The following is a 142,072-nucleotide window of genomic DNA, read 5'->3' on the forward strand; positions in this document are numbered from 1 at the left end:
TCTTCACCACCTGTGCTGAGAGAAGAATTAATGGTGAGCACCAGAGTAAAATCTAGCACAGAAGGCAGGATTTCAGTAAAAAACCAAAAGCACGGCGGATTAGAGCTCAGGGACCACAGGTGGGAGGGACAGCAGAGGAACTGGGCAGCCCAGGGTGGCAGGATGGGGTGGACAGGAGTGGACAGGAGAGAGTAGCGAGGAGGAGGGACGTGGCTGCACCACCAGTCCACGTGGGTGGCTGGAGACCTGGCAGGAGGCCGGGAGAGACTGTGCCTCCTCCAGCCTGGCTGTCTTGGCCAAGTTCTGACAGCAGCCAGGAGGAATGTGAGAAAGAAAACAAGACAAACTTTGCTACCTCCGGCTGGTCAGGGGAAGTTCGTGTTGGAAAAGAAGCCACAGGTTCCGCTGTTCCGCTGCCTTCTCCCCTCCCACCCTGGGGGATGGCCCAGCAGCTTCTAGTCCACTCCTCTCTGCCCTCTGCCACTCCCCTCGCTGCCCCAGAGCCCCCTCTCTCCTTGCCCAGGTCCTCCAGGGAGCCAAGCCTGAGAGTCTGGGGAGGCCCACAGGAGGAAATGATGTTCAGAAAGAGCAGCATCACTTTATTTATTTTTTATTTTTTGAGACGGAGTTTCCCTTTTGTCACCCAGGCTGGAGTGCAATGGTGTGACCTTGGCTCACTGCAACCTTCGCCTCCGGGGTTCAAGTGATTCTCCTGCCTCAGCCTCCCAAGTAGCGGGGATTACAGGCGCCCACCACCAAACCTGGCTAATTTTTTTTGTATTTTTGGTAGAGATGGGGTTTCGCCATTTTGGCCAGGCTGACCTCGAACTCCTGGCCTCAAGTGATCCGCCCGCCTCGGCCTCCCATAGTGCTGGGATTACAAGCGTGAGCCACCGTGCCCAGCCAAGCAGCATCACTTTAAATGGTATCTCTCTCACATTTGTGCCTGCAGCTCTATACAAGGCAGGAAGGGAGCAGAAGAGACTCTGCTAGCGTTGGCTGGAGACTCAGGAAAAGGAGCCTGGGGCTGTGGGGGTGAAGCTGGCCTATTTGTCTCCCCCAGTGGAAGGATGAAGACAGGAGCACCTGCAGGGCTCCATTTGCTGGGCTTCCTACTGGGGGACTGCACCCCTTGTCCCATTTAACCTTTCTGATAATTTCCCATTTGATGTTCACAAAAACCTTGCGAAATAAGTGTTATTTAAAATACCCCCATTTTACAGATGCGGAGATGGAAGTTCAGAAAGGTCTGAAGAGTCGCCCAAAGCCAAGAGGTTAGCTGGGACTTGAACACACGTCATCTTCATTCTGAAGCCAGTGTTTTTTGTTTGGTTGTTTGTTTTCCCCAAGGCATTAGCCCTCTTCAGGGGACCCTGTCCTATCCCTTCCTCTCTCCACGGCTCCCTCAGCTCCTCTTTCCTCCCACTCCCATTCTGAGTGTCACCAGCAAGTCAAGAGCAAGACTAGATGGTAGCCACTAGCTGCACGTGGCCAACCACATCATTACAATTAATTAAAATTAAAGCTCCAAATCTTTGGTGGTTATACTTGCCCCATGTGGCCAGTGGCTACCATATCGGACAGCACAGACAGGAAACATTTCCATCCTCCTGCTGGTCTGAACTTAAAGGGCAGTCAGGAGGTAAAGGGAGTTGGAGAGACCAGCCCAAAGGGCCCAGGCACAGAGCTGCCTTTGTGAGGAGACGAGCAGGTTTTGGAAGTGAGTTTGGGTGAGGGGAGCAGGGGTGTCTGAAGCCTGGTGGAGGAGAGGGCAGCTTGCTGGACTCCCAGGCACCTCCCTCCGATACTGATACTCCGGCAATACTAGTGAGCAATTAATTGGCTGGGGCAGGGCAGGGGCCAGAGCAGGAGGGAGGCCAACGCAATGGAGGAGAAGCCACCACCCTCTCAGCAGATGGCAGGGCTCCGGTTCTCCTGGCCTCCTTTCATCCTTTGAGGACCCGGGAGCCTGCCTGGCTCTCCTCGACCTGCCCAGAGCTGGCTGCTGCTTCCTGCTCGCTCATCCAGCCCGGGGCCAGTAGATGGGCTACGGGGCCACCACCTTCCCAATTAGCCTTCTTAGCCTCTTGTTCACTCTTGAGGTCTGGGTTACCAGCCATGGGGAGAGGCTGTGAGTGGCCCGTGAGTAACCAAGGCCCAGCTATGACAGAGGTCATCAGCCCAGGCCCCTCCCCTGGCTGAGCCCTGGCTCCCAGCACCCCTCCCAACCCCCGCCACCATGCCGTCCCCAGAGGCCCCCAGAAGCGACAGGTCAGGGAGTTGGTTTTGGGAATGTGGTGCCCCATTTCTGAGAAGAAGGTTCCCCAGGTGATGGAACACGTAATAGGTATGTGGCTGGCCTGGTACTTGGGGAGTGGTGGGAGGGGGAGCCTGGGGGATGGGGGCAGAACTCATATTTGAAGGAGGAAAGTGGAGGTGGAGTGATGGGGTCCTAAGGAAGGAGCAGATCGGGGGCTGTGAATGGGACCTCATTGGGGTTGGGCAGGTGGGGCTGGAGCAGGCACCCAAGTGCAGAAGAAAACGCTGAAACGCCCATGTCTGCGAGTGGAGGGCAGATGGGGAGACAGGCCAAGCCAGGGTAGGCAGGAGAGTTAAGGAGCCAGGCGGCTGGGTATCGTGGCAAGAGTGGCCGCCCCAGAGTGGGTGGCTGTGGGGCAGAGCGCCTGGTTCCGGGTTAGGCAATGAGGAGCCGGGGCCAGGCCTGTGAGGTGGCAGGATCGTTAGGGCCTCGTGGCCATGGGTACCCCACACTGCAGCCACTGCTGCTGCTGAGTAGGCAGATGCACCGGGCTGATTACCACACTCCTCTCAGCCACACCAACTTCCCCTGGGGCACCCACCCCCTCCACCTCTCCTCTCCTCCCCACAGTGACTCCTGCCCGGGGAATGTCCAGCTCTGGCATAAAGGACCCGGGTGTCCTCGAGCTGCCGTCAGTCAGGAAGCCGTGCAGTCCGAGATGGGCTCGTCTCGGGCACCCTGGATGGGGCGTGTGGGCGGGCACAGGATGATGGCACTGCTGCTGGCTGGTCTCCTCCTGCCAGGTAGGAGGCTGGGGGCCCTGGGAACAGGAGGGAAGCGGGAGGGAGAGTCTGGGAGAGGATCCAGCGAAGGGGACGGGCAGGGGCTCTGGAATCTGCCTTTAGAGTCTGGGGGTTGCACCTCACTGCATGGTCACTTCAGGTAAGTTTCTTAAACTTCCTGATCCCCAGTTTCTGAAACTCTGAAGTGGGGTTAATGACACCTACGTCTAGTCTGTGTGTCTCAAATTAAATAATGTATGTGACACGTGCTTTGGAAATTCTAGAGGTTTATATAAATGGTGGTGGTGATTTTTATTATGGGAGCACTACAAGATAATGATTGGACATTTAATAGTAATAATATCATTTTTAGAGCCTTTTTATATGCTAGACTCTGTTTTAAGCACATTTGGATTATACATTAGAACTTTTATTTTTATTTTTTTTGTGAGATGGAGTCCCACTCTGTCTTCCAGGCTGGAGTGCAGTGGCGTAATCTCGGCTCACTGCAACTTCCACCTCTCAGGTTCAAGCGACTCTCATGCCTCAGCCTCTAGAGTAGCTGGGACTACAGGCGCCCATCACCACACCTGGCTAATTTTTTTTTTTGTATTTTTAGTAGAAACAGGGTTTTACCACGTTGGTCAAGTTGGTCTGGAACTCCTGACTCAAGTGATCCGCTCGCCTCGGCCTCCCAAGGTGCTGGGATTACAGGCATGAGCCACCACACCCGGCCTATATTAGCACTTTTGATCATTACAAGAATGGTATGAAAGGAGATTTGCTATTTCCACTCTACAGATGAGGACACTGAGGCTTGGAGAGGTTAGGAAACTAGCTCAAGATCATGCATTAGAAGGCAGCAAGGCCAAGATTACAACCCCAGGCCAGGCAACCCCTGGACCTGTGTTGTTGACCACTGGGTACTTACAGCCCTTGAGGAATTTCTGTGACCTTCCCATGGTCTAGTAAGTGGTTGGTGTCTGAGGGAATAGAGAAAGAGAGAGGCAATGCGTGGTGGATTCGTGCAGAGGACTGAAGGGAATTGGCACAGCTGGGGTTTGGCGTGGAGGTGCATGCAGAGAATTTCTTTCTGAGCAGAGAACAGAGACATCACAGAGGATGGTAGTCTGGTTGTTGGTGGAGGGATCAGGATGAGTGGCAGTAATAAATCATAATATATAATGCTTTACACTTTCTAAAACATCTTCTGGCCGGGCATGATGGCTTGCGCCTGTAATCCCAACACTTCAGGAGGCCGAGGCAGGCGAATCACCTGAGGTCAGGAGTTCGAGACTAGCCTGGCCAGGATGGTGAAACCACCTCTCTACTAAAAATACAAAAAATTAGCTGGGTGTGGTGGCGGGCACCTGTGGTTTCAGCTACTTGGGAGGCTGAGGCAAGAGAATCGCTTGCACCGAGGAGGCAGAGGTTACAGTGAGCTGAGCCCGTGTTATTGCACTCTAGCCTGGGCAACAAGAGCAAAACTCCATCTCACAAAAAAAAAAAAAAAAAAAAAAGAAGACAAACTTTCAGGTGGATGATCTCATTTAGTTTTCTTCATAGTGATGCTGTGGGAAGGCAGGGCAAATTTGGCCCCTCTGAATGTATAAACTAAAGCTCAGTGAGGTTCAGTAACTTGCTAGTATGTGGCTCTGTTTGTGACACGTGGGACCTGGAGGGGCTAGGGAAGGCAGAAGGAACGCAGGTGAAAGAGTCGTGGAGGAACCATGGGATAAGTTGGGCCTGGGGTTTTGAGCAAAGGAAAGGAAAGATAAGGAAAGATGTGGCTCCACATCCCTGAGGGAAGTCAAGGCAGCAGAAGTCAGGTGAGGAGCTGGATGGAGGCAGGTGTGCTCAGAGAGGGAAGCTGATTGTGGCCAGGAGCCTCAGAGGCTCGGGAGGTTTTGTCCTGGTTCCCTGGGCTGGGCCAGCGAGAGCAGGGCTGGCTCAGGGTGCGGTGTCCTGACACACTGGTACCAGCAGGTTCTGAAGCAACAGGTAGTGACCCCACATCCTGGCCCCCACCCAGCTTTACTGGCATGGCCAGTGCTGAGATGGGAAATAGGGTTTCCGTTCCTGACCCCAGCCTGGGCTCTCATGAAGAAGCTGGTGACCAAATCTTAGTCCTCGAGTGCCCTTTCCTTTATTTCAGCCCCTTTGCCCCCAGCTTTATCTTCTTCCAGTGTCTCCTTCTATATTTTTCTCCGCTTCTCAGCCCTCCATTGTTTTGCCTGTTGTCTTCTCCTTCCCTTTGGTCCCACTGTCTGACCCAGGATTTTTCCCCTAAGAATTTATGCCTGGACTTCTCAGAGCCTCAGTTTCCCCAATTGTCTGTCTCTTCAGGGTCCTTTCTTTTAGACCTACTTATTCCTGCCACTTCTCCATTCCCTCTTCTTTTTAAAAAAATTTTTAATTAAAAAACAAAATACAGACGGGGTCTATGTTGCCCAGGCTGGTCTTGAACTCTGGGGCTCATGCAATCCTCCCACCTCGGCCTCCCAAAGTGCTGGGATTACCGGCATGAGCCACTGTGCCCAGCCCCCTCTTATATTCAATGTATTCCTTTGAGGCCCCTCACTTTGGCACCTAATTTTCTATTTTTCTGGTTGGTGTTTGCCCACCCTTCCCAAGCAATGAAACTGCCTTTATTCGGCCACCTCAATACCCTTTAGAGACAATAGCCAGTTCTTCCTCCTTTCTCCATCCTTAAACTCTCCCTGCGCTCTGCTTGGGAGAAACCCGAGAGGCCGATGACTGAGATAAGGCAGAAAGGTGAGGGAGGAAGCCAGGCCTCCTTGGCCCTTACTAACCACTGCTTTCCTCCACAGGGACCTTGGCTAAGAGCATTGGCACCTTCTCAGACCCCTGTAAGGACCCCACGCGCATCACCTCCCCTAACGACCCCTGCCTCACTGGGAAGGGTGACTCCAGCGGCTTCAGTAGCTACAGTGGCTCCAGCCGTTCTGGCAGCTCCATTTCCAGTGCCAGAGGCTCTGGTGGTGGCTCCAGCAGATCCAGCATTGCCCAGGGTGGTTCTACAGGATCTTTTCAGCCAGGAACGGGGTATTCCCGGGTCAGCTACTCCTCCGGATCTGGCTCTAGTCTACAAGGTGCATCCGGTTCCTCCCAGGTGGGCAGCGGCGGCTCTCACTCGGGAAGCAGCGGCTCTCACTCGGGAAGCAGCGGCTCTCACTCGGGAAGCAGCGGCTCTCATTCGAGCAGCAGCAGCAGCTTTCAGTTCAGCAGCAGCAGCTTCCAAGTAGGGAATGGCTCTGCTCTGCCAACCAATGACAACTCTTACCGCGGAATACTAAACCCTTCCCAGCCTGGACAAAGCTCTTCCTTTTCCCAGACCTCTGGGGTGTCCAGCAGTGGCCAAAGCGTCAGCTCCAACCAGCGTCCCTGTAGTTCGGACATCCCCGACTCTCCCTGCAGTGGAGGGCCCATCGTCTCGCACTCCGGCCCCTACATCCCCAGCTCCCACTCTGTGTCAGGGGGTCAGAGGCCTGTGGTGGTGGTGGTGGAGCAGCACGGTTCTGGTGCCCCTGGAGTGGTTCAAGGTCCCCCCTGCAGCAATGGTGGCCTTCCAGGCAAGCCCTGTCCTCCAATCACCTCTGTAGACAAATCCTATGGTGGCTACGAGGTGGTGGGTGGCTCCTCTGACAGTTACCTGGTTCCAGGCATGACCTACAGTAAGGGCAAAATCTACCCTGTGGGCTACTTCACCAAAGATAACCCTGTGAAAGGCTCTCCAGGGGTCCCTTCCTTTGCAGCTGGGCCCCCCATCTCTGAGGGCAAATACTTCTCCAGCAACCCCATCATCCCCAGCCAGTCGGGAGCTTCCCCGGCCATTGCGTTCCAGCCAGTGGGGACTGGTGGGGTCCAGCTCTGTGGAGGCGGCTCCACAGGCTCCAAGGCACCCTGCTCTCCCTCCAGTTCTCGAGTCCCCAGCAGTTCTAGCATTTCCAGCAGCTCCGGTTCACCCTACCATCCCTGCGGCAGTGCTTCCCAGAGCCCCTGCTCCCCACCAGGCACCGGCTCCTTCAGCAGCAGCTCCAGTTCCCAATCCAGTGGCAAAATCATCCTTCAGCCTTGTGGCAGCAAGTCCAGCTCTTCTGGTCACCCTTGCATGTCTGTCTCTTCCTTGACACTGACTGGGGGCCCCGATGGCTCTCCCCATCCTGATCCCTCCGCTGGTGCTAAGCCCTGTGGCTCCAGCAGTGCTGGAAAGATCCCCTGCCGCTCCATCCGGGATATCCTAGCCCAAATGAAGCCTCTGGGGCCCCAGCTAGCTGACCCTGAAGTTTTCCAACCCCAAGGAGAGTCACTCGACAGTCCATAAGTCAACTTTTGTGTGTGTGCATGCCTTGGGCACAAACAAGCACATACACTATATCCCATATGGGAGAAGTCCAGGGCCCAGGCATAGGGTTAGCTCAGTTTCCCTCCTTCCCAAAAGAGTGGTTCTGCTTTCTCCACTACCCCAAGGTTGCAGACTCTCTCATCACCCCTTCCTCCTTCCTCTTCCCAAAATGGTAGATTCAAAACTCCTCTCTTGATTCTCTCCTACTGTTTAAATTCCCATTCCACCGCAGTGCCCCTCAGCCAGATCACCACCCCTTACAATTCCCTCCACTGTGTCTTTGAAATGGTCCATTGAGTAACACCCCCATCAGCTTCTCAACTGGGAAACCCCTGAAATGCTCTCAGAGCACCTCCAACACCTGGAGAAGTTATACCTTCCTCTTCCCCTTTACCAAATAAAGCAAAGTCAAACCATCATCTGGAAACAGTGGCCACTTTTCACTGACCTCTCTTTGACATCTGGTCAACCCACCCAACATGCCACTGGGCTCTCACTCCCAATTCCACCCCACCCTCCATTGCAGAGCTCACCATGCCCTCCTAGATCACCATCCCCAACACACCCGTTGCCTCTCAAGGCCCTTATCTCAGCCCCTTCCTGCGGCCACTTCCCTCAGTGCTCAGATGATTCCCTGGGTGAGGGAGACACTGGGGCACCCTCAGAGGTTGGAGCAGGCTCCCTGCTGTCTCTGGATCCTGGACAGATGGCTCAGTAAACTGTGGGGACTAGGTGCAGACTTTTTGCCTTCTTGGAGTCCTGGGTCTCCTCTGAGAGTCTGGGTGGTGCTCCTTCTACGCCTCTAGAGGTCTCTGTGTCCCTCATTTTCCTTCAAAAGCTGGCTGTATTTCTCTTCTACCTTCCAGCTCCTCCCACAGAGGAGGAAGACAATAAATATTAGTTGAACTGAAAGCAGAGATTGCCTGGCCTCCCAGATCCTTCCTCCATTTCCCTCCTCTCTCATTGCTCTAGGAAATCCATTCTCTTCCCATTCCTCATTCACCACGGGGTCCCCCTTCCCCTCATTTAGGGCCCTCAGTGTTTCCTCTCCCTCTCCCTCCCCTCCCCTCCCCACCCAAACTCCTTTTCTTCCACCATTAGCATGCCTCACCTTCTAGACGCCATCCTCTCTGGGAGTCATGAGTCTCGATTTCCTGGGTTTCTGGGACACCTGGACGCTTGGGAAGGCTGGGACACAACAACTCCAACCAGATTCCTGTCAGCTGAGTAGGAGCCCAGGTGGGCGTTGTTCCTGGAGCTGGGGGTGGAGAGAGTAAAGGACTGAGAGGATGGGAGCGGGGCAGGGAGTGCAGCCAAGCAGTGTGACTCACTGGCCTAGATCAAGAGGCCCGGCCCGCGGCAGAACAGAGCTGCCAGTGGTCTCTCCATCTTCACACTCCCTGCTCTGCTGGGGTCCAGCGTGAAAGTGTGAGCGACATGGCTCTCAGGTGCGGGCTGAGAGGGCAGAGTGCCCCATTGGGAAAGAGGAGTTGCCTCCACTGGAGAAGAGAGAGAAAGTGGGGTGTGTGGTGGGGTCCATGCGACTAAAGTCCTGAGACAGGCAGGGAGAGTCTGAGGCGGACAAAGTTCCTGCATCCCAAAGAGGGCAGAGTGGATTGTGCTTGTCCCTGTAGGAGCCCCACCCCCCACCCCAGGCCACCTCTCAGAGCCTCTGCTTGGCTGCAAAGGAATTCACCCCTACCGTAGCACTTAACCCATTCCCTCCTATCAGGGTGGTGCTATCTAGTCCTGAATTTAGAACTGTTGAAACTCCAAGTCTGCAATCAGCAGAAATGTATTACATTGACCAGAAAGGGATTAAATCACCCTTGGTCCAGCATCTGGCCCCTGATCTGCAGCCAATGGCAGGAATCAAGGTCCTCAGATGCTTCATGGATGGGAATTGCAGGGAGGGAATGCTCTCTGATGTGGTGATTCCTCGAGTCTCCTGCTGTGCTCCAAATGAAAAGCTTGTGTAAAACTCATACATGTCATCCAAAATGGCTTCTGGGCTCCATCCACTGCCATTTCTGGAGGGGAGCTCCTCACTCCTCCAGTGGTTAAGCCAGCAGGGGCTGGGGAGGAGGACACAGCAGCTCATGTTTAGACCTCAGGCAGCCAGGGAAGCCTACTCCTGGGGCCTCCGGGAAGCCATGGAGAGAACAAAGGCACTGCATTTTTTTTTTTTTTTTTCTTTTTTTGAGACGGAATCTCGCTCTGTTGCCCAGGCTGGAGTGCAGTGGCACAGTCTCGGCTCACTGCAAGCTCCGCCTCCCAGGGTCACGCCATTCTCCTGCCTCAGCCTCTCCGAGTAGCTGGGACTACAGGCGCCCGCCACCACGCCCGGCTAATTTTTTGTATTTTTTAGTAGAGACGGAGTTTCACTGTGGTCTCGATCTCCTGACCTCGTGATCCGCCCACCTTGGCCTCCCAAAGTGCTGGGATTACAAGCGTGAGCCACCGCGCCCGGCCTAGGCATTGCATTTTTATAATAAAAATTGCAAACTTATTTAAAAGCCAACAGACAGTTAATGAATCTCTACATTCTCATCGCCCAGCTTGAACAAGGATCAAGTCCTGGCCATTTGACAGCAGCATTTAAAGGCCCTCCTCTACTGTTACTTGGAAATAGCCACTTTTTCCCAGTGTTTCTTATACTCTATGGCACATCTGACCACCAGTGGCAGGCAGAATGATGTCTTCAACCCCAACACCATCAAAGATGTCCACATCCTAATCCCTGGAACGTGGGAATTAGGTTACATGGCAAAGGGAAATTAAGGTTCCAGATGGGATTAAGGTTGCTATTCAGCTGACTTTACAGAGATTACCATGGATTATTCAGGTGGGTCCAGTGTAGTCACCAGGTCCCTTAATGTGGACATGGGAGGCAGACGAGGAAGTCTGAGTGATACAGTGTAAGAACTGGCTGATTTTGGCTTTGGAGATGGAGGAAGGGGACCACGAGTCAAAGAACACAGGTTGCCTCTAGAAGGTGAAAAATCGGGGAAAGGGATTCTCCCCTGAGGCCCCCAGAAAGAATCACAGCCCTGCTGACGCCTTGATTTTAATCCACTGAGACCTGTTTTGGACTTCTGATCTCCAAAACTGTAAAGTAATAAATCAGTGTTGTTGTAAACCATTCGGTTCACGGTAATTTATCACTGCAGCAGCAGGAATTAGCCAGTATCTCATAAGGATGGCATCCAGGCCCATTTCCCTAGCTAGATCCAGGGTCTCATCTAGAAGCAGCTCCTCAGATGGGGCCACTTCTGCACCCCAGAACCTCTTGCAGGTTGGGGCCAAGGTGAAGGAGATATGAGGATGCACAAGAAAGGGGTGCTGGGAGGAAACAATCCAGATCCCAAAAAGAAGCAAGTGTTTCTGTTGCTGAGAGAGGCAATTAAGAGAGTGGGACCACAGGGTGGAGGTCCTTGTGTATAGAGAAGCAGGGCTGGGGAGGCTAGCAACTGGGGATGAGCTGTGAGCCAGGACACCTGGGCCAAGAAGGGGCAGGGAGGTCAAGGAAAGGAGCCAGGGCGGGAGACACCCAGCTTCCTCTGGGACATTCATTCAAGTGGCACCTGTTGCCACAGACCACATTAGGAATGAGGGTGGAATGTGGAGGTTTATTGTCTCACAACCACTAGCCCAGCCTGTTTCTGCTGTCCCCCGCCCCACTACCAGGATAAAGGGCTGGCTCTCTTGGGGCTGAGGGAGATCCAGGTGCTGAGCAGGATGCAGGGCTGCGTGGCAGGGAGCTGCGCTCCTCTGGGCCTGCTCCTGGTCTGTCTTCATCTCCCAGGTATGGAGGCCGTGATGCCCTTGGGCAGGAGGGACTGGAGGTCCCCCAGGAAACAGGAATTAAGGAAAGGGGTAAAGGCAGGAGGGTACACATTTAGGTCCCTGAGGGAAAAGGAAGAATAGGCATAGGGGGAGGGAAAAGGAAGAATAGGCATAGGGGGAGGGAAAAGGAAGAATAGGCATAGGGGGAGGGAAAAGGAAGAATAGGCATAAGGGAAGCAAAGGGAACTGGGGAATTGGGGAAGGGAGACCATTGGTTGCTTTATCTTCCCTTTCCCTCAGGCCTCTTTGCCCGGAGCATCGGTGTTGTGGAGGAGAAAGTTTCCCAAAACTTGGGGACCAACTTGCCTCAGCTCGGACAACCTTCCTCAATTGGCCCCTCTAACTCTGAACATCCTCAGCCCGCTCTGGACCCTAGGTCTAATGACTTGGCAAGGGTTCCTCTGAAGCTCAGCGCACCTCCATCAGATGGCTTCCCACCTGCAGGAGGTTCTGCAGTGCAGAGGTGGCCTCCATCCGGGGGGCTGCCTGCCATGGATTCCTGGCCCCCTGAGGATCCTTGGCAGATGATGGCTGCTGCGGCTGAGGACCGCCTGGGGGAAGCGCTGCCTGAAGAACTCTCTTACCTCTCCAGTGCTGTGGCCCTCGCTCCAGGCAGTGGCCCTTTGCCTGGGGAGTCTTCTCCCGATGCCACAGGCCTCTCACCCGAGGCTTCACTCCTCCACCAGGACTCGGAGTCCAGACGACTGCCCCGTTCTAATCCACTGGGAGCCGGGGGAAAAATCCTTTCCCAACGCCCTCCCTGGTCTCTCATCCACAGGGTTCTGCCTGATCACCCCTGGGGGACCCTGAATCCCAGTGTGTCCTGGGGAGGTGGAGGCCCTGGGACTGGTTGGGGAACGAGGCCCATGCCACGCCCTGAGGGAATCTGGGGTATCAATAATCAACCCCCAGGTACCAGCTGGGGAAATATTAATCGGTATCCAGGAGGCAGCTGGGGGAATATTAATCGGTATCCAGGAGGCAGCTGGGGGAATATTAATCGGTATCCAGGAGGTAGCTGGGGGAATATTCATCTATACCCAGGTATCAATAACCCATTTCCTCCCGGAGTTCTCCGCCCTCCTGGCTCTTCTTGGAACATCCCAGCCGGCTTCCCTAATCCTCCAAGCCCTGGGTTGCAGTGGGGCTAGAGCACGATAGAGGGAAACCCAACATTGGGAGTTACGGTCCTGCTCCCGCCCCTTGCTATGTGAGCTCAATCCAGGCCCTGTCAGCATGTTTCCAGCACTATCCCCACTTTTCAGTGCCTCCCCTGCTCATCTCCAATAAAATAAAAGCACTTATGGAATTTGCTTCTCCTTGGTGTCTTTGTTTCTGGGCATAAGCTGAAGTGAGTCTGTTCATTCCTGTTTTCTAGCCATCCCCACGGCCCTCTAGGGGCCCCTGCAGACGCTTTCTTGCTATCCCCATCCTTCTCAAAGGATCAATGCCCAAGTGCTTGAGGGTGGAGCCTCACAGTGTCACCCCGGCCAGGTGGGAGAGCTGTTCCAGAATTGTGCTGGAATCTGAAAGGGGGAGGAGGGACAGCAGGACTAATTGAGACCTAAGTGCACCTGCAGCAGGGGGCAAGGATGAGGTCCCAGAAGGCGGCTCCAGGGCCAGGTGGACAGGATTCCTTGCAATTCACAGACACGGGAAGCCAAAAGTCACAATGTCTATGCTTCACTTGTCTTTTCTTTCCCGGAAAGTCAAGCTTCTTGGAAGTGGAGGATACATTGATCTCCTCCCTTACATGCATCATTTAGCACATTGTGTCCCAGAGAACCACAGACTTTGAACATTTGCTGAATAAATAGCAGACCTCGATAAAGGAAAAGAGAAAAGGGAGAAAGGAAAGGGAGAAAAAAACCTTGGAGCCAACAATTCCACCTGGGGTGGCATTTGATGCTTTCATTCCCAAGAGATGACACAGTCTCAGCCTTTGGTCACAGTATTGTCTCTCCTGCCCTCCCTTCGGTTTTCCCAGGAGCTCAGCATCCTCACACAGGAGTTGGAGTGAGGGCAGCGAAGGGTCAGGCTACAAAAGCACAGAAGAATTAGCAGGTGTGGGTTGGGGGTGATTTGGTTCTGGATTCTCTCTTCCCTGTGCCGCGCCTGCAGTGGTCCAGGTGTATGTACTCTCCATCCAGCCAGGTCCCTGGGAGCTGGGCAGCTTGTGGGAGGGGAGAAAGGAGTAGGAAAAACACCAGAACTCAAGGGATAGGGAGCTGCCTGCCTGCCTGCCTGAGTGGGAGAGGGGCATTTCTGGAGAAGATGCCCGGTCCCAGCATCTGCCATAAGGCTCCATCCTACACTGAGAAGTCCTTCCTGGAATACCTTCCTCAGAGCCCACCTTCCCCATCACCAAGCACACTCCCTTCTTCATTACCTCAACCTCTTCACCTGATTCTTTTCCCAGCTTGGACTCTCTTGGTTTCTCCCTGCCCTAGGGCAAGGGGTTCCGTGCCTGTTTTCAGCACCTGCCTCTTCCACCAGCCCAAGGTCATTCTCTCAAGCCTGGAGTCTCATTTCTCTCTGTCCCTCCTCCTGGTGGCCTCTTCTCCATAGTCATTCCTATTCGCACATTTAAATTTGGTGTCAACAGTCCCCTGCTCTGTTCCCCAGACTCACTAGAGTGTAAGCACCACGAGGACAGGGGCTTTGTCTCTTTAGCTCACTGCTGCACCCCCAGCACCAAGAACAGGGTCTGCACCAGTGCAGGCACTCAGCAGGCACTGAAGGAATGGCTGATCCTCTCTCTGTCCCTCCCCCTCTCTTATCCTCTCTCTTCTTCCACTCAATTCCTGAGCCATACGGCTACACTCAGAGTCTAATCTACACTCCTGCTGTGGCCCTCTCAGAGCCTCACTGACATTTTTCACCATCCTCATGAAGCCCTTCTCAGTATTAAAATGCTCTGTGTGTTTCATCATTTAACTTTCATTATTCTCTGTGAGGAAGGCATTATAAGATTTTTGCGGCCAGGCACCGTGGCTCACACCTGTAATCCCAGCACTTTGGGAGGCCGAGGCAGGTGAGTCACCTGAGGAATTCGAGACCAGCCTAGTCCAACATGGGGAACATGCTGAAACCTCATCTCTACTAAAAATACAAAAATTAGCCAGGCCTGGTGTCGGGTGCCTGTAATCCCAGCTACTTGGGAGTCTGAGGCAGGAGAATCACTTGAACCTGGGAGTTGGAAGTTGTAGTGAGCCGAGATCACGCCACTGCACTCCAGCCTGGGTGACAGAGTGAGAGCGAGACTCCGTCTCGGAAAAAAAAAAAAAAAAAAAAAAAAAAGATTTTTACAGATAGAGGAACTGAGATTTAGAGAGATTAAGCAACTCACACAGGGTTACAAGTGACAGAGGTGGTGACTCAAACCTCATTTTTCTCATTATCTGTCCAGGGAGTGTTCAAGTACAACATGCAATTAACAGAAATAACAATGAACTTTTTTTTTTTTTTTTTTTTTTCTTTTTTGAGACGGAGTCTCGCTCTATCGCCCAGGCTGGAGTGCAATGGCGCAATCTCGGCTCACTGCAAGCTCCGCCTCCCGGGTTCACGCCATTCTCCTGGCTCAGCCTCTCCGAGTAGCTGGGACTACAGGCGCCCGCCACCACGCCCGGCTAATTTTTTTGTATTTTTAGTAGAGACGGGGTTTCACTGTGGTCTCGATCTCCTGACCTCGTGATCCGCCCGCCTCGGCCTCCCAAAGTGCTGGGATTACAAGCGTGAGCCACCGCGCCCGGCCAACAATGAACTTTTATTATATTTACATATAGGCTAGGTCCTGGACAAGGCGCTTCCACACACACCCTTCCAGCTAATCCTCACAACAACCCCATTGGGTGGGCACTGCGGGGCCCACTGCACAGGGAAGACACTGAGGCCCAGAGAGGATGGGGAGCCGAGGCTCACACACAGGCACCAGTGAGCCAGGGCAGGGAAGTTCATCTGACGCTTGGTGCTGATGGCTCAGGGAAGCGTGGAGTGCAACAGTGGAGAGTCCCGGGGGGATGTGGCCAGTCCCCTCAGGGTGGTCTTTGGATTAAGGTTAGTTGTTGCTTAAAAAGTGGTGGAACTGGGCATGGTGGCTCATGTCTGTAATTTCAGCACTTTGGGAACTGGGGCAGGAGGATTACTTGAGCCCAGGAATTCTAGACCAGCCTGGGCAACATAGGGAGACCTCATCTCTACAAATAGTAATTAAAAAATTAGCTTGTGCACTTAAAAAAAAACTAAGAGTAGGCCGGGCATGGTGGCTCACACCTGTAACCCCAGCACTTTGGGAGGCCAAGGCAGGCAGAGACCAGCCTGGCCAATGTGGTGAAACCCCACCTCTACTAAAAATACAAAAATTAGCCAGGCATGGTGTTGCATACCTGTAATCCCAGCTAGAGGGAAGGCTGAGGTATAAGAATTGCTTGAACCTGGGAGATGGAGGTTGCAGTGAGCCGAGATTGTGCCACTGCACTCCAGCCTGGGCAACAGAGTGAGACTCTGTCTCAAAAAAAAAAAAATCATCATCATTAGAGCAAAAATAAATTAAAAAAATAAAATATTAGCTTGGCATGGTGTTGTGCCTGTGTTCCCAGCTACTTGGCAGGCTGAGGTGGGAGGATAACCTGAGCCAGGGAGGTTGAGGCTGCAGTGAGCCATGATCATTCCACTGCACTCTAGCCTGGGTGACAGGGCAAGACTAAAAAGAAAAAAAAAAAAAAAGGCGGCTCACACCAGTAATCCCAGCACTTTGGGAGGCTAAGGAGGGTGGATCACCTGAGGTTAGGAGTTCAAGACCAGCCTGGCCAACATGGTACAATCCCGTCTCTACTAAAAATAAAAAGCCAGGTGTGGTGGTGGGCGCCTGTAATCCCGGCTACTCGGGAGACTGAGGCAGGAGAATTACTTGAACCTGGGAGGCAGAGGTTGCAGTGAGCTGAGATCGCACCATTGCATTCCAGCCTGGGTGACAAGACGGAACCTCCATCTCAGAAAAACAACAACAACAACAACAAAACCCAAAAACCAAACAACAACACCTACAACAAAAAGAGAGGGAATGTTTTCAGTAATCTGTGATATGAGAAAGGTCCTAATGTTTGCAACAGGGACTATTGCTGGCATACTGCTTTTTACATTTTTATTAGTGGTTAATTGGTGCAAGTGGTGGCTGGAGTAGCAAGAGTCATTCATTTCTCCTATCCCATAAGGGCGCTTATCCAGAAGTCAGGAAACCAAGGTTCCCCTTCTGCCATACAACTTTCTGTGCCAGGTCACCTTAGGCAAGTCATCGACCTCTGTGGACCTTCGTTTTCTCATCTGTAACATGGGATGAAAGCAGATGTCCAGCCTCCCTCACAGGGTTATTAGGAAGTTTAGGTAAGATAATGATAAGGTGCCTTAGAGACTGGAAAACCCTGAGCCATCGTAAGGGATAGATCCTAATGCAGTGCATTGTCCCAGTGAGGCAGTCCCGGCAGGACCACAGGATAGTTCTTAGTCCCACAGAGGAGAGCTGGTCTGGTGCGGTGGCTGTAGTTGACATCACAGTCGATTGATAAGGTTGATGTGATGCTTTGCACTGGGAATTACACTTGAGAGAATGACTCCAAGATCAAGAGGAAGAGTTGAATTGGCTTCTCATTTAAATATTTCACCCCGCAAACAAACTACATGCACTCAGCCATTTGTCAATAAAAAAGACATTTTTCACTTACACACACACTGTTGGGTGATAATAATAATAGCTTCCTTTATGTATTTACTATGAACTAAATGTTACAGGGTTACTTCAATTCTTACAATTCTATGATGTGCCTACTCTTTTTTTTTGGTAGAGATGGGGGTCTTGCTTGTTGCCCAGATTGGTCTTGAACTCTTGGCCTCAAGTGATCCTCCTCCCTCGGCCTTCCAAAGTGCTGGGATTACAGGCATGAGCCGCCATGACCAGCCTAAAGTGAATTAATATTTGATTCTAGATAATCTCCAGCTAGACAAGCCCCACTGTGGAAAGGTGGTAGCAACAAGCTGTGAAATAATTTTGAGACTATTTAGTTCTTTTTGGCCTCAGGATGGCAGTTGTGACTGATGCAGCAGGTATTTTTTTTTTTTTTTTGAGACGGAATCTTGCTCTGTTGCCAGGCTAGAGTGCAGTGGCACGATCTCAGCTCACCGCAACCTCCGACTCCCTGGTTCAAGCGATGCCCCTGTCTCAGCCTCCCGAGTAGCTGGGATTACAGGCATGCGCCACCATGCTCAGCTAATTTTTGTATTTTTTAGTAGAGACATGGTTTCACCATGTTGGCCAGGATGGTCTGGATCTCCTGACCTCGTGATCTGCCTGCCTCAAAGTGCTGGGATTACAGGCGTGAGCCACTGCGCCCGGCCAGAGGGTTGTTTCTTTAGCACCTCTTCCTCTGTCCCTCCTTTCTCTGAATCCTGTGCTTAAATCACTTCCTGGCTATTCAGGACCATAATCCCTCTTGCCTCACCTAGTCAAAACCCACTTCTCCTGAGTCTCTCTGTCCACTGTGACATTGTCATATGATGAATTCAGGAGAACTAACTCTGTTCATGATTAATAGGTGGAAAGATGATGAGTCTAGCAAGATAAAATCTATCTAGTATGTTAGTGGCCCCTTAAACATCTGTCACCAGCCTTCAAGCTCAGGTGCCCCTCTCTTTTCCTGGGACACCCTCTCAGTGTCTAAAGGACCTTAAGGCATTTCTACTTAATGTAATTTTGTTTCTCTTATGAATTTATTAAACAAATAGCATTTAAGCATTAAATAATATTCTTCTATTTATATACTATGTACACAACTAATACATATACATTTATGGATTTAATAATCCAAACTGATTCAAACATTAAATATTGGTTTTAGACTTAAACTCATTTAAGCATTTAATTAAAATCTTGCATTTAGCTGGGCACAGTGGCTCATACCTGTAATCCCAGCACTTTAGGAGGCCGAGGGGGGTGGATCACCTGAGGTCAGGAGTTCGAGACCAGCCTGACCAACATGGTGAAACCCTGTCTCTACTAAAAATACAAAAATTAGCTGGGCATGGTGGCAAGTGCCTATAATCCCAGCTACTCAGGAGGCTGAGGCAGGAGAATTGCTCGAACCCAGGAGGCGGAAGTTGCAGTGAACTGAAGTGCCATTGCACTCCTGCCTGGGTGACAAGAGCAAGACTCCATCTTAAAAAAAAAAAAAATCTTGCATTTAATATATAGGATTCTCCTAAATGTCTGAAACCCCCTAAGAAGCAAACAAATGCTTTTTTTTTTTTTTTTTTTTTTTTTTTGAGATGGAGTTTTGCTCTTGTTGCCCAGGCTGGAGTTCAATGGCACAATCTCAGCTCACTGCAACCTCTGCCTCCCAGGTTCAAGTGATTCTCCTGCCTCAGCCTCCCAAGCAGCTGAGATTACAGGTGTGCACTACCATGCCCGGCTAATTTTTTATTTTTAGTAGAGATGGGGTTTCACCATGTTGGTTAGGCTGGTTTCGAATTCCTGACCTCAGGTGATCCACCCACCTTGGCTTCCCAAACTGCTGGGATTACAGGTGTGAGCCACTGCACCCAGCCTACGAATGCAATTATTATTATTATTTTATTTTTATTTTTTGGAGACAGAGTCTTCCTCTACCACCCAGGCTGAAGTGGAGTGGCACCATCAGGGTTCACTGCAGCCTCAACCTCCTGAGCTCAAGGAGTCCTCCCACCTCAGCTTCCAAGTAGCTGGGACAACAGGCCTGCACCACTGCACCTGGGTAATTTTTAAATTTTTATAGAGATGGGGTCTCACTATGTTGAGATGGGGAGGGATGAGTGGGAGGGACTTTGTATTGTGGTGTGAGCACCCGCTTAGCCACAGTAGAGTAGAACAGAACATCAGGGAAATTACCGAAGTTTTTGACTCCAATCCCTGGCTCCCAGACAGCATCTCTGGACAAGCTTTTGGCCTAGAGGAACTTGCTGCCCTGAAGGGAAGGCCCTGGCAAAGACCCCATGCTGTGCTAGTTTCAAATCTGACCCAGTGCAGTCCCAGTGGTGGTGGCCACAGGGGTGCTTGTGTCACCACACCCCCAGCTCCAGGTGGCTCAGCAAGAGATAGAGAGAGAGACTGTATGTTTGGGAGAAAATAAGCAAAAAGAACAAGAGTCTATGCCTGATAATCCAGAAAATTCTTCCAGCTCTTATCCAAGACCACCAAGGCAGTACTCCTAAGAGTCTGCAAAACCACAGTATTATTGGGTTTCCCAAGAAGGACAGGCACAAACAAGCCCAGGTCTGTGAAGACTACAATAAATACGTAACTCTTCAATGCCCAGATACTGACAAACGCCTATAAGCATCAATACCATCATGACCTCATCAAACGAACTAGATAGGCTATCAGGGACCAATCCTGGAGAAAAAGAGATATATGATCTTTCAGACAGAGAATGGGAGGCCGAGGAGGGCAGATCACGAGATCAGGGGATTGAGACCATTCTGGCTAACATGGTGAAACCCCATTTCTACTAAAAATACAAAAAATTAGCCAGGCGTGGTGGCACGCACCTGTAGTCCCAGCTACTCAGGAGGCTGTGGCAGGAGAATCGCTTGAACCCAGGAGGCGGAGGTTGCAGTGAGCCGAGATCACGCCACCACACTTCAGCCTGGGCGACAGAGTGAGACTCCATCTCAAAAAAAAAAGAAAAAAAAAAGAAAAAAAATTCAAGATAGCACAGAGAAAGAATTCAGAATTCTATCAGATAAATTTAACAAGCAGATTGAAATAATTAAAAAGAATCAGGTAGAAATTCTATAGTTGAAAAATAGAGTTGACATGCTGAAGAATGTATGCCTCTTTTGAAATTTTTTTGAAAATTTTTTTTCTTTTTCTTTTTCCTTTTTCCCTTTCTTTCTTTCTTTCTTTCTTTCTTTCTTTCTTTCTTTCTTTCTTTCTTTCTTTCTTTCTTTCTTTCTTTCTTTCTTTCTTTTGTGGGGGGACAGAGTCTTACTCTGTTACCCAGGCTGGAGTGCAGTGGCACAATTTCAGTTCACCGCAACCTCTGTCTCCTGGATTCAAGAGGTTCTCCTGCCTCAGCCTCCCGAGTAGCTGGGATTACAGGTGCCCGCCACCACGCCTGGCTAATTTTTGTATTTTTAGTAGAGATGGAGTTTCACCGTGTTGGCCAGGCCGGTTTTGAACTCCTGATCTCAGTTGATCTGCCTGCCTTGGCCTTTCAAAGTGCTAGGATTTCAGGTGTGACCCACTGTGCCCAGCCTTTTAAAAATTTTATTTATTTTAATCTTTCAGAAAAGACAGACTCTCTGAACAGTAGAATTAATCAAGCAGAAGAATTAGTGAGCCTGAAGACAGGCTACTTGAAAATGCAGAGTCAGAGGAGACAAAAGAAAAAATAATAAAAAACAATGAAGCATGCCTACAAGATCTAGAAAACAGCCTCAAAAGGACAAATCTAAGAGTTATTGGCTTTAAAGAGGAGATAGAGAAGAGATAGAGGTAGAAAGTTTATTCAAAGAAATAACAGAATTTCCCAAACCTATTGAAAGATATCAACATTCAAATACAAGAAGGTTGTAGAATGCCAGGCAGATTAAACTCAAAGACTACCTCAAGGCATTTAATGATCAAACTCCCAAAGCATCAATAAGTCTGGCAGCAGATTTTTCAGTGGAAGCCTTACAGGCCAGGAGACAGTGGCAAGACATATTTCAAGTGCTGAAGGAAAAAAACTTCTACCCTACAATAGTATATCCAGTGAAAATATCCTTCAAGCATAAAGGAGAAATAAAGACTTTTCCAGACAAACAAAAGCTGAGGGATTTCATCAACACCAGACCTGTCTTACAAGAAATGCTAAAGGGAGTTCTTTAATCTGAAAGAAAAGGATGTTAATGAATGAGAAAAAATCTCATTACAAAACTCACTGGTAATAGCAAGTATACAGAAAAACACAGAATGGTATAACAATGTAATGGTGGTAGGTAAACTACTCCTGTCTTAAAGTAGAAAGACTAAATGATGTACCAATAGAAAATAATAGCTATAGTTTATTGCAGCACTGTTCACAATAGCCAAGATTTGGAAGCAACTCAAGTGTCCATCAACAGATGAATGGATAAAGAAAATGTACATATACATAATGGAGTACTATTCAGCCATAAAAACAATGGTATCTTGTCATTTGCAACAATATGGATGGAACTGGAGGTCATTATGTTAGATGAAATAAGCCAGGCATAGAAAGACAAACATCACATGTTCTCACTTATTTGTGGGATCTAAAATCAAAACAATTGAACTCATGGACAGAGACAGTAGAAGGATGGTTACCAAAGGCTGGGAAAAGTAGAGCGGCTGTGGGGGACATATAAGGATGGTTAATGGGACAAAAAAAAATAGTTAGAAAGCATGAATAAGACCTAGTATTTGATAGCACAACAGGAGACTATAGTCAATAATAACTTTTTTTTTTTTTCAGGTGGAATCTCCCTCTGTTGCCCAGGCTGGAGTGTAGTGGCACCTTCTCAGCTCACTGCAGCCTCCACCTCCTGGGCTCCAATGATTCTCTTGCCTCAGCCTCATGGGTAGCTGGGATTACAGGCACCCACCAACACCCCTGGCTAATTTTTGTATTTTTTGGAAAGATGGGGTTTCACCATGTTGGCCAGGCTAGTCTCAAACTCCTGACCTCAGGTGATCCACCCACCTCGGCCTCTCAAAGTGTTAGGAGTATAGGCATGAGCCACTGCACCCAGCTGATAATAACTTAATTGTACATTTAAAAATAACTACAAGAGTATAATTGCATTGTTTGTAACAGAAAGGATAAATGCTTGAAAGGATGGATACCCAATTTTCCATGATGTGATTATGACACACTGCATGCCTGCACCAAAATATTTCATGTACCCCATAAACATATACACCTACAATGTACTCACAAAATAAAAAAAAAATTAATAAAATAATAAAATGAGGCCGGACGTAGTGGCTCACTCCTGTAATCCCAGCACTTTGGGAGGCCGAGGCAGGTGGATCACCTGAGGTTAGGAGTTCGAGACCAGTCTGACCAACATGCAGAAACCCTATCTCTACTAAAAATACAAAATTAGCCGGGCGTGGTGGCACATGCCTGTAGTCCCAGCTACTCGGGAGGCTGAGGCAGGAGAATCGCTTGAACACGGGAGGCAGAAGGTTGCGGTGAGCCGAGATTGTGCCATTGCACTCCAGCCTGGGCAACAAGAGTGAAACTCTGTCTCAAAATAAATAAATAAATAAATAAATAAATAATAACAAAATGAAATAAAAATAAATAAATGTACAAAACCAGGGAGTAGTTTTTAGTATACTCATGGAGTTACAAAACCAACACCATGATCAATTTCAGAACATTTTCATCAACCCCAAAAGAAAGCCCAAACCCATGAGCAGTCACTCCCAATCTCCTCACAACCCTCCCCTACTCCACACCAGCCCTAAGCAGCCACTCATCTACTTTTTGTCTCTAAGGACTTACCTATTCTGTACATTTCGTATAAATGGAATAATACAACATGGGGTCTTTGTGACTAGCTTCTTTCATTTAGCACAGTGTTTTCAAGGTTCATCCATGTTGTAGCACATACTAGTACTTTCTTTTTATTTTCAAATTCATTTTTATTCTAGTGTATGGCTGTATATATCACATTTTATTTTCCATTCATCAGTTGATGGACATTTAGGCCATTTCCATTTTTGTTGTTGTTGTCGTTATTGTTTGGCTATTATGAATAATGCTGCTATGAACATTTGTGAACAAGTTCTTGCGTAGACATAGATTTTCATTTTTCTGAGCTATAAACCTAGAAGTAGGATTGCTGAGTCATACAGTAACTCCATGCTCAACCTTTGGAGGAATGGTCAGACTATTTTCCAAAGTGCTGCACCATTTCACTATCCAACAGCTGTGTATGAGAGTTCCAATTTTTCCACACCCTTGCCAACACTTCTTATCTCTCCTTTTACTATAGCCAGCCTAGGGGGTGTGAAATTATATCTCATTGAGAAATATAACTGTTTTTAGTAAGGTACACATCTTTTGCATACATTTTAGAATTTTGCAGGCCAGGCACGGTGGCTCACACCTGTAATCCTAGCACTTTGGTAGGCCGAGGAGAATGGATCACCTGAGGTCAGGAGTTAAAGACCAGTCTGGCCAACATGGCAAAACCCCATCTCTACTAAAAAAACAAAAATTAGGCCGGGCGTGGTGGCTCACGCTTGTAATCCCAGCACTTTGGGAGGCCGAGGCGGGCGGATCACGAGGTCAGGAGATCGAGACCACAGTGAAACCCCGTCTCTACTAAAAATACAAAAAAATTAGCCGGGCGTGGTGGCGGGCGCCTGTAGTCCCAGCTACTCGGAGAGGCTGAGGCAGGAGAATGGCGTGAACCCGGGAGGCGGAGCTTGCAGTGAGCCGAGATCGGGCCACTGCACTCCAGCCTGGGTGATAGAGCAAGACTCCGTCTCAAAAAAAAAAAAAAAAAAAAAAACAAAAATTAGCCGGGCGTGGTAGCACGTTCCTGTAATACCAGCTACTCAGAAGGTTGAGGCATGAGAATCACTTGAACCCAGGAGGCAGAGGTTGGTTGCAGTGAGCCGAGATCACGCCATTGCACTCCAGCCTGGGCGACAGAGCGAGATTTCGTCTCAAACAAACAAACAAACAAACAAGAATCTCACAACCTATTTTCTCCCCCAATATAACACACTTTAATAATCTCTCTTGACTATTATTACATAATCAGTTTTTCTCTCATTATGATATAGTGACTTGATCTGTTAGCAGTATTAAATCTTATGCATATCTTATTTGTATTTTATTATAACTAGTAGGGCAATTTAAATATTCAATATTGTAGAAGATGAAGAATTGGGTTGACTTGGTTAGCTCTTCTTTTTAGTGATATTTTTGATTAATTTATTGTCTTGGTACCTACTATTGAAACTCCCTTCTCTTTCATTATTGCCTCTGACATCATCTCATGCCAGACATTCTTATTTCTGCTAACGTTCATACTTATAGCAGGGCTGTTACTGGTGGTGAATCCGTAGGGGTCTGCAGCAACCTCAGTTCTTACCTCCTCAGAAGAAAGAATTTGACTGAGGGGCATAAGGCAGAAGGAGAGAACAAGGCAAGTTTTAGAGCAGGAGTGAAAGTTTATTAAAAGGCTTTAGAGCAGGAAGTAACGTACATTTGGAAGAGGGCCAAGTGGACGACTTTAGAGATCAAGTGTGCAGTTTGATCTTTTGACTTGGGTCTTTTATTGTTTGTTTTTTTGTTTTCTTTTTTTTGAGATGGAGTCTCTCCCTGTCACCCAGGCTGGAGAGCAGTAGTGCAATCTTGGCTCACTGCAACCTCTGCCTCCCGGGTTCAAGCGATTCTCCTGCCTCAGCCTCCCAAGTAGCTGGGATTACAGGTGTGCACCAGTAAGCCTGGCTAAGTTTTGTATTTTTAGTAGAGACAGGGTTTCACCATGTTGGCCAGGCTGATCTCAAACTCCTGACCTCAGGTGATCTGCCCACCTTGGCCTCCCAAAGTGCTGGGATTACAGGTGTGCCACTGCACCCGGCCTGACTTAGGGTTTTATACATTGCATGCTTCAGGGGTCTTGGTGTTCCTTCTCCCCGGATTCTTCCCTTGGGCTGGGCCGTCCACATGTGCAGTGGCCTGCCAGCCCTTGGAAAGGGCTGCATGCACAGTGTGTTTACTGGAGTTGTACGCACGCTCACTTGAGGCGTTCTTCCCTTGCCAGTCTAGCATTCCTAGAGGAAGGACATATACCAGTTAAACTCCACCGTTTTGCCTCTTAGTGAGCATGCTTGAGTCCACTCGCCCAGCTCCTGAGATCTTATCAGGAAGCTGCTGATCACCAGTTGCAGGTTTTTTTCTATCTATTGGGAGGCTGCCTGTTCCTGGCGCCAGCTGTTACCAGTTATTATTTTAGAGAAACAGTTAATAACCGCCTGGCCATCACCTGATGCTCACCCGACATTCCTGGTGGGTGTGTGTGGCAGGGAGCCCTCTCCCGCTCTGCTCGTGCCTGACTAGCTGCCTACTATAACAGGACTACTTGGCTTTCTCAGCATTCTCTGTGGGTTTTCTGCTTACACAGACGAAAGCAAGTGCCTATCTTTGCTTTATAAACAGACATATAATTAATAGAAGAGACAAAATGAATAGCTCCGTTTTTATTAAAATAAAATTTTAAAACTCAATTCTTCTCTATTACAGTCATCTTTTGTGCCCTTTATGTGAATTTTTATCTGTTATTATCGTGATTTCATGGCCTGCCACAGATTCAATTTACTTCAATTAACCATAATTATCATTCCTCCCCCCCATCTTCTTTCTTTCGTGCCCGACTGTCAACTTGAACAATGGGAGCTCTTTTAAGTTGGCTCCTTTGTCTTTTTAAGCACTGTCCTTGACTTACTTGCTTTCCTTCCTTCCTTCCTTCCTCCCTTCCTTCCTTCCATCCTTCTTCCCTCCCTCCCTTCCTCCCTCTCTCCTTCCTTCCTTCCTTCCTTCCTTCCTCCTTTGCTTCCTTCTCTCTCTCTTTCTTTCTTTCTTTTCTTTATTTTTTGAGACAGGGTCTCACTGTTGCCCAGGTTGGAGTGGCACAATCACAGCTCACTGCAGTCTTGACCTTCCCAGGCTCAGATGATCCTCCCATCTCAGCCTCCCAAGTAGCTAGGACTACAGGCGTGCATCACCATGCCCAGCTACTTTTTGTATTTTTTGTAGAGATGGGGTTTCACCATGTTGCCCAGGCTGGTCTTGAACCCCTGTGCTCAAGTGATCCATCCGTCTCGGCCTCCTAAAGTGCTGGGATTACAGGCGTGAGCCACTGTGCCCAGCCTGTCCTTCACATTCCTGAAGTCATCCTTGCTCTCTGACAACAACAGAACATTCCAGTCCTGTCCTGATTCTTTCCTTCTCTGAGACATGGAATCAGTTGTCAGCTAAGCCTTGCATTCTAAGGGGTCCTAGTTTCTATGAGTGAAGAACAGTATTTGAAACCAAAGGCTAGCTCCTGGGGGTCCACATGACAGCTAGTGACAAAACTACTACCTCCCCTGTTGGCCACTTTTTTGTTTGTTTGTTTGTTTGTTTGTTTGAGACACAGTCTTGCTGTGTTGCCAGGCTGGAGTGCAGTGGTGCCATCTTGGCTTGCTGCAACCTCAAGCAATCCTGCAACCTCAGGCTCAAGCAATCCTCCCACCTCAGCCTCCCAAGTAGCTGGGACTACAAGTGCACCACCATGCCTGGCTAATTTTTGTATTTATTTATTTATTTTTAAAATAGAGACAGGGTTTCGCCATGTTGCCCAGGATGGTCTTAAACTCCTGGGCTCAAGCCATCTGCCCATCTCAGCCTCCCAAAATGCTGGGATTACAAGTGTGATCCGCTGTGCCTGGCCCATAGTTGGCCACTTTTAAGATAGACATTAATGTTAAGTTTGCTAACTTAACATGCTGTTTGTTGTATCCTACTTGTATTAGAGAGAGCAGGGTAGACTCATCATGAAAACTTTCCACATCACTGAGAGACAATGAGGGGACCATACTCAGGTTTATGCAGGAATGAAGTGAAGGAACATGTGGAAGTTAAAGTCGGTGTGGGGAAAGCTGGAGAGTGTGAATTAGGCAACACTCCACGTAAGGTGAGGTCAGCTGGGAAATCAGTCCACTGCAGAGATTTTGAAGTCATAAGTTTGAGACAAGATGAAGTGCCCAGTGATTTTTCCACCTGTTACTTTGACCTGGCAAAGACCTGTTTGAGCTACAGTCATTCAGGATGTGACCATGCGTCCCCCACCCCCAAATGATATGCTGAAGTCTTAATCCCTGGTACCTCAGAATGTGATCTGATTTGGAAAAGGGGTCTTTATAGAGATAATCAAATTAAAATGAGGTCATTAGGGTGAACCTTAATCCAACAGAATTTGTGTCTTCATTTAAAAAGCAACTAGCCGGGCATGGTGGTGCATGCCTGTAGTCCCAGCTACTCAAGAGGCTGAGATAGGAGAACTGCTTGAGCCCAGGAGTTCGAGGATGGAGTGAGCTATGATCATGCTGCTGACTGCACTCCAGCCTAAGTAACAGAGCAAGGTCTCATCTCTTAAAAAAAAAGGCAAGAGTTGTGTGAAACCCTGAGGGTGGAGCCTGGAGCATCTGCAGGACCCAAGAAAGTGACCACAGAGAGGGGCCAAGGGGTGGGGGTGCTGGTGCTGACACTGCAGAGCCTTCTAAGCCTTCTTAGGGATTTGGTGTTTTATCTTTATCTGAAGAACCAGGGTTGCACTGATGGCAAGCCAAGATGCATCGTGTTTGCTAAGGGCTGCCAAGTCACCAAGAGAGGAAATGACTCTGCAGATGGTTCTGCAGGGCCTGGCACAGGGCGAGTATCCTGCATGAGGGAGGTGCTTTTATTTAATTGTTAAATTTGTTTCCTGTTTATGCCCTTCTTTCTCATATGGGGATGCTCATGGCCTTCTGCCTGGGTGGTGACAGCAATCTCCTAATTGGCCTCATACCCACAGGCTCTGCCTCCTCCAGCCCATCCTATAAGTCAGCTCGTCAGACCTCTCCCCTGCTCAGGTACTGGCTGGGTGCAGAGCCTGCAGCTTACACAGAAGGTCGTTCCTGTGCGGCTGACTGCCCCTCCAGGCTCTGTCTCTCTCTTGTCCTCACCCTCACCCCTGCTCCTGCTCTCTGCCAGGCAGGCACCACTGGTGGAACTCACGAACATTTGCAGAACCAATGACTGAAGGCACCAGGGCCCTGGCAGCCACCCCACCCTGCGCGAGACTGGAGCTCTTCACCACTCCACTTTGGTTCTGTGATTCACCCACCTCCTCTTTCTCTGTCTGTTAAATGGAACATTCATTTGCTAGACTCCAGTTCCAGAAGCTTTTAACAAAACCCAGGGAATCCTAGAGGGGTACAGTAAGAGGAATGGAAAGAGGAAAGAAGCTAAAATGTGTTTGGTGGCCAGATGCAGTGGCTCATGCCTGTAATCCCAGCACTTTGGGAGGCTGAGGCGGGCGGATCACTTGAGGTCAGGAATTCAAGACCAGCCTGGTCAACATGGCAAAACCCCATCTCTACTAAAAATATAAAAATTAGTCAGGTGTAGTGGCGGGCAACTGTAATCCCAGCTACTCGGAAAGCTGAGGCACGAGAATCGCTTGAACCCCAGAGGCGGAGGTTGCAGTGAGCTGAGATTGCAGTACTGCACTCCAGCCTGGGTGACAGAGTGAGACTCCAATTCCAAAAATAACTAACTAACTAACTAACTAAATAAATAAATAAGTGTGTTTGGTTCAGGGAAAAGACTAAAGCTACTGAATAATCTTTGATGTTAAATAAAATTATAACTTTAAATAGATGTAAGGGAAATCACGAATTAGATTAGAACTAAAGATCCATGTTTTAAGCTACTGGAAGGGCTGAAACAACAACATAGAGAGCAACCCTTTCAGTGAAAATCAGGGGAAAAAATAATACTCAAAAAATAAAGCAATATAGACATAAAAGCTTATCTCTTTTTTAAATAGAGTATTCATGTTCCACGAAACTGCTGGTGATAATTTTTAAAAAGTGTATTCATGGAGAAAGGTCTGATGAGATGTTATTTCGGTGGTTATTCCTTGGTGGTAGAAGCTTTTCAGGACTTTTCAACTTTTTACTTTGTACTTTTACAAAGACCTGTTTATAACAAAAACAAAACAAACAAACACAAAAGCCCATTCATCTGCAAACAACTCATTGTTCAAGTCTTTCCTGACCCTCCCACTGAACTCCCAGGCTGATGGTGACTTTCTCATGACATTGAATAATTATAGTTATAACTACTGTAACTAATGGGCCCGGCACTAAGCTCTCTAAGCCTCATCTTCCTTATCTGTAAAGTGGGGATAGTCAGAGTTCCCATGTGATAGGGTCGTTGAGATGACTCAATCAAATATTTGTATACGAAATTCTTAGCATCGTGTCTGGCACAATAAGAACTCAATAACAATTTGCTGTTGTTACCATTATTATTATAATTTATTTTATTTTTTGAGTGACAGAGTGTCACTCTGTCCCCCAGGCTGGAGTGCAGTGGCATGATCTTGGCTGACTGCAACCTCCACCCGCGGGATTCAAAGGATTCTCCTGCCTTAGCCTCCTGAGTAGCTGGGACTATGCCCCCGGCTAATTTCTTTTTTTTTTTTTTTTTGAGACTCGCTCTGTCACCCAGTCTAGAGTGCAGTGGCGCGATCTCGGCTCACTGCAACATACGCCTCCCAAGTTCAAGCAATTCTCCTGCCTCAGCCTCCCCAATAGCTGGGATTACAGGCGCCTGCCATCATGCCCGACTAATTTTTGTATTTTTAGTAGAGATGGGGTTTCACCATGCTGGCCAGGCTGGTCTTGAACTACTAACCTCAGGTGATTTGCCCACCTCAGCCTCCCAAAGTGTTGGGATTACAGGTGTGAGCCACCATGCCCGGCCTAATTTTTGTATTTTTAGAAGAGACGGGGGTCTCACCATGTTAGCCAGGCTGGTCTAGAACTCCTGACCTCAGGTGATCTGCCCACCTTGGCCTCCAAAAGTGCTGGGATTACTGGTGTGAGCCACTGCACCCAGCCTCTAACTTACTTTAATTCCAAACATCCTTCCAAGGTAGGCATTATGAGCTTTATAAATGATGAAAATATGGCTCAGAGAGGTTAAGTAATTTGCCTAAAGTCACACAGCTAGTAAAGGGTTTCCTGGGACATTACATGAAAGTTAATCACCTATGAATGAAAGTTGTGGGGAATCTGTGCACAGTGAATGAGAGGCACTATCTGGAAAAGACACCGTAGATGGTGCTAAGGAAATTGGGAAGTAAATAAATCCAATCAAAGGGAGCCCGGGGGAAGTGTGCATGGATAAAGACTAGACCTAAGGAAGCAAAAATCAAATCCATGGTACTAGGCTCCAACTGAAGAAAGAGTGTGGATGCAGAAGAGGGTGGCCTTTATGGAATCTAGGAAAGCGGGGCTCAAGGGACAAGAATCATGAGCTGTTTAGTCATTGTTCCCTGCAGGGGAACATGTAGACAGGTATGTTCTGGCCATGAGTATTCTGTTGTAACCTATTTTAATTTTATTTTCTTAATTTTCTTTAATGGAGACAGGGTCTGGTATGTTACCCAGGCTGATCTCCTGGGCTCAAGTGGTTCTCCCACCTCAGCCTCCCTAAAAGATTGCAGGCATGAGCCACCACACCCAGCCATAACCTACTTTCAATCAGCAGCTTCAAAATGGCTGTGACATCAAGTGTGTAATAACATTGAACTCACAGTCATGCTTTACATATCAAAAGGTGGGTGGAGAGAGACTTCTTATGTCAGTTTGATGGAAGAATATGTGTGCCATCTATTTCATGTACACTAGAATCTATCCCTGGATTAAGCCAGACCAGTGGCATGGACACACAGCATGGGACTGCACTGATCTGATTGATTCTGCCGGAACATGGTGCCACCAGCTGTAACAGGAACACTGAAGAAATGAATAAATCCTATGAAAACTTGTATTTATAGTAGTGGTGTGGTTGAGATGTTGTTCACTTTATCACACCCCTTCTGGTCAAGGGAGACCGGAAGAAAACTGCTTCCTGGTCTCAGGGAAAGGAATAGTTGTGCTACTGTTGCGGGACTTTTCCTTAGTTCAGCTAAAGACGGAGTTCTTTGTCCAACGGCCACGAAAATTCAGGCTCGCGGATAATTTGAATGGTGAGTGAGACGGGTTTTATTGGATGAAAAGGAAGAAAAGGGGGAAACAGGGACTCTCGCTAGGCCAGAGTCCCTGCTAGAGCGCTTCCCACCCCCCATTCAAATCCCAGGATCCACACACTAAGAAGAGGGGCCAGGCTGCTCCCCGCTGCAAAGGGCGCAAACTTCCTGAGGCTCCACCTCAGTGGGCAGGCTGGTTGGCGTTTCTCCAGGGAGCCCCTCCCACCTGGCTGTGTCACTGCTTCTGAGACTTTGGTCTCTCTACCTTGTGGACACTGGAAGCCATGTGATGATTGTGTTTCCCTCTTTGAATTGGCTTCTAGAGAGCTCAGTTCCAAATCTGTGACCCCCCACCCCCAGCACAGCATGGTGTTTATACTAATCTCACTGGTTTTATCTGATTTTTCTAACTCTTTACTTGCCTTCGTATTTTTTTTTCTTTTTTTTTTTAGAGACTTTGGGGTCTCACTCATAGCTCACTGCAGCTTCAAACTCCTGGGCTCAAGTGATCCTCCAGCCTCAGCCTTCCGAGGAAGTAGCTGGGACTACAGGCATGTGCCCCAACAGCCTGGCTAATTCATTTTATTGCTTTTTTAGAGATGAGATCTGGCTATGTTGCCCAGGCTGGGCAGTCTCAAACTCCTGGCCTCAAGCAATCCTCCTGCCTCAGCCTCCAGAGTAGGTGGGGTTACAGGCAGGCGCCACCAGGCTCAGCCTTAGTTGTAATTTTTAATTCTGTTGTATTGTGATAAGCTATTTTAGATTTTGTTTATAACAAGGCTGGTATAGATACACACAATGTTTTATCCCTGGCCTGGGTTTTACTATGACCTGGATGAAATACTCCTAAAATATCTACCTCTCTTAACTTTGATTTCTTGGTCACCCAGCAACGTATTTTGATTGGCAGTCAACTTTTCTTTTCAGGTATCTTGCTACTAGCTTATTTAGTTATTTTGTCATTTCACTGTTTCCATTCACTAGTTTCCATATTTCATTGCGTCCTTTTTTGCTCTTGCGTTTTTTTTATGTCATTCTTTTAAGTTTATATCCTATTTGTGTAATGTGTTTTCTTAACTTTTAAATTATTTTGAAGTCAATTTCATTACAAATTTCTTTTTTTAGCCAGGCATGGTGGCTCATGCCTGTAATCCCAGCACTTTGGGAGGCCAAGGCAGGCAGATCACCTGAGGTCAGGAGTTCGAGACCAGCCTGACCAATCTGGAGAAATCTTGTCTCTACTAAAAATACAAAAATTAGCCAGGTGTGGTGGCACATGCCTGTAATCCCAGCTATTAGGGAGGCTGAGGCAGGACAATCACTTGAACCCGGGAGGCGGAGGTTGCGGTGAGCCGAGATCATGCCATTGTACTCCAGCCTGGGCAGCAAGACTGAAACTGCATCTCAAAAAATAAAAAACTTAAAAAAAATTAAATTAATTATTATTATTATTTTTGAGACAAGGTCTGGCTCTATCATCCAGGCTGGAGTGCAGTGGCATGATCACAGCTCACTGCAGCCTGGACCTCCCGGGCTCAAACGATCCTCCCACCCCAGCCTCCCAAGTAGCTGAACTAGATGAGTGCACCAACATGCCCGGCTAATTTTTGTATTTTTAGTACAGACAGGGTTTCGCCATGTTGCCCAGGTTGGTCTCAAACTCCTGAGCTCAAGTGATCCTCTTGCCTTGGCCTCCCAAAGTGCTGGGATTATAGGCATGAGCCACCATGCCTGGCCTAAAATTTATTTTACTGTGGTAAAAATAAATATATATCTATAATTCAGCTGTAAACAAGGAATTACATTCTGATACATGCTACAACATGGATGAATATTGAAAAAAATTATGCAAAATGAAATGAGCCAGACACAAAAGGACAAATATTGTACGATTTCACTTACATCAGATATTTAAAATGGGGAAATCTGGTTTGTCAGCACAGCAGGGAAAAAAATAAATAAAAATAAAATAGGAAAATCATAGAGGTGAAAAGTCAATTTAGCCAGGTATGGTGGCTCATACTTGTATGTGTGTGTGGTGTGTGTATATATATATATGTGTGTGTGTGTATGTTATATATATGAAAATGTATATAACATAAGATTTGCCATTTAACCATTTTATTTTATGTTATTTTCTCAAGACAGAGTCTCATTCTGCTGCCCACGCTGGAGTGCAATGGCACGATCTCAGCTCACTGCAACCTCCGCGTCCTGGGTTCAAGCAATTCTCCTGCCTCAGACTCCTGAGTAGCTGGGATTACAGGTGCCTGCCACCATGCCTGGCTAATTTTTGTATTTTTAGTACAGATGGGGGTTTCACCATGTTGGCCAGGCTTGTCTTGAACTCCTGACCTCAGGTGATCCACCCACCTCGGCCTCCCAAAGTGCTGGGATTACAGGCATGAGCCACTGCGCCCGGCCTAACCATTTTAAATGCATAATTCATTGGCATTAAGTACATTTGACATTGTTGTGCAGCTATCAACCACTATCTGTTTCCAAATTTTTTCATTACTCCAAACAGAAACTCGTTACCCATTAAGCAATAACTCCCCATTCTCCTTTCCCCCCAGCCCCTGATAACCTCTAATCGACTTCTTTTCTTTTTTTTTTAGAGGTGGTGGGGGTGGGTGTATTACCATGTTGCCCAGGTTGGTCTCGAATCTTGGCCTCAAGCAATTCTCCTGCCTCAGCCTCTCAGAGTGCTGGGATTACAGGCATGAGCCACGGCACCTGGCCAAATTGACTTTTCACCTCTATGATTTTCCTATTTTACTTTTATTTATTTTTTTCCCTGCTGTGCTGGCAAACCAGATTTCCCCATTTTAAATATCTAATGTAAGTGAAATCATACAATATTTGTCCTTTTGTGTCTGGCTTATTTCATTTTACATAATTTTTTTCAATATTCATCCATGTTGTAGCATGTATCAGAATGTAATTTCTGCTGGGCACGGTGGCTTATGCCTGTAATCCCAGCACTTTGGGAGGCCGAGGCGGGCAGATCACCTGAGGTCAGGAGTTGGAGACCAGCCTGGCCAGCATGGTGAAACTCTGTCTCTACTAAAAAAATACAAAAATTAGCTGGGCGTGATGGCGCGTGCCTGTAATCCTAGCTACTCAGGAGGCTGAGACAGGAGACACCCTTGAACCGGGGAGGCGGATATTGCAGTGAGCCAAGATTGCGCCACTGCACTCCAGCCTGGGTGACAGAGCGAGATTCTGTCTGCAAAATAAAATAAAATAAAATAAATAAATAAATAAATCGAACGTAATTTCTTTATGGCTGAATAATGGTACTTTGCAATATTTTCATTATTGTGTATTTTAAAATTAATTTTAACCCTTTTTTTTGGTAGCGATTTGGACCTCACTATGTTGCCCAGGCTGGTCTCAAACTCCTGGGCTCAAGCGATCCTCCCCTCTCGGCCTTCCAAAATGCTGGGATTACAGGCATGAGCCACCTCGTCCTGCCACCATTTTATTTTTTGAATGATTTCTTATTGCCTTAACTTCTTAGGTGACTAACAATGATGCTTGCTAGTATCACCCTAGTGTAATGATATTATCATCCTTAGCAAGGGAGTTGGGCGCTCTTACCGGTAGATGGCGCTGTCGATCTTTTAAAGAGCGAGCTCTCCTGACCTCCCACTTTGAGCTCGCTGAGTCAAAACACAGCCTGAATAGTTTAGGAGCTCCAAAGCCCCGCATATCTACACTTTCCAAATTCTCTCTCATTAAGACCAACAAAAATTTTACCTTTATTATTAATTATGTGACCTGCTAAGACAATTTATAACACTTTTTATTATAGAAATTTTCAAACTTACACAAAAATAAAGAAAATACCTCTATTTACCTACCATGGGACTTCAACAATTATTAGCATTTACAAATCTTGGAACAATGTTATTTTCTCACATTATGTTCTATCTCATCCCTCTTAAAGAATTATGAGATGGGAAATCCATGGTCTAGGCCCAATAAAATCACTCTACATTAGGAAAGTCTTGGAAACAGATTGCATTTTAGCAGGAAGAGGAGGGGGGTTGATGATTTCATTCAATAAAACAGCCTTAACTCACCGCCCTGACCAATAACCGGGTAATGTGGAAGCTCCCCGTGACATTCCTCGTGGAAGGCAAAAATAGAGCACAACTGGGCTTTTGAATACCTCTTACATCTGCCTGCCTTTGTCTTGTCTATTTCCAACCTGATTTCACCTGCTGCATATCAGGATCTTAGCATCTCAGGGTGCAGCTGACCTCAGTTCCTTTCCTTATAGTGAGACCAGGATAAGTTGACTGGGCCTGGAAATATTCTCAACAGAGGTTTTAGAATGGAGTCTACTGCATTTCCACTGAGTCATGTCTGAAGATAAATCACAGGGCATCTGTTCAGCAGTCCAGGCTGATGTCTATCTTACTTCCTGAATGTGGCTCTTGGGTATCCCTCAGAGCAGCTGTCTGATACCAAGAAGGGAAATGTGTGCTAGTGATGGTTTACTGTTACAAGTCAAACAAATAAATTACTGAATAAAACATGTTGCAGCTTTTGTCTTGATAAATATACCTCCATACTGATCTTGAAGGCTAGTGTAGCAGATACTGTTGTGTGCCACGCAAATCATACCTTCAACATTGTCACTCATTCCCCAGCTGCCAGGGGTATTGGTTGTGACAGCTCCATCTCTGGGAATTGCCCCTAGCTGAAAAGAGCTGCCTTGCCCAAGGTTACACCTCCCCTCCCTGGGGGCAGCCACATCCAATGACTGATCGATAAGAACATACAAAGTCTTGGTTACCTTGCCTGAAATTTAGCCACCTTTCTTTTTTTTTTTTTTTTTTTGAGACAGACTTTCACTCTTGTTGTGCTGGAGTGCAATGGCACAATCTCTGCTCACTGCAACCTCCACCTCCTGGGTTCAAGCGATTCTCCAGCCTCAGACTCCTGAATAGCTGGGATTACAGGCATATGCTACCATGCCCAGCTAATTTTTTTTATTTTTAGTAGAAATGGGGTTTCACCATGTTAACTAGGCTGGTCTTGACCTCAGGTAATCTACCCTCACTCGGCCTCCCAAAGTGCTGGTGTGTCCGGAATTGGTGGGTTCTTGGTTTCACTGACTTCAAGAATGAAACTGCAGACCCTCACGGTGAGTGTTACAGTTCTAAAGGCAGCGTGGCCAAAGCTTGTTCCTTCTGAGGTCCAGATGTGTTCGGAGTTTCTTCCTTCTGGTGGTTTCGTGGTCCTGCTGGCTCAGGAGTGAAGCCACAGACCTTCGCAGTGAGTGTTACAGCTCTTAAGGCAGTGCGTCTGGAGTTGTTCGTTCCTTCTGGTGGGCTTGCGGTTTCGCTGGCTTCAGCAGTGAAGCTGCAGACCTTTGCAGTGAGTGTCACAGCTCATAAAAACAGCATGGACCCAAAGAGTGAGCAGTAGTAAGACTTATTGCAAAGAGCAAAAGAACAAAGCTTCCACACTGTGAAAGGGGACCCGAGCAGGTTACCACTGCTGGCTCGGGCAGCCTGCTTTTATTCTCTTATCCGGCCCCACCCACGTCCTGCCGATTGGTAGAGCCAAGTGGTCTGTTCTGACAGGGTGCTGATTGGTGCGTTTACAATCCCTGAGCTAGACATAAATGTTCTCCACATCCCGATCAGATCAGTTAGATACAGAGTATCAACACAAAGGTTCTCCAAGGCCCCAGCAGAGCAGCTAGATAGAGAGTGTCAATTGGTGCATTCACAGACCCTGAGCTAGACACAGGGTGCTGATTGGTGTATTTACAATCCCTGAGGTAGACATAAAGGTTCTCCACATCTCCACCAGACTCAGGAGCCCAGCTGGCTTCACCCAGTGGATCCTGCACTGGGGCTGCAGGTGGAGCTGCCTGCCAGTCCCGCGCCGTGTGCTCGCACTCCTCAGCCCTTGGGTGGTCGATGGGACTGGGCGCCCTGGAGCAGGGGGTGGCGCTCGTCGGGGAGGCTCGGGCCGCACAGGAGCCCACGGAGGGAGTGGGAGGCTCAGGCATGGCAGGCTGCAGGTCCCGAGCCCTGCCCCGTGGGAAGGCAGCTAAGGCCCGGTGTGAAATCGAGCGCAGCGCCGGTGGGCTGGCACCGCTGGGAGACCCAGTACACCCTCCGCAGCCGCTGGCCTGGGTGCCAAGCCCCTCATTGCCCGGAGACGGCAGGGCCGGCTGGCTGCTCTGAGTGAGGGGCCCGCCAAGCCCACGCCCACCCGGAACTCCAGCTGGCCCGCAAGCGCCGCGCACAACCCCGGTTCCCGCTGGCGCCTCTCCCTCCACACTCCCTGCAAGCTGAGGGAGCCTCCCACCTTGGCCAGCCCAGAAAGGGGCTCCCACAGTGCGGCGGTGGGTTGAAGGGCTCCTCAAGTGCCCCCAAAGTGGGAGCCCAGGCAGAGGAGGCGCCGAGAGCGAGCGAGGGCTGTGAGGACTGCCAGCATGCTGTCACCTCTCACTGGGATTACAGGCGTGAGTCACCGTGCCCGGCCGAGTTTGGCCAAATTTAAAGGACTATCCCAATGCCAGAGGCCTCCACAACCCATGAGATTAGCTCAGTCCTCTTTACGGCTTCATTACAGTTCAACTACTCTCTTTCCCTGTCCCGTTTCTCTCAGCTTTTAAAGGTGTTTATCCCAAGATTGTTCCCCAATAAACCTTCTGCAGACAAATCTATCTTAGAATCTGTTTTCTGGGGAATCCGGGCTAAGACAGCCAGGCTGGAATTTAGAATTCTGAGACTCCCCTAGGTTCCATGGCAGAATATGGCTGAGTGAGGAAAACTAGCTCTGGCTCCTCTACCTGCATCTGCCCTACTTTCTTTTCCTGAAAATTCTTGTCCCTAAAAGCTCCAGACCCATATCCTTCTCTGAAAACAGCCACCCTTTGGGGCCTCAGAGCATGCGCAACAGCAGCGAGGCACATCCCTGGGGAGGATGGGCCCAGGAGGAGGCCCATGCAAGCTGGGAAGCAGGCTTGGGGGCCATTTGTGCCAGGAATTCAGGGGTTCCAAGTACCTAGACTATAGTACTTGTAGAAGAGATGCAAGCTCCATGGGTAGGTCTATCCCCTTGGCTTCTCAGACTTTTTGTCCTATAAGATGGGGGAAAGATAGAGCAGGTCCCTCTAGATCATGGAGCCCGGGCAGGGTCCTCATGTGCTTGGATCCAAGGGTGGGAAAACTTTTTCTACCTAACTTAAACCAGTGGCATTTGTGTCTCTGTTACAAGCAGCCAAAAATTTATATTTTAACACGTCTAGTTGACTTCCTGCACTTCTATGCCCATCTTCCTAAAAGAGAATAGTATATCTCTCTAAAAGGGGCTTCATCCTTCACTCTCAAGTCCTAGAATATACGGATGTTTCTGACATTTTAATGATGTTTTCCACAATCAAAATCTGATTTCATTAGGAACTCCATTCATGCAAGAGATGTCTCTAATTAAAAACTATCCAAATAACTTCTGCAATAACCAACCACACTGGCCTTTTGGCTCTCCTCCCTGCTGAGGGCTTATGTCCCTGGATATCCTTTGACATCCATCAGCCCTGCTCTCTATAGTGACAATCTGCAGGAACATTTCCATTTGTTGCCTCACCAGTGATTCTCAGCCCTTTGCCAACAAAATTCCATTCCGTTCCTTCAAAGGGCAGTCCTTTAAAAACCATGAGCCTATATTGTTAGTCATGATATGCGGAAAGAGATTGTTGAGGGTCTCAAGTACCAAATCCACCTACTGCAATGCATTGAGAAAATATGCATCAATTGCTTGTTCTGATAATGTACTATAGTATGTAAGGGCTTACCATTGGGGAAGCTGCATGAAGAGTGCACAGGACACCTCTGTACTAATTTTGCAATACTTTCTGTGCATCTTTAATTATTTGAAAACAAAAAGAGAAGAAGAAAAAAAAGGAGGAGGCAGGACATTAAAAAATATGTCCTTATGGATGGGCTTGGTGGCTCACATCTATAATCCCAGCATTTTGGGAGGCCAAGGTGGGCGGATCACCTGAGGGCATGAGTTTGAGACCAGCCTGGCCGTCATGGCGAAACCCCGTCTCTACTAAAAGTACAAAAATTAGCCAGGCGTGGTAGCAGGCGCCTGTAATCCCAGCTACTCGGGAGGCTGAGGCAGGAGAATCGCTTGAACCCGGGAGGCGGAGGTTGCAGTGAGCTGAGATCGCGCCACTTCACTCCAGCCTGGGCAAAAGAGCAAAACTCTGTCTCAAAAACAAAAAAACAAAACAAAACAAAACAACAACAACAACAACAAAAAACTCCTTATTCAAAAATTCAGGCCATTCTAGATACAGGAACTCTCTTTATTCCTACAGTTTTGGCTCCAAACTTTATTGTGGCTTCCTACCTTAGTGAACTGGATTAACGAGCATGTGTGATTGCAGTGACTGTGCCTAGACAAGAGGCAGGGCAGCCTGCCCTGTCCCATGAGTCTTTCCCTTTGGGCTTCCATAAAAAGGGTGAGGTGTCCTTCCCCAGCAGGAGGAGGCGTTGAGTAATTCTCATGACACCAGCCTTAAAGAAGGACTTGGCCTGCAGTCTGCCACACACATCTCCCTCAGGGCCCCAGCAGGGCCACTGCAGCTGGTAGGTGCTTAATGGAGGATTTTAGGATTTTGCATCTTGGTTATCTCATCTTTGAGGACTCGACCTACATCTGCCATAGTCTAGGAGATGGAATTGAGGAGGGCATATGCACAGAGTACTGGGGAATTAGAGAGCTGAGTCACTGGAGAGTCTTGAACCTCAGAGCAGCTGCCTTTCTCTTGGACTCAGGCTAAGATTGAGGGAGACTGATGACATATTGCATCTCACAGCTTCCCAGGGGCACAAGGTTATTTGCAACCACAGCAGCTCCATTGGCTAAGGAGGCCTTGGGTTTCTGAGGGATAGGAAGAATCAGAGCAGAGAAGAGCAGATGGAATGGTGACCGACGGAAGGCCCTGAAGTTTACTTGGGGTTGTCTTCTAGAAATGTGAGGTGCTGTGTTTACAAAAAAAGCATAGCTTGTACTGCGCTCAGTCTCAGGATCCCAGGGGAAAGAGCTAAATAAAGACAATCTGCAATGCATTGGAAGGAAAAACTGAGAGGCTTATACATTTATGAGAGGTATCCCCACTATATATTTGTAAATTTTCCAGAATGTAGGAATGTCCAGATGCCATTTTAAAAAATAGACCAATTGTATTTATTCATTTATCTATTTTTATTGACATTGTAATTGTACATATTCAGATGCCTTTTTTTTTTTGAGATGGAGTTTTGCTCTTCTTGCCTAGGCTGGAGTGCAATGACATGATCTCAGCTCACTGCAATCTCCACCTCCTGAGTTCAAGCAATTCTGCTGCCTCAGCCTCCGGAGTAGCTGGGCTGGGACTACAGGCATGCACAACCACGCCCAGCTGATTTTTCTGTACTTTAGTAGAGACGGAGTTTTGCCATGTTGGCCAGGCTGGACTTGAACCCCTGACCTCAAGTGATCCTCCCGCCTTGGCCTCCCAAAGTGCTGGGATTACAGGACTGAGCCATCTCACCCAGACTTTTTTTTTTTTTAATGGAACCCTTCACAAATGTGTGTGTCATCCTTGAGCAGGGGCCATGCTAATCTTCTCTGTATCAGATGCCACTTTGATTTTTAGACAGAGTCTCACTGTTGCCCAGGCACCTGCCACCATCCCCAGCTAATTTTTTTGTATTTTTAGTAGAGACAGGATTTCACCATGTTGGTCAGGCTGGTCTCAAACTCCTGACCTCAGGTGATCCACCCACCTTGGCCTCCCAAAATGCTGGGATTACAGGCATGAGCCACAGCGCCTGGCCTTAGATTCCACTTTTAAAGAGAAAAGGCAGTCTGCATGGATGGTGGAGTTCTTCGTTTGTTTGTTTGTTTGTTTGTTTGTTTGTTTTTGTTGTTGTTGTTTTTTGAGACAGAGTCTCGCTCTGTCACCCAGGCTGGAGTGCAGTGGCACGATCTCAGCTCACTGCAACCTCCATCTCCCAGGTTCAAACAATTCTCCTGTCTCAGCCTCCCAAGTAGCTGGGACTACAGGTGCCCGCGACCACACCCAGCTAATTTTTGTGTTTTTAGTAGAGATGGGATTTCACCATATTGGCCAGGCTGGTCTCAAATTCCTGACCTTAGGTGATCTGCCCGCCTCGGCCTCCCAAAATGCTGGGATTACAGGTGTGAGCCACTGCCCCTGGCCTCTTTGTTTTTTAAACTCTGTACACATCTTAGTATTCTAACATCTTATCTCCTAAATGAGTTTTTATTTAACTATTTAAAATTTTTATCAGATTTATACAGATATGTAATTTAAAAAGCCAAATAGTTCTAGAAGACATAACAAAAGCTATAGTCTGGTACCAACCCCTAATTCTCTCTTCCTAGAAGTAAGAGCATTTCGATGCTCAATTAGTTTTTATCTTCCTGTTTCTTAATAACAAGTTATATCAGTCAGGGTTCAGCGCAGGAACTAGAGATTACACTAGGTAAATTAACAGGAAGACATTTTACAAAGGGTATTAAGAGCTTCTGAAATCTTTAGAAGAGCTGAGGGCGCAGGTTCTAAGCTGGGCTTTATGGAATGATATCCAGAACTATACAGATCTACTAGGTTTTCTTTTGATCATTTGTCTATGAATTTATCACAAATTTGTCAGCAGATTCTACAGAAGTCTATTTTTACTCTGCAGTCTAATGTATTACAGTTAATCAATTCCCTCTTTTTCTTGGTAATATCTTTGTGTAACCAAGTAAAGGAATTTTCTTAATTCCTGAGGTTTTGGCCCCAAGCCTTTTTTTTTTCTTTTCTTTTCTTTTTTTTTTTTGAGATCCACTCTGTCACCCAGGCAGAAGTGCAGTGGTGCAATCTTGGCTCACTGCAACCTCTGCCTTCTGGGTTCAAACAATTCTCTGCCTCAGCCTCTTGAGTAGTTGGAATTACAGGCATGTGCCACCATGCCCAGCTAATTCTTTTGTGTGTTTTTGGTAGAGACGGGGTTTCACCACGTTGGCCGGGCCGGTCTCAAACTCCTAGCCTCAAGTGATCCACCCGCCTTAGCTTCGCAGAGTGCTGGGATTACAAGCATGAGCCACTGTGCCTGGCCTCCAAACCATTTTGATCTGGACCTGCGGATCCCTAGTTCTCCTACACAGCAACCTCCTGGGATGTCTCTTCAGCATCCTCCTGGGATTTTCGTTCTCCTCACTCTTTGGAGGATCCCACATCTTTATCTCTCTTGATCTAATCCCTTACTTTGATGGAACTTCCTAAGGAAAGGGGCAAGGGAGGGCAATTTTTGCTATTTTGTCTGAAAATGTCTTTTATGTTATTATTACATCTGATTAACAGTTTTACTGAAAATAAAATTCCAAGTTGTAAAATGTACACCTAAATTAGGAAAGCACCACTCCACTATCTTCCAGCTTCCAGTGCTACTGCTGAAAAGCCCTCAGCTGGGTGTTATGGTGCACACCTGTAATATCAGCACTTTGGGAAGCCAAAGTGGGAGGATTGCTTGAGCCCAGGAGTTCAAGACCCACCTGGGCAACGTAGTGAGATTTCATCTCTATGAAAAATAAAATTAAATTTAAAAATTTGCTGGGCATGGTGGTACATGTCTGTAGTTTTCAGGAGGCTGAGAGGGGACGATCCCTTGAGCCCAGGAGTTCAAGGCTGCAGTGAGCCTTGATTGTATCACTACACTCCAGCCTGGGTGACAGAGTGAGACCCTGTTTAAAAAAAAAAAGAAGAAAGAAAGAGAAAAAGAAAAAAAGAGAAAGCCTATACCATTTGAGTTTTGATCTTTTTTATGTCACCTGTTTTTTTCTTTTTCTCCAATTTTGGGATTTTTCTTTTTGTCCTCAGTATTTTTAAAATTATGGTACTATGCCTTGGGTTTCATTCCTTTTGCTAGACACTTCTGTTAGACACTTGAGGTGTATCTCAATTTGGAATCATATCTCTCAGTTCTGAGAAAAGTTCTTGAATTATTTCTTTGATAATTTCATCCCTTCTGTTCCCTCTGTCTATTCTTTCTAGAAATCCTACTATTCATCCAGATTATGTAATTTTCATCTATTTTCTATACCATCTACATTTCTTTTCTTTTTTTTTTCTTTTGAGACAGAGTCACCCAGGTTGGAGTGTAGTGACGCTATCTGGGCTCACTCCAACCTCCACCTCTCCCAGGTTCCAGCGATTCTCCTGCCTCAGCCTCCCAAGTAGCAGGGATTACAGGCACACACCACCATGCCTGGCTAATTTTTGTATTTTTAGTAGAGATGCGGTTTCACCATGTTGGCAAGGCTGGTCTCGAACTCCAAATCTCAAGTGATCCACCCACTTCGGCATCCCAAAGTGCTGGGATTACAGGCCTGAGCTACTGTGCCCGGCCCCATCTACATTTCTTTATCTTTTACTTCTTTTTGGAAGATTTCTTCAACTTTAAATTTTTTACTTAACAATGTGTTCTTTTACCATGGAGAAAATATCGTCTCTTATGTTTATGAAAATATTAATTGCAGTGGATTTTATTATTTGGCTCTTTGCATTCTCTAAATTTCCTCTTTTTTTTTTTTTGACAAGGTCTCTCTGTTGTGATTGAGGGCAATGAAGCCTCGACCTCCGGGACTCAAGTGATCCTCCCATCTCAGCCTCCTGAGCAGCTGAGATTACAGATGCACGCCACCGCGCCCGGCTAATTTTTGTATTTTTTGTGGACATGGAATCTCGCCATGTTGCTCAGGCTGTTCTTGAACTCCTGGGCTCAAGAGATCCGCCCAGCTTAGCTTGCGAAGGCACTGAGATTACAGGCGTGAGCCACCGCACCTGGCTTTATATTCCTTAATTCTTGTGTTTTCAGTACCTGTCTTTCATGTCAGTGGTTTTCATCCCATAATGACTAGGTTCATATCAGTGTATTGCCTCTCAACCGTAAATCCATCCTCTTAACTGCTCTGTATTAACGAATTAGGCGGTTCCCCTTCGCAGCCAGCACAATATTAAGCTTTCCCAGTAGAGGGCGCCGGAGGGACACTGCCAGAGGAAAGAATTTCTTCAATCCCTGGTTCCAGGAGCTACGGTTTGTGATTCTTGTTGCTCCTGCGGCGGGGCCCATCAGTGGCCAGGTGGGAACATCCGGTGGCCTCTGTCCCAGCTGCGTGCTGACAGCATGCGTTCCCCCAGCGAGCGGGCCCTGACGTGGACGCTGCATGCGCCAGGCCTTGCATGCAGTGAGTGGGCTCCCGATGCCGCGACCCCCTAGTTTCCTGCTTGCTCACGACTGTGCATAGGCTTTGGCCTGGACATCCCAGGGAAATAATCTGGCACCCGGTGGGCACATGCACACTTTCTGCCGTGAGTTCTGAATCCAGCTTTGGGGTGGGGATGCTTCCACGTGTGTCCTTCTTCGGGTACTCTCCCTCGGCCCTACAGCATTCTTTGGAGTTCTCTGCACGTCTTTTTAGCTACTCCCCGTTACAGGCAGTAATTCTTTCTAATAATAAACTTTCTCTGCTCAAATTGGGGCTCGGGCTTTGTGAATGATACAGTAATCCTTGGCTTAGTTAGATCTTAAGCTGTTTGGAATTCCAGGTGTGTGTGGTGGGGGTGGGGGGAGGTCTCAGTGGGCTTCACCATAGTGCAAATGGGCTGAACTGTTTCTCCAGAAGACCCTTGTATTAGGGTCTAGTCAAGTGAAAGAAAAAAAATCCAAATATTTAAACAGAGGTAATTTTGTTTTATTTTATTTTATTTCAAAAGGAGTTTCACTCTGTTGCCCAGGCTGGAGTGCAGTGGCACAATCTCAGCTCACTGCAACCTCAGTCTCCCAGGTTCAAATGATTCTCCTGCCTCAGCCTCCCAAGTAGTGGGATTACAGGCACCTGCCACCACACCCAGCTAAGTTTCGTGTTTTTAGTAGAGACAGGGTTTCACCATATTGGCCAGGCTGGTCCCAAACTCCTGACCCCAGGTGATCCACCTGCCTCGGCCTCCCAAAGTGCTGGGATTGCAAGCGTGAGCCTCTGCGCCCAGAGAGAGGTAATTTTATATAAAGGATTGTTAACCACATATTGAGATCTAAAAAGACAAAAAGGGCACTGAGATACCGCAGAGGCAGAACACGTGGGAATCAGGAATGGGGCAACTGCCTTTCCGTCAGGCTTGGGGAACTGAGGGAAGAGGTCAGGATTATTCAATGGGAGAATCTGGGAGGAAGGCCCCACGGAGCTAGAACTCAGTTCCCTAAGGAGGAGGAGCCTGGCCAGTGAGCCGGTATCACTGAGGCTGTGGGAAGAAGCCCTTGCGGGAGTAGGGAAGAACTGCAGTTTGGGACCTGCTGCTGCTGCTGGACCAGCTGTTGCTGCAGGGCTGAAGATCCTTGGCTGTGGTGATGCCTGCAGGATTGGAAGGCCAACAAGGGAAGGAGTCCCTTCTTCCTCCAGTGCCTCTACACCTAAGAGGGAGCCAGCTGGGAAGGAGAGAGTGGAAGAGGGTTTTGAAGTCAAGTGACAGTAGCTTAATATCTGTCAGAACCCCCTTACTCCTGTGTTCCTAGGTGTTTTTCCTTGTCTGGTCAGTCTCTCCAGAGAAGGTTTCTCTATTTATCAGCCTGGGGCAAGTCTGGCTGCTGGAGTTCTCAGAACCAACTTCATGGAGGGGATCAGGAAGGCTTACTGTTCGATAGGCAGGATTTTACATAATCCTAAATGACTTTTTCTTTTCTTTTATTGCTTCTTTTATTTTGCTATTTCTTTTATTATCACTTATTTTCTATTATTATTTATTATTTTATTTCATTTTCTTTTCTTCTGGCCACATAAAGCCAGAAGGCCATAGGCCATATATATATATATATATATATATATTTTTTTTTTTTTTTTTTTTTTGGTAGAGCTAGGGATCTTGCTATGTTGCCTAGGCTGGTCTTGAATTCCTGGACTCAAGTGATCCTCCTGCCTTGGCCTCCCAAAGTGCTAGGATTATAAGCATGAGCTGTCACGCACAAACTTAAGTGATTTTCATTGTGGTTCCCAGGACGTGGCATGGTTCAATGCCTCCAGCGAGCAAACCACTCATTAGAGTGGAATATAGGGGGTCACTCTGCCATGTGCATTGAATTAGGAGATCTAGGGTTCTAGTGGCTTCTTACACAGACCATCAGCCTCTGGTTCCAGGCCTCTTGCACACTCATGTTTGGGATACTTGGTTTCTCCCTTCCTTACTGGGATTCTGCTATGTGAAATCAGCGTGCTTCTGGGATTCTCCCACTGACATTTTACCTTTAAATTTCTCTGATCTGCTAAGACATTTGTCTATTTGTTATCCAGATCTTGATTTATTCTCTATTTATTTAGATTGTGTAGTCAGTTTCTCCCTCTCCCTCTCCCTTTCTCTCCCTCTGTCTCTGTCTCTTTTGTTCTTGTCAGTTCTTGCCTTTTAAAACCGCTTTATCACATTTTGGTGAGATTTCTGCTGGGAGCAGAGGTGGTTGTGTTCAATCAGCCACATAAAGCCTGAAGTCTCGGCCAGGCGCGGTGGCTCACACCTGTGATCCTAGCACATTGGGAGGCCAAGGTGGGCGGCATCTGAGGTCAGGAGTTCGAGACCAGCCTGACCAACATGGAGAAACCCCGTCTCCACTAAAAAAAAAAAAGTTAGCCAGGCGTGGTGGTGCATGCCTGTAATCCCAGCTACTCAGGAAGGCTGAGGCAGGAGAATCACTTGAACCCGGGAGGTGGAGGTTGTGGTGAGCCAAGATTGTGCCACTGCACTCCAGCCTGGGCAACAACAGTGAAACTCGGACTCAAAGCAAAAAAAAAAAAAAAAAAGCCTGAAGTCCCAGTTGAATTTGTGGTGTAGATGTGGTGGGCTCTGGGTACCCAGCGCAGCTTAGCTGGCAGTACGTAGAAGCGAATACCAGGAAGTCTTTCTTTTCACTTCCCTCTGTTTTCTCTGGCTTGCCTCTGCCCAGGTGGCACTGGGGCCTCCGCTTCAGTGTATGCCTCAATGTATTTCCAACAAGATCCTTTCTTATGGAGACAGAGATGAGACAGCCCCGAAATCTGACTGATATGCCATGCTATGGAGAGATCTTCCGGGAACAACAAGAGGGAGTTTGCAGTTCTCATTCTATTTTCGCTGGCCTCTAATGATCAGAAGCAAAGCAGAGCCAAAACAAATAGGCTAATTTACATTCCCTGCTATTGATGCTCATAAAATGCTGCATTTTTATATTGCTGCTCAAAGCACAGACTGCAGAAAGAGTATTGAGGTGGTTCTGACAGCAATCTTAAGAACTGCAGACAGACTCTCTTGCTCAATAATTTTCTCCTTCCGTTAAAAAGGCTGGACACGATGGCTTACATCTGTAATACCAGCATTTTGGGACGCTGAGGTGGGAGGATAACTTGAGTCCAGGAGGAGTTCAAGACCAGCCTGAGCAACATAGTAAGACCCCCATCTCTACAAAAAATACAAAAATTAGCCAGGTGTGGTGGCTCACGCCTGCAGTCCCAGCTGCTTGGGAGGCTAAGGTAGGAGGATCACCTCAGCCCAGGGAAGCTGAGGCTGCAATGAGCCGTGATCACACCACTGCACTCTAGTCTGGACAACAGAATGAGACCCTGTCTCAAAAAATAAATAAATAAAATAACATTGACTGGACATGGCGGCTCACGCCTGTAATCCCAGCATTTTGGGAGGTTGAGGTGGGAGGGCTTGAGTCCAGGAGTTTGAAACCAGCCTGGACAACGTAGTGAGATCCCCATCTCTACAAAAAGTGAACAAAATTAGCCAGACGTGGTGGTGTGTTCTTGTAGCTCCAGCTACTCAGGGAGCTGAGGTGGGAGGATTGCTTGAGACTGGGAGGCTGAGGCTGCAATGAGCCGAGATCGCACCGCTGCCCTCCAGCCTGGGCAACAGAGTGAGATCCTGTCTCAAAAAGGAAAAAATATTATTGGGTTTGAAATAAAATATACATAATATAAGGAAACAAAAGTAATTTCTAACCCCAATAAAGATAGAACACACTGTTAACATTTTGGTACATTTACTTCTTTTGTTGTTGTTGTTGTTTTTGTCTTATTTTATTTAGAGATGGTCTCCCTCTGTTGCCCAGGCTGGGGTGCAGTGATGCAATCAGCTGACTGTGACCTTGAACTCCTGGGCTCAAGTGATCCTCTGACTCAGCCCCCCAAGTGGCCGGGACTACAGGCATGCACCATCACATCTAGCTTTTTTTTTTTTTCTGAAATAAGAATGGGTTATATTTTGCTGTAACAACATGGGGTTAGGGACTAGGCCTGCGTAGTTGTGGTCACGCTTTATGATATGGCTGGTGACTCAGTTAACTGCTGGTTCATGAGCTGGAGCAATCCCAAAATGGCTTTCTAAAGGATGCCTGGCTCCTGTGGAGCATCTCTAAGCAGAGGCTGCATGGTGTTCTGTCCAGGTGGGAGCACAGGCTGAGTGACTCAGTTTTCATGAGGCGATGTATACCTGTTGCCTGCCCAAATGAGTTCTTAACAAATGGTAATGAGACTGGCCGCGGTGGCTCACGTGTGTAATCCCAGCACTTTGGGAGGCTGAGGCTGGCGGATCACTTGAGGTCAGGAGCTGGAGATCAACTTGGCCGACATGGTGAATCCCATCTCTACAAAAAATACAAAAAAATTAGCTGGGCGTGGCAGGCGCATGTAATCCCAGATGCTTGAGAGTCTGAGGCAGGAGAATCACTTGAACCCAGGAGCCGGAGGTTGCAGTGAGCTGAGATCGCACCACTGCACTCCAGCCTGGGCAACATAGTGAGACTCCGTCTCAAAAAAAAAAAAAAAGAAAGAAAGCAAATATACAGTAGTCCCTTGGTATACAAGGGGGATTGGTTCCAAGACTCCTATGTATACCAAAACCCACACATATTCAAGTCCCACAGTCAGCCCTTAGGATCCCAAATATATGTAAAGTTGGCCCTTTGTATACATGGGTTTCACAAGTCACCATTACTGTGTTTGTGATCTGCATTTGATTGAAAATAACGCATGCATAAGTGGACCTAAGTGGACCTATGCAGTTCAAATCCATGTTGCTCAAGGGTCAACTATATGGACATTAAATTAAGCAAGACATAAACTGGGATGTTAAAGCATGTGCAATAAATTAAAACTCAAAGAAATGACAGAAACCATTAGAGAAAATCAAATGAAGTACTGCTAAAAAATTTTAGGCAATTTTAACAAAACAGGAAAAACATTATCAAGTTGATTTTTGCAAAGAAACTGGAACATGAGCTCCCTCCACTCACGTGTCTGTGCCCCTCAGGAGGGCGATCCTGAGGAGCCAGCACATAGCCCAGGACTGACGTTAATGCCCTCAGGCAGGCTCCCACTGCCTCGGCGCCTTCCTTCTCTTACTTTCTAGACTCCCAGCCCTAAAACTCTGTTTGAGGTTTAGCAGAGGAAGACACATTCAGACATGCATAATAATGGTAGAAGACAGAGGTGAGGAGACTGTGAAAGATGTCGAAGGGGCCATGGAGAGCCCTGGGACTCTGGGGCTACCTCAAGGAGGCTGTGTTTTAAAATGTGTTTACATAGGCCTTTTCCATCATAAGTACATCTTTATTATTTTATGTATTTTGGAAAACACAGAAAAGTATTTCAAAAGCAAATCCTAAAGTAGTAAGCCTTAGATCATTGTGAAAGTTAATTTTAAAAAATATTTATTAAATTTAATTAATTAATTAATTTTTTGAGTCATGGTCTTGCTCTGTCACTCGGGCTGGAGTGCAGTGGCACAATCATGGCTCACTGCAGCCTCAACTTCGCAGGCTCAAGAGATCCTCCCACCTCAGCCCCCCTAGTAGCTGGGACCGCAGGCACTCGCCGCCATGCCTGGCTAATTTTTTCTCGTTGTTTTTTGTAGGGACAGAGCCTCACTATGTTCCCCAGGCTGGTCTTGAACTCCTGGGCTCAAGCAATCCACCTATCTAAACCTCCCAAAGTGCTGAGATTACAGGGATGAGCTACCGTGCCCAGCCAAAGGTTAATTTTGTGTGTCAGTATGCTTAAGCCATGATACCCAAATATTTGGTCAAACATTATTCTAGATGTTTCTACTAAGCTATTTTGTAGATGAGATCAACATTTAAATGGATGGACTTTGAATAAAGCAAATTACCCTCCCATATATGAGTGGGCCTGACATCCCCCAAGGAAGAGGGAATTCTGCCTCCAGGTTGCCTTTAGGCCTGAACTGTGACATTAACTCTTGTCTCCAAGCCTGCCGGTTTTCCCTGCAAATTTTGGACTTGCCAATCTCCACAATCGTGTGAGCCAATTCCTTAAAATCTCTCTCTCACCTATATGAGCTCCTTTGAGCATGTCTTCTCATCTATATGAGAGAGAGAGAGACAGAGAGAGAGAGGTTTTAGTTCTGTTTCTCTGGAGAACCCTAATACAGTTATGGTTTCATTTTAAAACATATTTTTCTAGTCTTTTTTTTATACCTAGGTAGTTGTTGTTGTTTAGAGTTTTTGTTTTTTTTTGAGGGGTTGTATTTTATTGTCACCAATTGCGTGTATAATTGTGTGTTCCTTAATTCCGTTTATTTATTTATTTATTTATTTATTTATTTATTTATTTATTTTGAGACCGTCTTGTTCTGTCACCCAGGATGGAGTAAAGTGGTGTGATCTCTGTTCACTGCAACCACTGCCTCCCAGGTTCAAGAGATTCTCCTGCCTCAGCCTCCCAAGTAGCTGGAATTACAGGCACCCGCCACCACCCCTGGCTAATTTTTGTATTTTTAGTAGGATGGGGTTTTGCCATGACCTCAGGTGATCCACCAGCCTCAGCCTCCCAAAGTGCTGGGATTACAGCATGAGCCACTGTGCCCGGCCTTTAATTCTTTTTAAATAAATTATTATGACACTATTGTCTTCTTTGTTAATGTAAGTTTTAATAAAAGTCACTTAAGTGGCTCCCCAATGATGCACAAAGTACATAGTCTATAATTTATAGTTTTTCCTGTTGAATGTTTCTGCTGCTTCCAATATTTTGTTAAGATAGTAAATTGCAATGGACTTTTTTTGTTTATATAGCTTTTTACACAAATGAGAATTGGATAGATTCCCAGAAATGAGATGACTGCATCAAAGTCACAGGCTAAGAGACACAAAGAGAACAGCAGTGACCCGCAGAAAGCTGGGCCAGAGACTCCAGAGGCTGCTGTCAAGGCCTGCTGAGGAGGAAGCCATGGCCAGTGGAGGGGCCAAGAGTAGGCACAGAATCCACCCTCAGCTCCCACAGCTGCCCTCAGCCTCATGTTTAATCACGCTCCACTAAAGACCTAGGGATAACAGAAGAGAATTCCAGATACACTTAAAACTGGAAATGAGACATGGCGCTTTCAGATTTCAGAGGCCCACGCCCCTCCCTGTATGCACCTCCTACGGGAGGCTTCTCTGCCTCACCTTTAGCATGCTCTGAGTTTTGGAGGCCAGCATAACTCCCCAAGATAGGTGGCTCCCTTGAGTGTGCCTTCACTATGCAAAATACAAGCTCCCAACTCTGTCCTTGTTCTGGTTCAAAGACAGGAAGAAGTTTCCCCACTCAATCCAGCTTGCGGCCCACCTACCTACCAGTACTTGTGTTCTTTAGGATGATTTAAAGTGAGAATGAGCTACTCTCTGAAGGAGAAACGTCCCAACCTATGGCCTGTGACCTCAGTGCCTTATGACCTGTGAGAGAGACTACATGTCCACAGACAGCGAGCTCTGTGTAATTTACAACGTTCTAGTAGTCACATCAAAAAGGTAAAAAACAACGGGTGAAATTAATTCTAATAGTAAATTTTATTTAACCCAGCATATCCAAAATATTGTGATTTTGACAAGTAATAAATATAAAAATTATTAGTGAGACATTTTACTGTTTTCGTACTAAGTCTTTGAAATCTCATGTGTGTCTTGCACTTAAGAGCACATTTGTATTTGGACTAGCCACATTTCACGTGCTCAGTTGCTACATGTGGCTAATGGCTACCATATAGGACAGCACAGACTTACTGCACAGCTTAACTGAGGAGATCCTAGAATAAATACTTGTCTTGCATCACATGTGTCTCAAGAATAAGTTATTATTATTATTATTAATTTTTTTTCCTTGAGACAGAGTCTTGCTCTTGTAGCCCAGGCTGGAGTGCAGTGGCATGATCTTGGCTCACTGTAACCTCTGTCTCCTGGGTGCAAGTGATTCTCCTGCCTCAGCCTCCCGAGTACCTGAGATTACAGGTGCACACCACCACACCTGGCTAATTTTTGTATTTTTAATAGAGACGGGGTTTTACCATTTTGGCCAGGCTGATCTCAAACTCCTGCCCTCAGGTGATCTGCCATCCGCCCGCCTCCTCGGCCTCCCAAAGTGCTGGGATTGCAGGCGTGAGCCACTGCGCCCAGCCAAGAATAAGTTATTTAGTCTTGAATTACAGATTTCATTGAACATCTACAGATCAGTCTATGCGTCCTTAACTTGTTCAGTGGGGCCAGTTTTCCCCATTCCAAGATGAAAATATGCACAGTACTAAGATTGTTCTGATCTCTCTTAGGTCTTATAGTTATTTTATATTACCAAACACAATGCCAATCCAGAAACTCAACGTCTAGTTCCAAAGGTAAGTCTCCTTTCCTCCAGCAAGGGCTTTGCAAGGATGGGAAGATGAGAAATGGGGAAACAGGTCCTCAACCTTATGCATCTATCCCTCTTCTCCTGTCTTGCTAATGGATGTTTCTAACCCTCCAAGGTTGAGTAGAATGGGGCAGGGTTGGGGGAAGGGGTGGTCTGGGTCGTGGAGCAGGCACGGTTTGCAGGAGGGCTTTGCATTCTCTGGGACTGGCAGGTGCTTACAGGCGTTTCCTCCTCCTTGGGTGCTTCTTCGGAGACTCCTCACCCCTAACTCCATGCAGTTGCAAATGAGGCTTTCTTTCCACGATTTATTCCTCCCATAGCCCCTAGGAATGAGGTAATCACTTCAGCTTCTCTCTGCTGAGGCCTGTTGATGCCTGTAGGTGGCCACATCAGACAGGATTAGCTCGGCTCCACATCAGCTCGCTTCCTAGCATGCCTCACACTAGTCTGCTGGAAACACTTACACAGCCTTGCCCTGAAAACCCAGGATACAGGTCCCCAGTGCATCCTCCTTTCCTACACTCACCCCCCGGGCAGAAAACCAGCCTGTCTCCTACCATGAGGTTTGCAGACAAATGTCAGATGCCAGCCCATTGCAGTCCGTCCACTGGGGAGGGGGATGCTTTATGCTGGACAATAGGAAAAAAGAGTTGAAACTATTCTGAATTGATGTTTATATACATAGAATGATATTGCTTAACACCTGAAGGGAACAAGAAAAACTCTGGAGCTTTCTTGATCTAGTGACATGAAAGAAAGATGAGGTCCATGTGCTGTGGCTCATGCCTGTAATCCCAGCACTTTGGGAGGCTGAGGCTGGAAGATACCTTGAGTCCAGGAGTTCAAGGCCAGCCTGGGCAATATGGCGAGACCTAATCTTTATTGAAAAAAAAAATAAATAAAACATAGCAGAGCATGGTGTTGCATGCCTGTGATCCCAGCTATTTGGGAGGCTGAGGTGGGAAGATTACTTGAGCCAGGGAGATTGAGGCTTCTGTGAGCCATGATCATGCCACTGCATTCCAGCAAATTAAAAAAACTTTAAAAAAAGTTTTTTTAGCCTTGACTTGAAACTCAGAGACCTTGAGAAGAAACAAAGGAAGGAAGGAAGGAAGGAAAGAAGGAAGAAAGGAGAAAAGATGGGACCATTGGTTGCCACGGACACTGTTTCCACAGCTACTTTGCTGTTTTGATTGTCATTGCGTATTGTTTGAAGGACTCTGCTATGAGAAAAATATAACTATTTCTCAATTTAACCATGATAGACAATAAATAGATAAAATAAGGTTGAGACAGATTAAATAAACTATTAAGGGGAAGAACTAGACTAGAACCCAGGTTTTCTGGCTTCTTATCTGGTGTCTGTTTTCACTCTGAAACTCACTTAGGGTCACAGAATCACTGACTCACAGATTCAGTGTGACAAAGATAATCAGAAACGAAGTCACTGTAACAAAAGCCCCCTAAAGACAGGACACCAGCTCACCGCTGTATCCTCAGTGTTGACATCAATGTGCTTGTCCAATAATCCACACTTAATAAATGTGAGTAGAATGAGTGAATTAATTAATTAATGGTTTAGTTGTTTAGTTTATAAGTGAGGGAACAAGCATCTGAAAACGTTAAATGAATCACTGAAAGTCATTTATGTGTGTGTGTGTGTGTGTGTGTGTATTTTAAATACAGACAGAGTCTCGCTATGTTATCCGAGCTGGTCTCCAACTCCTGAGCTCAAGCAATCCACTCGCCTCTGCCTCCCAAAGTGCTGGGATTACAGGTGTGAGCCACCTCACCCTGTAATATAATATAAATGCCGAAAGTCATTTATATTTTATAGATTGTAAGACGTATATTTATTTTCACATTTATCATCTCTTGAATAGGGATGCGTCTTACAATCAATGGCGTGTCATAGTTTAATTCGCTGTGTTTTTCTCTTAGTGATGCATGAAATAATGATATGTTTTCCGGCAACGGAGCTTTAGCTGCAATGAGGAGCAGCAGTTGTTTGTGGACATACGTTGTGTCTCATTCCAGTAAGTGCAAGGAAAGGGGGAGGTGGAGGTGACCCCGTGGGATGCAAAACAAGTCAACTTCTCCAGGCCCTCAGAAGTGGCGCTCAATCTCCAGAGAGACGCCCATCTCGCAGAGGGCCACTACCCGGTCATTGCCACTAGGGGGCTTACCAGACATTTCATCAGGAAGACACAGGCAGTTCTTGGGCCTCTCTTCCGACTGGGCCATTTGTTGCCATGGATATTGTTTCCATAGCTGCTTTGACTGTCACTGCATTTCCCCTCATTATCTGTTTTTGCATGCTGAATATATACTATAATCCAATCTTCATCCTCATCAATTTAACAATTTTATCATATCTAGATTTTTCAAATGGCCAGTTTTCATCAATTGTGACGTTCATGGCATTTGACTTTGCTAGTGAGTTCTGCTTTTGCAGCCCCTGTGTTCCAGGGTACAATACTGCATTATACCTCAGCTCACTTCACAAATTGGGTATCCACTGCAAGCAACTAAGCACAAGTAGTGAATACTAATCCAAATGAAAGAATGGGTCTGTTGTGGTGTCAGCGCAAGAGAAAATTCCTCTGCTCCATAGTGCATTAGTAGTAGCTCATTTTGCTTGCTGCCCCATTTGATTACATTGTTGGTGGTAAATATCACTGCTGAAAGCTCCATGAATTTCTTAAAGGTCTCCAAAGAAGATGTGGAACATTGAAGCATTTCACAACGTTTGCATGTACATGACAGCAATATTCATTCGCTTCTGCCAGGCACCTTGAAGGCAAAAGCTATTTACATGGCTCTCCACTGTGTCCTCAGAGCCATGCACAGGCTTATATGTCCTCGGCAAAGACGTGATAGATGATCAAAGGAAGCATCCATGCCATCTCTTTTCATGGGTAGAAGGTAGAAACTGAAAAATTCTTGTGGGTATAGAAACTCACGAATACCTCGAAGCCAACTTGGTTCAGGGCTGCTGCCTAAAAAACTCTGGGTGAGGTCCTGAGTTGAAAACAAAACATCTCTGCTTGTGTTCAATTTTCAAATTCTTTCGAGGGCGAGGCCTGAGAAGTCGCAGACATTTTAAAAACAGAACTCACTAGTAAAGGCAAATAAATGCCATAAATGTCACAATTGGTGACACGTTCCCTACCATCCATCACACACACAAGAATGTTTTTTCTGTGTATCTGTGTCTTGTTTTCAGACTGGGGGCTCCTCAAGAATAGGGACTGTGTCTGGTTTTTCTTGCTTGGCTCAAAACCCAATACAGATTGGAGGAAAGATCCGAGAGCCTGCCATTGCAAGCCTAAAGAAGAGAAGACTGAAGGATGAAAGTGTTCATACCTATGAGTGATTTTTATAAAGACAGTGCAGAACAGTTCATCACTTGAGATTCAGCCCAAATGAGATAAAAAGTGAGTGGTCCTGGAGCCAGGAAACCTGAGTTTAACTTCCTCACCCCCCCACCCCTCCCTGCCACTCACCATTAAGGAGGTTTGGAGATAATTTATTTAACTTCTCTGAACTTCAGTCTTTGCATTTCTAAGACAGGATGGTTTTCCTACTTCACAGAGGTGATGTGAAGATCAAAAGAAACCACATATGTGATAGCAGCTCAAAGTGCCCCACAAATATGTAACAAGTCTCAGGTCAGTTACCCCATCCCTTGGGAAGCTTTCCAGGATCTTCACAGGCTGAACGAGATCCCTTCTCTGGGTTCTGCCCCAAAGCATTCCTTTATTATAGCACTTAGCATGTTGCACTGTAATTGCTGGTCTTCTTGTCCTTGAGGGCAAGAACTACGTCATTAACTTCTGTTAGTTGGCTGCCTCTGTTCCTAAAAGAATTCCCAGCACCATATTAGACAGTTACTAAAGGAATCTTAGGCCAGGTGCAGTGGCTCACACCTGTAATCTTAGCACTCTGGGAGGCCGAGGTGGGTAGATCACAAGGTCAGGAGTTCAAGATCAGCCTGGCCAACATAGTGAAAGCCTGTCTCTACTAAAAACACAAAAATTAGCCAGGTGTGGTGGCACACACCTGTAGTCCCAGCTACTCAGGAGGCTGAGGCAGGAGAATTGCTTGAGCCTGGGAGGCAGAGGTTGCAGTGAGCTGAGACCACACTCTGGGTGACAGAGTGAGACTCTGTCTCAAAAAAAAGGAATCCTAATTTCCTTGTGTTTACAAATAAGACCAAAACAGAAGAAATAGCACCAAAAGAAAGCATACATTTATTCGTTTATTCCAAAATGTGTATTTCATCCCATCTAAGATGACATTGAATGCAAGATGCAGCATTACTTATGCCCCACTAAGGAAGAAAGAGTGCTACATTCATGATGTGCTATCAAGTGTAAGACACATTTCCAGTTTTAAGCATTTCTTGGTTTTTTTTTTTTTAGGCAGTGTCTTGTGGTGTTGCCCAGGCAGGTCTCTAACTCCTAGCTCTGGGCAATCCTCCCACCTTGTCCTCCAAAAGTGCTGGGATTACAGGCCTGAACCACTGCAGCCAGTGGACATCTCCACTTTATTTTTATTTTTATTTTTATCATTATTTTTTTGAGACAGCGTCTCACTGTGTCACCCAGACTGGAGTGCAGTGGTGCAATCTCGGCTCACTGCAACCTCTGCCTCCCAGGTTCAAGTGATTCTCCTGCCTTAGCCTCCCGAGTAGCTGGGACTACATGTGTGCACCACTAGCGCCCAGCTAATTTTTGCATTTTTAGTAGAGATAGGGTTTCACTATGTTGGCCAGGCTGGTCTCAAACTCCTGACCTCAAGTGATCCACCCACCTTGGCCTCCCAAAGTGCTGGGATTACAGGCGTGAGCCACCGTGCCAGGCCGACATCTCCATTTTAGATTATGATCCGATGGGGAAGATGTGCATCTGAGGCTCAATGAAGCACATGATTATTAAATATCTACTCTATCTCATATATTGTCCTCAATACCCCTATACTCAAGGAACTGACATTCTAGTGGAAGGAGACAGACATAAAACAAATAAGTTAACCTGTAAATAAGCGTAAGTTCAGCTTGTCATCAGCTCCATAAAGAAAATAAATATGGTAATCTGTAGAGACTGAAGAGAGGGATTTGTTTTAGATAAATCACAAGAAAGCTCCTGAATAGATCTGAAAAATAACTACGTGTTTTCTAAGGTATCAAACAATACCTCGCTAAGGGAGAGTGTTGAATCACTGTTGCATCACCAAACATTCTTGTTTAGAAAGACAGGGGACTGGACCAGAGTGTGCATTCACAGACATTTTAATGAGAGGTGACACTCCCCAAAAGGCATAAATCCTGTTCAGGCACAATCTAGAGGGGTGTGCTTACTTCCCTCGTGTCCTCAATCAGAACATATGCAAGTTGGGTTCAGCTGGACCTGGTGTGACTCCTTGATGACACCTGAAGAGGTCCTTTAAACACTGGACTTTATAAAGAGAAAAGGAGGATTAGCTGAGTGGGGCTAATGAAATGAACTGTATGCTTTACTAAAGGCATGGAATGCACAGATACGTGTACCAACTTACAAGTGTCATCTGAGTATGAGTATATTATGGTTTGAGAGTCAACTACCAAATCTTGTAGTTCAGGGTCCCAGGAGTGGTTAGAAAGGTATTTCCCTTATTCGTTGAGGCTTCTTTTTTTTTTTTTTTTTTTTCTTCTGGGTGTTTCTGCAGCATCTTCTCCTTGTCTTTTCTACCTTCAATACTCTCCAGAGACCAGATCCTCATGTATATTTCCCTGGGCCCTCAAATGCCAAAAATATACTCTCCTTCACGGTAGCACCCTGAGGGGGTGGCCTCATTCTGGAGAAAACTACGTGGCAAGTTGAGGGAGACTGACTGGGCAAAGCCCCTGTGCCTCTGGCAGAACTGCTGCCACAAAGGGACATGCGTATCTTGGGAATAATTAGTACAGGCCAGTTGCTGTTGACTTTAAGGATGTTCCTTATGCCTCGATCCTATGTACAACTCTGGGATCTTTGGAGAGCAACAAAAAGACTGAGATTGAATTTCCCTCTAATCTGACAGGAGCAGAAATTAACATTTTCTTTCTTTTATTTTTCTTTTTGAGACAGGGTCTCTCTCTGTTGCCCAAGCTGGAGGGCAGTGACATGATCACAGCTCACTGCTGCCTCGACCTCCTGGGCTCAAGCAATCCTCTCACCTCAGCCTCCCAAGTAGCTGGGACTACAGGCATACACTACCATACCCAGCTAATTTTTTATTTTTTTGTAGAGACTAGGTCTCACTATGTTGCCCAGGCTGGTCTTGAACTCCAGGCCTCAAGCAATCCTCCTGCCTCAGCCTCCCGAAGTGTTGGGATTACAGGCGTGAGCCACTGTGCCCAGCCTTTTTTTCTTTTCTTTCTTTCTTTTTTTTTTTTTTTTTTGAGACAAGATCTTGCTCTGTCACCCAGGCTGGAGTACAGTGGCACAATCATGGCTCACTGCAGCCTCCACCTCCTGGGCTCAAGCGAGCCTCTTGCCTTAGCCTCCCAAGTGTCTGAGCCTACAGGCATGTGCCGCCACACTCGGCTAATTTTTTTGATTTTCAGTAGAGACAAGGTCTTACCATGTTGCCCATGCTGGTGTAGATCTTCTGAGCTCAAGTGACCTTCCCACCTCAGTCTGCCAAAGTGCTGGGATTACAGGTGTGTCATCCTGCCTGGCCAGAAATTAACTTGATTGAAAGAAAAGAAAAGCTTTTGATATGCTAGTGTTTTTGCATGCATGCTTTTGCATGCTAAAGTTTCTATGCCATTTACAGAAATGCTCTAAGTTCTCTTCAATTGCTCTAAGTTGTCCTTGAGGTGCAGAAACTCAAGCACACAGACTTCTCAGCTAGAATTTGTAGCTCTAGCAATTCCTTTGTTTATTGTACAAACCTAGCTTGTACCGAGACCAAAAGTTCTGCCCCCTTGAAGACCAAGGCAGACTCTGGAATTCCTTGTGCTTGCCAATGCCCTTTGACGAATGCCCTTTGATGAATGCCCAGCCCCAAACCCCAGCCTGAACTGCAGGAGGAGGACTTTATAGAGACACATTGGACTTTCCTGCCTATTAACTAAGGGACTCTTCCATCACTCTTTTTTCCTGCCATAAACTGATATTCATGCCAGTATCTCTAATCACAAAATTCTCCCTTGGCCTCTTGCTGCCTCCATGGGAGCAGAAGAGGGAGATCATTTTATTATTCTCCCACTCCCCACTATGTGTAGCTCCCACATTCTTAAAACCCTGAGCACTGTGTCTTCCCAAATGTGTCTATGGAGGTATTCGCAGAAGTCTGCATGTTCTAGATGATGTTTATGTGTCATATCAGTTAGGATCCCATTCAGCTGGAATCACAAGAAGCTCACCTCACTGAGCTCCGGCACACTGCTCATCTCATACACGAAATGTCCGAGAGGAGCAGCCCAGGGCTCAGTATTACCATCGGGCACCCAAGTGATTTCTTCCCTCTGCTCCACTCCCAGCTTGAAGCCTTCACCCTGCTGTGGGTCTCCCCCTGGCCTCAGCATGGCTTGCTGAGCCCCAGGTCTTATATCTGCATTCCAGGTAGGAAGAGGAACAAAGGGGAAGGGGCAAAGGCTGTCTCCTCATGAGCTTTGGCCTTTTCATCTGGAAGGGACACCATCCCCAGGAACTTATGCCTGTATCGCATTGGCCAGAGCTGTATCTCCTCACCGCACTGGCTGCAAGGGGGACTGGGAAATTGGGGATTTGGGAAATTGGTTTTTTTCAGCTGGGCACATTACCATCACCCCCAAAACCTAGGTTCTCCAAGTATAAGGGAAGGGGAGACTGGAGCTGTTTCTGTCACGTTTTCCTTCAGGTGATAATCTTGAAAATCCCCATAATATAAGCATTTCCTGGATTCTATTGATGACCAATATAAAACCAACATAAAGCTAATAGAAATGATTAGTCTTTACAATTGTCACAGCCTAACAAGAGTAGAACGAGAACTGTCTTAAAATTTAAATGGTGCATTTGCATTAAGTAAGGGCCCAAATAATCCCGCAGCTGACTGAGAGACTGAAGGTCTTGAGAGAGCTTGTACAGAGACGACCCATGAAAGAAGGAAAACATCACGTGGCAAATGAGATTTGAGAAACTAGGCTGTAGCGATCAGCACCATATTAATGTTGGAGCGAAGAATTCTTCAGGAAAGAAATATCATGCATTACATTAAACTACTGCTGTTACTTCTAACGTTATTGGAACAGTAGAGCTATAAGCATAAGTTTATACTTCATTTTCTGTTTCATATCTATTTATGTTTAAGCCAACATGGCGAGTTCTCAAAAAATATCTTTTCCAGCCAGGCACGGTGGCCCATGCCTGTAATGCCAGCACTTTGGAAGGCCAAGGCGGGTGGATCACCTGAGGTCAGGAGTTCAAGACCAGCTTGGGCAACATGGTAAAACCCCATCTGTACTAAAAATACAAAAATTAGCCGGGCGTGGTGGTGTGCGCCTGTAATCCCAGCTACTTGGAGGCTGAGGAAGGAGAATTGCTTGAACCCAGGAGGTGGAGGTTGCAGTGAGCCAAGATCCCACCATTGGACTCCAACCTGGGTGACAGAGTGAGACTCTGTCTCAAAAACATATATATATCTTTTCCTTTAAAGGGGTTTATCACATAATTCTGAGAAATATCAGTTTAATATTTATTTAATTAATCCAATTTTTTCACTTTAATATTTTACTTTATTATTCCGTGTTTCCGACTCTGTATCATAATACTACAATTCCATTATTTAACACTGGTGGTGATGCTGCTCATAGTGGCATCAGTAGTGAGCAAACAATAATCAACTCTCTTCAAATGTCTTTGATTCTTTGGTTTTTGTCCTGAACTCCTCACAGAGCTGTTATAACCAACGCCCCGGCCTTGTCTGTGGTCTTAGCCATCATTCATAGGTGCATGAATATGGTGCATTTGCATTAAGTAAGGACGAATCTCTTCTTCTATCAGGCAGGGCTTTTATCTTAGTCAGAGGTTAGGTCTGGACTTCGTGTCCTCATTTCACACCACGATTGATTAAGATGAGACTCATTTATTTGCCACGGTGGCCAGTCCCACACAGGTGCTCATAGATACTTGCTGAATGATCAGTTGACTACATCCTGTAAATGTGACCCTTTGGCCTGGGTGGTAGGAGAATGTGGGTATAGCCCTCTTAAGAGATAAATTGTATCCTTCAGCTCACAGGTAGACTGAGATAGACAGACTGGGAGACATAGAGTGCTGAGCTCATGCTAGGCACTTAATAAATATTTTGTTAAGGCTGGGCACGGTGGCTCACGCCTGTAATCCTAGCACTTTGGGAGGCCAAGGTAGGTGGATCACCTGAGGTCAAGAGTTCAGGACCAGCCTGGCCAACATGGTGAAACCCCTGTCTCTACTATAAATACAAAAATTAGCCAGGCATGGTGGCATGCACCTGTAATCCCAGCTACTAGGGAAGCTGAGGCAGGAGAATCGCTTGAACCCAGGGGGCGGAGGTTACAGTGAGCTGAGATCCCGCCACTTCACTCCAGCCTGGGCGAAAGAGCAAAACTCTGTCTCAAAAAAAAAAATTTTTTTTTTTGTTAAATGAATGAATGTAGAGATATGTCCCAGACAAAAACAGATAAAATTTGCTTTATTGATTTGATCAGACTTACTGAATATCTCTTATATCTGAGCTGTGTGTAATTCCTCAAAACCTGGCAGATAAGTAAAGGCGATTGTCCGGAGGAAGTAACCAAGGCCAGGCAGAATTAGGAGACACTCAGAGCAGATGGGCATCCTTCTGAGTGTCCTCCACATGCTTATTCCAGGGGCCAGCTGCCTTCCTCATGTGGTGGCCCCAGGGCTCCGGGCTGGGGCGGAGGAGTGGAGGCCTGAGGATACACATCACGCCGCATAGTCCTGCAGAGGCAGATGAGGGGTCTGCTTTTACTAGAACCAACTGTAGTCACTGCTGGGGTCCTCTTTATGGTGTACTCTAGTCCATGACATGGGGATGATAAATAACCCTGGTGGATGGATTTAATGGAGGCAGGAAACATTCTTTCTAGAGAGGAAGAAAATGGATTGGTTTTAAGACTCTGTTCTTCTCTTAACCCTGGTGGTTTGTAATTTATCACTTCTGCCCAGCCTGTTTCCCTGGCTCTGGGACTCTGCTAGATGTCACTGTTTTCTTCAGATCCTGACACTGACTACTAGAGATCAATACTTTCCAAAAATGTGGACGACATTTAGGGGGGGAAAAAAAGCCTTTTGTTTTATTTTTTTTAGATGGAGTCTCGCTCTGTTGCCCGCACTGGAGTGCAATGGCACGATCTCAGCTCACTGCAACCTCTGCCTCCCGGGTTCAAGCAATTCTCTGCCTCAGTCTCTCGAGTAGCTGGGATTACAGGTGCCCACCACTACGGCTGGCTAATTTTTTTGTAGTTTTAGTAGAGATGGGGTTTCACCGTCTTGGTCAGGCTGGCCTTAAAGTCCTGACCTCGTGATCCACCCACCTCGGCCTCCTAAAGTGCTGGGATTACAGGCGTGAGCCACCGCACCCCGCCAAAAAAAGCCTTTTTAAAGAAAAAAACTTAAACCATTAAAGTTTAAAGAAAAAAGCATTTTGACAAATGGAACTTGGGAGGAATGGTAATATAGTTCTTATTTTTAAAAATTTTCGAGTTAAAGGTTTAAAAGTCAAAAATTTAGCAAGTTTGGGAGCACAGACTTTCCTCTTACTTCCCGCGCCCTGAGCCTTTTGAGCCATCTCTTGTTTTTAGTCTCTACACGAAATTAAGAAGGTGCTAACTAGTGGCCTCTCTGGGCCAATGCCTGGTTTGGAGGAAGGAAAGCGTCTTTCGTTCTAGAGCAAGAGTGTCCGACTTTTCATGGTGATCCACATGATCAGAAATCCAATTGTTTACCACAACAGCGAAGTCCAGAAGGTCCTCCCTCTACTGGTGAATGCTGAACATGACTCATGCATGAGTCAGGTACATATGGACGCTTTCATTCCATTTTCCTCTTGTCAGCATCCTTCAGAATGCTCTAGTTTCATGGTGTCATTTTAGCAGAATTAAATGTGAACACCTCAACTGTATCATGCATTACTTTCGGCTTTACTCACACTTACAAACTGATCCAAAGCTGTGGATTTGCATCTTGGAGCAGGGGTCAGTGCACAATGGCATCAATGACCACAAGAATTAACGAGGCTTTAATGACCTGCCCGAGTTGACTAATCCTGCAAGCCGCCACTTGTTAAAATTTCGACATGCACTTAATCTTTTGGTCAGGATGGCCAAAAAGGACCAGGCCTTCCCCGTCAAGCAGCAGGCCAGAAGCAGAAGGCTTGGGTTTTAGATCAAATGTCAGTGAGAGGAAGCCACAATGTGGGGTCCCCCAGATCACCTCCTTTTCTTTCTGATCAGACTGACCAAAAATCACAGATTGCCTTGACCGTTCTGTGACCCAGCCAAGCTACAGGTTTTCCCCAGCAGGCTTGAACTCAAACCAGGGCCTTGAACACTCCCAGGCACTAATAAAGCTATCTAGGTTGTTGACCAAAACATTGAAAGAAACTGGCTCCAGCCCTGAGTCAAATTCCGTAAACCCTCATATAAACTCCATACCCTGACTCCCTTGCTACAGACATGCCCAGGGAGAACATCCCTTTTCCCTCCGTGTTGGCAGGGAGGATTGCTGCAGTCCTCTGTAAGTTCCCCTAATAAATGCTTTGAATTGATCACCCTGACATCTGGGCTTCTTTCTTTGGAATCCCAATTGGCCCCATCTCTGGAGGGTTTGGGCCACTCCCTGTGGGAATTCCCCTGCTGCTGCTTTTGAGATGATTCCAGCTGCGAGTTTGGTGAGATGAAACATGCAGGGCTGGTATGGAATTCTTTGGTCTCCTCTTGTAGAAACAACAGGGACCCTCAGAGACAGAAAAATACCCAGAGCTCCTCTTTGAGAGCTGGTACAAACTGTCTCTTTGGTATAGAGTAGTGGTGGCTCATAAAAACCCACTCAATTTTGATTTAAAAAAAATCTTCTGCACAACTTTAGAGTAGGTAGTAATTAACACAAGAATATGTAATTTCCGATATGAGTGGACCACCCAGAATGTTTCTAATTCATCCACTCCTCTGGTCCCCAGTTCCTTGTCTTCTTAGGAAAATTTCCTCTTTTACATGCATCTGTACCTAACAGTTCATGCTTTGCCCTGACTCCCGCTGTGTCTTACCATGTTTGCGTTCTTATGTTTCTCACTCTCAGCCTCTCTTCCCTTTCTCTCCTTCCTGTCTCTCATAGCTTCCTCTGTCCCCAGTGCTTTCTGCATCTTTTGTGCCAGGTGATCTTTTCCTTTCTCTCCACCTCTGTCTTTCCGGGAGTCTTTGCAGAGCTCTCTCTATGTAGGCTTCCTCACGCCTGACGATTTCTTGGGCCTCTGTACCTCAGCTCTCCATGCCCACCACTTATCCTCAGCTGGCCTCGTTCCCCTGATGCCCTGAATATTCCCAGACCAAATACTCACCACAATGAAGCCCAATCCAACAAAGAGCACAACAGTGACTGTGGTTGCAGCCAGGGATATGAGGATAATTCCCATGGGTATCAAGAGCCTGGTGGGTTTCACTGCTGTGACTGAAGTAGTTCACAGAAGGTGAGTGTCACCATGTTTAGTGGTTTCATCTTCTGTGGTCCCTGGGTCTGCAGTGACGGAGTCCTCGGTGGTCCCTGGGTCTGCAGTGACGGGGTCCCTGGTGGTCCCTGAGTCTGCAGTGATGGAGTGTTTGGTGGCCCCTGGGTCTGCAGTGACGGGGTCGTCAGTGGTCCCTGTGTCTGCAGTGATGGAGTGTTTGGTGGTCCCTGGGTCTGCAGTGACGGGGTCGTCAGTGGTCCCTGTGTCTGCAGTGATGGAGTGTTTGGTGGTCCCTGGGTCTGCAGTGACGGAGTCCTCTGTAGTCCCTGAGTCTGCAGTGATGGAGTCCTTGGTGGTCCCTGGGTCTGCAGTGACAAAGTTCTCGGTGGTCCCTGGGTCTGCAGTGATGGAGTGTTTGGTGGTCCCTGGGTCTGCAGTGACATAGTCCTTGGTGGTCCCTGGGTCTGCAGTGACGGAATCCTTGGTGGTCCCTAGGTCTGCACTCACATAGTCCTTGGTGGTCGCTGGGTCTGCAGTGACAGAGTCCTCGGTGGTCCCTGGGTCTGCAGTGATGTGATCCTCAGTGGTCCTTCCATCTGCAGTTACGTCATTTTCTCTTATTCTTGAGTCTTTAGGGCTGGTCTCTGGGTGCTTAGTGGAAATACTTTGGCCTAGTCCTACCAAAAAGTAATCTCATTTAATGTGAATCGTTGATGGTCTATCCTCATCTGCTCTGCTCAGTATTTTCATAACTATCCTCACATCTAAATGACACATCTCCGCAGGTAATGTGGTGAGATTTATTCGAGTTAGGGATCATTTGGCATTTTTGGTTTAATTCCGGTAAAGCATATTCCACAAAGAATACTCTTGCACTACAATATGGATTATCTTTGCTGAGCCACGCCCTTCGAAGGCCTCCTCACCCAGCTTTGACTCTGTCTTTTCCAGGTCTGGTCTCTTTCCATGGGACACTAAACCTGACTCTTTCTTGAGCTCACTCCTCTCTGAACTGGTGTTTCAGCAATTGGGGTATTCTGGCTCCATGTTCATAGGTGTCTCCTCTCATCCAGTTGTGCCTGGGGTTCTGTGAAACCAATGAGGCAGAAGCTGTGATTCATGTTAGAGATTACACTCAGGTCATGCTTGGTGTATGATTTAAAATGAGACAGCTGGCCGGGCTCTCCATCTCAAAAAAGAAAAAAAAAAAAGAATGAGACAGCTTCTGGGTCAGATCTGGGGCTAATGTGGTAGGTCAGATCTGGGGCTAGCGTGGTAGGCTTGGAGGCAGGGAAGATTCAAGGTGGTATGGGGGCAGGTTTAGGGGAGGAGTCATGAGGGGTGTGGGTGTGATCGCAACACTGAGTCAGGTATAAGTACAAAGAAGAGATGAGTCCTCTTTGTCTCCAGCCCTCACTCCCACAGGCAGCCTTCAGGACTTGGGAGTATTCTTATTCTTAGGAATACATGTAGCTTACATGGCATAAATTTTGAAGTTTTGGGACTCTGCCCAAATCTAGTCATCCCTCCCTACTGCTGATGCTCCACATTTTTCTAATAGGATTCAAATCTTCCTTCCTTCCTTCCTTCCTTCCTTCCTTCCTTCCTTCCTTTGTTCCTTCCTTCCTTCCTTTCTCTCTCTCTCTCTTTTTTTTTTTCTTGAGACGGAGTCTCCCTCTGTCATCCAGGCTGGAGTGCAATAGCGCGATCGCCACTTACTGCAACCTCCACCTCCCGGGTTCAAGCGATTCTCCTGCCTCAGCTTCTCAAGTAGTTGGGATTACAGGCGTGCGCCACCAGACCTGGCTAATTTTTGTATTTTTACTAGAGACTGGGTTTCACCATGCTCGCCAGGCTGGTCTCAAACACCTGACCTCAGATGACCCACCAACCTCAGCCTCCCAAAGTGCTAAGATTACAGGCATGAGCCACTGCACCTGACCATTTCTTTCTTTTCTTTCTCTTTTTCTTTCTTTCTTTTTTCTTTGGACACAGGGTCTTGTTCTGTGATTCAGGCTAGAGTTCAGTAGCACAATCATGGTTCAATGCAGCCTTGACCTCCTGGCCTCAAGTGATCCTCCCACCTCAGCCTCCCTAGTAGATTAGACTACAGGCATGGGCTACCATGCCTGGCTGATTTTTTTGGTTTTTGTAGAGATGGTGTCTCACTATGTCGCCCAGGCTTGTCTCAAACTCCTGGGCTCAAGGGATCCCACTCCTTCTCAGCCTCCCAAAGTGCTGGGATTACAGGAGTGCCAAATCTTTCATTTCTCAAGGAAAGTTGAAACAAAGAAACTTAAATAAAATGCACAAAATCAAAAGCAGAGCATTTCCTTAAAAGGTGGATATGAGAAAGACGCTGGGGTCCCTGCTTCCCTGTGGCAGGTGATTGAGGGTAGATAGCAGGGTCCGGGGTTCCCGAGGTTCACTCACCTATTCCGTACCTTTGCGCAGGACTGGCCCTGTCTGATCCCAAGAGGTTCCTTCTCCAGGGACCCTGACTCCATCTCTCCAGGCCCTGGGGACTTCTGCATCCTTCTCACCAAAATTAACTCCCCCACCCCGTTCTGAACACCTCAGGAGAAGCAGGAGCAGCAGAAGGGGGACATAGCCGGGCATTTTCTTCTCATCTCAAGAGAATCCACACGGTGCTAGCCAGGACACCTTTTCCTCCCTCCTGTCAAACTTTTTCCACCCTGCCCTTCTCCTTCCACCCACAGTGGCTGTGGGTTTATATGTGCTTTGCCGAGGGAAGCCAGAGCTCTGGGTCTTCCTTCCTGGAGGGAGGAGCAGCTTCTCAATTACCCCCCGTCACTCAAAGGAGTGGCCGGGCAGGGCAGAAGAGGCTGTCACGAGGGGAAGGGGGGCTCTCAGCTTTGGACCAGAGCCCAGAGTCGAGCAGCCACAGGGGATCAAGCCTGTCAGCGTGAGTGCACTGCTTTCTGATGCGGAGCCTGGTTGAAAACCATCCTCCACTCGGTGTTTCAGTGCTCAGGGAGGGCCTCGGCCTTCCTTCCCACAGGTGGCCACAGTAAAGTCAGGATGACCAAGGAGGGCATAGGCCAGGCCTGCCTGGGGGATGATGCTTGGCAAGAGGAGAGCTGGGTGTCAGAGGGTAGAGGACATTTGGTAAGGACCAAGAGAAGGTCCTGCAACAGAAGGAGAGGAACACTCATGAGGGGGCTATAAACACCCAATCTCTCTCTCTCTTAAAACCTCGCTCTTTGCTCAATCATCCACCCAAATCCTCTTCCTTGGCTTCTCTCCAGCCCACGGATCTCTCTCTTTGCTCCCCCTACTCGAGTGCCCTCACCCCAGTGAGCTTTCTCACTTACTGCATGTATTAGTCTGTTTTCACGCTGCTGATAAAGACATACCCAAGACTGGGAAGAAAAAGAGGTTTAATTGGACTTACAGTTCTACATGGCTGGGGAGGCCTCAGAATCATGGAGGGAGACAAAAGGCACTTCTTACACGGTGGCGGCAAGAGAAAATGAGAAAGAAGCAAAAGTGGAAACTCCTGATAAACCCATCAGATCTCATGAGAATTATTCACAGTCATGAGAATAGCAAGAAAAAGATTGGCGCCCATGATTCAATTACCTCCCCCTGGGTCCCTCCCACAACATGACGGGAATTGTGGGAGCTACAATTCAAGTTGAGATTTGGGTGGGGACACAGCCAAGCCATATCACTGCACAAAATTGGTCCACTTGTGGTGAGGTCAGGCCTGAATGAGAATACCCACATCTTTTCCTTCTTCTCTGACCCTCATCCCTGCCTCGCCCACTCTTTAGAAGATCATTGTTGGTTCCCATCTTCATTCAGAGATGTCTCTCACCATTTGTGGTGCCTCTCTCTTTCCCAGTGTCCTTCTAACTAAAAGAGGAGTGTGAAATTGCAGGTGGGCCGGGAACTGTTCCTCTCTTAGAAGGCAGCTGATTTCACGAAAATCAATTTAATGAATGGCTAGTTTACCAAATGTAATTGACTATGTTAACTACTAGTATTATTTGAATGTATTAAATATTTTCTCTTTTCTTTCCTTCTTCTATTTCTTTCATTCTCTTTCTTTCTTTCTTTCTCTTTCTTTCTTTCTTTCTTTCTTTCTTTCTTTCTTTCTTTCCTTTCTCTCTCTCTTTCTTTCTTTCTTTTTGACAGGGTCTTGCTGTATTGACCAGGTTGGAGTGCAGTGGTGCTATCATGGCTCACTGCAGCCTTGATCTCCCATGCTCAAGTGATCCTTCCATCTCAGCCTCCGGAGTAGCTGGGACTATATGCATGCACCACCATGCCCAGCTGATTGTTTTTTATTTTTAGTGGAGACAAGGTCTCACTATGTTGCCCAGTCTGGTCTTGAACTCCTGAGCTCAAGAGATCCTCCCTCGTTAGCCTCCCAAAGTGCTGGGATTACAGGTGTGAGCCACATCGCCTAGCAACATTTTCAAACATAGTATTTAAACACACTCAAAAGTATTCGTATGTATTTAGTATAACTAATGAATAGATTTCAAAAGAGTATAGTAAGGAAAATATCTGATTTTCTAAGTCAAGAGGTATAATTTGCATATGATAAAATTCACCCTTTTTCATGTACAGGTCAATAGAATTTTTTTGGTTTGGCTTTGTTTTAGAATTTTTAAAACTTCATTTTGAGATAATTTTAGACTTACAGAGAATTATAAAAATAGTTACAGAGTTCCCATATATTTTTCCCCTAGCTTTTCCTCATGTCAATATCTTACATAGTATAATTATAGAAACTGAGAAATTATATATACAATTATAGAAGCTAAGAAGTTATTGTTGGTACAATACTATTTTTTTTTTTTTTTTTTTGAGACAGAGTTTCACTCTTGTTGCTCAGGCTGGAGTGCAATGCCACGACCTCAGCCCACAGCAACCTTCACCTCCCAGGTTCAAGTTATTCTCCTGCCTCAGCCTCCTGAGCAGCTGGGATTACAGGTGTGTAATCCTAATGGTGATAGATTAGATTCCTTCTACATTTATTAATTGAAATTCTTCTGTAAGAAAAAGTCGTGCCCTCTCCCCATTTTATTTATTCAACTATTTGTTTATATCAGAATGGACTCATAAATGTTTATTTTGTTCTGTGAGTTTTGATCCAATACTATCACTATTTATTTTGTTGCTCAAACTTTGGCCACTGGGAGCTCTTTCAGATGGGCTCCAGTGCTGTTTTAATATCCTCCATCCTTTTTTTGTTTTGTTTTATTTTTGAGGCAAGACTTCACTGTGTTTCCTAGGCTGAATTGCGGTGGCATCATCATACAGCCTCAAACTCCTGGGCTCAAGGGATCCTCCTGCCTCAGCCTCCTACAAGTATCTAGGACTACAGGCATGCACCAGCACACCCAGCTGATATCTCCATTGCTATTTTGTTTTGTTTTTTTGAGACAGGGTCTCACTCTGTTGCCCATGCTAGAGTGCAGTGGTGCAATATTGGCTCACTGTTATCTCTGTATCCTGAGCTCAACTAATCTTCCCACCACAGCCTTCCAAGTAGCTGGGACAACAGGTGTGTGCCACCACACCCAGCTAACTTTTTTTTTTTGTAGAGACAAAGTTTTGTCATATTGCTCAGGCTGGTCTTAAACTCCTGGGCTCAAGCAATCCACTTGCCTTGGCCTCCCGAAGTGCTGGGATTACAGGCTCAAGCCACTGTGCCCAGCCTCTCCATCCGTGGTGTTTTGTTTTTTTGTTTTTTTGTGTGTGAGATGGAGTTTCGCTCTTGTTGCCTAGACTGGAGCGCAATGGTGCAATCTCGGCTCACTGCAACCTCTGCTTCCTGGGTTCAAGCGATTCTCCTGCCTCAGTCTCCCGAGTAGCTGGGATTACAGGCATGCACCACCATGCCCAACTAATTCTGTATTATTTTAGTAGAGAGAGGTTTCTCCAAGTTGGTCAGGCTGGTCTCCAACTCACGAACCTCAGGTGATCCACCCGCCTGGGCCTCCCAAAGTGCTGAGATTACAGGCGTGAGCCACTGCGCCCGGCCCTCTCCATCCCTTTTTAAAACACTTTCTTGCATTCTGGTATTACAAGATGCTTCATGCTCATTTTTTATTTTGTCCATCGAGGCCCTGGAATCAACTATTTCTCCACAGAGCTCTGGCTCCTCTTTGTATTAGAGAATAATATTTAGAAACCCAAGATTTGGGTACTAGTTGTGCTCATTCATAATGGGTGTCACTGCTTCTTGCCCCCACGGAAGCTAGAGCTAGGAAACGTATGTATGTATACTAACTCATGCATAAACACAGGTCTGTATTTATTTCTGCAATTATCTGTCTGCATATACAGATTGAATCCCTTATCTGAAATGCTTGAGACTGTAAGTGTTTTGGATTTTCGATTTCTTGGATTTCAAAATATTTGTATATACACAATGAGATATCTTGGGGATGAGACCCAAGTCTAAACATGAAATTTGTTTATGTTTTATATATATCTTATACATGTAGCCTGAAGGTAACTTTACGCGATATTTTAAATAATTTTGTGCATGAAACAAAGTTTGTGTATGTTGACTTGTGGTGTCATGTTGATGCTCAGCAAGTTTTGGATTTTGGAGCATTTTGGATTTTCAGACGAACGTTGCTCAACCTGTGTGTTAAACACAAGCATGGGTGCATTTTGACACCTCCAGCTTTAATCCAGCAACATGGGGTTCACTCTAGTCTCTCCCTTTTCTTTATTTGTAACTCCTTTCTCTGACATGGCTACGAATGTCTATAAACACATTTTTTACTTATTTTTTCAACCCTAATAAACAAATAGTGGTTTCAGAACTGCTAATTCATACCCTTGCCAGAAACACATTTACCAACTACAGTACAGTGTTTCTGTATTTGTTGTTGTTGTTGTTTTTAGCTTTATGGTCAAAACACAGTTTTTCTTTTCTTTTTCTTTTTTAAATTTGAGACAGGGTCTTGCTCTGTCACCCAGTCTGGGGTGCAGTGGCACTGCAGCCTTGATCTCCCGGACTCAAGCGATCCTCGCATCTTAGCCTCCTGAGCAGCTAGGACTATGGGCACACCATCAGGCCCGGCTAATTTTTTTAACTTTTTGTAGAGGCAGGGTTCTTGCTGTGTTGCCGAGGCTGATCTCAAACTCCTGGACTCAAACAAGCCTCCTGCCTTGGCCTCCCAAAGTGCTAGGATTACAAGCATGAACCACCATGCCTGACTCAAAACATAGTTTTTCAAAGCTCCTTCTTCTCCACCCGCTTTGCTGTGCTTACGTGAGTCATTTGTCAGAGTCTGCATTCCATCTTTCCCTCCACATCCTGGTTGATTTGCTGAATTTCCATACCCTAAAAATCACTTTTTGTAGTGTACAGTTCTATGGATTTTGATAAATGATAGAGTCATGTATTCGACACACTGAATCCCTTCATCCTCCTCAATCTCCCCCAACGCTGTTCCTTTAGAGCCAACCCTTCTCCCACCTCCCAAACCCTGGCAACATGGATCTTGTTTCTTTCCCTATAATTTTGCCATTTTCAGAATGTCATATGAAGGGAATCATATAGTCTGTAGCCTTACAGTTTTGCATATAATTTATATATTATTCATAGGAATCATATTTGCAATTATTCATCAGAGTCAAGAATAAATAATTTTTTCTTGCACATATTTTTGAATAAAGTCTTTCATGTGAAAATTGTTATAATATGTTTATCTTGAGTATTTTCTTAACTAGAAAACACGCTATAAATCAAGAAGACATTCCCCAGTCTCCCTCTGTTTGTCTCCCAGCCTCCAGCCTGCAGCAGGAGGGAATCACATTGAATATGATTTAAAGAAAATTTAAAAATTCAAAGAATTAGTCATTTGATGAATTAGTTTTAGGAAAATTGCCTAGAGCTCGTTAGATGAAGACCTCCCTAAAACAGGACTTTTAACAAAAGTCACCATAAATTCTGGAGTTGGGGATTTTTTAAAAAGTGCTAGGCAGAAATCTCTTGAAATCCACGTTTCTTCTTCTTTTTTTTCTTTCTTTTTTTTTTTGAGACAGGGTCTCACTCTGTTACCCAGGCTGGAATGCAGTGGTGCAATCACAGCTCACTGAAGCCTTGACCCCCTGGGCTCGTTATCCTCCCACCTCAGCTGAGACTACAGGTGTGCACCACCACACCTGGCTAATCTTTTTAACTTTTTGTAGAGACAGGACCTCATTCTGTTGCCCAGGCTGGTCTCAAACTCCTGGGCTCAAGCAATTTTCCCACCTTGGCCTCCCAAAGTGTTAGGATTACAGGCATGAGCTACCATGATCAGCCTCCACTTCTTTTCTTCATTCCCATTTCCATGTTTTGTGCTCTTAGATTTGTCTACTTGCTTCTTCCTTTGCGGGGACATTACAACACACTTTTTGCTGATTTCCGCCTCTATTTTCTACTCACTCAGCTGATTGAAGTGTTCTTATTTGGGAAAAAATTGTGTCCCACTACACCTTAAAGTGATCTGTTGGCTTTGTGCTGTTAAAGGATGAAATCTGGCCTCCTTGGGGTGGCGTTCAAAGCCACGCATTAGCCCCCAGCCCCAGCTCCCTCTGCTGTGCTCTCCAGCCCCACAGGTCTTCTGACCTTCGCTGGCTGTGCCACGCCCGGTCTTGCACAAGCTGTTCGCTTGCCTGGCATTTCCTCTTCTGCTCCTCGTAAATGCCTGCTAACTCCTCAAAATCCAAATGTCACCTTCTATATGAGTCACCCTCTCCTCCCCTCATTAAGTTAGATGTTTCCCCCTGTGGTGCTTCCATTCATACTACTTGATGTGTTGGCCTGTAACTTATGTGCCTCCCTCACCCAACTGTGACCTACAGGGTCATCCTTGTTGCCCCAGCTCCTCGAGACCTCATGCCAAACAGGTGTCCAGTAAATATGGTGAATGAATGAAGGAAAAAATGAGTGCAAAAAATGAGAAGTATTTTACAAAAAAGGTCTGGGGGCTCTTAAAACTGAAGAGGAGATAATGGATACACTGATAAATATCTTCAAGATATTATTTTAAAACCCTAATATAAAAATAAAAATTAAAAAAACCCAAGATAAAAAATCCTAATATATATTTTTTATTCCAATTGAGGTAAAATTTACAAAAAGTGAAATGCACAGATCTTAAGAATTCAGTTAGTGGAGTTTTCTTGTTTTGTTTTGTTTTTTTTGAGACAGGGTCTCACTCTGTTGCCGGGTTGGAGTGCAGTGGTACCATCACGGCTCACTGCAGCCTCGACCTCCTGGGCTCAAGCAATCCTCCCGCCTCAGCCTTCCAAGTAGCTAGAACTACAGGTGTGCATTACCATACCCGACTAATGTTTGTACTTTTTATAGAGATGAGGTCTTGCCATGTTGCCCAGGCTGGTCTCAAACTCTTGGGCTGAAGCAATCCTTTCACCTCAGCCTCCCAAAGTGCTGGAATTACAAGCGTCAGCCACCACGCCCAGCTGTTAGCTGAGTTTTGACAAATGTATTTACCTGTGTAACCAACAGACCAGTTGATATAGAAAACATTCCTATCACCCAGAAAGTGCCCCCTTCCTAAAAACCCCCACCCTCATAGGAGATCTGATCTCTGCTGCCATAGATTAGTTTTGCCTATTCTTGAATTTCATGCAAATAAATTGTACAGTAGATACTCTCTTGCATCTGTTAAAAACAGACTTTGTTGTTGTTGTGTTTTTGTTTGTTTTGTTTTAGAGACAGAGTCTTTCTCTGTTGCCCACGATGGAGTGCAGTAGCGCAATCTCTGCTCACTGCAACCTCCACTTCCCAGGTTCAAGCAATCCTCCCATCTCAGCCTCCTCAGTAGCTGAAACTACAGGCATTTGCCACCACACCCGGCTAATTTTTGTATTTTTAGTAGAGACGGGGTTTTGCCATGTTGGCAGGGCTGGTCTTGAACTCCTGACCTCAGGTGATCCACCCACCTCAGCCTCCCAAAATGCTAAGATTACAGGCATCATGAGCCACTGCACCCAGCCTAAAAACAGTTTTGTTCATCATATTGTAAAATGTTCTTAGAGAAACAGCTTGGTCCTGTTAAGGCTCTCCCAAAGTCCCAGGAGAATCCCAGAAGCTGAAGAGACTTAGCACAGGGTGAAGCTGATAAAGCAGAGGCGAGTGATTCACAGGGAGGAAGAATCAGTGGGGTGCGTGTGTGAGAGCAAGTTGCACCAGAAGCCTGGGCGGGACCAGGCCTGAGCTTGGTGCTGACACTTGCATGTGTGCCCTCTGAGGCCTGGTTTTGTGGGGATTGCTGAGGATCTAGACCGTAGCAGGGCAAGCCAGTCCTGCCCTTGCAAAAACTGGGAGCACATTCTCCCTGCCCAGGACAGCTGCTGGGCTGGGAACCCACAGGAGAGAAAGGTGGCAACTCACACCTGCAGCCCAGAGCAGATGTGAGTGGCCAGGAAAAGTGGCCATGTCTAAGGGTGGCCCCAATAGCAAGCTCTTTCCTACCTCACAACATGAAAACAGGATCACTTTCCTCCAGTTCATGTTCTAGGCTCACACAGAGGCTGTTTTCCTGCCATGCAACACATGTCTGTAAAGACCAGCACCTGCCTTCCCTCATCTCTCTGGACTCCATTCTTCCATCAACCCAGAGGCTTTGGGGAGTAGGGAAGGAGTGGGGAAGAAAATGGGACAGATGTGAGGTCTCTGGATTTCATGCTAGGGATTTGAGAACTTGTATTACACAGCAAAAGAGTGTCTTCATGATATAGGAAACCTCTCTTCACAGCAAAATACAAGCACACATCCACAGTCTGGCTGTCACGTAGAGCAGATGCACTTATTTAATCGTTCAGCCCCAGTGATAGCCTCCTGTTTCAGGTCTGGGAGAACTAAGCAGAAGGGATGAATGTCAGGGGCTGGAGCAGAGCTGGGAGGAGCAGCCCTGGGTGCAAGTGAGGAAAACTGAGACCCCTGATCCTCCCCACCCTGAGGACGGTGAAGTGCCTGCCTTTAGGGACACTGTGTCTCCTCATCAGCTCCACGCCTGTGGGAGAACACTGGTCTCTAAAATCCATTTCAGTCTCACTTGACCCATCTTGGACTCCATGATATCCTTGAGGGCATGGACCAAGGTTTGGGATGTGAAGATCTTGGTGAAGAAACCTCTTAGGCACACGGAGTTTCTCTAGAAAACAAAAAGATGGATGGTTTAGAGTTACGCCCCTCATCCAGTGCTCTCCCATCCCACGTGTCCCCACTCCCCACCTGGCCTCCCCGGCCTCAGTACTTCCTTTGGCCCCTTCTCTCCTCATCAATTTCCTCTGAATGTGTACCAGCTTTTCTAGCCCTCTCTCTTGCTGATTCTCACCTGCTGTCTCTGTCTTGCTTTGTCCCTCTCCTGATTTCTCATTCCCTATTAGCCACACAATGACCCTACCCTCTCTACCCTGCTTCTCTCCTCAGTTCCCTGCACTCCCTCCCTCAGAAAAAGGATTTCCTACACATCAGGCACTCACGAAATAAAAGAGCCCTGTGAAGAGAATCACAGCCATTGCAACCAAGGCCAGAGTGACTAGGATGACTTCCCACAGCCTCAGGCGGCCATTAGACCTTCCCTCATTCCCTGGAGGGGCTGCACTTGTGCTGGTGACACTGGAGGTTGCAGTTGTTGTGTTAGTTCCACTGGAAGATATAGTGGACCCAGGGCAGGGGGGTTGTAGTGATTCCACTGGGAGGTGTGGTTGGTCCAGGGGGCGTGGTCACAGTGATTCTGCTGGATAGTGTGGTTGATCCTGGAGGGATGGTCATGGTGATTCCACTGGAGGGTGTGGTTGGTCGGGGGCAGTGGTCACGGTGATTCTGCTGGATGGTGTGGTTGATCCTGGAGGGGTGGTCATGGTGATTCCACTGGAAAGTGGGGTTGATCTAGGCGGGATGATCGTGGTGATTTCACTGGAAGTTACAGCTGATTAAGAAAGGGTGGCTGGTTGGCTCCATTGGAAATTTGGTTTTGTTCACCGCTACGGCTACTATGAGTAATACTAGTGACAATAATAATGGCTGTCATTTAAGAATGCTCATTATATTCCAGGCACTGTTCTAAGTGCCACATATAAATTAGTACTAAAATCCTTACAATACCTCCTTGAGATATAAACTAATATTACCCCCATTTTATAGATAGGTAAATTGAGGTTTAGAAAAGTTAAGCAGCTAGTTCCAGGTCAAATAGTTAGTAGGTAGTGGAACAAGGATTTAAATCAAGGCAGTCTGACCCCAGAGCCAGCCCTTAAAGCCCTTAACCCATGCACTATTCTACATCCCAGGTATGGGGGAGTTACAAGACCAGGGTTTACAGGGGATGGTGTTATTCTTTCAACTATTCATGATACTCTCCGACTAAAGAATGTAAGAGAAAAGTTGAAGGCCCATCAAGCTCCTCTCCAAACAGTATTGTGCCCTTCCTCTAGGGGGCAGACAGTCAAGAGGAATCGGTTTGGGAGGGGACCATGATGTGCATTTTTACTACATCCGGTAATTCTTCTGAACACAAAAGTTTGGGGCTGGGCGCAGTGGCTCACACCTGTAATCCCAGCACTTTGGGAGGCCAAGGCAGGAGGATCACTTGAGGCCAGGAGTCTCGACCAGCCTGGACAACATTGTGAAACCCTGTCTCTACTACAAATACAAAAAAATTAGCCAAGCATGGTGGTGCACGCCTGTACTCCCAGCTACTCGGGAGGTTGAGGCATGAGAATCGCTTGAGCCTGGAAGGTGGAGGTTGCAATGAGGTGAGAGCATGCCACTGCACTCCAGCCTGGGCGACAGAGCAAGACTCTGTCTCAAAAAAAAAAAAATAGTTTGGGAGCCACTGGTTTAAGGGACCCCAGATGGTCTTGACACATGGACTAGTAAAGAATCAGTCACGTGTAGCTTGAAGAAATAAGATCTTCTGGGATTCAAGGGAAGGGGCTCAGCTTCCTTGTTGGATCAGTTAGAGTTGAGGTGAGACTGAGCTTCTTTCTCTGTCATGCCTATTTTCTACCCTGTTCTGATTTTCCATCCCGTTAACAAGCGCTTGGCCTCCCAGATCTCTATAGACCCTCTCCTCATCAATGGCCCTTTTCTCTCCCTGGATGTGGGTGCTGCCCTTCACCCTCCACCTGTATTCTTGCCTTGGTGTTGTCTGGACTAACACAAGGATTGCCAATTTAGATTTGAGGGAAGAATCCCAAAACTGTGTATCAATGTCTTAGGTTAGGGTCAGAGCCAAGAGAGAAACTAAGTGAGAAGTTGAGATGAAAAGCTGGCCTGAGGAGAGGAAATAGACTAGTTTTGAGTTGTTCAGGGGCATAAAACACAGGAGTTAAATCCATGCTGGGGCAGATTCTAGAGAGAATTACATCTGTGTGAGTGTGGAACAGCAATGTCTCATGAAGTGTTTAATTAGAGGCTAGATGACTGCAGAGACGCTGGAAATAGATTCCTGCCTACTACGGGTGGTCAGACACTAATTCAAGTTCCCTTCCAACTCTAATGCGCCTATATCTGGGAATGATATATTATAGAGGAAATAGGTCCATCTTCTGGGAAGGAGAGTTGCCACTGAGAACAGAACGGAGGACAGATGCTGGGTTGCACTGGAGAGAAAGAAGCAAAATAATCATCCCTCCTCCCTTGATGAGAATGGGAGCAACAAGGACAGAGTGTGTGTCCCAGAAGTTGTCAACACTTTCCCCAAACTCTACTCAAACTCCAGGATTATTCTCTTTTAAACAAAATCACTCACCATTTCCTAAAAGTAGAAGGAAATGAAACAGCCAGCATGCAAGGGAAAATGGTTTTCTCTTCCTTTAGAAATAGTCTGCCTGTGTGGGCCTGGAAGGGAGGGCTCCTCCCTTAGTCCCGATGGATTAAGCCTTAGAAGGTAAAGGCAGAGAATGAGAATCTTGAGGGTGGCGTCTCAAGGTGGAGATCTGAGGGCTGGACTACTAGGAATTCGGATCTCCAAAGAATAGGTCCTCAATCTGAAGAGAAGCACCGCTAGTGGGACCTGGGCTGCAGAGGAGGCTGAACGTCTGGTCCTTGATGTTCCCTCACAGAATACCCCCTCTTCTTTTTCTCTTTCAAAGAAGGCCTTTAGGGCGGGTACAGTGGCTCATGCCTGTAATCTTAGAACTTTGGGAGGCCAAGATAGGCAGATTACGAGGTCAGGAGTTCGAGACCAGCCTGGCCAACATAGTGAAACTCCGTCACTACTAAAAATAGAAAAATTAGCTGGGTGTGGTGGCAAATGCCTGTAGTCCCAGTTGCTTGGGAGGCTGAGGCGGGAGAATTGCTTGAGCCCAGGAGGCAGAGGTTGCAGTGAGCTGAGACCACGCCATTGCACTCCAGCCTGGGCAACAGAGTGAGACTCCATCTCAAAAAAAAAAAAAAAAAAAAAGAAGGCCTTTAAAGCATCATCTGGGCTGGGCAAGGCCTGGACTTGTAGCCTGTTGTCCTTCCAGCTGTGATCAGTGGCAGAATCCCCAAGCTTAGAGAGGAGGGTACAGCAGCCAGAAGGTAGGTGAGGATGGAGGATGACTTAGTCCCATTAGGAAGGGCCTGGGGAGGAGTGGGAAGTGGAATAGTTCAAGGGGATCAAGGCTGTCAAAGTGGAGGGGATCCACCCTCTGAGGCAGGGATGGGGCAGAAAACCTGCTCTAGCTGGAGGCCTCCTTTCCTGGACAAGAAGTCCTGAGAACCCAGGATAGCTGGGCAGGAGCAGGGGTGTGAGAACGAAGCCCCTGCAAGCAGAGCTTAGCAGGTAGGACACAGGAAGTGAGATCCCTGTGAATTGTGAATAGGCACTGGAGACTGGACCTCTGGGTATTGCTGAGTAAGTAGTAAGCCTGCAAAGCATACCTTGAATGAGGTGGGGAAGAGAGACCCGGGAGAGGGAAATAGACTCTGGGGTCTCTGCAGCATGGGAGCTGGGGGTGGGAGAGTTGGGGTGAGGGGGCAGTGTGAGCTGTTGAGGAGATAAAACCAATGGTGTACTGGGTCAGTGCATGCCTGTGTGCTAGAGCTCATTGCTGAATTTTCAGGATTTTTGGTAACACAGCCATCATTAAAGATTAACGTGTATTAACTTACGGTGAACTAAATTATATTTAAAACAAAGGTAAAAATGTTCCAAACTCATTACTTTCTAATTGCTTTACTACATTTTACTGTTATCTCTGCACACGAAGTTACGTATGCCTATCACATCTGCCTGGTGGAATGGTATGGAATGGTGTGCCACCCATCACTTCCCATTCTATACACAGTGATTCACGCTGGTCACATGCAGTCAGCCCTGGTGGGTGCATTTGCACCATGAGAAGTGGGTTGTTAAACATTTACCAGCACACATGCTGCAGGGGACCTAAGGAGAGTGAGGGCACCGGAGAGGAATGCTCCTGCTTCTAATCCTCCTTGATAGAGGTGCTCCCCTTTTGTTTTTGAAGAATTTATAGAAGCGTTTCCACGGGGGAGTTGCAGCTAGGTCTTCTCATCAGTGCTGTGTGCCAGACAAGCCAGATGATCAACGAAGTACCTACCCTTTGGACACTGTCAGTTTGCCTGGGGACTGAGAGCTTACAGTCCAAGCTTGCTTCAACTCTGGCTGAGGCCAATAGAGAGAGCCCAACGACAATTGAAGGAGCGGTAGAAAACAAAGATGGGAACGGGGTAATTGGCTTCCAGTTCCTTCATTCACAGGTCATGAAAAAAACCTGGGGCTAGACTCCATGAGAGTTTTTTTGTTTTCTGGTTTTTTTTGAGACTGAGACTCACTCTGTCACTCAGGCTGGAGTGCAGTGGTGCGATCTCAGCTCACTGCAACCTCTGCTTCCCAGGTTCATGCCATTCTCCTGCCTCAGCCTCCCGAGTAGCTGGGACTATAGGCGCCCGCCACCACGCCCAGCTAATTATTTTGTATTTTTAGTAGAGACGGGGTTTCACTGTGTTAGCTAGAATGGTCTCGATCTCCTGACCTTGTGATCCACCCACCTTGGCCTCCTAAAGTGCTGGGATTACAGGCGTGAGCCACCACTCCTGGCCTGTTTTCTGTTTTTCTGAGACAGGGTCTTGCTCTGTTGCCCAGGCTGGAGGGCAGTGGCACAATCTTGACTCACTGCAACCTCCCAGGCTCAAGTGATCCTCTTACCTCAGCCTCCCAAGTAGCTGGGACTATAGGCATGTGACACCACGCTTAGCTAATTTTTGTATTTTTTTGTAGAGCTGGGTTTTCACTATGTTGTTCATGCTGGTCTCGAACTCCTGGGCTCAAGTAATCCTCCTGCCTCAGCCTCCCAAAGTGCTGGGATTACAGGTGTGAGCCACCACACCTGGCCACCAGGGGACTTCTTAAGCATCAAATCATTTCCTTCCAGCTTTTGGCTAAATTTGAAATTGGAAAAGTTGCAAAGGAAAAACGTCAAATTATCTAGAGGGGAAAATATATTGGGGTATGTTCTAACAATATGATCCCAATTACTTACATCTACAAAAATGTTTAAATGGCCCTGATACAACATCTTTGGGAAAGGACAGCAGCGCTCGGAGGGGCTAAAAAGGGATTTGCCCTACCTCCTCCAATCTCCATCTGCCCCCTTCAAAGCCACCTGAATATACATAAAACCTAATTTGAAACAATATGGTTGCTATACAAATACAGCTTTTACAAAAGACCCCTAAAAAGTATTTCCTTCCCTCCTTTGTAAGATATCCACAAATGAACAATCTAATGATACGTAATAATAGTTAGCTTTTATTGAGTATTCCATGTGCCAGACATTATTCAAAGTGTTTTACAGATATTAGTTTATTTAGTATTTATATTACTCTATGCTTAGGTGCCACAATCCCCATTTTACAAATTTAAGATGTCTCAGTTCATCTTGCCCAGACTTGTAAAGCTAACAAGGGGCAGAATCAGGATTCATACCCAGGCAGACTCCTGTGCCACGTTTTTTTTTCTTTTTTTTTTGAGACAGAGTCTTGCTCCGTCATCCAGGCTGGAGTGCAGTGGCATTATCTCAGCTCACTGTAACCTCTGCCGCCGAGGTTCAAGCTATTCTCCTGCCTCAGCCTTGCAAGTAGGTGGGATTACAGGTGCATGCTGCCACACCCAGCTAATTTTTGTATGTTTAGTAGAGATAGGGTTTCACTTTGTTGGTCAGGCTGGTCTCGAACTCCTGAACTCAGGTGATCCACCTGCCTTGCCCTCTCACAGTGCTGGTGTCCGGAATTGGTGGGTTCTTGGTCTCACTGACTTCAAAAATGAAGCCACAGACCCTCGCGGTGAGTGTTACAGTTCTAAAGGCAGCGTGTCCAGAGTTTGTTCCTTCTGATGTTCAGATGTGTTCGGAGTTTCTTCCTTCTGGTAGGTTCGTGGTCTTGCTGGCTCAGGAGTGAAGCTGCAGAACTTCGCGTGAGTGTCATAGCTTGTAAAAGCCGTGTGGACCCAAAGAGTGAGCAGTAGCAAGATCTATTGCAAAGAGCAAAAGAACAAAGCGTGGAAGGGACCCGAGTGGGTTGCCGCTGCTAGCTCAGGCAGCCTGCTTTTATTCTCTTATCTGGCCCCACCCACGTCCTGCTGATTGGTAGAGCCAAGTGGTCTGTTCTGACAGGGCACTGATTGGTGCGTTTACCATCCCTGAGCTAGACATAAAAGTTCTCCACGTCCCCATCAGATCAGTTAGATACAGAGTATGGACACAAAGGTTCTCCAAGGCCCAACCAGAGTAGCTAGATACGAGTGTCGATTGGTGCATTCACAGACCCTGAGCTAGACATAAAGGTTCTCCACATCTCCACCAGACTCAGGAGCCCAGCTGGCTTCACCCAGTGGATTCTGCACCGGGGCTGCAGGTGGAGCTGCCTGCCAGTCCCACGCCGTGCGCTCGCACTCCTCAGCCCTTGGGTGGTCGATGGGACTGGGCGCCGTGGAGCAGGGGATGGCGCTCATGGGGGAGGCTCGGGCCGCACAGGAGCCCATGGAGGGAGTGGGAGGCTCAGGCATGGCGGGCTGCAGGTCCCGAGCCCTGCCCTGCGGGAAGGCAGCTAAGGCCCGGTGAGAAATCGAGCACAGCACTGGTGGGCTGGCACTGCTCGGAGACCAAGTACACCCTCCACAGCCGCTGGTCTGGGTGCTAAGTCCCTCATTGCCCGGGGCCGGCAGGGCCAGCCGGCTGCTCTGAGCGGGGGGGTCCGCCAAGCCCACGCCCACCCAGAACTCCAGCCGGCCCGCAAGCGCCGCACGCAGCCCCGGTTCCCGCTTGCACCTCTCCCTCCACACCTCCCTGCAAGCTGAGGGAGTGGGCTCTGGCCTTGGCCAGCCCAGAAAGGGGCTCCCACAGCGCAGCAGTGGGCTGAAGGGCTCCTCAAGTGCCGCCAAAGTGGGAGCCCCGGCAGAGGAGGCACCGAGAGCAAGCGAGGGCTGTGAGGACTGCCAGCATGCTGTCACCTCTCACTGGGATGACAGGCGTAAGTCACTGCGCCCGGCCAGCCATGTTCTTAATCACTATAAAAAGAAGGCATCAATTACAAACATTGGTCCCAGCTGCCCCCTTGAAAATATTGCATATACCTAAACCCCTCCCCCAGAGAAATTCTGGAGCTTCCACAGAAGCAGCAAAGGTTCAGCCAGGTTAAGTTTAAAATAAAACAGATGCAATATTTATCAGAAGGGACATTCCATTAGAATGAGTAAGTTAGAAGCAGGTTCTCCAGGCAAAGCTGACTGAAAGAGATCGTATTTTGATACATGTTTGGAGGGTCAGTTCTGACAACCGTGAAGGGACAGGATGCAGTGGCTAAGAGTTTAGAACTTCGTCTTGTTTACAGAATGAGAGATTAATTTACCTCAGTATTAGAAATGTTAGGATGCAAACAGTTACATACAAAGAGAAAAATCACAGAGACAGAGTAATTTTGGAATTGTATTAGTCTAACCTAGGGGAAAAAAAAAAAAAAAGAAAGGAGGAGTCCTATTTAGGAATTGCCTGAACTCCAGATTCTCTCTGCCCTGTCCTTTAATTTTAGCATGTCCTAATTCAGATCGCTTTCAGACGTCTAGACAGGTCGTCTGCTTTCTCTTTCTAGTTTTCGTCTCTGATCTCCAGTTCCACTGCAGCTCTCCAGACTGCCAAGCTTACTGGCACTTCGCACATTTAACGTCTTTCCACGCTCTCCCGTGGATGGCGGGGACCTCGATCCTGGGAACTACCTTTTCCAGGCTCCCTTGCCAGGAGGCTTCAGGCACATTTTACCTTCCTCCAATGAAACGAACTCTCATGAGACTCGGTTCTGTGGCAGTAATGGCTGCATGCGTGCATGGCTTCCGGGGGGAGGATTTTGCGGTGGTCTCTGTATTTCCCTGCCTCTGGCACACTGTGGGGCTGTGGAGGAGTGCAGGAGCCTCAGCAGTTGCCTGCACGTCCCTGCCTCCGGTGACAGCAGATCTCTGCTCTCGGTGGCAGTGAACCTGAAAGCTATTGGCTGTCATCCTGACTTTCACTCCTCCAGCTTTTCGAGTGGTTTTATAAGCACCTACTTCTTGTACTAAATCCTTTTATGCTTGAAATATCCAAAGTGGTTTCTGTTTTCATAAGTGAACTCTGACTGTTACAGTATTTGGTATAACAAGAGGTTTCAGAAAATTGACCTTCAAAGGTGGCAATCTGGGATTTGTTCCCTGACCCATTAGGCTTGAGGGCAGGGGCGACCTCATACTAGTATAAAATGAAGTCTCTGTATTCCACAGCAAAAGATAGAAAAAGTGACTTAAGTTACTTCCTATGGTGGTGCCTGGAATAAAGCGATTGTTGAAGGGAAGGGCCGGGAGCCCAGGTGGTCGCTGTGACAGATGGTGAAGCTGGGAGTGTTGACTGCCGGGACTGTGGCTGGCTGCACTGGGAGATTACAGAAAAAAAATGACCCCTGTGCTGCATCCTCAGTCAAGGCATTGCCAGCGAACACAGAGCTTTCTCTGAATATTCTAAAAGACATGCTTATCTCTCAAAGCCATGGGGACTATGTATGAAAAAACCAGACCCACAGTTTGATTCTGCAGATTGGAGAATTATATTCAACTTGCATTTATATCTTTGCCAGTCTCATGTGTGACATTTGGAATATTTGTTAAACGGAAGCCCAGAATTGGGGTGGAGACACCTGGGTAGAGTTTGATGAGTCTGAAAAACTTTGAACCTCCAAATCCTGCGGAGCTTTCCTTGCCAGCAGAAGTAGCCCCTCCTCCCCTCTGTGAGGAAGTCACTTTCTCTGGCCTGAAGACCCTGTAGTGACGCCCTCACAGCACTCCCTTGGCAAGGGGACACAGATTTTCCTCAGGCCCTGTATTAGTTTCTTATTGCTGCATGACAAATTACCACAAATTCAGGCTGAAGACAGCACAAATGTATTCTCTTGCAGTTCTGGAGATCGGAAGTTTAAAATAGGTTTTACTGGGCTAAAGTCAAGGTGTCAGCTGGGCTGTGGTCCTTCTGGAGGCTGTAGAGGAGAATCTGTTTACTCACCTTTTCCACTGCCAGAGACCAGCACTCCTTGGTTTGTGGCCCCTTCCTCCATCTTCAAAGCTTGCATCACAGCATCTTCAAATCTCTGTGACTCTGACTCCTGTCTCCCTCTTTTTTTTTTTTTTTTTTTTGAGATGGAGTCTTGCCCTGTCACCCAGGCTAGAGTGCAGTGGCACGATCTCAGCTCACTGCAACCATCACCTCCTGGGTTCAAGCCATTTTCCTGCCTCAGCCCCCTGAGTGGCTGGGATTACAGGCACCCACTACTACACCCGGCTAAATTTTGTATTTTTAGTACAGACGGGGTTTCATTATCTTGACCAGGCTGGTCTCGAACTCCTGACCTCGTGATCTACTCACCTCGCCCTCCCTAAGTGCTGGGATTACAGGCGTGAGCCACCGCGCCTGGGCTCTCATCTCCCTCTTATAAGGACCTTTGTGATCACATTGGGCCCACACAGATAATCCAGGATAATCTCCCCATTACAAGATCCTTAATGAGATCGTGCATGCAAAGTCCCTTTTGCCATCTAAAGTAACATGTTTCCAGGTTCTGGGAATTAAAACATGGATGTTTTTGAGGGGCTGTTATTCTGCCTACCACAGGCCCTATTACAATGCCCCTCGTGGCCTCCAGCTCCATGCATCGAGTCAGATCTAGGGGCTGAGAGCAACCGCAGATGACAGTGAGCAAGGAAACAGGGGCCTCAACTCTAAACACAAGGAACTGGACTCTGCCACAACCATGTGAGCTTGAAAGAGATGCCAGCCTCCAGATGAGGATGCAGCTCAACTAACACCTTCATTTTAACCTGTGAGACTGAGCAAAGGAGCCAGTCATGCTGGCTCCAGACCTGCCTCATAGAACTGTGGTCTGATAAATGGGTGTTGGTTTAAGCTGCTACATTTGTAGTAAGTTATCACTGATAGAAAACAAATACATGGGTGAACTTATCACATGTTCTAGATTCAAAACATTAGCTCAAGTAGGTGTGAGTTGCCCTAACAGTTCTCTCGGTTGCTTGAAATGTGGACTTAGTGGTGGCCTACACTAAATAAAGTTGAGATCCCAGTATTTCATTAGTATAATCGGAAGAAAAAAATCAAAAGACTTAGGAAGAGAGTTATGTTGGAATGGATTTAATATGTGCAACTTGCTCACCCACTCCTTCATTGCGTCCTCCCAGAAGGTTCCATTGAAACTGTCTTCATCAAGGCATTAGAAGGGAGAGGACCAGCATCGTTGAAAAGCTCTGTAGCAGCTCTTTGCTAAATGCAGTGGTGGATGATCTGACCATTGAAATGAGCTTCCTGATATCAGTGGGCATGGTGGGATCTTCAGGAAACAGTAGGGGGGTGGCAGGGCTTTCCCTCCAGAGACAAGACAGACATGATTATCGATGTGGGCATCACGACCAGAGCTATAATCAGGGATCTTTGGCCACGGCTAATTAATCATTAATCAATTAACCACTAAAATCTTACTTGATCTATATAAGTGAAAACATCTAGGTGGTTGAACAGAGAGCTGACTTGAGTTGCCACAGACTCTCACCTAATTCCCAGGCCCGAACCTGTTCACAGACCTAGAAATGAAGGGAAGGCAGCAAGATCCACCACCACCACAAGGATGTGCTGCGAATCTTCCTCCTAGCTTTCAAAAGGAATCTCAGCCGTTTATCATCGTGACAGTGCAATGGGGAAATGAAAACACCCAAACCTTTAGGGTAATACACAAGACATCATTGCGATTTACAAGTCAGGGTGGAGCTTATGGGGGTTAGAACATAAATGACGTGGCCGGGCACAGTGGTTCATGCCTGTAATCCTAGCACTTTGTGGGGCCGAGGCAGGTGGATTACTTGAGGTCAGGAGTTTGAGACCAGCCTGACCAACAAGGTGAAAACCTGGCTTTACTAAAGATACGAAAATTAGCCAGGCATGGTGGCAGGTGCCTGTAGTCCCATCTACTCGAGAGGTTGAGACAGGAGAATCGCTTGAACCCGGGAGGCAGGAGGCGGAGGTTGCAGTGAGCCAAGATCGTGCCACTATTCCAGCCTGGGTGATGGAGCAAGACTCCATCTCAAAAAAAAAAAAAAAAAAAAAGAGAACGTAAATAACATCTTACTCCAAGTTCATCTCTAGGCTCTGTCTGCGCATATTTCCCCATTTTCAAGTGGGAACCAAAGCAAGGCCATAAGGCTGCTTGAGACATTGCTGAATATATCCAGTGTTGCCTAAAATGTCTGTGGTACATCAGAAAGCTGTGTGGAGACACTGGGTAGCTAGTAGAAGAGCCACGGCACAGGTCCCCAGAGCTTTGGAGCAAAAGCAAGCCCTCTTCCACATCCTAGCATCTGACTTGATCTTGAGTCCTCAGCATGCGAGAGTACATGAAACATGAGCTGCCCTTTATGAACTGGGTGTTGTCTGCAGCACCACACTAGACTGGGCATACTTAGCAGTGCTCACCTCCTTGAATGGAAGTGGTGCCTGTGAATTTGGCCGAGTTAGTTCCTCAAGGCACAAGTAAGAGGCATGAGTAGGCAGCTGTAACTCCAGTGGCATCTCCAGCTACATTCCTAACCTCTCCCTCCATAATCACAGTCACACGAAGGGTTTCCTACGTCTAGTTGACTGAGAAAGGAAAGATTTGGTTTCCTCTGGTGTGTGGGTGGTTCTGCATGCTATTCTAACACCGCAGAGAGTAGGTTGCTGCAGCATTACCGCCCCACTCAGGGCAGCCCTGCAGGACAGTGGGGAAGGAAAATCCTCCCAGTGCTCCGAATTGTAAAGAATGCATCTGCTTTGTTTACTTTGCCTGGACAAAGAGATGACCAGAGTTACAGTTAACCCTGATCAATAGGCAGTGGCTCACAGTTTGGCTAGATAACTCGGGGTGTGGAAAGATATGGTGAATTGATGACAAGGAAGTCCAGGAAAGAGGAAGGTGAACGAGTCTCTTGGGAAGGGCACAGATGGTGAGAGTATGTGTGTCCCATGTGACTGTTCACAATGGACTGTTCACTACAGAGGAAATCTTCCATGATCAGGTTGACCAAGTGATCCATTCTGCGGACCTCAGTCAATCTCTCTTTCTAGCTGCTCTAGTGCTTGCTCAGTAGGGACGTGAACAAAGCAGACATGGTGGCAGGGATAAAGAGTATGCAAGGCTCAGTGAGCTGGCCTTCCCCTCACTAAGACCAAGCTGGACAGATACTGGCCGTGGCTGCGTGCCTCAACTGCTAACAGCAGAGATCAGTGTTGGCCCCGTTATGTGGCACCATTCTCCAGAGAGAATGGCAGATTAATTACATCGGACCTCTTTCAGCCTAAAGAGAGAGGTAATTTGTCCTCATTGAAAATAGCTGCTTGCCTCCCTTGCACACAATTCTTCCTGCAGCACCACTGTCTGTGGGCTTACCGAATGCCTCATTTATCATCATGTGTCTCCAACCACGTTCTCTGACCAAGGAAATCATAATACGCTGAGAAAATAGCCTCAGAATATCTTTTTCATTTTTCAAATTGAGACATATCTTACATATCATAAAGTGCACAGATCTCATGTGAACATTTTAATGAAGTTTTTACATATTTATATACCCTTGTAATCACCACCAGATCATATATAGAACATTCTCAGCTTCCCCTGTCTGCCCCTGCAAGAAGGCTTTCTCATGCCTTCTCCCGGTCAGCATTTTCCCACAAAGGCATCCTCAACTCTGACCTTTATTACAACAGGTTAATGTCACATGTCCTTGAACTGCATGTGAATGGAATTATACAGTAGGTACAATTTTGTTTTGACTTCTTTTACTCAACACTGACTATGAGATTCATTAATGTTACTGCGTGATTTCATAGGGTTTTTTTTTTCACTACTGGGTAGTATTCCACTGTATGAATTTGTCACAATTTACTTACCCATTCTAATGTTAGTGGACTTTGGGGGTAAATTTCCACCCTGCAGTGGTATGAATGAAGCTGGCATGGTACATGTCTTTTGGTGGACACAGACATTCATTTCTGCTGGATATTTACTCTCAGGAGTGGAAGTACCGAGTCATAGGGTATGTGTGTTTAATTTTAGCATTGCCAAACATTTTCCCAAGATAATTGTATCAATTTACACTCCTACTAACAATGTGTGAGAGTTCCAGTTGTTCAATGTCCTTTCCAGTACTTGGCATTGGCAGTCTTTCAAATGCTAGTCATTACAGTGTGTGTATGTAGTGATATCTCATTGCAGTTTTACATTCCAGTTCTCTGATAAGCAGTGATATTTGGTACCTTTTCAAATGTTCACTTGCTGTTTTGATATCCTCTTTTGTTAACTATTTATCAAATATTTTGCCCACTTTAAAATTGCATCATCTTTTTCTTATTGTAGTTCTTTCTGCATTCTGGATATGAGTTGTTTGTTAGCTATATGTGTTGCAATATCTTCTCCCATCTTTGACTTTCCTTTTATAGTTAAGAATATACCTTTTAAAGGTATATGCTGATACTAGGCTTTAATGAAGTCCAAATCATCACACTTTCTTTTAATAGCTAGTGCTTTTTGTGTCTTGCTTAAGTATCTAAGTATCTTTGCCTACCTCACGGTCACCAAGATATTTTCTGATGATTAAATGATGACCTTTTTTTTTTTTTTTTTTGAGACAGTCTTCCTCTGTCACCCAGGCTGGAGTGCAGTGGCACAATCTCAGCTCACTGTAACCTCCACCTGCCAGATTCAACCGATTCTCCTGCCTCAGCATCCTGAGTAGCTGGATTACAGGCTCTCACCACCACACCCAGCTAATTTTTGTATCTTTTTTAGTAGAGACCGGGTTTCACCATGTTGGCCAGGCTGGTCTCAAACTCCTGACCTCAAGTGATCCACCCGCGTTGGCCTCCCAAAGTGCTGGGATTACAGGCATAAGCCAACACACCCAGCCAAATGATGACATGTTTAAAGGCTCCTGGGATAGTCAGTGGTACATAATAAGCACTCAAAAAAAAAAAAAAAAAAACTGAAAGAACAAACAGGAAAATGAATAAGCGTGTGGCCCTGATAATACATTCATTATGTTTTGTTTCTTAGACATGTCTTGGTAATATTTATAGCACCATGAGGAAACACAGGGATGAGAAACGTTGACCCTGATGTGGCGGGAAATGGGAGAGAAGATGTCCTGAGGGTGGTTGTTGTGACTCCCAACAACAGAGGCTGAGACTCAGGAAAAACTCACAGAAGCTTTGACTCGAAGTCCCCTCCAAGCCAGTCAAAGTCTCTGTGGTCCTTTTGCTTGTTCTTTTCTTGACCTAGTCCATGTCCATCTCCATGGATCACCTCCTGGGAACCTTCCTATGCTCCATTTTAATTATTTCATGATCATTTTTTTTTTCTCCTCCGTGACCCCCTCCCACCCATAATATGTTTTGATACCCAATCTATGGCCACAGCCATCTTGTCCTGCCATGGCTTCCTTGGTGGCTTCCTCTGTGATCCACTCCATGGTCTCCTCAGTGGCCTCCTCCATGTCTGCAATGCCCACTATGATTCACTCCGTAGCCATCTCCATGGATGTGGCTCAGTCCATGGCCCACTCCATATCCAAAGCCATGTGTTCCTCCATGTCCCATTTCAAGTTCTCCTCCATGAACCAGTGCATTTCCCAGGCTGTGGAATGTCCCAGAGCCCAGGCCCAAGTCCAGGTCCAGACCAAGGCCATGCCTGTGGCCATGGGGGTAATAAATACCACAATTTCTCAGGGGGAAGAAAAGGTATCTCTAAAAGAAAAAAATAAATATAATGATAAATGAAAGTTAAGTCTCCTCTCCCTAATCACCATACATGCCTGTTTCACCAATGTCAGATTTTCACTTTTCCAAACCGCCCATTTTCTCTTCTCTTTACCACCATCCTTACTATGATCTCTGTCTCTGTCTCTCTTTCTCCTTGTTCTTTTACTGTTTCTCCATCTCAGAAAATAAGCTTCCCTGTTACCTTATTAACATATCATCTTTATGTGAATACTCAGGCCCTTGCTCTGCAGATCATAAGGTTATGTGTTTTTGGACTTCCAAGACAAAGGTAAATCCATACCCCTGTGTGAAAGGCACAGAGACTCACTTGACAGACAGTCTTTCTCTTTATTAGTCAGCCAAGAAATCTTAGAACAGGTATGTGGAATTGAGAGCCCTGGAAAGCTGTCTACACAGAGCCTTGAGATTAGAGGCATGAACTCCAGAATCCAACCAACCTGGGTTAGAGTCTTATATCTGCCACTCACTACATGTGCTGGGGCAAATAGCTAAGATCATGAAGCTCCAGATCCCTCACTTGTAAGATGAATACAATATGGCCACAGGATTGTAGACCAGATTAAATGACATTATGCATTTGAAACATTCAGCCTTGAGCCTAGCACGTAGTTAAAACTCAATGTTCACTTTTGTTATTCTCTCTTGATCTTGCAAATGAAATAATAAAGTAAGTTAGGGAGTAATTCTTAGATGCTGGTATTTATTATGTAGCCCACATATGGAGAGAGGCTGAGAATTCTAAAATAAAGAACCTCAGCAAATTGACTATATTATCCAAACCTTTTGTGACTTCCATATTTTTCATTTTGTCCATTTTTACCAGTGGTATGTTGTCCAACACTTAATAACAGGCTCTCCTAGGGAAAAGTGCTTATTTGTAGTGTTTGACAATTGCTGTGGTGTAAATATTTCCAACACAGCATATTTTAAGCTACCAGTGTCACACCACTCAGCTCAGAAATGGGAAGAACTGCACAATCTTGTGGGCCAGGATGAGCCAGCTCCAGCACACCACTGATTTGTACTCTGCTTCACCCCTCAAATGGGAACTTACCCACAGGATCACAAGAAAACAGGAAGAACATCAATAAATGTGAAATCAATGTAAGAAAAATATGTATTCAAAGAACAATCAAGAGCAGAGAGCAGAGATGGAGTGGGAGGTCAGAGAGTAACATTCGCAGGCTGCACAAGGAATTGCTGTGAGGACCAGAAATTTGTCATACATGAGACAATTGGAAGCCCACATTTTGGCTGGCTGAACATTTTTATGCTTCTTTCTTTCTTTTCTCTATTTCTCTCTTTCTTTCCTTCTTTCTTTTTTCTTTCTCAGTTTCTTTCTTTTTTCTTTCTTTCTTTCTCTTTCTTGCTTTCCTTTCTTTCTCTTTTTCTTTCTTTCTCTGTCTCTCCTTCCTTCCTTCCTTCCTTCCTTCCTTCCTTCCTTCCTTCCTTCCTCCCTCTCTTTTCTTCCTTCCTTCCTTTCCTTCCTTCCTTTCCTTCCTTCCTTCCTTCCTTCCTTCCTTCCTTCCTTCCTTCCTTCCTTTCTCTCTCTCTCTCTCTCTTTCTTTCTTTCTTTCCTTCTTTCTTTCGAGACAGGATCTTTCTCTGTCACCCAGGCTGGAGTGCAGTGGCGCGATCTCTGCTCACTGCAACCTCCATCTCCCAGGTACAAGTGATTCTCGTGCCTCAGCCTCCAAAGTAGCTGGGACTACAAGTCCATGCTACCACTCTCGACTACTTTTTATATTTTTAGTAAAGACAAGTTTCACCATGTTGGCCAGGCTGGTCTCAAATGCCTGGACTCAAGTGATCCACCCACCTTGGCCTTCCAAAGTGCTGGGATTACAGGCATGAGCCACTGCACCCAGCTGCTTCTTGCTTTCTTTATGTTTATGTCCTCTTTGTTCTCTCTCAGTAATTCCCTTGTTCTGTCAGTATTTCCCTTCACTTTGGCCCCAACTCCATCTTTTCCCTCCTCTTTTTCTGCTTTGCTTCTCACTTTCTCTGACTTAAGCATTCTCTCTGGTCCTTATATCAAGCTAGGTGATTCTTTCCTTCTGAGCGCACCAACTTACTCTCTTTTCTCATTCTGGATTTTTCCAAAGCACTGCTGACATGATTCCCCCCTGCCTTCTCGCCAGGCTCCCCTATGAACCCACCCTGGGTACTCACCAGACAAAAACTCAGTCCTGCTGACAATCCAACACCAGCCACAACTGCAGCCAGGGAAATGAGGATGATAGCCCAGGGCTGTAAATATCCATTTGGTTTGATCACGTTTGTGGGTGTGTGGCTCATGCTAACTGTGTTTGTGCCCGTGGACACCGGGCCTGTTTCCTGGGAGGTGCTGCTGGTTGGCTCACGGGTGGATCGCGTGGCGGTCCTGACGCCGAGGGCTGAGGTGGTAGATGATGCTCCCATAGTGGATATACCCAGGCCAGAAGTGTTTGGGACTATTCCTGGCACAGTATGGCTGGCAGCAGAGGCCGTGGAGTCCATTCCAGGGGCCATGGTGACAGAGCTGGAGGCAGTGGGTCTGGTTCCAGTGGTTCTGGTGCCTATGAAACAGGTCACACAAGATGATGCATTTGTAGCAGAGATGATTAAAGGGGAATAGGGGTGCTTAGAGCAGAGGAGGGTGAATCTAACAAACCTATGGTGGAGGTGGCTCAGGAGAGGCGTAGTGGGGGAGGAGAGATGGTAGAAAGCGATTCTGCTGTGGCCATGTCCCCAGAATGGAGGTGGGTGTCATACAGAGAAGGATGTAGAATGTGTCATCTGGTGGAGTTGGTGATGGAGGAGGCAGAAGGTTGAGGAAATGTGATCGTGATGGGTTCAGAAGTGGAAGATCTATTTGACTTCAGAAGTGGCCACCCAAATAGAAGAGGGTGGGCTGATAAAAAGGAATGAATTAACAGCATTTGCAGTGACCTGGATGAGATTGAAGACTATTATTCTAAGTGAAGTAACTCACGAATGGAAAACCGAACATCGTATGTTCTCACTGATACGCGGGAGCTAAGCTATGAAAATATGAAGACATAAGAATGATGCAATGGACTTTGGGGACTTTGGGGGAAGAGTGGGAGGGGGCGAGGGATAAAAGATTTCAAATATGGTGCAGTGTATACTGCTAGGGTGATGGGTGCACCAAAATCTCACAAATCACCACTAAAGAACTTATTCATATAACAAAATACCACCTATATCCCAATAACTTATGGAAAAAAATTGGAAATAAATAAATCAAAGCAGATCAAATAAGTGAGTGGGCTGGTATACAAAGCAGCAGGCCCTGCTTCTCTTGTGACTGTGATCACTGTGCGTAAGGAGGGAGCTGGAGGAGGAGATGACAGAATTGGATTCACTCATGGGCATGCCAGTGGCAGTGGCTGGGACAGAGGTGACGTCATCTACCACACTGTGGTGGTCAGCAAAGGTGGGGTGAGTGTGCTTGGGCAGATGTGGGAGGACCTGACCCAAGTGGAGAAGGCTGCTCACAGGGACAGGAGAGGGTGGGCTCAGACAGGTGCGAGCAAGAATCAACACAGCAGAGGCGGTGGTGGCGGCTTAGGTAGCGATGGGTGTGCCTAGGTCAGAAGTCATTAAAATGGGATCACAAACAGCACCAGTCATGAGAATAGAAGTGAGTGCGCTTAGAACCAAGAGGATAGAATCAGATGTAACCAGCTTGCTGATGGCAAGTGCCAGAGAAGAAACAAAATTGTTTGGTCTCAGACTGGAGCAAAGGTTGCCAAATTTTTTCTGTAAAGGTCCAAACAGCAAATACTTTAGGCTTTTGCGCCAGGGTGTCTCTGTTGCAAATACACTGAAAAGTGGAAAAGCAGCTGGAGACAAACCGTAAATGAATGGGCATGATTATGTTCCAGTAAAACTTTACAAAACCAGGTAACAGGTGAGACTTGACCCATGAAACATGGTCTACCAGCCTCTGGACTAGGGTCAATATATTGATAGGAGGTGGTGGTGTCACAGATGGTGGGTTGAATAGAGATAATCTACTTGGCACCGAAGTGGGAGCATTTCACAAAACTGTGATGGGCCAGCAGAGTTGAGGTGGGCTTGCTGGAGGAAGACGTGACAGATATGATGCACTTGTGGTTTATTATATTGTGGTTCTGATTGTAATGGAAGTGATGGGCAGTTAAAAAAAAAAAAAGAGGTGAGACCAGAGTAGAGGCAATTAGGATTCTAGAAGAGGAAATTTTTGTTTTTTGAGATGGAATCTTGCTCTGTCGCCCAGGCTGGAGTGCAGTGGCGCGATCTCTGCTCACTGCAAGCTCCGCCTCCCGGATTCACACCATTCTCCTGCCTTAGCCTCCCAAGTAGCTGAGACTACAGGCATGTGCCACCACGCCCAGCTAATTTTTTGTATTTTTAGTAGAGATGGGGTTTCACTGTGTTAGCCAGGATGGTCTCGATCTCCTGACCTCATGATTCGCTCGCCTTGGCCTCCCAAAGTGCTGGGATTACAGGCGTGAGCCACCACGCCCAGCCTAGAAGAGGAAATTATATCTGTGTGCTGGCTTGACTTGAACCAGGGAAGAGATGATAGAAACATGTGAAAAGCTGGTGGTTGCCACTGGAGTTAAAATGTGCGGGCTCAAAGAAGACGGGGGGTTAGTACCTGACACAGCTGTATTGGTGATGGGCTCAATAGAAATGTCAGTGGCCTTAGTGGGCACAAAAGTGGTGGCAGAGATAGTGGTGGAGGCTGCAGTGGCTCCAGAAGCTGTGATAGAGATTGTGGTGGTCTCAGAACCTGTGAGGGAAGTTGCAGTGGGCTCAAAGCTTGCAGTGGAAGCTATGGTTGTCTCAGAGCTTATGATGAAGACAGTGTTGGTCTCAGAGCCTGCACTGGAGGGTGTGGAGGTCTCAGAACCTGTGGTACAGGCTGTGGTGGTCTCAGAGCCTGCAGTGGAGGCTGTGGTGGTCTCAGAGCCTTCAGTAGAGGTGGTGATGGCCTCAGAGCCTGCAGTAGAGGATGTGGTGGTATCAGAGCCTATGGTAGAGGCCGTGGTGGTCTCAGAGACTGTGGTAGAGACTGTAGTCATCTCAGAGCCTGTGGTAGAGGCCGTGGTGGTCTCAGAGCCTGTGGTAGAAGCTGTAGTGGCCTCAGAGCCTTCAGTAGAGGTGGTGGTAGTCTTAGAGCCTGTGGTATAGGCTGTTGTGGTCTCAGAGCCTGCGGTAGAGGCGGTGGTGATCCCAGAGCCTGTGGTGGAGACTGTGGTGGTCTCCAAATCTGTGGTAGAAGCTGTGGTGGTCTCAGAGCCCGTGGTAGAGATCGTGGTGGTCTCAGAGCCTTCAGTAGAGGTGGTGATAGTCTCAGAGCCTGTGGTATAGACTGTTGTGGTCTCAGAGCCTGCAATAGTGACTGTAGTGGTCTCAGAACCTTCAGTAGAGGTGATGGTAGTCTCAGAGCCTGTGGTGGAGACTGTAGTGGTCTCAGAGCCTGCAGTAGAGACTGTGGTGGTCTCGGAGCCTGCAGTAGAGGCTGTGGTGGTCTCAGAGCCCATAGTAGTGACTATAGTGGTCTCAGAGCCTTTAGCAGAGACTGTGGTGGTCTCAGAGCCTGTGGTAGAAACTGTAGCGGTCTCAAAGCCTTCAGTAGAGGCTGTGGTAGTCTCAGGGCCTTCAGTAGAGGTGGTGGTAGTCTCAGAGTCTGTAGTAGAGGCTGTGGTGGTCTCAGAGCCTGTGGTATAGACTGTTGTGGCCTCAGAGCCTTCAGTAAAGTTGGTAGTGGTCTCAGAGCCCGCTGTAGAGGCTGGGATGGTCTTAGAGCCTGCAGTGGAGATTGTGGTGGTCTCAGAGCCTGTGGTAGAGGCTATGGTGGTCTCAGAGTTTTCAGTGAAGACTGTGGTCATTTTAGAGCTTGCGGTGGAGACCTTGGTGGTCTCAGAGCCTATGGTAGAGGCCATAGTAGTCTCAGAGCTTGTAGTAGAGGCTGTGGTGGTCTCAGAGCCTGTGGTAGAATCTGTGGTAGTCTCAGAACCCATGGTGGAGGCTGTGGTGGTCTCAGGGCCTGTATTAGAGGCTGTGGTGGTCTCAGAGCCTGCAGCAAAGACTGTGGTCATCTCAGAGCTTGCAGTGGAGACCTTGGTGGTCTCAGGGCCTATGGTAGAGGCCATAGTGATCTCAGAGCCCATGGTGGATGCCATAGTGGCCTCAGAGCCTGTAATAGAGGCTGTGGTTATCTCAAACCCTGTAGTAGAGGCTGAGGTACTCTCAGAATCTTCAGTAGATACTGTGTTGGTTTCAGAATCTTCAGTAGAGGCTGCGGTGGTCTCAGAGCCTGCAGTAGAGGCTGCAGTGGTCTCAGAGCCTGCAATGGAGACTGTGGTCTCAGAGCCTGCAGTTGAGACTGTGGTGGTCTCAGAACCCATAGTGGAGGCTGCAGTGGTCTCAGAATGTGCAGTAGAGGCTGTTGTAGTCTCAGAGTCTGAAGTAGAGGCTGTGGTGGTCTCAGAGCCTGTGGTATAGACTGTTGTGGCCTCAGAGCCTTCAGTAAAGGTGATGGTGGTCTCAGAGCCCATGGTGGAGACTGTGGTGGTCTCAGAGCCTGCAGTGAAGACTGTGGTCATCTCAGAGCTTGCAGTGGAGACCTTGGTGGTCTCAGAGCCTGTGGTAGAGGCTTCAGTGGTCTCAGAGCTCATGGTGGATGCCATGGTGGTCTGAGAGCCTGTAATAGAGGCTGCAGTGGTCTCAGAATCTGCAGTAGAGGCTGTGGTGGTCTCAGAGCCTGTGGTAGAAGCCATGGTGGTTCCAGAGCCTGAAGTTGAGACTGTGGTGGTCTCAAAGCCTGCAGTAGAGTTTATGGTGGTCTCAGAGCCCATGGTGGAGACTGTGGTGGTCTCAGAGCCTGCAGGAGAGATTGTGGTGATCTCAGAGCCTGCAGTAGAGTTTGTGGTGGTCTCTGAGCCCATGGTGGAGACCATGGTGGTCTCAGTGCCTGTGGTAGAGACTGTAGTGGTCTCAGAGCCTGCACTGGAGATGGTGGTGGTGTCAGAGCCTGCCGTAGAAGCTGTGGTGGTCTCAGAGCCTGCACTAGAGACTGTGGTGGTCTCAGATCCTGCCATGGAGGTGGTGGTGATCTCAGAACCTGAAATACAGACTATGGTGGTCTGAGAGCCTGTGGAGGAGGGGGTGGTGGTCTCAGAATCTTCTATAGAGGCTGTGGTGGTCTCAGAGGCTTTAACCAGGACTGTAATGGTCTCAGAGCCTGTGGTAGAGGCTGTGGTGGTGTTAGAGCCTGCAGTGGGGGCCATAGTGGTCTCAGAGCTCATGCTGGATGCCGTGATCACCTTGGAGTCTGCAGTTGAGGTTGTGGTGGCCTCAGAGCCTGCTGTGGAGGTGGAGGTTGTGGTGGTCTCAGAACCTGCAGTAGATGCTGTGGTGGTTTCAGAGCCTGTGGTAGAGACTTTAGTGGTCTCAGAGCCTGCAGTGGTGGTGGTGGTGGTCTCAGAGCCTGTGGTGGAGACTGTGGTGGTCTCAGAGCCTGTGGTGGATGCCATGGTGGCCTCAGAAATTATGGAGGAGGCCATCGTTGTCTCCGAGCCTGCATTGGAGGTTGTGCTTGAGGCCATGGTAGTCTCAGGGACTGTAGTGGAGGCTGTAGTAGAGGTTGTTGTGGTCTCAGAGACTGCGGTGGAGGCCACGATAGTTTCAGAGCCTGCAGTGGAGGCTGTGGTTGTGTCAGAGCGTGTGGTGAAGGTCCTAGTGGAGGCTATAGTAGTCCCTGAGTCTGTGGTGGAGGCTGTGTTGGTCTCAGAGCCTGTGGTGAAGGCTGCAGTAGAAGCCATGGTGGAGGCCGAGGTTGTCTCAGAGCCTGTGGTAGAGTCTGTGGTGATCTTAGAGCCTGTAGTTAAGGCCATAGTAGAGGCCATGGTGGAGGCCATGGTGGTCTCAGAGCCTGTGATGGAGGCTGTGGTGGTGTCAGAGCCTTTTGTGAAGGCTGTGGTATTCTCAGAGCCTGAGGTGGAGGACAAATAAGGTGGTGGGAATGGATTAAGGATGAATTTGCAGGTTTAGTATAGTGTTACTTTAACATATACTCAGTACTGCTTATTCATTTATTTATGCAGATATTGAGGGTTTAATATGTACCTGGTATTTTACTAAACTGGGCATACTCCTGTCAGCAAAAGAGATATGGGCTTATAATTTAGTAAAGAAGAGAGATACAACATAAAAAAAATAAATACACATTGGCTTAAGTGCTGTTAAAGAAAGCAGTGGTGCTGCTTTAGATACTAGAGTCAGAAAAGGTCTCTCTGAGGAATTGACATATGAACTGAGATCTGAAGGATAAGAAGGCAGCCATCTGGGCTAGGCATGGTGGCTCACGCCTGTAATCCCAGCACTTGGGGAGGCCAAGGCAGGCGGATCACCTGAGGTCGGGAGTGCAAGACCAGCCTGACCAACATGGAGAAACCCCATCTCTACTAAAAATACAAAATTAGCCAGGCGTGGTGGCGCATGCCTATAATCCCAGCTATTCAGGAGGCTGAGGCAGGAGAATCACTTGAACCCGGAAGGCAGACGTTGCGGTGAGCCAAGATTGTGCCACTGCATTCCAGCCTGGTCAACAAGAGCGAAACTCCATCTCAAAAAAAAAAAAAAGAAGGCAGCAATTTGAAAGGCCAGGAGAAGGACATCACAGATTGATAGCATAAGTACAAATACCCTGAGTTGTTAATGAGCTCGATGTGATTCGTGAATAAATAGGAGACCAGGGTGGCTGGAATGTAGTTATTGAAGGAGAAAACAAGGCTGTAGAGAGACCTTTTCTAACCATAATCTCTGAAGCAGGACCCCTGCCTTATTAACAGCACATAACCCAAAGGTGTGTTTACATTCTTTATATTCTAAACTCTCTTCTTTACAAGAACGTAAGCCCACATTTCTTTTTTTTTTGGAGACGGAGTCTCGCTCTGTCGCCCAGGCTTGAGTGCAGTGGCGCGATCTCGGCTCACTGCAAGCTCCGCCTCCCGGGTTCACGCCATTCTCCTGCCTCAGCCTCTCCGAGTAGCTGGGACTACAGGCGCCCGCCACCACGCCCGGCTAATTTTTTGTATTTTTAGTAGAGACAGGGTTTCACCGTGGTCTCGATCTCCTGACCTCGTGATCCGCCCGCCTCGGCCTCCCAAAGTGCTGGGATTAGAAGTGTGAGCTACCGCGCCCGGCCAAGCCCACATTTCTTTTGCTGACAGGGGTATGCTCAGAGTTTAGCAAAATATCATGGTAGAAGGTTAAATTTCATTTCAAATACAATGAGGACCCACTGGAATAACATACTCTGGTTAATTTTTCTTTGTTTTTATTTTGAAAAAAAAATCACAAATTCTTTTGTAACAAGTATAACACAAAGAACCCTTTTCCCTGAATCATTTTGGAGTTACTTGGTAACCTGATGTCTCATTATCCTTCAATACTTTATATATTCTCATACACAACCATAATACAGCCATCAAGATGAAGAAATTCACACGAATATATTGCTGCCACCTGATTTTTAGATCCCTTTCAAGTTTTGTTAGTTGTTCTGATATAATGTCTTTAACAGCAAACCAGTTCAATTCAGAATCATGTGTTGCTTTTCGTTGTTCTGTCTCTTTAGTCTTCTTCAGTCTGGTGCAGTTCTTCAGTCTTCCTTTGATCTTCATAACTTTTAACCTTTGAAGATTACAGGTCAATTATTTTATAGAATTTTCCTTAAACTGAGTTTTTGTAATGTTTCATCATAATTAGGCTCATGTTATTAATCTTTGCCAGGAAAACCACTGAAGTGATGTTGTATTCTTCTCTTTGCATACTATCAGGTGACAGATAATATCAATGTGTCCCATCATTGATGATGTTCTCTTGTATTACTTGATTAAGAAGGTGTATCCAGGCTGGTTTTTCTCCGTTTGTAGTTAATAAATATTGTGTTATGATTATAATTATGAAATGTCTCTCCTTATTCCTAATAATATACCTCTTCTTAAGCTTATTTTGTCTGTTATTGAAATAGTCACTCAATTTTTTTTTTAATTGATGTTAGCATGGCTAACATACAGTATGGCCATATCGTTCTTCTTCTTATTTTTACCCTATTGTTTACCCTATTTGTAGTTATAGTTAGTTAAAATTTATTTCTTGGTTGAATATTATTTATTTGGGGCTTTCTTTTTTAACCAATGTGTCAATCTCTGCCTTTTAACTGTGGTGTCTGAACCATATACATTTAATGTAATTATAAATATGTTGGGTCTGAGTCTTTTTTAGAGACAGAGTCTTGCACTGTCACTCAAGCTGTAATGCAGTGGCACAATCACGGCTCACTGCAGCCTTGACTTTCTAAGCTCAAGAAATCCTCCTGCCTCAGCCTCCAAACTATCTAGGATCACAGGCACGAGTCATGATGCCTGGCTCATTACTTTTTAATTTTTATTTTTTGTAAAGATAGGGTCTTCCTATGTTGCCTGGGCTTGTCTCGAACTCCTGGGCTCAAGTAATCTTCCTGCCTCAGCCCCAAAAAGTGCTGGAATTACAAGTGTGAACCACTGTAGCTGGCCCCGAATTTAATAGTCTTCATATTTGTTTTCTGTTTTTCTCATCTGGTCTTCTTTCCTTTTCCTCCATTTTTCGCCTACTTTTTTTTTTTTAATTAACCCAGTATTTTATTGTTTCTTTTTTGTTTTGTTTTGTTTTGTTTTTTGAGACAGTCTTGTTCTGTCACTCACGCTCGAGTGCAGTGTTGGGATCTCAGCTCACTGCAAATTCCACTTCCCAGGTCCAAATGATTCTCCTGCCTCGGCCTCCCGAGTAGCTGGAACCACAGGCGTGCACCACTATGCCCAGCTAATATTTGTATTTTTAGTAGAGACAGGGTTTCACCATGTTGCCCAGGCTGGTCTCTAACTCCTGGCCTCAAGTGATCCACCTGCCTTGGCCTCCCAAAGGGCTGGGATTACAGGCATGAGCCACTGCACCCGGCCCTGAGTCATTTTTGACCCCATTTTATTTCCACCATTAGCTTATTAAATATGATTCTTATTTGTGTGCCATTGCTCTAGGATTTACGATATACACCTTTAATTTATCACTGTCTACCTCCCAGTGAGCTCATTCCTCTTCATTTAAGGGCGTGAGAGACTTAACACAGTACACTTCCATTTCCTTCTTCTATCCCTTGTACCACTGTTTTCATACATTTTATGTCTACATATGTTATAAGCCTCATAATTCATTGTTATTCAAGTATATTATCTTTTGAGAAGAATTTAAATGAAAAAAATCTTTTATTATTACCCATATATTTATCGTTTCCAGCACACTACATTCCTTTGCATAGATCTAAATTTTTTCTTCCTGAAGAACCTTCTTTTACATTTTTAAAAAAATGTCAGTCTTGCCGGGCGCGGTGACTCACGCCTGTAATCCCAGCACTTTGGGAGGCAGAGGCAGGCAGATCACCGGGAGTTTGATACCAGCCTGACCAAAATGGAGAAACCCCATCTCTACTAAAAATACAAAATTAGCCAGGCATGGTGGTGCATGCCTGTAATCCCAGCTACTAGGGAGGCTGAGGCAGAAGAATCGCTTGAACCTGGGAGGCAGAGGTTGCAGTGAGCCAAGATCACACCATTGCACTCCAGCCTGGGGCAACAAGAGCGAAACTCCGTATCAAAAAAAAAAAAAAAAAAAAGTCAATCTCCAGGAGGCAGTGTCTTCCAGTTTTTGCTTGTCTGGAAAAGCCTTCATCTTCATACTGAAAATATTTTTACTCCATGTAATTCTAGGTTGATAGAGTATTTTTTCTTTCAGTATTTTAATGATATTGCTTCTTTATCTTCTGGTTGTCACGGTTTTTCACAGGAAGTCTGTTATCATGCTTGTCTTTGCTCCTCTGTATACAGTGTGTCTTTTCTTTTCTAGCTGGTTCTAGGATTTCCCATTTATCACTGATTTTTAGTTATTTGATTACATTGTACTTTGGTATGATTTTTTAAAGTTTATTTTGCTTGATATTTGTTGAGTTCTTGGGATCTGTGAATTTATAGTTTTCATCAAATTTGATTTTTTCAGCTACTATTTCTTTAAACATGTTTTCGGTTCCTTTTTTTTCTGGAACTTCAGTTACACATATTGTAGACAAAACATTGTCTCACAAAATCACTGGTATTCTATTCATTTCTTTTCAGCCCATACTCCCTCCACCTCATACTCCCTCTCACCCTCACAAGATTCTGACAAAACATGCCAGGCTGCCACTCTGTGGAGAAGTCCACTTCATCCAATTTAGTTTCTTTTTTGAGATGGAGTCTTGCTCTGTCACCCAGGCTGGAGTGCAGTGGTGCGATCTCAGCTCACTGCAAATTCCACCTCCTGGGTTCAAGGTATTCTCCCACCTCAGCCTCCTGAGTAGCTGGAAATACAGGCATGCGCCACCACACCCAGCTAATTTTTGTATTTTTAGTAGAAACAGAATTTCACCATGTTGGCCAGGCTGGCCTTGAACTCCTGACCTCAGGTGATCTGCCCACCTCAGCCTCCCAAAGTGCTGGGCTTACAGGCGTGAACCACCGCACCCCACCCCAGTTTAGTTTCTTATATCCTTCTCTGGGCCACTGCACCTTCCCTCCTGTCCAACCCTGATATCTGCTTTGCTCTGCCTCACCTCATGATGTGGGACTTAATCATTCAGGAAGGGAAGAGAAAGTAGAAAACAAAACTGATTTATGTTTTTAAAAGATCACACTCAGCCTGCTGTGTGAAAACTGGCATGTAGGAGGGCAAGAGTGAAAACAGAAAATTAATTAAGAGCAGTAATTTTTGCTTGAACTAGGATGGTAGCAGGGGAGATACGCTTATTTTTTTTTTTTTCTTTTTCGGGAGAACGGGGTCTCGCTATATTGCCCAGGCAGGTCTCGAACTCCTGGGCTCAAGCTATCCTCCCGCCTCTTGCCTCCCTGAGAGCTGGGATTACAGGCGTGAGCCACTGCGCCCGGCCGGGGAGATACATTTCAGTGGATGAATACAAGCTATGTTTTGAAATTAGAAAAGTAGAACCAATAGAAAGTGTTGAAAGGCTGCATGTGGTGGATGACAGGAAAAGAAGTCAAGAACAACTTCTAGCTTTGGGGCTTACGCAAAGAGTTGGAAATTAGTTCTATTTGTTTGAATGAATAGGGAGGAAGTGGAGGTTGGAAATATTAGAGATTTTGAACTTTTTGTGCCCATTAGATATCCAGGAGACTGTTTGTTGGCAGTTAGAAACCGCACTTAGTTCTCAGAGGAGAAATCAAAACAAAAGGCATAAAACTGGAAGTCATTTAAATATACATTGTATTTAAAGCTTGAGGCTGACTGAGATCACTTGTCTGGGAGAGTATAGTTGGAGAAGAGGGCACTGGACCAAGCTCTGGCTACTCCATCATTCAGATAGAGGAGGAGAGGTGAATGAATGAGACTGAGCAGCAGCATCCAGTAAGGTAGAAAGAAAACTCTAAAAAGTGAATCAAGGAAGTCGAGGGAATAGAGAGGCTCTAGAAAAATATGGAAGTTAGCTGAATTGATTTTTGCAGAGAGATCAAGTAAGATATGGCCTGGGCCATGTCCATTGGATTCAGAGACAATATGGAAGTGAGTTTAGTTTATTGAAAACAGATTTGCATGATGGGGTAGCCCCCAATTGGAATGAATAAAAGGATAAATAAGTATATATGGAGGCTTACGGATTTCATAGAAGAATAAAAAGTAGAGAAATATCAAAAGACATACCTCCACAAGGACAAAGGATGGAGAGATGACAACAGCAGAGGAGATATTAAAAAAATTTTTTTAAAGATAATAGCAGGAGGATCAGTGGTAACTCTCCAACACAACAGAGAAAGCTTCAACATACAGGTCTCCATTGGGGGTGAGAGTAAGTCAACTACTGGTAAATTATTAATTCTGTGGAATCCTGGAAAGATTCAGGAGTTGCAGCTAGGCTCCTCTGAAGATTTGGGTGTGGCCTGTGACTAAATACAGGAAGGACGGTGAAATGCAATGTAGCTAGGGACTGTCTCTCAGCTCCAGATCCCTCCTTCCACTCAAGGAGTTGGATGAATACACCTCTCTCCCTTATAACAGCTTAGGGTTTTATCTCTGGAGATATTGAAACCAAAGAAACTCTAGACCAGTGATCCCAGGCACTGCTGAGGGCAGGAGTGAAAGGTTTTACTGAAACTATGCGATTAAGGAAATGCTTACACCCTGAACTGTAAAACCCTCATTACCTCTTCCCTTACTCATCTTCCAGCACTTCAGCAGCTATGCTAGTATGCTCTAGACAGGATCTGGAGAATTCTTCTTGTGGAAAGAAATTAGCCAACACTAGATACTGACATTTTGAGGATCTTCCCAATCAAAACTGCCACGTCTCTACAAAGTTACCCTAAAGCTAAGTCCACCAGTTGACAGGCTCTACCCCTGCACACAAAGCTTCCAGGCATCATATTAGTGCCTCACTCTCAAATGCAAAGGACATTCTGGGATTACCAGATATTTGAGAAAAATCTCTAGCTTGAAATATAGAGACCAAAACAAATATCCCTGTGAATCAAAGCCAGAGAGAACTGAGACAATGCAAATAGCAAAACCAACTTCAAATGTCCTCAGCAATACAAGAGAAAGTATAGCACCCACGAAAAAAAACAAAAACAAATAAGAGATGCCATTTTAACCTAGCACTTTGGGAGGCCGAGGCGGGCGGATCACGAGGTCAGGAGATCGAGACCATCCTGGCTAACACGGTGAAACCCCGTCTCTACTAAAAAATACAAAAAAATTAGCCGGGCGAGGTGGTGGGCGCCTGTAGTCCCAGCTACGCGGGAGGCTGAGGCAGGAGAATGGCGTGAACCCCGGGGGACGGAGCCTGCAGTGAGCCGAGATCGCACCACTGCACTCCAGCCTGGGTGAAAGAGCGAGACTCCTTCTCAAAAAAAAAAAAAAAAAAAAAGAGATGCCATTTTAAAAACGGTTGTAGAGAAGAAAAAGATCTCTTTGAAATTAAAAAAAAAACCTCAAAATTCACTAGAAGGATTTGAAGACTTTAGAAGCTGAGGAAATCTCCCCAAAAGAAAAATAAAATGACAGAGTTGGAAGACAGAAGAAGAAATATAAGAAAATTAGAGTGTCAGCCCAGGAGGTCAAAAATCCAAATTATAAGATTTTTCAGGAAGACAGAACAGAGAAAATGGACAAGAGGCAATTATCAAAGAAAGAAATGCAATAAAATTTCCCAGAACTGACTGATATAACTTTCTAGTGTACAAATTCCTAACACAATGAAAGAATCCATACTATGACACCATATCATGAGATTTTAGAACAGTAGTTTAAAAAATCTGAAATCCTCCAGAAGAAAAAAAAAATGAGTCTCTTACAAGAGATCAATAATCTAAATATCAGACTTTACAATCTAGAATCTAGAAACAGTGGATCGATGCCTTTAAAATCCTGAGAAAAATCATATCCATCCTAGAATTCTATAACCAGCTAAACTATGAGTCAAATGTGAGGGTGGAATAAGACATTTTCAGACATATAAGGTCTATGGATGGCTGGGCTCATTTTTCTCTTCTTCCTGGGCACATGGCTAAGTTACATTTCTCAACCTCTCTTGTAGCTAGGTAGGGCTACATGTCTAAGCCCTAGTCAGAGGCCCCTAAAGGGAAGGAATACATATTAATTTCCACTTCATTTCTTTAAGAGTAAATACCTATTCCTTGATGTCTGCTTGTATATATATTTTTATTTTCTGTATATTATCATGTTTTGACATCTTAACAAACTTTTCTAGCTAGGGAGAGACAGCACCTTCCAGGGCTAGCCAATTCTTAGAAGTAGCAAAGGGCCCAGCCAGGAGCACGAGCTGATATGCAAACTAACCATTCCAGAGCCACAGCTGCTCCATCTGGCCCATATACTCCAGGAAACAATATTTATCTGCCTTAGTCATTCCAAAGCCAAGTACCAGGCAACTAGGTAGTAATCAGCTATATAGCTCGAAGAACACAGAAATTATTCAAACCAGCCAATCCTAAACTGTTCACCCTGCCTTTCCTTGCCTTTCCCACAGAAACCCCAATAAAAGGAAAGACCTAAACCTTTCCTTCACTCCTGTCTTCTGCCTCCTGACTACCTTGGTGTCTTTCTCAGGTGGCCCGGCATGGCAGTGTCATGCCTCCTGTCTCTAGGGCCTGTGAGCCTCTCCTTTTGTGGCTGCACCTTGACTGACTGTATCATAAAATAAGACAAAATACTGTTCTTCTGCCCTCTCCTTGGGCTGAAATGATGATGACACTGGAAACCATATGTCGAAGATGGAAGAGCCATATTCACCCAGGATCCCTGAATGACTGCATGGAGCAGAGCTCCTACCATCCTGTAATACTTACCTTAGGACTGGTACAAGGGAGAAAAATAAACTTGTTTTTCAAAGCCACTTTCGGGATCTCCTTGTTACAGCAGCTTAGCATTACCCTAACAGTGCATAAGGTTTTAAAATAATTTCCCACCATAAACTCTCTCTCTCAGGAAGATTCTAGAGAAAGTGATGCTCCAAGATGGAAAAATAAAGCCAGAAAAAAAGATAAGAATTTACAAGGGAAAAAAGGGAATTTCCAGAATGTTGCTGAATACAAATTGCAGGACAAGAGACCTAGCAAGCAACCAGTACTGGTTGGACAGAGGCTTCCAAATGGGATTGCTCAAGGGAAAAAAGTGAAACTGATAGATTGCATCATGTGTATTGAAAAGACAGAGATACTTCTGGTGGAGATTTTGGGATGAATTAATTATATATATGAAGAAAACTATGGAAATTTTAAAAATGAGGCTATTATTAATATCTAGAAAAACAAAAATTACAAGAACGGATGGTCATCACAATGCAATTATATGACCCAGTTATAAATGTTACTAGAGGTCATTTATACTTATTATAATGTCATCACAATGCAATTATATGACCCAGTTATAAATGTTACTAGAGGTAACATTTATAGTTATCATAATGTAGACACTAAATGCTAGTTTAACACCAAAAATTTGATACAGTCATTTGGGGAGAATTGTGAGCGGGAATGTGAGACAGTAAGTGTGCAGGGGGAGTGGTCTAACCTAAATCTTTCTTTTCATTAGAAGGAAGACAATAAATCATGCCCAAAGCAGGAAAAAAAAAAAATCTCAACCAACAAAAAAGTAATGGTAGTAAGAGAATTTATGGCCGGGTGCAATGGCTCACACCTGTAATCCCAGTGCTTTGGAAAGCTGAGGTGAGAGGATCCCTTGAGCCCGGGAGTACCAGACTGCAGTGAGCTATGATGGTGTCTCTGCACACCAGCCTGGGTGACAGAGTGAGATCCTGTCTCTGAATAAATAGATAAATGCAGTATGAAGGTAAATGCCAACAGGAGCCCTGGGAAGCAGGACTCAGAGTAAGAAGCAATTGGGGAAAGGGAATCAGGGGCTGAAGTTTTATGAGAAGCCTTGTAGGACTACAAGTATTTCTTTTTCAGAACTACTTACATTAATTACCTAATACAATAAAATAAAATAAACAAGTGAGTGGGAGGTGAGAAGTGACATAGCAAGTGTGGGGAAGTCCTTCAAGAATGGGGGTGAGGGGCCGGGCATGGTGGCTCACACCTGTAATCCCAACACTTTGGGAGGCCGAGGTGGGTAGATTGTCTGAGCTCAGGAGTTCAAGACCAGCCTGGGCAACACAATGAAACCCCATCTCTACTAAAATACAAAAAATTAGCTGGGCGTGGCAGTGTGTGCCTGTAGTCCCAGCTACTCGGGAAGCTGAGGCAGGAGAATCGCTTGAACCTGGGAGGCAGAGGTTGCAGTGAGCCGAGATTGCACCACTGCACTCCAGCCTGGGTGACAGAGTGAGACTCCATCTCCAAAAAAAAAAAAAAGAAGAAGAAGAAGAAGAATGGGGGTGAGGAGGAGAGTGGAGGGAGAGGTGGTGGCTGAGGAGTGATGCGGGGACATTAGGATGGACATCATTCAGTGTTTGGTCCAGGGACATCTGGGATCACACTGTCTGAGGAACCTACACCATCCCACCAAGCTTACTGAATCAAGATCTTGCTTGGTGGGGTGTCAGGGCCTGGAAACCCAAGTTTCTAATCATCTCCTTGGATGATACTTGTGCATACAGAACTGAGCTTGTTTGGATGCCGATGGAAAGGACCCAAGAAAGGTAAAGCGAGATGGGAGGGGAAGGAGAAATGCACTGAGCAAAGCCACCGAGACAGCAGGAGGGTGAGAAGGCGCCCAGCATTCAGATGGAGGAGTTGGTCCTTGCTAATCCACTGTAATGGGGCTAGATGAGACACAGTTGGTCACTTTATAGATCTAGTGGTGGGAAAAGAGGAGGGGCCTTTCAGTCCTTGCACACTTGCTCCCTTTCGTAAGGAAATATTATTTAAGTCTATGTTTTACAGTAGACCAAGGGTTCCACGGGGGCCAAGACCATGGCATTTCCCACTCCATTCCTCACCATGGCCTAGCACGCAGCAGTGCCTGGCCAGAGGAGGAGCTCTATAAATGTTTGTTGAATGACTACATGAATGACAGTTTCTTCTGAGGTAAGGGGACTCTTGTTTAAAATCAGACAGATAGGACTGGAGTTCCGGATTAGGACAGGTGATGGGCAGATCTGGAAGGCATGGGTAGGTAGAGAACAGTTGAAGCATTCAGGATGAAGGCAACAGGAAAGAGAAGAAAAAGAACACTGAGAGAAGTGCTGAAGCGGGTGAGGGAGCGAATCCGGAGTGGGGTGCAGGAAACAGATGCATACTGAGGAAGAAGGGGGAAGCACTCCAAATCCTCCACATCATCCAACCTAGACCTTCTCTTTCAACCGCACCTCCTGCTTCTCGATGAGCCATCATACGGTAAAGGCAATGGAATGGATGAGCCAGTTAACCTGGTGTCTCATAATTAGGGAAGATACGTTGATGTAAGAAATCAAAAACTGGAGTGAACAGAACTGTCTCAGACAGCCCATTGGAATCACATGGAGCCCAGTTCACTTCTCCCCTGGGCTATTTCCTTTCACAGCCATTGCTGATCCAATGCCAGAGCCAACCCCTCAGTGGCCGAACTCCAGTTTGTTTCTACCAGGAAAATTCTCAGGGGGCTATACATGGATTTGGAATCAGGCAGCATCCGAAGAAGGGTTGAAGCAAAAAATCAAAAAACAGTAGATGTTGGCGTAGATGCAGTGATCAGGGAACACTTCTACACTGCTAGTGGGAATGTAAACTAGTACAGTCACTATGGAAAACAGTGTGGAGATTTCTTAAAGAACTAAAAGTAGAACCACCATTTCATCCAGCAATCCCACTACTGAGTATCTACCCAGAAGAAAAGAAGTCATTATACAAAAAAGATACTTGCACACACGTTTATAGCAGCACAATTCACAATTGCAAAGTCATGGAACCCAAATGCCCATCAATCAACGAACAGGTGGATAAAGAAACTGGCATATATATACGATGGAATACTACTCAGCCATAAAAAGGAATGAATTAATGGCGTTTGCAGCAACCTGAATGAGACTGGAGACTATTATTCTAAGTGAAGTAACTCAGGAATGGAAAACCAAACATCGTATGTTCTCACTGATATGTGGGAGCTAAGCTGTGAGGACTCAAAGGCATGAGAATGATACAATGGACTTTGGGCACTAGGGAGGAAGGATGGGGGAGGCATAAGAGATAAAAGACTACAAATAGGGTGGGTGCAGTGTATACTGCTCGGTGATGGGTGCACCAAAATCTCACAAATCACCACTAAAGAACTTATGTAACCAAATATCACCTGTACCCCAATAACCTATGGAAAAAAAAAAAGAAGGATTGAAGGATTTTTACTTGACTTTAGACTGAGATCTTGGTTTTAATTTGGAATTAAGAATGCTATTAGAACTAGAATTTTCCAGTTAAAAACAAAACTTTTATCCACGATACAAAGGAAAGTAAAAGTCTCGGCCGGGCGCGGTGGCTCACGCTTGTAATCCCAGCACTTTGGGAGGCCGAGGCGGGCGGATCACAAGGTCAGGAGATCGAGACCATCCTGGCTAACACAGTGAAACCTCGTCTCTACTAAAAATACAAAAAAAAAAAAAAAAAAAAACCCAGATGTGGTGGTGGTGGCGGGTGCCTGTAGTCCCAGCTACTCTGGAGGCTGAGGCAGGAGAATGGCATGAACCTGGGAGGCGGAGCTTGCAGTGAGCAGAGATCGTGCCACTGCACTCCAGCCTGGGCAACAGAGTGAAAAAAAAAATGTCTCATCCCCCCCATTTCCCCAGCACCGCCTCACCACCCCACAACTTGTGCTCACAGCCACAGCTGGGGGAGACTAATACAGATTTGCTTCTAAGATAGCATCAGGGTCATGGTCAGTGGAATTGGGATCAGTACTGGCTTTTGCAGAAATGGGCCAAAAAAAAAAGAATCATCGTTTCTGGAAGAAGAGTCATGCCTGGGCAGGGGATCCCCCATCTCCTTCAGGCTTTATGTGGCCTCCATGCACCTCTCCCTCCTTAACTGCTAAGTCACTTACTGGGTCCCAGAAGTCCAAAGAGAAGCAGCCACAGGAACCAGAAGGCAGGAGAGATGTTTCCTCTTCTCATCTCTAAATGATGCACATAAAAGTTGTCATTTAGATGCCTGGGTTCCAAAGGAAGGATAGGCCAAAGAGGCGGAGAGACAAGGGGCAAACCCCTTGGGCCTTGATAGAAAATAAAGTTGCACAAAAAGACCCAAAGGCCAGCCAGTGCCAGGGTAAGCCTTGTAGGCAGGTGGGATGGTTGGGGGGAGCCCCCGAATTGCTCCACAGTTTGGCTTCTTATTTTTCTTTTTTCCTCGCAAGCATGTCTGTGGCATTTATAGCTGATACTGAGTAGGGGAGGCCAGAGCTTTGGGTCCTCCCTCCCCAGGGAGGGGCATCTCTGCACTGTGCTTTCTGCAGGGCCGTTTGGAGAGATGTACCCTACAGGAATCAAGGCGGAGGAGAGAGCCGAGTCGGCAAGACCAGAGGGCGCACACATGAGGAGGGGCAGGGAGGGAGGCAGAATGAGGGGATCAAATTTGTCGGAGTGGAAGGGACCCACCCTTTGAACCAGAGCTGACCTGAAACCTGTCTTCCCTGGGTATGCCTCATTTTCAAAGCAGGAGGCCTTTGTAGAAGAAAGAAGAGGAAGAGAAGAAAAGGAAATAAATGGATGGTAAAGGTCAATAGCAGTCTATCTGGGGGAAGCTGGGGATTTGGAGGGTGAGAAGAGCATCAGGACACACGCCCGGCTTTCTCCAGAGTGCTCCTTCCCAGCTGCAGAGCAGCACGTGGCTGTGTGAGTGATACACTCCACTCCCTGTGAGCTCTCCAAGGGTGGGGAAAGTGGACACTGAGTGAGTCTCATTTCTAGTATCAAGCGGAAGTGAGTAGGGAAGAGGATGGGGCATGGAACTACCCATTTCCCTGAGTCAATCTTTGGCAATGGCTCTTAAGCATAGGTCAGGGACCCTAACTCACCTGGGTCCCTATTTCTAGGCTCACAACTAGCAGTTGATTGAAATTTACCCCGTGTAACTCAGATATGCAAGGAAAAATGTAGTTTGGCTTGCCATAACTCACCCAACTCAGTTTTCTTTTTTTTTTTTTTTTTTTTTGAGATGGAGTCTTGCTCTGTCCCCTAGGCTGGGGTGCAGTGGCGCGATCTCGGCTCACTGCAAGCTCCGCCTCCCGGGTTCATGCCATTCTCCTGCCTCAGCCTCCGGACTAGCTGGGACTACAGGAGCCCGCCACCACGCCCGGCTAATTTTTTGTATTTTTATTAGAGACGGGGTTTCACCGTGTTAGCCAGGATGGTCTCGATCTCCTGACCTCGTGATCCACCCGCCTTGGCCTCCCAAAGTGCTAGGATTACAGGCGTGAGCCACCGCGCCCGGCCCCAACTCAGTTTTCAGACTCTTTCCCACCCATGGCAGGGAAGGCTGGGGCTGGAAATGAGGATATGGCTTTAAGCTTGCCAAATATTAGTGATTAAATTTCATTTTCTTTTTAAAGTGTCTCTTTCGGAGGGCATACTGTATGGTTCTAATTATATGAAAGTCAAGTACAGGGAAAAATCAACTGATGATGATTGAAGTCAAAATACTGGCGACCTCTGGGATGGCACTGATGGGGAGGAGGCGGGGGAGGCTTCTGGGGTGATGAGAATCTGACACATCTTGATCTGGAAAGTGGGTAGGTGAGTGTATGCATGTATTAAGATTCAACAATTGGCCGAGCACGGTGGCTCATGCCTCTAATCCCAACACCTTGAGAGGCTGAGGTGGGAGGATTGTGTGAGCCCAGGAGTTCAAGACCAGCCTAGGCAACATAGCAAGACCCTGTCTCTATTTATTCAAAATAAATACATTAAAGAATTAAATAAAATTCAACGACTTGAGCACTTATGTGTCCACTCTGCACATTTTACTGAATGTAGTTTAAGCCTCAATTTAAAGATTAAAAACAACAGTCAATGGTACAAACTTTCAGTTATAAGATGAATGAGTTTTGGGACTTTAATCACATGGAGACTATAACTAACAATATTGCATTGTCTATCTGAAATTTGCTAACACACACACAAAAAAATGGTAAATATGTGTTGATGATGTGTTCATTAGTTTGATGATGGTAATTATTTCACAATGTATACTCGTCAAATCAACACATTGTACACCCTGAAAACATATAATTTTTATTTGCCAATTATACCTCAACAACTTGGGGGGAGAATTAAAAACAATAAAAAAAAAATTTGGTGGCTCATGTCTGTAATCCCAGCACTTTGGGAGGCCAAGGCGGGCAGGTTAGGAGTTCGAAACCAGCCTGATCAACATGGTGAAACCCCATCTCTACTAAAAATAAAAATAAAAAAATTTAGCTGGGTGTAGTGGCAGATGCCTGTAATCCCAGCTACTTGGGAGGCTGAGGCAGGACAATTGCTTGAACCTGGGAGGCAGAGGTTGCAGTGAGCCAAGATCGTGCCACTGCACTCCAGCCCTGGTGACAGAGTGACACTCCATCTCAAAAAAAAAAAAAAAAAGAAAAAGAAAACAATGTCTCAGGTCTCTTTTGGGTAAATACTTGGCCATATGAAATTTAATGCCCCTCTCAGGACTGTTTTCCCCATTTCAAGGGCTCTCCCCTCCACTTCTTTCCTACACATCCTCTGAGTGGGAATTTATGCCTCCTACTGGCAGTGTGGGAACAAGACTTGGGCCCTTCAAGCTGGTCTCTCCTGAGCTTCCTCTCGTCCCATCTGGTCACTGGGATCCTGCATTGGCATCCAATGACTCTGAGACACAGTACTACAATTGTCTTCATTTTACAAATAAGGAAACTAAACCATGGAGAAGAAGTCAAGTAATTTGGCCAAACTCACAAAGTTAGTAAGTGATGGAGTCAGGAGTTAAACTATCAGTCCAGCTGCAGAGCCTGTGCTCTTCGCCATTATAAAAGGAGCGTGTCATGTCCAAACAGGACTTTGAGTCTGGCCCCTGAATATCTTCCTCCAACCAGACTGCCTGTTCCCAACCTCATCTGACATAGAAATTCTGGCGCTGTCACTGTTAGGAAGTATGCGGAATATAAAACCACAAAGCTACAGAGGCCCAGTTATGTGGAATTTGAAAAATAGGTGGACGAGTCATCATAAGGGACATGTCGGGAAAATTAATGAATTAAGAACAGGTTACTCGAGTGCAGCTGACTGGTCCGAGATCATTTTTTTAAAATGCCTCCTTGGAGAGTCTGAGTCATGAGGGTTCTGATGACTATGCAGGAAAGAGCAAACAGGGGTTGTGGGCTTAGGACTTGGGTTTGTTTTAGAGAGTAAGAGATTAGTTTCGCACAGAGTAGGGAATTCCAGGGACCCGGCAATTACATAGAGTATACAATTTATAAACATAGCATAGATTTGAAATTCGCCCTTGAATGACCTGTGCTGAAAGTTTGATTTAGGAAATACCTGTGTTCCAGATTCTCGCTGCCATCTCTCTCAACCTCACCCTGTCCCGACTTTGATTTTCTTCAACCTGGCTGGACAAGGGGTCTGCTTTCCCTTCTAATTTTAGTTTATCCCCAATTCAAGTAGAGTTCTTTTCATCACAAGGAGTCTCAATGTTACCTTCCATGTAGCATATAGTTTATCAGAAAGTAACAAAAAGAAGCAAGATTTTCTGTGAAATATAGCCCAATATGGTCTATGTCTGTGACCCATTTTCCCACAAACGGACCACTCTGAAGGCGGCCACCGTCCCTGGATTTGGAGATCTCTCCTATGGCTGCTTAAGCTTCTTCAGCTATCTGGAGCCACCATTTGTGTAGAAATGTCCTATGTGCTTGAGTGCCCATCTTCAAATTTTCTGTCATGTATACGTTCAAAAACAATTTTGAAAAGCTGTTTTCCTTCCTCTGTTTATGTTAATCTAAATTTTTATCATACTTTTAATTATTGCAAAAAATGTAATTTCTACCATATTGTAAATATAGACATTGAAATAATAAAAGTTTTTACTACTCTTTACAGTGGACTCTAAACACTAGCAGCATCTCAATATTCATCATTATCCGTTTTTTTAAATTTTATTTTACTTTAAGAGATGGGGTGTCTCACTATATTGCTCAGGCTGGTCTTGAACTCTTGGACTCAAGCAATCCTCCCACCTCAGCCTCCCAAAGTGCTGGGATTACAGACGTGAGCCATTGTGCCTAGCTTCCATTATCCTTTTGAATAACATATAAGCAAGCTCTTCCTCAATAGTCTAGGTTTTTAAATGGTTCCTCCTGCTCTATGATCTTATAGTTCCATTTTACTTTCCCCATATTATTCTACTGGTCTCTCTCCATATATCATATTAAATACCAGTAACATAAATATTCTACTGCTATATATATATAACAGTATATCTAATTAATAAACCTTATCTCTTAGAGCAGTTTTGGGTCCACAGCAAAATTAAGTGGAAAGTACAGAGGTCCCATAGACTCCCTGCCCCTATGCAAGCACAACCTCCCCGCCTCGTTGACATCAGGGTTTACTCTCGTATATTCTATGGGTTTTGACAAATGTACAATGACATGCATCCACCATTGTATTATCATATACGGTAGATTCACACCCTAAGAATCCTCTATGCTCCACCTATTCATCACCCCACCCTCGTAACCCCTGGCAACTATTGACTCTTGACTGTCTTTATAGTTTTGTCTTTTCCGGGATGTCATATGGTCTGTAATATTTTTTTGCTTGAAAAGCTTTTATTGATCACCCTATCATACTCCTCTGCATCAAAAGATATGTTTATAAACTTCTAAAAAATTTCCTGTGTCTTGTAAGACTCTGTGTTCAATTTATAGCCCCCAGTAACTTTTTGGTGAATTAAGCAAAAATGCTTCTCTTATGATATGTTTTTCCATATTTTCAAGAAAATATGAATCGTTAACTTACCTAACATTTTTTATTTTTCATTTTTTTGAGACGGAGTCTCGCTCTGTCGACCAGGCTGGAGTGCAGTGATGCGATCTCGGCTTACAGCAACCTCCACTTCCCAGGTTCAAGCTATTCTCTTGCCTCAGCTTCCCATGTAGCTGGGACTACAGGCGCCTGCCACCACACCAGCTAGTTTTTGTATTTTTAGTAGAGATGGGGTTGCACCATGTTGGTCAGGCTGGTCTCAAAAGCCTGACCTCAAGTGATCCACCCACCTCCGCTTCCCAAGGTGCTGGAATTACAGGCATGAGCCACCTCGTCTGGCCAACTTACCTAACATTTTAAAAATAATACAACTTACAGAGCGCTTACGAAATGCAGGACTATTCTAAGGCTTCACAATAACCCCATGAAGTGGGTACTATTTTCGCTCTCATGTTTACAAATACGGAAACGGAGACCCAGAAGAGTTAAGGAATTTGTGCAAAATCACAATGAAATTGGATTTGAAACCAGAAATTCGAGCTCCACAATATGTGCTCTTAGCTGACATGCCGTATGGCCTCTCTATGTGTCTTTTATCTTAAGGTGTAACATTAATCAGTTGGAACTTGCAATATCTTTCTCCTTGAAATCATGCAAAATACACAATTGTTACCTAAACCAAGAAACTAGTGAACAGGAAGCTCTTTCCCCTTACAGAAAATGGTGTACAATTCAGGGAAGTGTGCTTCATAGCACATTGCTTTGTCCCAGCAAGTTGTTGACAAATCTTGAATATTCTAAAATAGGCAGACAGACAGATAAGGTGGGTTGGCTGCCATGGGATTTTTCTCCTTGGTTAAAAAAGCCACTGCCTCCTTTATTCTTTCTGTGATTCTGCTCTTGCTCCAATCTCATGAGATACTCCCTCAAGAGGGATGCCTTTTTAAAGAGTGGATGGAAGAGATTGTTAAAAAAAAAAAAAAGAAAGAAAAGAAAAAAAGAAGTTTGTATTACTCCTGTTACTTCATTCTACAGTGTATCTGCGTAAATAACATCTTAACACGTGCCAAAATACCAGTTCCTTACACTCCACGTAGCCCTTCACAGGAATTTATATGAGGCAGGAGAAAACAGGAAGTCCTACTCTGGGTATATGATCCCTAAATTAGAGGTGGTTTTTGAGGTATCCCTTTACTAAAGGGATTATTTGTTAAGTAAAGGCTTTATTTGACACCCTGAAATGTTCTACACCCTGCGGAAATGTGGTAATAATAATATGGGAGCCACAGAGGAAATGTTGGATGTTCGTCAAAGAGGAGTCAGAAAAGTGTAGCCCTGACCACAGAGGTGCTCTCAGACAGATCAGTTCTAGGCAACAAGCACATACGGAAGTTGAAGATCTGGAAAATGGTTCGCATCAAACAACCCACACCTGCATAATACTCTTCAGGAAGTCTTTATGTACGTCCAAGATGTGGGGGCACAGATGCGATGTGAAGATCATTGTGCTAAATCCACAGTGCAAAGGCACGGGCAGCCCTTTAACCCTGTCCACTTCCTGGACTTTTGCTTGGGTCATACGTGCTTGGAGTAGGTGTATTCCATGACGAAAGCTGGGTAATGATGTTTCCAAACTTTACCCACATGCCCCAGTTGCTGGGAGTAATGAGACACTCACAGCATAGCTATGTGAATCAATCACAAGCTAAATTGCTCACCAGGGATTCCCCCCTTTTGTCCTTCCTCTAACTCAAAATGCCCATTCATTTGAGTCATTTGTTGTTTATTTTTGGAAATAATTTTTTTTAATTTGAGACAGAGTCTCACTCTGTCGCCCAGGCTGGAGTGCAGTGACACGATCTCAGCTCACTGCAACATCCACCTCGCAGGTTCAAGTGATTCTCATGCCTTAGCCTTCCAAGTAGCTGGGACTACAGCTGCGCACCACCACCCGTGGCTAATTTTTGTATTTTTAGTAGAGACAGGGTTTTGCCATGTTGGCCAGGCTGGTCTCAAACTCCTGGCCTCAAGTGATCTGCCTGCCTCGGCCTCCCAAAATGCTGAGATCACAGGTGTGAGCCATCACACACGGCCAGTAAATAAAAATTTTTATTTACATAATGTGCCTGGTAATAACTTAAGAACTTTATTGAGCTATAATTTACATACCATATAATTCACCTGTTTAAATTATATAAATCTGGCTGTGCAAAGTGGCTCACGCCTCTAATCCCAGCACTTTGGGAGGCCGAGGTGGGTGGATCACCTGAGGTTAGCAGTTCAAGGCCAGCCTGGCCAACAGTGGTGAAACCCCATCTCTACTAAAAATACAAAAACAAAACAAAACAAAACAAATTAGCTGGGTGTGGTGGCACGCACCTGTAATCCCAGCTACTCGGGAGGCTGAAGCAGGAGAATCACTTGAACCTGGGAGGCGGAGGTTGCAGTGAGCTGAGACCATGCCACTGCACTCCAGCCTGGGCGACAGAGCAAGACTCTGTCTAAAATAAATAAATAAACAAACCAATGGTTTTTAGTATATTTACAGAGTTGCACTTGGTGAAACTTTTCATTGAGACTCACAACTTTTTTCTCTATTCCAGCTCTTCTTTTTTCCCTTCTAATTCTTCTCTTCCATTTCTTCTCTTTTTCTCTGTTTTGAGCTGTATTACTTGCACGTTAGTCTTCCTGGATCTATCCTCCAAATGTATCATATTTGCAGGGTGATTTTCATTCCTGTATAATTGTGTCTGTTTGAGTTATTTTTCCTGCTTGCTCTTCCAGATTACTAGCATAATTCTCTACAATGGCCAGCCTCTTTCAATTTGTCTATTAAAATTTGAAAATACATGTTTTACTCTTTTTTTAAAAAAATGATCTAGTTGGACATCGTTGTCTGATCTTATTTCTTTTCATGTTTTTCACATAAGCCTTTCCACAGTTCCCATCAGTGGGAGGCACCTTTTCAGGGTGTTCAACTTGTCTTCCCCTTCTGGTTTCTGGATCCCTTTAAGTAAGCAGATGATGATGATTTCCTGCATATGGCTCAGCGTGGCCTCTCTGTTCCTCAATGAGCAGGTGTTTGCAAACCTCTCCCCAAAGACTGAGGGAGCTGAGAGTCTGTGGAGACAAAGTGACTCCATCTTGGATGCTAATCTGCCATGTTGACTTCTGATTAACCCAGGTCCCATGAGTCACATGGGCCTCCTCATTCCTACTTTATTTACTGTTCTTGGTAAGGACATGTACTTACTGTAAATCCTGTCTTCGTTTTTTGTTGTTTGTTGTTTTGTTTTGTTTTTAGAGACAGGGTCTTGCTCTGTCACCTAGGCTGGAGTTCAGTGGTACAATCTCAGCTCACTGCAGCCTCTAACTCCTGGGCTGTAATGATCCTCCTGCCTCAGCCTCCCAAGTAGATGGGACCACAGGCACATGCTACCACTCCCAACTAATTTTGGTTTTCTTTTTTGTAGAGATGAGGTGTTGTTTTGTTTCCCAGATTGATCTCAAACTCCTGCCCCCAAGCAATCCTCCCTCCTCTCCCTCCCAAAGCTCTGGGATTACAGGCATTAGCCACCACATCCAGCCCCTGCCTTTAGATCAAAGCAACCTTGATATTATGGCATAAATCATAGGCTACGACGCACATAGCATTCTTGCCTGTTCTGAAGGGTTGCTTTTAATTGTCTCTACAGAGAGCATACACCCTTTCTGGGGTAAGCCCTGGGTCTGGGGGTAACAGGTGTGGAGGTCTACCTGACTTGCTGCCACCCAAGACTACGCTTCTGTCTGTAAATTCCCCAGCAAATCACCATTTACTGACAAACTGGATCTATCTGCCTTGTTTTTGGTTTCTCGGCTCCTTCAGCGTTTGGGAGCCACTTTACATGTATGACCCTTTCACGGAACAAAGGCTGAAATAAGAGGCTGACAAATCCGGTTTCTCAGAAAGAAATATTTAACAAGGACTAAGGAACAGAAGCCACGTCTTGGGCAGCTGCGAGACGATGGACACTCGTGCCCACCCTCCAGAAAATATCCTTTCTATAGCAAACTTTTAGGGTAAAATATATGCAGCTGGTCACATCTCAGACTTTCTTGCCGAAACCCATAACCACTGGGGAGGTTAAATAAGCATGTTTGTGAAGTGTTATTTATGCAGCAGGCATTGTTTGAAGACTTTGCTGCAATGCACTTTGCTATGCAAAAGGAGACCACTGGTTATCATGGCAGCTTTGCTTCAAAATGGCGTCCCTGTTGCCATGCAACAGGCTGTATTCCTACACTCCACTTCTCAAAACTGGCCCTGACAATTTCACATGCTTATCTCTTCCATGATAGTCCCTGGGCCTAAAGGGAGGACGCTTGGTAGTGCGTAGCTTTAGCAGCAGTGCATTGGCTCCACTGGAGGCAGATGCCACAGCAGCAGTAAAGGCTAAAACAAGACAGTAAGGAATGTGTGAGTACAGCACCTAAACCAAGAAGCAGCTTCTGCCACTAGGTGCCCCAGAACTCAAACCAGCCGTGAAGCCAATTATTCAAAGTAGGGGTTCGATCTGAGAGCTTGGTCATGTGGGCTTTTATATCAGTCATTAATTTAGCGATATTATCTGATTCATCAGGAATATAAACACAGCAGTTTTTCCAATTGCACAAGTGTCCCATTGTGCAGCGTGAGTATATCTAAAGCCTGGTAATTTGAGAGGACAGACTTTCTCATGACAGTGACTTCCATGATTAAAAGAGAGATTCCCATGCAGATATCATTTAAAGTTTGTTTTTTTTTTTGTAGAATTTCTTTTTTTTATTTTTTTGAGTCAGAGTCTCGCTCTATCACCCAGGCAGGAGTGCAGTAGCACAGTCTTGGCTCACTGTAACCTCCATCTCCCAGGTTCAAGCAATTCTCCTGCCTCAGCCTCCCAAGTAACTGGGATTACAGGCATGTGCCACCACGCCCAGCTAATTTTGTATTTTTTGTGGAGATGGGGTTACACCATGTTGGCCAGGCTGGTCTCGAACTCCCGACCTCAACTGATCCACCTGCCTTGGCCTCCCAAAGTGCAGGGATTACAGGCTTTGTAGAGTTTCTATATGCCAGATAATATCTTCAATAACCGGATGAGGAAGACAAATGGAGGCCAAACAATCATACCAATAAAAAACAGATCAGGACCAGTGGGATTTCAAATGAGGGAGATTGATAGACTTTGTAGTGTGTGAACTGTTCAGCCTGTGCCCGTGTATAATCCAAAGAACATCTTCCTAAACATGCAGGGGGTAACCAAGGTCATAAACTGGTGCCACATATCCAGGAAGTTCCATTTGGGGCCAACCAATAGATTCCTGGACACAGTGTCCATTCTGTAACATGCCCAATGAGTATTTTATTATATTATAGCATAGTATATAAACATCAATCTCTTGCTATCCATCACATATCCCTTGTGCAATTTGGCCAAGTATCTTTAGAATCATTCATGTGTTCCCAAGACTGAGGAGCAAGTTGACTAACATGGCCAAAAGATGGAATTAACCAAATAAACCCAGCCTGTTTTTGGGTATCAGGTTGTTTTGTTCTTTATTTAGGGTGTTGTCACTCTCTAGCAGGAAATAGCCTATCCAGCCTGCGGGTGTTTGTCGTTCCAAGCCCGGTGTGTTTCCTCCTCGGTAGTATATCTGCTGGCATCTTCATGTGCAAAATACACTGGTTGTCAATGAGGTCTGGGAGCAAGCAAAGCAGTCGTCTCAATTACCCCTGTGGGAACAGTGGTAGGCTTGGGGGACCGTTGTCCTAGCCGGTCACATGGGGCAGGCGTCCCCGCTTTGGCTGAATTTAAAGAAATAAAGGCTGGAGATAACACATTTATCTGCCTATGCAAGGTAGGTTTCCCAAATTAGAGTTTGAATTTGTGCTTTCAACACACTGGTATTTCTTTCAATTAACCCTGCTGCTTGGAGGTTCTATGGGAGATAAAAGTGCCATACTGTATGATGTTTCCTGGCCCAGTCCTGCATGTCATATCCAGCAAAATGGGTCCCTCAGTCACTGTTAATGTGCCAGGGATATCCATACATAGTACTGAGAGCCTCTAAGCCTTTAATAGTGCTGGCTTGATTAGCTTGCTCGTAGGGAGAATCTTGCAGCAGTCCAGTAGTGGTGTCCATGCAGGTTAACATGTATTTATTTCCTTGGCTTACAGGGACAGTGTCTAAATCATCCACTTGCCAATCTGTTACATGGTGGACAGCCTTCTGAATATCTGAATATGTCCTGCTTGATATGATCTACAATAGTGAACATGGTAAATGATTTGTAAGAGCTGTTGGGAGGGCACTATATATTTTTTGTTGTTGTTGTAGAGATGGGATCTCGCTATGTTGCCCAGGCTGGCCTCAAACTCCTGGCCCCAAGCAATCGTCCCACCATCGCCTCCCCACGTGTGAGCCACTGTACTTTGTACCTGAACTAGGTCACTATATATATATATATAGTGTGTGTGTATATATATACACTACATAAATATATATATACTATGTATATATACTATATAAATATATATATATGTTTTTTTTTTCCTGAGACAGAGTTTTGCTCTTGTTGCCCAGGCTGGAGTGCAGTGGCGTGATCTCAGCTCACTACAACCTCCACCTCCCGGGTTCAAGCGATTCTCCTGCCTCAGTCTCCCAAGTAGCTGGGATTACAGGCATGCGCCACCACGCCCAGCTAATTTTGTATTTTTAGTAGAGACGGGGTTTCTCCATGTTGGTCAAGCTGGTCTCAAACTCCCGACCTCAGCTGATTTGCCCGCCTTGGCCTCCCAAAGTGCTGGGATTACAGGCGTGAGCCACTGTACCCAGCCTGGTCACTATATTTTAAGAGCAATCCTGCTCCCTTGACTACCTCCCAGCCTAGTCTTGCACTTCTGTGACCACTTTTGTTATGTACCCAGGTCGATAGTTCAGCGACCTAAGCTGGCATGATGCTTCTAATTTTTTTTAGGGTTTTAGCTTCTATATTTTGTGGAACTGAGTGGTTTTTCTGTGCAGTCACCTGAAATACAGTTAAGTCAGCCACAAGGCTTTGCAGCTTTTTTCATATGTCTTGCCACATGTTCATGCCCCATATAGGTTTGTGCATAATCGTCCACTTTTCTTGCTCCTGTTGAGCCAGCCACATAATTAGGCCTTTGAATATAGCTCAGCTATCAGTGCAAAGAACCAGGGGCCAGGCTTATATGTGACTATTAACCAGGCAGCTTGCAACTCATCCCCCTGGCTCCTCTGATGCCTACCTGTATCAAACCAGATTGTATCAGTTTGTGGCTGTGTAGCAACAGCAGTCTCCCCTGCTGGAGTCCTCTGTACACCAAGCATCATCTGAATGCTTAGTGTGTCAGGTGCTGGAGTTGGAGAGAGTCAGGTGGTATCCTTTGGTTGTTCACATCGTAACAGAGCCTAATGCAGTATGTAATTCTGGGCTTAAGGGACTCATTGCTAGCATTCTTCCTTGTTGCAAATAATCATGCCATTTATTCAAGGTCAGTGTTGGGGCTACAGCGGAGGTGGGTTGTTTAAAAATCCTTCTAACCATCCCTTGATTGGTAGACCTATTCTCACAGTCATGGGAAGGGTCTTTGTTAGCAGTTCCACCTGCTGTAAAGCATTCTCTACTACTAGCACTTCTTGTTCAATAGGAGAGTATCTGGTTTCAGCTCCTTTCTTAAAGGGACTGATTTCCTACACTGTGGTTGCCATAAGGCCCAACTCATATCCTCAGGAGCAGCAGTAACATCCAAAGTCCTAGCTGTACCCTCCAAAGGGGTGCCTAAGGCCGGTGCCTGCTGTACCAGCACTTCAGCATGTTCAAAGCTGCCTGCTGTGGTGTGTCCCAGGCCCAATGTGCCCTTTCTCTGATAAGTCTGTATAGGGATCTCAAAAACTGGGCTAAGTGTGGGATGAATACTCTCCAATAACCCAAAAGACCCATAAATGTTTGGATTTCTTTGACTGTTTCTGGAGTTGACATTGTTGGGCTTTGTCAGTTATTGCACCCAGTATCAAAGGAGTGTTAACCAACCATGTAACCCCTAAAAACTTCACTGTGGGCCAGGTGCAGGGGCTGACGCCTGTAATGCCAGCACTTTGGCAGGCCAAGGTGGGCGGATCACGAGGTCAGGAGTTCGAGACCAGCCTGGCCAATATGGTGAAACCCCATCTCTACTAAAAATACAAAAGTTAGCCGGGCATGGTGGTGGGCGCCTGTAGTCCCAGTTGCTCGGGAGGCTGAGGCAGGAGAATCGCTTGGACCTGGGAGGCGGACATGGCAGTGAGACAAGATAGCACCATTGCACTCCAGCCTGGGTGACAGAGCGAGACTCCGTCTCAAAAAAAAAAAAAAAAACCACCACCAACAACAACAAAAAACACACTGTGGGCCCTGGGCCTTGCATCTTCTGAGGATTGATGGCCCATCTCCATTCCATAGATGAGCACCCAATACCATAAGACATTTCTGTAAACCAAAACAGCATGGTACTGGTACAAGAACAGACACATAGACCAGTGGAACAGAATAGAAAACACAGAAATAAGACCACGCACCCACGACCATCTGATCTTCAACAATCCTGTTGAATAGAATTCCCTATTCAATAAACGGTGCTGGGATAACAGGCTAGCCATATGCAAACAATTGAAACTGGACCCCTTCTTTACACCTTACACAAAAGTTAACTCACGATGGATTAAAGACTTAAATGTAAAACCTAAAACTATAAAACCCTGGAGACAGCCTAGGTAATACCATTCAGACATAGGCATGGGCAAAAATTTCATGGTGAAGATTCCAAAAGCAATTGCAACAAAAGGAAAAATTGACAAATGGGATTTAACTAAACTAAAGAGCTTCTGCACAGCAAAAGATACTATCAACAGAGTAAACAGACAACCTACAGAATGGGAGAGAATTTTGGCAAACTATGCATCTGACAAAGGTCTCGTATTCAGCATCTATAAAGAACTTAAACAAATTTATTTTTAAAAAGCAAACAATTCCATCAAAAAGTGGACAAATGACATGAACAGACACGTCTCAAAAGAAGACATACATGTGGCCAACAAACATATTTTAAAAAGCTAAACATCATTGATTATTAGAGAAACGCAAATCAAAACCACAATGATATCGTGCCATTGCACTCCAGCCTGGGCTATAAGAGCGAAACTCCATCTCAAAAAAACAAAACAAAAAACAAAAAAAACCCTACAATGAGATGTCATCTCACACCAGTCAGAACGGCTATTGTTAAAAAGTCAAAAAATAAAAGATGCTGGAGAGGTTGTGGAGAAAAAAGAATGCTTATACACAGTTGGTGGGAGTGTAAATTAGTTCAGCCATTGTGGAAGACACTGTGGTGATTCTTCAAAGACTTAAAGACAGATAACATCTGACCCAGCAATCCCATTACTGGGTATATACCCAAAGGAATATAAATCAGTCTGTTATAAAAACACATGCACGTGGCCGGGCGCAGTGGCTCATGCCTGTAATCCCAGCACTTTGGGAGGCTGAGGCAAGTGGATCACCTGAGGTTGGGAGTTCAAGACCAGGCTGACCAACATGGAGAAACCCCTGTCTCTACTAAAAATATAAGATTAGCCAGGCGTGGTGCTGCATGCCTGTAATCCCAGCTACTCGGGAGGCTGAGGCAGGAGAATCGCTTGAACCCGGGAGGCAGAGATTGCAGTGAGCCGAGATCACACCATTGCACTCTAGCCTGGGCAATAAGAGCAAAACTCCATCTCAAAAAAAAAAAAAAAATGCACACATATGTTCATTGCAGTGGTATTCACAATAGCAAAGACATGGAATCAACCTAAATGCCCAACAGTGATAGATTGGATAAAGAAAATGTGGTATATATACATCATGCACTACTATGCAGTCATACAAAAAGAACAAGATCATGTCCTTTGCAGGGACATGGATGGAGCTGGAAGCCATTATTCTTAGCAAACTAATGCAGGAATAGAAAACCAAATACCACGTGTTCTCGCTTAGAAGTGGAAGCTAAATGATGAGAACACATGGACACATAGAGGGGAACAACACACACTGGGGCCTATCAGAGGGTGGAGGGTGGGAGGAGGGAGAGGATCAGGAAAAACAACTAATGGATACTAGGCTTAATAGCTGGGTGATGAAATAACCTGTACAAAAAAAACCCCCATGACACACATTTACCTATGTAACAAACCTGCATATGAACCCCCGAACTTAAAATGAAAGTTAAAAACAGAAAAGCCATGACTGCAGCACAGTAAAAGCTTCAGCGGCTGACATAATGTCAACAAGATAACAAAACTAGAAGAAAAGACGGGAATGTGAACAAAGACAAGACTCTTTCATGGGCTTTGTGCTGGGGGGATACTAGTTGCACTTATTGGGAGGATAATAATTGCACTTATTTCAGCATGCCCCCTGGACAATATGAATTGTTTAATGTTGACAACCCCATGTAGGGGCAGGAAGTTGTACGAGCTCCCATTTCCTTCCTTTCTCAAGAACAGTCTTCACTACATGCACCTTCGATCTGAATTTTTCCACTGAAGTTTGCGAAGTCTTTCCTAACAGAATACCCATGCCTAAAACGTTTTCTGGAATAAGAAAAATAAACACCATATATGGGGCGGGGGAGCTTCCCCAATACCTAGATGTATTAAAGTCCTTCTCATCACGATCGTTTGTCCCCATAACCATTGATGGCAGACCATTGACCAGGGTGTATTTATGGATTTCCATGAATTAAAGTATATTCTGCCCTAGTATCTACTAAGGAAATAGTCTTCTCCTTATTTTTTTGAGAGGAACAGTAAATGTTGAGCTCAATATGGGGCCTCTGGTCACCGGCAACATGGGGTTGACCTTGGCCCCACTCCTAATCTTGGGCCCAGCATGGAATCCCCCTCTGATAGGCTGGAGTATTAGAATGAGGGGTTGAGTCATCTTCCTCTTCTGTTAGAGGGGCAGAAATGAAGGGACAAAACAGCTTTTCAGTCTGTACTTCCCTCCATAAGGCTACTAACACAGCATTTTTCATATTTTCCGTATTTTAACATTTTTTACATATTTTTTCTCAGAATTATTCTGCTTCCAATAATAAGTCATGCCACATTTGCCTGTTGTTGACTCTAATTGGTCGCTTTCCCTTATTTTCCCCCTTCTTCCTGTGGAGCATTATCTTTCCCCTTTGTCAGCCCTTGCCGGGTTACAAAGCACACCCTGTCCCTAGCTTTCTCAGTTGCTCCCAAATCTGTGATGGCTTCTCCTATGTCATATACATCTTTTTTTTTTTAAGACGAAGTTTCACTGTTGTTGCCCACGCTGGAGTGCAATGGCGCAATCTCGGTTCACTGCAACCTTCGCCTCCCACGTTCAAGCGATTCTCCTGCCTCAGCCTCCCGAGTAACTGGGATTACAGGTGCCTGCCACCACACCCGGCTAATTTTGTATTTTTAGTAGAGATGGAGTTTCACCATGTTGACCAGGCTGGTCTTGAACTCCTGACCTCAGGTGATCCACCCACCTTGGCCTCCCAAAGTGCTGGGATTACAAGTATGAGCCACCGCACCCAGCCCTTTTTTTTTTTTTTTTTTTGAGACAGAGTCTCACTCTGTTGCCCAGGCTGGTGTGCAGTGACACAATCTCAACTGACTGCAACTTCCACCTTCTGAGTTCAAGCAATTCTCCTACCTCAGCTTCCCAAGTAGCTGGGGATACAGGCACACCACCCAGCTAATTTTTGTATTTTTAGTAGAAATGGGGTTTCACCACGTTGTCCAGGCTGGTCTCGAACTCCCAACCTCAAGTGATCCGCCTGCCTCAGCCTCTCAAATTGCTGGAATTACAGGTGTGAGCCCCTGTGCCCGGCCTTCCCACATCATATACATCTTGTCCCATTTATAGGACTCAATAATGTCAGCCAAGGGCTGTGCCATTCTCCTGGTGCACCCTGCAGCAATTTATTTTTCATCCCTGCAGGAAAAAACTGTTTTAAGTCCTGTGAGAACCCAAACATAGATAACTTGACTCATTCCTAATTCTTGGAGAAGCCCCTGGGCCTCTTCTGTTGACTGCCAGGAGGTCATCCTTCCTGGTAAATTTCCCTCATTAGGTCAAGCCTCCCTCATAGCTAGAATGAGCCAGTCCATAAGCTATGACTCCCTTGTGTCTGCCTTGCCTTAACAGAGATGCTTCTGCAGGGCTGCATGGGTGGTGATGTTACTCATTTTTTCTGCTTCTCCTGTTAAGGAAATATCATCAGCCCCTGTGTCCCACAATCAGACCATCCAAGCAGCCAGGGATTCCCTAGGTAGTTGTTTAAAGGCCTTTGCAATCTCTAAGAGTTCTGCCGCGGTAGATTCCCTGACAGTGAGAATCTCATGTATCAGCTGACCCCCGTTTTGCTGCTGTGTTAGGTTTCGCTTTCCTTTGCATGAGGCAGTGAGCTTGCCAATGATCCCCATCCCCCTCCACACCTGTGACTTCTGTGTCATCAGTCTTCCTCTTCATAACAGTCCCAGGGATTCCAAATTTTCACATCCCAGTTGGGCTTTCTTACGAGAGCTCTGATTTTTGGTCATTTCCATGTCTTTCTCCCTAGGTGAACAAATCTACATGCTAACATTTCAATTTTTGTCTCTTGGTCTTCGATTTTGTTTGCTAAGTTGGATGCGAGGAGAGACCTGGAGAGGTACACGTCCTTTTCTAGTTGCAATTCCTTCTCTAGACATTTAATTTTGGCTTCTGCTGCTAGCCGGACCTTCATTGCCAAAAGAAGCAGCCAACCCACTGCAGCGGCTATTGGCCGCCCTTCTGTACCCCAGTGCACTATGCGGTTTTCAGTTAATAACTGCTCTAGGCCACCCAGCATTTTCAAGGCATCCCTGCACTCACGCAGAGGTGCACAGGTATCGAACAGTTGTGCCATCCAACCCTACACAGACGTGGCTGCCGCCCTGGAGTTTCCTTACAGATGCTTCATTCTCCTTCCCCATTCCTTGTTCTCCCATCTCCTGGCTGGGAGATCACCAAATGTTCTACCATGAGCAGGTCTACAGAAATCTACCCCTAAAGGTTGAGGGGAAAAGAGATCAAAGAAAGAGACTCACAAATCCAGTTTCTCACAGAGAAATATTTAATGGAGACTTCCAAACAGAAGTGATGTCTGAGGTGGCCACAAGATGGTGGATTCCTGCACTCCCTCTCCAAAAAATATCCTTTCTAGAGTAAGCTTTTAGGGGAAAACGTGCAACTGGTCACATCACAGACTTTCTTGCTGAAATCCATGACTGATGGGGAGGTTAGATAAGCATCTTTGTGAGAGGTTGATTATGCTACAGGCATTGTTTTAAAGCCTTGATGCAGAGCACCTTGGTATTGCAGGGGTCAAACACTGGACATCTGGCCAGGCGCAGTGGCTCACACTTGTAATCTCAGCACTTTGGGAGGCCAAGGCAGGAGGATCACTTGAGGCCAGGAGTTCAAGACCAGCTTGTGCAACAAAGTGAGGCCCTGTCCCTATAAAAAATTTTAAAAATTAGCCAGGCATGGTGGCACACGAAACTGTAGTCCCAGCTACTCAGGAGGCTGAGGCAGGAGGATTGCCTGAGCCCAGGAATTAAAGGCTGCAATGAGCTATGATTGCACCACTGCAAGACTCCATCTAAAAAAACAAAATGGCCATCATGGTGGTTTCAGTTCAAGATGGTATCACTCTTACCATGCAACAGGTTGTTTTCCCGTAGCCGCATTGGTAAGATCCAACTCTTTGGTTTGCTGACGCTGGAGAAACCCAATAAGTGGTGGAAGATGGAGCAATTTCTACTGCTGTGAGTTGGAGTGAACCCACCAACAGACTGCTAATTCTCTGCTGAGGGCTCTGTCCCAAGCAGGAGCCCTCCATTACCTTGTGGGCTCAGAGCAACTTAGCCTCCAAAGCAGCTCCCCTCTGTCTTCCAAGACCTGGAGGACCCTCTTCCCTGGGCTCATGAAAGGGATACGCGCAGCTCTTCTGGGCGGGGATTTATGAGAGTCTTGGGTCTTTGCCAAGAGCCTCTTGGAAGATTCGACCTTAGCAGGCCAGAAAGTCTTTCCCTTGGGAAACCAGGGAGCACTCTGAGGGAGATGAGTGTCACCAGCTCCTCCACCCTGATGGGTAGTCAGGCCTGGAGCACATGGAAATGCCCTGGGAACCTCGACTTCATTTAATATGCGCACCCCCTCCTCCCCGCCAACACACACACACAGAGCAGGTAGTTGTAACGCCTCTACCTCATCCTGCTCTCGGCTCTTCAAGTATCACAACCTAATTGCTGTGTACCACAGGCCTCATGCACGAGACCGTAGCATGCTGGCACCCGCCTTCTCTCCTTATCTCTCCCAAGTCAATTCTCTAGCCAACCGGGGTGTCTCAGAGATACGGGTACCTTGCCCAGGGCAAAAAAGATTAGAAAATGCAGACACACAGGTAAGAATGAGGTCTCTGGATTTTACTGTGGAGATTTTGAATGCCAGATGGAGTCCAGCATGGAGCTTTTCTCCTATAACTGAGAAGTTCATCTCAGAGCTAGACACCCACCCCGCGGCACGCACAGCTTCTCTTTGTCGTGTGTGTCAGATGAGATGTATTTATTTCTTAGCTAAATGAGCAATATAGTATTCTCTTTCCAGTGTCTGGTAAAGGCAAGAGAGGTAAGGAATGTCTTCCTCAAGATTTTCGGGATCTCAAACAAAGCTGGGAGGGGTCTCCAGGGATGAATGAAAGGAAACGAGGTCTTGGGTCCCCAGGTCTCTTCCTTCCTGAAGAATGCGGCACTCGCTTCGGGGCCACTCAGGGCCCGTTGTTCCTCCCGCTCATCTCCATGGCTATGGAGGATACTGGTCCCCTCCAGAGCCAGTTAGGACTCCACCTGGGCCTGTGGGAGGCTCCATGATTCCCTCCAGGGCCTGGGCCAAGGCCATGGTTGAGGCCATGAGGGTGGTAGACAGCTGTGTTAAAGGCGTTTCTCAGGGACAGGCTGTTTCTCTAGAAAAAGAAGAGTCAATAGTTTCAGAATTGCATCCCTGTCTCCCATGCCTTTACCACGGACGCCTTCTGGAATCTTCTCCCACTTCCAACCATACTCCTTACCTAGTTCTCCTTTCTCCAGTCCTTTCTGTGGCCCCCTTTTCCCACAGGTCACCAGCTTCCTCTGCACTGACCTGCCATGTCTCTGTGTTACTCTCTCCTGATCTCCCTTCCTCCCTACCCACCCCTGACTTGAGACCGTTTCTATTCACACCCATTTCCTTGTGTTTCTGCTGCTCCTTCCTCCAGGCATTTTCTTGCATATTAGGCACTCACCACACAGAAGAAGAGCCCAGCAAAGAGCCCCACGGCCGCCACAACCGAGACCAGGGTGATGAGGAAGATTTCCCATGGCACCAGGGACCCACCAGGCTTCGCCTCACTCACTGCAGTAGATGCACTATGGGAAGTTGTGTGCATTCCAGTCAGAGCTGGTGTTCCAGAGCCTGCAGGGGTCACACTGGACCCAGAGTTGGTGGCTGTGCTGGCCCCACTGGAGGTTGTGCTGGACTCAGAGTTGGTGGCTGTGCTGGCCCCACTGGACGCTGTGCTGGACTCAGAGTTGGTGGCTGTGCTGGCCCCACTGGACGGTGTGCTGGACTCGGAGTTGGTGGCTGTGCTGGTCCCACTGGAGGTCGTGCTGGACTCAGAGTTGGTGGCTGTGCTGGCCCCACTGGAGGGTGTGCTGGACTCAGAGTTGGTGGCTGTGCTGGCCCCACTGGAGGGTGTGCTGGACTCAGAGTTGGTGGCTGTGCTGGCCCCACTGGACGGTGTGCTGGACTCGGAGTTGGTGGCTGTGCTGGTCCCACTGGAGGTCGTGCTGGACTCAGAGTTGGTGGCTGTGCTGGCCCCACTGGAGGGTGTGCTGGACTCAGAGTTGGTGGCTGTGCTGGCCCCACTGGAGGGTGTGCTGGACTCAGAGTTGGTGGCTGTGCTGGCCCCACTGGACGGTGTGCTGGACTCGGAGTTGGTGGCTGTGCTGGTCCCACTGGAGGTCGTGCTGGACTCAGAGTTGGTGGCTGTGCTGGCCCCACTGGAGGGTGTGCTGGACTCAGAGTTGGTGGCTGTGCTGGCCCCACTGGAGGTTGTGCTGGACTCAGAGTTGGTGGCTGTGCTGGCCCCACTGGAGGTCGTGCTGGACTCAGAGTTGGTGGCTGTGCTGGCCCCACTGGAGGGTGTGCTGGACTCAGAGTTGGTGGCTGTGCTGGTCCCACTGGAGGTTGTGCTGGACTCAGAGTTGGTGGCTGTGCTGGCCCCACTGGACGGTGTGCTGGACTCAGAGTTGGTGGCTGTGCTGGTCCCACTGGAGGTCGTGCTGGACTCAGAGTTGGTGGCTGTGCTGGCCCCACTGGAGGGTGTGCTGGACTCAGAGTTGGTGGCTGTGCTGGCCCCACTGGAGGGTGTGCTGGACTCAGAGTTGGTGGCTGTGCTGGCCCCACTGGACGGTGTGCTGGACTCGGAGTTGGTGGCTGTGCTGGTCCCACTGGAGGTCGTGCTGGACTCAGAGTTGGTGGCTGTGCTGGCCCCACTGGAGGGTGTGCTGGACTCAGAGTTGGTGGCTGTGCTGGCCCCACTGGAGGTTGTGCTGGACTCAGAGTTGGTGGCTGTGCTGGCCCCACTGGAGGTCGTGCTGGACTCAGAGTTGGTGGCTGTGCTGGCCCCACTGGAGGGTGTGCTGGACTCAGAGTTGGTGGCTGTGCTGGTCCCACTGGAGGTTGTGCTGGACTCAGAGTTGGTGGCTGTGCTGGCCCCACTGGACGGTGTGCTGGACTCAGAGTTGGTGGCTGTGCTGGTCCCACTGGAGGTCGTGCTGGACTCAGAGTTGGTGGCTGTGCTGGTCCCACTGGACGGTGTGCTGGACTCAGAGTTGGTGGCTGTGCTGGTCCCACTGGAGGGTGTGCTGGACTCAGAGTTGGTGGCTGTGCTGGCCCCACTGGACGGTGTGCTGGACTCATAGTTGGTGGCTGTGCTGGTCCCACTGGAGGTTGTGCTGGACTCAGAGTTGGTGGCTATGCTGGCCCCACTGGAGGTCGTGCTGGACTCAGAGTTGGTGGCTGTGCTGGTCCCACTGGAGGTTGTGCTGGACTCAGAGTTGGTGGCTATGCTGGCCCCACTGGAGGTCGTGCTGGACTCAGAGTTGGTGGCTGTGCTGGTCCCACTGGAGGGTGTGCTGGACTCAGAGTTGGTGGCTGTGCTGGTCCCACTGGAGGGTGTGCTGGACTCAGAGTTGGTGGCTGTGCTGGCTCCACTGGACGGTGTGCTGGACTCAGAGTTGGTGGCTGTGCTGGCCCCACTGGAGGTTGTGCTGGACTCAGAGTTGGTGGCTGTGCTGGCCCCACTGGAGGTTGTGCTGGACTCAGAGTTGGTGGCTGTGCTGGCCCCACTGGAGGGTGTGCTGGACTCAGAGTTGGTGGCTGTGCTGGCCCCACTGGAGGTCATGCTGGACTCCGAGTTGGTGGCTGTGCTGGCCCCACTGGACACTGTGCTGGACTCAGAGTTGGTGGCTGTGCTGGCCCCACTGGAGGTCGTGCTGGACTCAGAGTTGGTGGCTGTGCTGGTCCCACTGGACACTGTGCTGGACTCAGAGTTGGTGGCTGTGCTGGCCCCACTGGAGGTTATGCTGGACTCAGAGTTGGTGGCTGTGCTGGCCCCACTGGAGGTTATGCTGGACTCAGAGTTGGTGGCTGTGCTGGCCCCACTGGAGGTCATGCTGGACTCAGAGTTGGTGGGTGTGCTGGCTCCACTGGAGATCACACTGGATCCCGTGTTGGCAGAGGTGCTAGTCCCACTGGAATTTGTTGCTGAAGAAATCATATAATGACAAATATATATTGTGTATATATACTTTCTGCTTATTGCTTGGCTAAATTCATTACATAAATAATTTTACTTAATGCTCACTACAGCGCTATAACATAGATGCTATTATCACCAGCTGAGATGAATAAATTGAGACTTTAAAATGTTGATACTGGGCCGGGCGCGGTGGTTCACGCCTGTAATCCCAGCACTTTGGGAGGCCGAGGTGGGTGGATCACCTGAGGTTGGGAGTTCGAGACCAGCCTCACCAACATGCAGAAACTCTGTCTCTACTAAAAATACAAAATTAGCCGGCTGTAGTGGCAAATGCCTGTAATCCCAGCTACTTGGGAGGCTGAGACAGGAGAATCACTTGAACCCGGGAGGCAGAGGTTGTGGTGAGCTGAGATCGAGCCATTGCACTCCAGCCTGGGAGACAAGAGCAAAACTCCGTCTCAAAAAAAAAAAAAAAAAAATTGACACTGGCCCAAGTTTACACAGCTAGTGAGTGGTGGAACAGGAAACTGAACCCAGGCTACCGAATCCACACTTGTGGAGACTAAGCTAAGTCAACCACCCACCCGCAACACCAGAGTTACATCATCTAGTTTCACTGGTAGGTAACCTTATTCCACATTCCGCTATACAAGATACAATACAGATATAAAGTATTATAAAAGAATTATAGGACTAGGTGAAACTAGTATATATTGATCAATTTTTTTCTTAAGTAGTATTGCTTCCTTCTTGGAAAATATTTCTCAGAATAATATTCAGAACACACTTATATCAGAATTACTTAAGGGAGCATGTTGAAAATATTCTTAAGCATATCATTCCAGACTAAATGAATTAGAGTTTGAGATGGGCCCTGGAGTCTGCACGTACAGCAAGAAGCCAGGTGATTATATGCATTCAAGTTCCGGGGGCCCTTGATCACTATGGCCAAGGCTAGAGAAGAACAAGTTATATGTAGCTCAAATACATAAGAGCTCCCAGGATTAAGGGCTGTAAACCAACGTCTAAAGGTAGAAGGAAGGCTTTTAACTTCTTGGAGGCTTAGCTGGAGTTAAGATTATGTCAAATTTTTGCCTTTTATTTCCCTAAAGGATGAAGACATTCAACCTCCCCAGCCTGTACGTGGGAGGCTGACGTGGAATTAGGTGTAGGGGTAGGAGAGAAATTGAGTTTGTAGAATATAGAAGAGTGATATTTTATTTTATTTTATTTTATTTTATTTTATTTTATTGTTTATTTATTTATTTGTTTTTGAGACAGTCTCGCTCTGCTGCCCAGGCTGGAGTGTAGTGGAGCAATCTCAGCTCACTGCAACATCCGCCTCCCACGTTCAAGCGATTCTCCTGCCTCAGCCTCCTGAGTAGCTACGATTACAGGCATAAGCCACCCCGCCAGGTTAATTTTTGTACTTTTAGTAGAGATGGGGTTTCACCATGTTGGCCAGTCTGGTCTCAAACTCCTGGCCTCAAGACATCCATCCGCCTTGGCCTCCCAAAGTGCTGGGATTAGAGGCGTGAGCCACTGGGCCTGGCCTTATTTTATTATTTTATTTTTTTGAGACAGAGTCTCACTCTGTCGCCCAGGCTGGAGTGCAGTGGCACCATCTCGGCTCACTGCACCCTCCGCCTTCTGGGTTCAAGCGATTTTCCTGCCTCAGCCTCCTGAGCTGGGACTACAGGGACAATCCAACACACTCAGCTAATTTTTGTATTTTTAGTAGAGACAGGGTTTTGCCATGTTGGCTAGGCTGGTCTTGAACTTCTGATCTCAATGACCTGCCTGCCTCACCCTCCTAAAGTGCTGGGATTAAAGGCATGAGCCACTGTGCCCCACCAGAAGAGTGACATTTTAAAAGCAGCCAACTCTTCTTGTTCTTAATATTTAAAACCCCAACCATATCACACAGGTTGTTACCATTTTACAGATGCAGAAATTGAGGCGCAGAGAAGCAATTGACCTAAAGTACACAGTTAATAGGTGGAGCCGTAATTCAGATGTAGGCAATGTGAGACCAGAGCCCAATTTTAACCACTGTGTCTGACTGCTTCCTGCATGACGCACATTGTTAGGCTGAAGTGATTTGAGTAAAATGATGATCCTCACTTTATGGAAGAGAAGCAGAGCTAGCCCCAGTAGTGGTCACATCTCTCCCAACTCCTCAAAGGTTCTCGGACCACCTGATTTTAAATAAAATCACTCACCGGCTTCTAAATGCAGTAGTAGACAAAACGTAAGGAGAACACTTCCTTTCAGCATCTTCATCTGTCTCTTTGTGGCTGGAAAGCTAGATGCCTGGGTCCTAGATGTGCCAAGACTTTAGAGGGCAAAGAACAGAGGATTCTTGAGAAAGGGTGAAGGTGAAGGTGAAGAGATAAAGGCTGGTGCTTCCAGGAGCCTGGGTCTCCTACGTTTGTGTTCCTGGGAAGAATCTTGGACTCAGGGGTGGGCAGCTGGATGCCTGGGTTCCTTAGGCTTCCTCCAGGCAATGTAGTTGCCTCTTTCTCTGTTGTGAAAGAGCTGCAGGGGCCTTTATAGCTTCACATGGTCTGGGGAGGGGTGGGGCAGTTGACCTGACAGTCTGTCAACTACAGGCAGGTGACAGAACGATACCAAGCCTGGGAAGGAATAGAGCGGGGGTCAAGAGGAAGGTGAGAAAGGAGAATGACATGATCACACTAGGCAGGGTGCTGGGCTGGGTTGCAGCAGGAAGTAGAATGGGATAAGGAGATCATGGTTGTCAGAGTGGAAGGGACCCACCCTTTGAAGCAGGGACTGGGTTAGAAACCTGTTCCAGCTCAAGAATTTGTTTTCTGGTCAGGAAGTCCTGTGGGCCTGCTTTAGCATGAAAGAAGCCCTAATGAGCTGAGCCAAGAGGGTAGGATCTCACATCTCTACAGCAGACAGTAATAGGGGACCCAAAAGAGACCAGTAACTAGGACTCTGGACTCCTGGGTTATGGGCAGAAGACAAATGGAGTGTTGCTGAGTATGCAGTAGGCACTCAACAATGCACATTGAAGGAACAGGGGAAGAGAGATCCAGAAGACATAAAGGAGAGAGAATGAAAACATGTTTGGGGTCTCTGGGGCATGGGAACTGAGGGTGTGGGAGAGTATTGAATACGTCCCCTGTCAGACTCATGGCAGGAGAAGGAGGGTAGGGTCTCCTTCTGACCCTCAACCATACGAGCTCCCATCTGTTTTGTTTTTGTTTTCAGAGGGCTCTATAGGAGCCTTTCCACCCTGAGATCCTTCTGATGTGCCTTCGCCTCAGTTCCAAGGAAGCATCTCTCAGGAGAGTACACACAGCAGGGAGAGACACAGTGCCATATCGGGACACAAGTCTGATGGGAGGAGGGAGATCAACAGTCCAGGCCCTGGAGGACCCTTGAATTTGATCTGGACACTTGGATATGGCCAGCAGAGAGGAAAGAGTCAGCTAAAAGAGTGTGACTGAAGAGACCCAAATGAGCAGAGGATTTGGGGAGGTCTGAAACGGCATCTGTGACCAGGCTGATGGGGTTCCAATATACAGTCTGTATTTTCTGTCTTAGTCCATTGGTGTTGCTATAAAGGAATCCCTGACTTTGGGTGACATAGAGAAAAGAGGCTCATTTGGCTCACGGTTCTGCAGGCTGTATGAGAAGCATGGCACCAATGTCTGCGCTGGTGAGGGCTTCAAAAAGCTTCCACTCATGGCCAAAGGAGAAGGGGAGCTGGTTTGCACAGATTATATAGCGAGAGAGAGGAAGCTGGAAAAAAGGAATGGAGGAGGTGACAGGATCTTTTCAACAACCAGTTCTTGTGGGAACTAAGAATGAGAACTCACTGGTTTGAGAACAGCACCGAGCTGTTCATGAGGGATCTGTTTCAACCACCCAAACTCCTCCCACCAGGCTCCACCTCCAACATTGGGAATCAAATTTCTTTTTTGAGACGGAGTCTCGCTCTGTCACCCAGGCTGGAGTGCAGTGGCGCGATCTCGGCTTACTGCAAGCTCCGCCTCCCGGCCGGGTTCACACCATTCTCCTGCCTCAGCCTCTCCAAGTAGCTGGGACTACAGGCGCCCGCCACCACACCCGGCTAATTTTTTGTATTTTTGGTAGAAACGGGGTTTCACTGTGGTCTCGATCTCCTGAATTCGTAATCTGCCCGCCTCGGCCTCCCAAAGTGCTGGGATTACAAGCGTGAGCCACCGCGCCCGGCGGGAATCAAATTTCAACATGAGACTTGGCAGGGTCTAACAACCATACCCAAACCATTGCAGTGACCAAAGTGAGTTGTCTGCATTTCCCCCATCAATGACGAGAAGCTTCCTGGAAGACACAGTCTCTCAGATAGTTTATTTGTAGGCGAACGAGCTTTCCTGACATGCAAGTTCTGTTAGAAGGAAGCTGGCAAGCAGGAGGTGGCTGAAGACATGAAGGAGCTCTGAATGAGTGAGATGGAGAAGCAGAAAGGGTCAGCGGTGTGCTGGGAAACGCTCAGAAGTGAGTCTGCCTAGTGGCTGTGATGGGAAGTTCCAGAGGCTCAGGTATGCAGGAACGCTCAGTGGCAGTTTGGGTCCCGGACTCCCAGCAATCCTTCTGATGTGCCAGTATTCTGCAGCTGAAAAGCCAATAGCACTCTAAGAATTTTCTTCTTCCAGAATTATTTAGAAACAGAGATCCTAGATTCAAGTCCAAATTTCACCTTTTAGAGGCTACTCTGAAAATTGTAGCATGCATACTTATCAGAGCCTAATGTAATTAATATCTTTACTCGCTATCAAAATAATACAAAGACCTCAGAACATTTTAATTCACATTACCCATCTCCCAAATCATACCCTAATGTCATCAAGTATTTTAATTTCAGCTTGTTTTTTAACTTCATGAAAGATTATTGTAAAAAAAAAAAAGATTATTGTTGTCTGCTTACACACCCTCAGCCTGAACACAGTCACACAGCCACGTTAAGCTGCAAGAGAAAATGAGGAAGACTGTCTCTAGCTGGGTAGATGTGTGCTCAGCTGACACTTGAGAGTTCTGTTGCTAAAGATGGAGAATGGGTGTTAGCAGAAAACCATAAAGCCGTGACATGATCCAGCAACCCCACTGCTAAGTAGGTACCCAAAAGAAAGGAAATCAATATATCAAAGAGATATCCGCACTCTAACGTTTGTTGCAGCACTGTTTGCAATAGCTAAGATTTGGAAGTGTCTATTAACGGATGAATGAATAAAGAAGGCATGGTACAGGCCGGGCACAGTGACTCACGCCTGTAATCCCAGCACTTCGGGAGGCCGAGGTGGGTAGATCATGAGGTCAGGAGTTTGAGACCAGCCTGGCCAACATGGCGAAATCCCTTCTCTACTGAAAATACGAAAAAATTAGCCAGGTGTGGTGGCGGGCACCTGTAATCCCAGCTACTCGAGAGGCTCGGGAGGCTGAGGCAGGAGAATCACTTGAACCCGGGAGGCGGAGGTTGCAGTGAGCCAAGATTGTACCATTGCACTCCAGCCTGGGCGACAGAGGGAGATTCGTTCTCAAAAAAAAAAAAAAGCCGGGCACGGTGGCTCATGCCTGTAATCCCAGCACTTTGGGAGGCAGAGGCGGGCGGATCATGATGTCAGGAGTTCACGACCAGCCTGGCCAGCATGGTGAAGCTCCGTCTCCACTAAAAATACAAAAAATAGCTGGGTGTGGTGGCAGACATCTGTAATCCCAGCTACTCAGGAGGCTGAGGCAGGAGAATTGCTTGAACCTGGGAGGCAGAGGTTGCAGTGAGCCAAGACCGAGCCACTGCACTCCAGCCTGGGTGACGAGCAAGACTCTATCTTGGAAAAGAAAAGAAAAGAAGAGAAGAGGGGAGGGGAGGGGAGGGGAGGGGAGGGGAGGGGAGAGGAGAGGAGAGGAGAGGAGAGGAGAGGAGAGGAGAGGAGAGGAGAGGAGAGGAGAGGAGAGGAGAGGAGAGGCAAGAAAAGAAAATGTGGTACATATACATAGTGGAGCATCATTCAGCCATAAAGAAAGAATGAGATCCAGTCATTTGCAGCAACGTGGCTGGACATGGAGATCATTATGTTAAGTGAAATAAGCCCAGCACAGAAAGACAAACATTGCATGTTCTCATTTATTTATGGGATCTAAAAATCAAAAACAATTGAACTCATGGACACAGAGGCTAGAAGGATGGTTACCAGAGGCTGGGAAAGGTAGTGGGAGGATTGGGGGAGGTAGAGATGGTTAATGAATTAATTAATTAAATGAATTAAATTAATTTAAAAAAACAAATGAATTAAAAAGAATGAATAAGACCTACTCTTTGATAGCACAACAGGGTAACTATAGTCAATAATAACTTAATTGTATATATTAAAATAACATAAAGAGTGTAATTGGATTTTTTGTAACTCAAAGGATAAATGCTTGAGGGGATAGATACCCCATTCTCCACGATGTGCTGATTTCACATTGCATACCTGTATCAAAACATTTCATGTATCCCATAAATATATACACCTACTATGTACCACAAAAAGTAAAAATAAAAAAATTAAAAATAAAACCATGACATATGTTTAAACCTACTTACCTTATATTCTGTATTTAAGAATTTCAATACCTAAAGTCTTTGAGGATCTGATACTGCTATCTAGTTTTTTGGTTTTGTTTTCTTCCTTGCTGGTTTTCACTCATGGTATCTGTTTTCACTTATGATTTGAGAATCATGACTATAAATTTATTTTT

The 142,072-nt window shown here is 46.5% G+C and overlaps 5 protein-coding genes and 1 non-coding gene across 8 annotated transcripts; 2 read left to right on the forward strand and 4 right to left on the reverse strand.

Moving 5' to 3' along the window:
- The first annotated feature begins 2,952 nt into the window (after positions 1 to 2,952).
- CDSN (corneodesmosin) lies at positions 2,953 to 8,446 on the forward strand. Its single transcript, XM_055263230.2, has 2 exons — positions 2,953 to 3,063; positions 5,874 to 8,446. The coding sequence occupies exons 1-2, from the start codon at positions 2,979 to 2,981 to the stop codon at positions 7,385 to 7,387; spliced, it is 1,599 nt and encodes a 532-aa protein (XP_055119205.2). The 5' UTR covers positions 2,953 to 2,978; the 3' UTR covers positions 7,388 to 8,446.
- A 177-nt stretch (positions 8,447 to 8,623) lies between these two features.
- Positions 8,624 to 12,563, forward strand: C23H6orf15 (chromosome 23 C6orf15 homolog). Its single transcript, XM_055264397.2, has 3 exons — positions 8,624 to 8,647; positions 11,096 to 11,213; positions 11,495 to 12,563. The coding sequence occupies exons 2-3, from the start codon at positions 11,147 to 11,149 to the stop codon at positions 12,403 to 12,405; spliced, it is 978 nt and encodes a 325-aa protein (XP_055120372.1). The 5' UTR covers positions 8,624 to 8,647; positions 11,096 to 11,146; the 3' UTR covers positions 12,406 to 12,563.
- A 28,121-nt stretch (positions 12,564 to 40,684) lies between these two features.
- On the reverse strand, positions 40,685 to 40,791 carry LOC129473926 (U6 spliceosomal RNA). Its single transcript, XR_008654436.1, has one exon. It is a non-coding gene; the product is annotated as a U6 spliceosomal RNA (small nuclear RNA).
- A 24,724-nt stretch (positions 40,792 to 65,515) lies between these two features.
- LOC129473630 (protein PBMUCL2-like) lies at positions 65,516 to 68,122 on the reverse strand. Its single transcript, XM_055264308.2, is given in 4 exon segments — positions 65,516 to 65,613; positions 65,713 to 66,195; positions 67,937 to 67,972; positions 67,975 to 68,122. Coding segments are annotated over 4 exon segments (765 nt in total).
- Positions 68,123 to 91,555: 23,433 nt separating this feature from the next.
- Positions 91,556 to 112,562, reverse strand: MUC22 (mucin 22). The gene is made up of 4 exons (XM_055263396.2): positions 112,493 to 112,562; positions 96,507 to 99,848; positions 94,031 to 94,416; positions 91,556 to 91,822 (listed from the first exon to the last, which is right to left on the reverse strand). The coding sequence occupies exons 1-4, from the start codon at positions 112,560 to 112,562 to the stop codon at positions 91,556 to 91,558; spliced, it is 4,065 nt and encodes a 1,354-aa protein (XP_055119371.2).
- Positions 112,563 to 132,099: 19,537 nt separating this feature from the next.
- Positions 132,100 to 137,801, reverse strand: MUC21 (mucin 21, cell surface associated). 3 transcript variants are annotated; one of them, XM_063632822.1, is made up of 5 exons: positions 137,545 to 137,801; positions 134,781 to 135,327; positions 133,578 to 134,336; positions 132,803 to 133,145; positions 132,100 to 132,484 (listed from the first exon to the last, which is right to left on the reverse strand). In XM_063632822.1, the coding sequence occupies exons 1-5, from the start codon at positions 137,603 to 137,605 to the stop codon at positions 132,290 to 132,292; spliced, it is 1,905 nt and encodes a 634-aa protein (XP_063488892.1). In that variant the 5' UTR covers positions 137,606 to 137,801; the 3' UTR covers positions 132,100 to 132,289. The 3 variants fall into 3 exon arrangements, with proteins under 3 accessions (XP_063488892.1, XP_063488894.1, XP_063488893.1); XM_063632824.1 differs by having other exon boundaries at positions 132,803 to 133,931; positions 135,006 to 135,327; XM_063632823.1 differs by having other exon boundaries at positions 132,803 to 133,796.
- Between the last annotated feature and the right edge of the window lie 4,271 nt (positions 137,802 to 142,072).

The sequence above is a fragment of the Symphalangus syndactylus genome, chromosome 23 (genome assembly GCF_028878055.3).
Source record: "Symphalangus syndactylus isolate Jambi chromosome 23, NHGRI_mSymSyn1-v2.1_pri, whole genome shotgun sequence".
NCBI classification, from domain to species: domain Eukaryota; kingdom Metazoa; phylum Chordata; class Mammalia; order Primates; family Hylobatidae; genus Symphalangus; species Symphalangus syndactylus.

Excerpts from the sequence above, each read along its gene's own strand:
- MUC21 (XM_063632822.1), bottom strand. The coding sequence starts at position 137,605 with ATGAAGATGCTGAAAGGAAGTGTTCTCCTTACGTTTTGTCTACTACTG. Across the intron at positions 134,337-134,780 it reads AACTCTGAGTCCAGCACACC|CACGACCTCCAGTGGGACCA; the intron begins GTCCAGTGGAGC and ends CTCTGAGTCCAG. Across the intron at positions 133,146-133,577 it reads AGCACAGCCACCAACTCTGA|CACAGCCACCAACTCCGAGT; the intron begins GTCCAGCACACC and ends CAGTGGGACCAG.
- C23H6orf15 (XM_055264397.2), top strand. The coding sequence starts at position 11,147 with ATGCAGGGCTGCGTGGCAGGGAGCTGCGCTCCTCTGGGCCTGCTCCTG. Across the intron at positions 11,214-11,494 it reads GGTCTGTCTTCATCTCCCAG|GCCTCTTTGCCCGGAGCATC; the intron begins GTATGGAGGCCG and ends CCTTTCCCTCAG.
- CDSN (XM_055263230.2), top strand. The coding sequence starts at position 2,979 with ATGGGCTCGTCTCGGGCACCCTGGATGGGGCGTGTGGGCGGGCACAGG. Across the intron at positions 3,064-5,873 it reads GGCTGGTCTCCTCCTGCCAG|GGACCTTGGCTAAGAGCATT; the intron begins GTAGGAGGCTGG and ends TTTCCTCCACAG.
- MUC22 (XM_055263396.2), bottom strand. The coding sequence starts at position 112,562 with ATGAGAAGAGGAAACATCTCTCCTGCCTTCTGGTTCCTGTGGCTGCTT. Across the intron at positions 94,417-96,506 it reads CACCAATACAGCTGTGTCAG|GCACCAGAACCACTGGAACC; the intron begins GTACTAACCCCC and ends CCTGTTTCATAG. Across the intron at positions 91,823-94,030 it reads CAGGACTGAGTTTTTGTCTG|AGATACCTTTTCTTCCCCCT; the intron begins GTGAGTACCCAG and ends TTTTTCTTTTAG.